The sequence below is a fragment of the Arachis ipaensis genome, chromosome B5 (assembly GCF_059453495.1).
Source record: "Arachis ipaensis isolate K30076 ecotype BB chromosome B5, ASM5945349v1, whole genome shotgun sequence".
Lineage (NCBI taxonomy): Eukaryota > Viridiplantae > Streptophyta > Magnoliopsida > Fabales > Fabaceae > Arachis > Arachis ipaensis.
In genome coordinates, this window is record NC_142440.1 from 13246555 (window position 1) to 13389438 (window position 142884).

A 142884-nucleotide genomic window follows, 5' to 3' on the forward strand; every position below is an offset into this window, starting at 1 on the left:
GTGGTTGAAGAATTAGTGAAGGAAGAATCAAGGGATCATCTCAAGGAAGCAGCGGATCGATTTCATGCAACTCTATATCAACTAAATCAAGCGATAAGTCAATTAGGTTCCCGACGCTCGGACACTCAAAGTGCTCCCATGGCTTCATGTGGGCAATCTAATGAAGAACGTAGCATGAAGGAGATATTAGAAACTCCAGTGGACAGTACGGAGCATGACCTTGTACTGGAACAAGTGGAGGAAGCTGTAATTATCGAAGAAGAAGAAGTGGTTGCAGACTTAGGAGATGCTGAACCTCCATGGGAAAGTCAGGTTATAGAACCTCCTTCCAAGGCGATTGAAATTGATGTTAAGGAGGATGTACAACCTCCAAGGCATATCATGATTAAGAACTTGGAAGAGGTCGATCAAGAGATGGAGATTAAAGAAGAAGAAGCACAGCCTCCCATGCCCTTGGTAAGCAATGAAGAGGAGATTGAATTGGAAGAAAGCTACCAAGAGGAAGATGTTGAAATTGAAGAAGCTTGCAAAGAGGTGGTAATTATCAGAGAAGAGCACAAGGGAGTGGAGCTTGCAATTTCATTAAAAATACCTCCCCATAAGTTGCCATCATCCTTCACAACATTCAAGTGGGTAAAATTCATATCCCTTAGCTTTCTAATTCCACTTGAATATGGGCTACTGGAGACGGATGGTCAACTTAGAGCTCTTTGTGGCATTAAGAGTAAGAGGAAGATGGCCAGTGGTAAGAATTATCCTGCAAGGTTCATTATGGTTGGAAGCTTTAAGTTTAAACGCAAAGATTGGTGTAAAGCTCAACTGAATGAGTCTAGGAAGTTGTTTTGCCGCTTTAGTGAGAATTCAGATTGCTTGCTACCCGGATGTAATCATGATGATCAACACAAAGACGGGTATAAAAGCAAAGTTTGGGATCCTGGAGTCTGTTCTGACATTCAGCATACTGGAAGCCTTGTCACTTACTTTAACTTACTCGAAGGCTTTCTGCGCCTCGTTTGGGACCCCGGAGGCTGTTGGAATTTCAAACACTAGTGGAGATTTTTGGATGAATACAAGCATAAGCCACCATAACAGGAAGCTCATCAAATGTCCAACTTAAGGACTTTAACTAAAAGTGCTAGGTGGGAGACAACCCACCATGGTATGATCGTTCTTTTTTTCATCTTTATTTAGTTTTATTTGTTTTCGAGTTTTATTTTATTTTATTATATTGAACCTGGAGTTTTGCATCACATTCATATTAACACTGCATTCTGCATCTTTTCAGATTAAAAAAAAAAAAAAGAAGTACGCACGCGACGCGGCAGCGTCGCTGACGCGTCCGCGTCATGTGGGGAAAATGGCTCCCACGCGACCGCGTCACTCACGCGGCCGCGTGACCTGGAAATCGACGTATGAAGGGTGCACGACCGAAAGTTGTGCGAGAGTGGTGCTGGACTGGTGCTGACCGCACACGCCATACCACGCGGACGCATGGCTCACGCGTCCGCGTCATATCCCCATGATGGCCACTCACGCGATCGCGTCGACCACACGACCGCGTCACCCTGGATTTTGGCAATACCAAGTTTCGAACAGAGAGTTGTGCGACCGCGAGGCTGCACTCGCGCCACTAGCACAAATCGAGTCACGCGATCGCGTGCCCCACGCGTCCGCGTCACCTAACCTTTTTTGCGCACCACGCGACCGCGTCACCCATGCGACCGCGTCGCCAGCGTCGCACAACCTATCCAGATTAGTGCCAATTTTCTTATCTTTTCTTCTCCGAATCCTTATTCTTCTTGTCTTTTCTTATTTCTTTCTTCTTCCTTTCTTATTTTCTCTCACTTCCATTCTATTTTATTTAATTTATTTGCATACTTTCATTCATTGCATATTTTTATTTTTCCAAAATTATTATTGGTGTTCAAATATTCTTATTCAACTGTTACATCTTTTCTTGAATTACTTTGGTGCTTAGTAACTTGTTTTACACTGTGGGATGATATTAATTATCTGCCAATGCCAATCTTTTATGATACTTGCACTTCATTTGCATTGACATGAATTTACATTGTCTTTCATTACCCACTCTCTCCTCCCATTGTTGCAAATTTTTGCACTCTTGATCTGCCATGTACTTCTACTGTTTTCTCACTTGCATGTTGTAGCTACCATGTAATTGAGACCCTTATTATCTGGCATTAACACCCATATTTTATTTACTTTCTATCTTTATTTTGGGTTACTTTTCTTCTTTTCCCTCTTCTTTCAGGATGGCCACCACAAATGGAGAGGAAAAGCTTCTTAATGGGAGAGACAAACAAGTTCCTACGCACATTTCTTGATGAGAAAAGTATCAGTTGAAGCAACCCGTCCACTTGCACATCTTAGCATGCACCGAGGACGGTGCAATCTTTAAGTGTGGGGAGGTCGATACCGACTTCCATGGGTTAGTTACTTCATATTTTAGCACCAATGTTTAATTTTCTTTGTTAAATTAGTTGTTGCATTTGCATATTTGTTTGATTTTATGCATTTAGTTACTACTTGGTTAAAGTAATAAAACTCTTTTAAGACCCTATCTTTGAAAAATTTCACTAATTTAAATTGAAAATTTTTTATGTTAAAACTTGTTTGAAGTTGTATTTGGAACATGATTTTTGAGCTAAAGAACACACAACCTGTGAGATTTTGAGCTTATTTACATGGTTACATTATTTAACCATAAATTTTTTCCTGTGTGTTTCCTTCTCTATGATTGTAATCTATATTTTGTTCCAATCTATATGTCCATTATTTAGTGTATTTACATGCTTGCATATGATTGAGGCCATTGTTTAATTTTAGCTCACTTATCCCAAATAAGCCTACTCTTTAAATCACCCTTGTCAGCTACTTTGAGCCTTTTTAATCCCCATTTGTTCTGTATTTTACCACATTACTAGCCTTAAAGCAGAAAAATAATTAAATATCCCAATTGAATCTTTGGTTAGCTTAAGATAGGGATTGTGTAATAATTAAGTGTGGAAAAACTGTGGAAATATGGGTTAATAAGGGAATGTATCTGATGAGCGGATAATTCATACGCTTTTTGGCATTGTTTTTAGTATATTTTTAGTATATTTTAGTTAGTTTTTATTATATTTTTATTAGTTTTTAAATAAAAATCACTTTTCTGAGCTTTACTATGAGTTTGTATGTTTTTCTATGATTTCAGGTATTTTCTGGCTGAAATTGAGGGACCTGAGCAAAAATTTGATTTAGAGGCTGAAAAAGGACTGCAGATGCTGTTGGATTCTGACCTCCCTGCACTCAAAGTGGATTTTCTGGAGCTACAGAAGCCCAATTGGCGCGCTCTTAATTGCGTTGGAAAGTAGACATCCTGGGCTTTCCAGCAATATATAATAGTTCATACTTTGCCCGAGATTTGATGGTCCAAACAGGCGTTCCAAGTCAGCTCAAGAATTCTGGCGTTTAACTCCAGAACTGGCACAAAAGCTGGAGTTAAACGCCCAAACTGGCATAAAAGCTGGCGTTTAACTCCAGGAAATGTCTCTACACATGTAAGCTTCAATGCTCAGCCCAAGCACACAACAAGTGGGCCCCGGAAGTGGATTTTTACAATAAATACCCTAGCTTACTCACTTTCTGTAACCCTAGGTCACTAGTTTACTATAAATACTACTTTCAGTGATTCATCTTGCACCTCATGACACTTTACACGTTTCTTGTTGTGTTCTCTACGGCATGAGTCTCTAAACCCCATTGTTGGGGGTGAGGAGCTCTGTTGTTATTCATGAATTAATGCAATTACTACTGTTTTCCATTCTATTACGCTTGCTTCCATTCTAAGATATTCATTCGCACTTCAACTTGATGAATGTGATGATCCGTGACACTCATCATCATTCTCACCTATGAACGCGTGCCTGACAACCACCTCCGTTCTACTTTAGATTGAATGCATATCTCTTAGCCTCATGATTCAAATCAGAGTCTTCGTGGTATAAGCTAGAATCATTGGCGGTCATTCCTGAGATCCGGAACGTCTAAACCTTGTCTGTGGTATTCTGAGTAGGATCTGGGAAGGGATGACTGTGACGAGTTTCAAACTCGCGAGTGTTGGGCGTAGTGACAGACGCAAAAGGATCAATGGATCCTATTCCGACATGATCGAGAACCGACAGATGATTAGCCGTGCGGTGACAGCATTTGGAACATTTTCACTGAGAGGACGGGATGTAGCCATTAACAACGGTGATGCCCAACATAAAGCTTGCCATGGAAGGAGCCTTGCGTGCATGAAGAAGAAGATAATAGGAAAGCAGAGATTCAGAAGACAAAGCATCTCCAAAGCCTCAACCTGTTCTTCATTACTGCATAACAAGTATTTATTTCATGTTCTTTTACTTTTTACAATTAAATCTGAGAATTATTGATATCCTGACTAAGAGTTACAAGATAACCATAGCTTGCTTCAAGCCGACAATCTCCGTGGGATCGACCCTTACTCACGTAAGATATTACTTGGACGACCCAGTGCACTTGCTGGTTAGTTGTGCGGAGTTACAAAAGTGTGATTGTAATTTCGTGCACCAAGTTTTTGGCGCCGTTGCCGGGGATTGTTCGAGTTTGGACAACTGACGGTTTATCTTGTTGCTTAGATTAGGACTAATTTATTTTTGTTGGTTTAGAGTCTTTTATTTGAGTTTAGTTTCATATTTTAAGTTTGGTGTCAATTGCATGCTTTTATCTTCTTTTAATTTTTCAAAATTGCATGTCTTTAGTTCTTCCTTGATTTTTAAAATTTCTAAGTTTGGTGTCTTCTTTGTGTTTTGTTTTAATTTTTCGAAAATTTGTGCTTTATTTTCTAAAAATTTTAAGTTTGGTGTTTATGTGCTTTTATTTACTTAAAATTTTTTCAAAAATTTGTTCTTGGTGTTCATCTTGATCTTCAAAGTGTTCTTGGTGTTCATCTTGACAGTCAAAGTTTTCTTGTTTGTTCTCTGTGTTTTGATCTAAAATTTCTAAGTTTAGTGTCATTTTGTTGTTTTTCTCTTCCCGCATTAAAATTCAAAATAAAAAATATCATTTCCTTACTTTACTCGTAAATTTCGAAATTTTGCATTAATTTAGTCAAAGATTTTCAAAATCATATCTTTTTTTTTAGTCAAGTCAATATTCTAATTTCAAAAATTGATCTTTTCAAATCTTTTTCAAAAATCAAATCTTTTTAATTTCTTGAATCATATCTTTTCAATCATATCTTTTTTTTTTTTAATTTGCAATCATATCTTCTCAATCATATCTTTTTCAAAATAATTCTCAATCATATCTTTTTTTTTATTTGCAATCATATCTTCTAAATCATATCTTCTTCAAAATAATTTTCAATCATATCTTTTTAATTGCTAATTTCAAAATCTTTTTAATTAATTAATTAATTTAGTTTTCAATTTGCTTTGATTTTATTTTCTTTTAGTTTTTGAAATTTTATTTTATTTTCCTTTTATTTTATTTTATTTTATTATTTTTGATCACTTTTAATTAAATAAAAATAAATAAAAATATAATTTATTTGCAATTCATATCAATTCCCTTTTCTCCATCATGGACATAAGTGGAAATGAACAGTCTAGAAGGACTCTGGGGTCATATGCTAACCTCATTACAGCTGCATATGGGAGTAGCATCTGTATACCTCCCATCAAAGCAAGCAGCTTTGAGCTAAATCCTCAGCTCATTATCATGGTGCAGCAAAATTGCCAGTATTCCGGTCTTCCACAGGAAGAACCTACTGAGTTTCTGGCACAGTTCTTACAAATTGCTGACACAGTACGTGATAAAGAAGTGGATCAGGATGTCTACAGATTATTATTGTTTCCATTTGCTGTAAAAGATCAAGCTAAGAGGTGGTTAAATAACCAACCCACATCAAGCATAAAAACATGGAGACAATTGACAGACAAGTTCCTGAATCAATTTTACCCTCCAAAAAGGATGACACAGCTAAGGCTGGACATCCAAGGCTTTAGACAAGAGGATAATGAATCCCTTTATAATGCCTGGGAGAGGTACAGAGGGATGCTGAGAAAATGCCCCTCTGAAATGTTTTCAGAGTGGGTACAGTTAGACATCTCCGCTTTCATCTCAGGCTCCTGCTTTGGTATGTATTGTTGTTGCTGATAAGCTGGAAGCAGAATTTGTTGCTTATAGCCTAGAAATTGACGTTGTTGGTCATAAGCCGGTACTTGAAACCATTGGCCATAAGCCAGTACCTGAAATTGTTGCTCCCATCCTAGGTCATGAAACTATTGCTCATATGGGGTATTTGGTTGCTGAGATCCAAGTGGTGGTGGGGATTGCACTTGTGGTTCATTCACCTCGGCTTCTGTACCTGCAACTCTTTCTGATAATTGTATGTGATTTTTGTACTGCTGTGTTACCTCTCGTAGTACACCGAGAGAGGATGAAAATTGACAATCTCGTTCCCTAATTACAATTTAGGGATAAGTACTTTTTTCGTCCCCAAGGTCTGGGGTCAAAATCGATTTCGTCCCTAGCCTTTTTTTTTTGTTAAAATCATCCTCAACGTTTAAAAACGCTTTAAAATCGTCCTTTTCTATTTTTTGGACCAAATTACCCTCATCATCATCATTCTCCTCTTCACCACCACCACCACCAACAAAAACACAAACACAAACACAACTCCCTCACCCTTCCGGTAACCCCCACCCCCCACCCCCTCACCCCTCACCCGTCACCCTCCACTCCTCACCGCCTCCCCTCACCGCCTCACCTCACCCCCCACCCCTCACTGCCTCCCCCTCACCCCCTCACCTCATCCCCCACCCCTCACTGCCTCCCCCTCACCCTCACCGTACCTCCTCACCCCCCTCACCGTAACTCCCCCCTCCCACCCCTCACCCCACTCGGTCATCATCATCATCATCATCATCATCATCAACAGATTTCATCAACAACAACAAATTTCATCAAAAATTTAGAAGTTTAAATTTCACCAACAACAAATTTCATCAACAACAACAAATTTCATCAAAAACCACAGAAGAAGAAGAAAAGAATAAAAAGCAGCAGAAGGCAGAAAGCAAAAACAGAAAAACAGGGGCGGCGGGGGTTGGACACAGGGGCGACGGCGGGCTGGACGCGGGGCGGCGACGAGGGGCTGGACGCGGGGCGGCGTGGAGCTGGACGCAGGGGCGGCGGCGGGGGGCTGGACGCGGAGCGGCGGCGTGGGGCTGGACGCGGGGCGGCGTGGGGCTGGACGCGGGGTGGCGGCGTGGGGCTGGACGCAGGGGCGGCGGCGGAGGGCTGGACACGGGGCGGCTGCGGGTTGGGGGTGATGGAGTGAGGGTGGGGGGTGGGTGTAGGAGGAAAGGAAAATTGTGTGGGGGGGGGAGGAGAGAAACGAAGAGATCTGATGGGGGGGTGAGGGTGGAGTTTTTTTTTATTTTTATAAATAGTTAAGGGTAATTTGGTCCAAAAAAATAGAAAAGGACGATTTTAAAGCGTTTTTAAACGTTGAGGATGATTTTAACAAAAAAAAGGCTAGGGACGAAATCGATTTTGACCCCAGACATTGGGGACGAAAAAAGTACTTATCCCTTACAATTTATTATAGTAGTCAGAATCCCACATGTTAACTCAAACTCTATTCCTTTCGCTCTCGTCATGATTCTGTGTGCCGGTCAACCGCCTACAATGAGCATCACCAATCTGGAATGGCTCCTCCAGGTGATGTTGTTTAAGTTCGAATCGGCGTCTTACTCAGTCTGCTGAGTGCCACTCTATACAGTCAAATGACACTAACTTAGACTTTGTGGAGCACAACATCAAATGTAAGGATAGGTCTTTAGGAACAACCACTCCCATATATGGCTGCCATATAAATTGGACATCAATAAGCACGACGATAGTAAGTTAAATTATTAGACATAATAAACTTGTTAACAGAAATTGTTAAAACGTATGTTGTTCACTCCCATGCCATTTAGTTGTTACCTAAAGAGTTTTGTAGACCTTCGCATATATCTATTTAGCCGGCACCAATGACTTCACCTAAATAAATTTATAATGGTTATAATCAACATAATAACAATGACAATAATAATAATATTAACAATAGTAAAAATAATAATGACGATAATCATTACCGTCGCGCAAATAAAACACCAATAACGGCGAGCTCATTGCGAGGAATAATGCTAAAAACGGTATACAGTTTCATGCCCAAATAAAAAGCAGAAAAACGGGTCATCCATTTCTTTACAGTTATATCACGATTCACGACACAACGACCTGTACAGATGTGTCAAACTAGCTGCCTCCAATTGTAGAGTTGAATACGGTGAAAATCTCGAAGAAGAGGTAAAAACTTCGAGTTTACAGTATTTGTCGGTTTGTCTGGAAATACGACCGTAAGCAAACAGAAAATGTGAGCCCAAATATATCGCTCTATCGACTCCTGTGTGTCTAACAATTCAATGCCTCTGCATCGCCGAACCCATGCAAAGTTTACCTTCTCCAATACGTGATCGTCCGGACTGGGTGGCCTACCAAAACAAGCTAAGCAATTCTCCACTAAGAACTCGTGACTGCTATCCGTTTTGCCTGTCATGGGCTCCTCATTAACCGGGAGGCCGAGGATATGTGTGACATTTTCTATTGTCACAGTCACTTCGCCGATTGGAAGGTGAAAAGTGTGAGTTTTCGGCCTCTATCGCTCCAACAAAGCACTCACTAGTGTAGAATGTCCTCTCATTTTGCCTATTCGGAAAACGTGGTGGAACTTAGTCTATGGGCTTACAGAAAGAGCTCAAATGTCTCTAGATCACTCAGCTGGTGGATCTATACACATGAGGAAGACAATTGAAGAGGCTCAAGAACTCATAGATACAGTTGCTAGAAATCAACATCTGTATTCAAGCAGTGAGCCCTCCATAAAAGAAGAAGTTATGACAACAACTACTGATCATAATCCTCAAGAATAGATTGTCGAACTTAATCAGCAATTACTCCTTATGACAAAACAATTAGCAGAATTTAAAGAGATACTCCAAGACACTACAATTGCTAATAAAAATATAGAAGCACAATTGAATCAGACAAGACAGCAGCTATCTAAACAGATAACAGAAGAATGCCAAGCTGTCCACTTAAGGAGCGGGAAAACATTGAATAATTCAGTTCAGGGAAGCAAAAAGTCAAGAAAGGAATAAATGATAGAGGATGACCAAACCACTACCCAAACTCCCTCTGAGGACAGCAAGAGCCCAGAGAGGAATAATTATGGCGTTCAAACGCCAGAAAAGGGGGAAAAGTTGGCGTTAAACGCCCATTCCTTTCCCAGTTCTGGCGTTCAAACGCCAGAAAAGGGTGGAAAGCTGGCGTTAAACGCCCATTCTGCACCCACTCCTGGCGTTCAAACGCCAATGAGGGATCAGACACCTGCAAGTGCTGATGATAACCCCTCTAAGAAGGCTTCTCCAATCACCTCTGTAGGAAATAAACCTGCAGCAACTAAGGTTGAAGAATATAAAGCCAAGATGCCTTATTCTCAGAAACTCCGCCAAGCGGAACAGGATAAACAATTTGCCCGCTTTGCAGACTATCTCAGGACTCTTGAAATAAAGATTTCGTTTGCAGAGGCACTTGAGCAAATACCCTCTTATACTAAGTTCATGCAAGAGATCTTAAGTCATAAGAAGGATTGGAGAGAAACTGAAAAAGTATTTCTCACTGAAGAATGCAGTGCAGTCATTCTAAAAAGCTTACCAGAGAAGCTTCAAGATCCAGGAAGCTTTATGATACCATGCACATTAGAGGGTGCTTGTACTAAGACAGCTCTATGTGACCTTGGAGCAAGTATCAATCTAATACCTGCATCCACCATCAGAAAGCTTGGCTTGACTGAAGAGGTCAAACCAACCCGGATATGTCTTCAACTTGCTGATGGCTCCATTAAATACCCATCAGGCATAATTGAGGACATGATTGTCAAGGTTGGGCCATTTGCCTTTCCCACTGACTTTGTAGTGCTGGAAATAGAGGAGCACAAGAGTGCAACTCTGATTCTAGGAAGACCTTTCCTAGCAACTGGACGAACTCTCATTGATGTCCAAAAAGGGGAAGTGACCCTGAGAGTCAATGAGGATGAGTTCAAGTTAAATGTTGTCAAAGCTATGCAGCATCCAGACACGTCAAATGACTGCATGAGCGTTGATATTATTGACTTCCTGGTGGAAGAGATCAATATGACTGAAAGTCTTGAATCAGAGCTAGAGGACATCTTTAAAGATGTTCAGCCTGATCTGGAGGAATCAGAGGAAATAAAAGAACCTCTGAAAATCCCTCAGGGAGAGGAGAAACCTCCTAAACCCGCGCTCAAACCACTACCACCATCCCTAAAATATGTATTTCTGGGAGAGGGTGACACTTTTTCAGTGATCATAAGCTCTGCTTTAAATCCACAGGAAGAGAAAGCACTAATTCAAGTGCTAAGGACACACAAGACAGCTCTTAGGTGGTCCATGAGTGACCTTAAGGGCATTAGCCCAGCAAGATGCATGCACAAGATCCTATTGGAGGATGATGCTAAGCCAGTGGTTCAACCATAAAGGCGGCTAAATCCAGCCATGAAGGAAGTGGTGCAGAAAGAGGTCACTAAGTTACTAGAGGCTGGGATTATTTATCCTATTTCTGATAGTCCCTGGGTGAGCCCTGTCCACGTTGTCCCCAAGAAGGGAGGCATGACAGTGTTTCATAATGAAAAGAATGAACTGGTTCCTACAAGAACAGTTACAGGGTGGCGTATGTGTATTGACTACAGAAAGCTCAATACAGCCACCCGAAAGGATCACTTTCCTTTACCATTCATAGACCAGATGCTAGAGAGACTAGCAGGTCATGAATATTACTGCTTTTTAGATGGCTATTCAGGTTACAACCAAATTGCAGTGGATCCTCAGGACCAAGAGAAAACAGCATTCACATGTCCTTCTGGAGTATTTGCCTACAGAAGGATGCCCTTTGGTCAATGCAATGCACCTGCAACCTTTCAGAGGTGCATGCTCTTTATCTTCTCTGATATGGTAGAAAATTTTCTGGAAGTCTTCATGGATGACTTTTTAGTATTTGGAGACTCATTCAGCTCCTGTGTTGACCATTTAGCACTTGTTCTGAAAAGATGCCAAGAGACCAACCTAGTTTTAAACTGGGAAAAATGTCACTTCATGGTGACTGAAGGAATTGTCCTTGGACATAAAATTTCAAATAAGGGAATAGAAGTGGATCAAGCTAAAGTGGAAGTAATTGAAAAATTACCACCACCTGCCAATGTAAAGGCAATCAGAAGCTTTCTGGGACATGCAGGATTCTACAGGAGGTTTATAAAGGATTTTTCAAAAATTGCAAAACCTCTGAGCAATCTGCTAGCTGCTGACATGCCATTTGTATTTGACACAGAGTGTCTGCAAGCGTTTGAAACCCTGAAAGCTAAGCTGGTCACAGCACCAGTCATCTCTACACCAGACTGGATATTACCATTCAAACTAATGTGTGATGCCAGTGACCATGCCATTGGTGCAGTGTTGGGACAGAGGCATAACAAGCTTCTGCACGTCATTTACTATGCTAGCCGTGTTTTAAATGATGCACAGAAGAATTACACAACCACAGAAAAAGAGTTACTTGCAGTGGTTTATGCCATTGACAAGTTTAGATCCTATTTAGTAGGTTCAAAAGTGATTGTGTATACTGACCATGCTGCTCTTAAATACCTACTCACAAAGCAGGATTCAAAACCCAGGCTCATAAGATGGGTGTTGCTTCTGCAAGAGTTTGATATAGAAATAAGAGACAGAAAAGGGACAGAGAACTAGGTAGCTGATCACCTGTCCCGGATAGAACCAGTAGCAGGGGCGTCCCTCCCTCCAACTGAGATCTCTGAAACCTTTCCGGATGAGCAACTCTTTGCCATTTAGGAAGCACCATGGTTTGCAGATAGGAAAAGGAAGAAGCATGAAAGGCTTCTCTCAATACAGAGTCAAATAAAACCCCCACATTCAAACTCTAAGTTTGGTGTTGGAAGGCCACAACCAAACTCTAAGTTTGGTGTTAAGAGGTCATCATCATGCTCTGAGTATCTGTGAGGCTCCATGAGAGCCCATTGTCAAGCTACTGACATTAAAGAAGCGCTTGTTGGGAGGCAACCCAATTTTACTTATCTATGTTAATTTTTATTTTTCATTGTTATTTTATGTTTTCTGTAGGTTGATGATCATGTGAAGTCACAAAAACAATTGTAAAAAGCAAAAACAAACTGAAAAACAGAATGAAAAACAGCACACCCTGGAGGAGAAGCCTACTGGCATTTAAACGCTAGTAAAGGCAGCAGAATGGGCGTTAAACGCCCAGTCTGGCACCATTCTGGGTGTTTAACGCCAGAAATGGGCACCAGACTGGCGTTTAACGCTAGAAAAGGGCAAGAAACTGGCGTTAAACGCCAAAAATGGGCAGCAACCTGGCGTTTAACGCCAGGATTGGCAGCAAAGGGCGTTTTGCAAGCCTAAATGGTGCAGGGATGGGAAATCCTTGACATATCAGGATCTGTGAACCCCACAGGATCCCCACCAACCTCAACTCACTCTCTCACTTCTTCACACATTTTCATAATACTCTTCCCCAAATAACCTCCACCAATCACCTCCATTACTCCTCCAAAACCATCATACAAACCACCTACACCCACCCACTCAAATTCAAACCATCACTCCTTCCTTTTCCACATCATAACCACCTAAAACCCCCCTTGGCCGCATAATTCACACACCTCCATCTCATCCATCTCTTCTTCTTCTCCTCCTTTCTTTATTCTTTTGTTCGAGGACGAGCAAACCTTTTAAGTTTGGTGTGGAAAAGCTCAGCTTTTTTTTCCATAACCATTTATGGCACCTAAGGCCGGAGAAACCTCTAGAAAGAGGAATGGAAAGGCAATTGCTTCCACCTTCGAGTCATGAGAGATGGAGAGATTCATCTCAAAGGTCCATCAAGACCACTTCTATAAAGTTGTGGCCAAGACTCCTCATTGAAGAAGACAAGCCCATCACTAAGAAAAGGATGGAGCAAACAAGAGAGCCCACTCATGGACCTCAACAAGAGCATGAGGAAAATCATCATCATGAAATCCCTGAGATGCCTCAAGGGATGCATTTTCTTCCACAAAACTATTGGGAGCAAATTAACACCTCCCTAGGAGAATTAAGTTTCAATAGGGGACAACTAAGGGTGGAGCACCAAGAGCATTCCATCCTCCTTCATGAAATTAGAGAAGATCAAGGAGTCATGAGAGAGGAGCAACAAAGGCAAGGAAGAGACATTGAGGAGCTCAAGCACTCCATAAGATCTTAAAGAGGAAGAACTAGCCGCCATCACTAAGGTGGACCCGTTCTTTAATCTCCTTGTTCTTTATCTTCTATTTTTTGAATTTTTATGCTTTATGTTTATCTATGTTTGTGTCTTTATTACATGATCATTAGTGTCTAAGTGTCTATGCCTTAAAGCTATGAAAATGAAACCATCACCTTTCTTAAATAAAAAATGTGTTTAATTGAAAAAGAAAAAGAAGTGCATGAATTTCAAATTTTAAAACAGTTTAATTATTTTGATGTGGTGGCAATACTATTGTTTTTCTGAATGAATGCTTGAACAGTGCATATTTTTTAATTTGATTGTTTATGAATGTTAAAATTGTTGGCTCTTGAAAGAATGATGGGAAAAAGAGAAATGTTATCTGATGATCTGAAAAATCATAAAATTGATTCTTGAAGCAAGAAAAAGTAGTGAAAAGCTTGCAGAAAAAAAAAGAGGCGAAAAAAAAGGGAAAGAAAAAAAAGAAAAGCAAGCAGAAAAAGCCAATACCCCTTTAAACCAAAAGGCAAGGGTGATAAAAATGATCCAAGGCTTTGAGCATCAGTGGATAGGAGGGCCCACAGGAATAAAATCCTGGCCTAAGCGGCTGAACCAAGCTGTCCCTAACCATGTGCTTGTGGCGTGAAGGTGTCAAGTAAAAACTTGAGAGTGAGCGGTTAAAGTCGTGGTCCAAAAGCAAAAAGAGTGTGCTTAAGAGCTCTGGACACCTCTAATTGGGGACTCTAGCAAAGCTGAGTCACAATCTGAAAAGGTTCACCCAGTTATGTGTTTGTGGCATTTATGTATCCGGTGGTAATACTGGAAAACAAAGTGCTTAGGGTCACGGCCAAGACTCATAAAGTAACTGTGTTCAAGAATCAACATACTTAACTAGGAGAATCAATAACACTATCTGGATTCTGAGTTCCTATAGAAGCCAATCATTCTGAACTTCAAAGGATAAAGAGAGATGCCAAAACTGTTCAGAAGCAAAAAGCTAAAAGCCCCGCTCATCTAATTAATACTGATCTTCATAGATGTTTTTGGAATTCATTGTATATTCTCTTCTTTTTATCCTATTTGATTTTTAGTTGCTTGGGGACAAGCAACAATTTAAGTTTGGTGTTGTGATGAGCGGATAATTCATACGCTTTTTGGCATTGTTTTTAGTATATTTTTAGTATATTTTAGTTAGTTTTTATTATGTTTTTATTAGTTTTTAAATAAAAATCACTTTTCTGGGCTTTACTATGAGTTTGTATGTTTTTCTGTGATTTCAGGTATTTTCTGACTGAAATTGAGGGACCTGAGCAAAAATTTGATTCAGAGGCTGAAAAAGGACTGCAGATGCTGTTGGATTCTGACCTCCCTGCACTCAAAGTGGATTTTCTAGAGCTACAGAAGCCCAATTGGCACACTCTCAATTGCGTTGGAAAGTAGACATCCTGGGCTTTCCAGAAATATATAATAGTTCATACTTTGCCCGAGATTTGATGGCCCAAACAGGCGTTCCAAGTCAGCTCAAGAATTCTGGCGTTTAACTCCAGAACTGGCACAAAAGCTGGAGTTAAACGCCCAAACTGGCATAAAAGTTGGCGTTTAACTCCAGAAAATGTCTCTACACATGAAAGCTTCAATGCTCAGCCCAAGCACACACCAAGTGGGCCCCGGAAGTGGATTTTTACAATAAATACCCTAGCTTACTCACTTTCTGTAACCCTAGGTCACTAGTTTACTATAAATACTACTTTCAGTGATTCATCTTGCACCTCATGACACTTTACATGTTTCTTGTTGTGTTCTCTACGGCATGAGTCTCTAAACCCCATTGTTGGGGGTGAGGAGCTCTGCTGTTATTCATGAATTAATGCAATTACTACTGTTTTCCATTCTATTACGCTTGCTTCCATTCTAAGATATTCATTCGCACTTCAACTTGATGAATGTGATGATCCGTGACACTCATCATCATTCTCACCTATGAACGCGTGCCTGACAACCACCTCCGTTCTACCTTAGATTGAATGCATATCTCTTAGCCTCATGATTCAAATCAGAGTCTTCGTGGTATAAGCTAGAATCATTGGCGGTCATTCCTGAGATCCGGAACGTCTAAACCTTGTCTGTGGTATTCTGAGTAGGATCTGGGAAGGGATGACTGTGACGAGCTTCAAACTCGCGAGTGTTAGGCGTAGTGACAGACGCAAAAGGATCAATGGATCCTATTCCGACATGATCGAGAACCGACAGATGATTAGCCGTGCGGTGATAGCGCATTTGGAACATTTTCACTGAGAGGACGGGATGTAGCCATTAACAACGGTGATGCCCAACATAAAGCTTACCATGGAAGGAGCCTTGCGTGCATGAAGAAGAAGATAGTAGGAAAGCAGAGATTCAGAAGACAAAGCATCTCCAAAGCCTCAACCTATTCTTCATTACTGCATAACAAGTATTTATTTCATGTTCTTTTACTTTTTACAATTAAATCTGAGAATTATTGATATCCTGACTAAGAGTTACAAGATAACCATAGCTTGCTTCAAGCCGACAATCTCCGTGGGATCGACCCTTACTCACGTAAGGTATTACTTGGACGACCCAGTGCACTTGCTGGTTAGTTGTGCGGAATTACAAAAGTGTGATTGTAATTTCGTGCACCAGTATCATGTTTCTAATTTATTTGAATATTGGAAATTTGGGAACCTACTCATGAAAAAACAAAATAGAAAAATAATAGAAAATCCATGTGCATTGATAAGTTATGTTTATTTCTCTACAAAAAAAAAGGAAAAAGAGAAAAAGAAAAAAAATATATAATATAAATAAATAAATAAAGAGGACAAAATTACCCCAATGCTAAGTTAATAAAAATATCAATGCACATGTGACAAAAGTAAAGAAATATCAATAATTTGGTACATGAGTATGGGAATTATACAAAAGTGGGAATTATGGGTAGCTAGGCATGATTCTAGAGTTATATAGAGGGTATGTGTGTTAGGTAAGAGTTTGGTTAGTCAAAGATTCAATTTATAGCTCACTTAGCCATATATATACCCTCACCCTTACCTTAGCCCCATTACAACCTTGAAAAGACCTCATGATATTTGCATTGGTACATTAAATATTTGTTGATTGGTTAGATGAAGAACAATGTTTAGAAAGCATGATTAGAGAAGAATAGAGTGATTAACCCTAGACACTTGAGAGATTAGAGTGATATACACTATTAGTAAGGGTTCAATGCTTGATTCTATGTTCCCTGCTTTCATGAGCTATCTTCTTACAAGTTTACTTGTCTTTATTTTATATGATTTGAATTAGTGGAATTTGAATTATTTTTGTCTTGGAGAACTTATTTACTTTTAACTAAGTAGGTAGAAACATTTTTGCATGTAGTTGCATTCATATAGATAGGTTGCATTTCATACATCCTACCATTCCTCTTCATCTTTATAGTTTCTCTTGAGCTTAGCATGATGATATGCTAGTGTTTAAGTGTGGGGAGGTTGATAAACCACTATTTTATGGTTTATCTTGTGCTCAATTGAGTGGTTTTTATCGACTCTTTACCCACTTATTCATACTATTTGCATGGTTTTACATTTGCCTTCCTAATTATGTGCTTTGATTGAAAACATGCTTCTTTGATCTTGTAATTGCTAATATTAATCCTCTCTTATTACCATTATATGCCTTTATATGTGTGTTAAGTGATTTCAGAGATTACAGGGTAGGAATGGCTTAGAGGATAGAAAGGAAGCGTGCAAAAGTGGAAGGAATACAAGAAGTTGAAAAAGTTGCTAAACTGTCCAGCCTGACCTCTCTGCACTCAAACGGCTATAACTTTAGCTACAGAGGTCCAAACGATGCAGTTCCAGTTGCATTAGAAAGCTAACGTCCGAGGCTTCGATTTGATATATAATATGTCATAGTTGCCCTGATGCTAAGCGACGCGACCGCGTGCTCCATTCGGACGCATCGCAGTGACAGAAATTCAGCATGTTTGAATTCGCAACCAGCGAATTCTGGGTTGTTTCTGACCCATTTCTCGGCCCAGAAAACAAAGATTAGAGGCTATAAAGTGGAAGAATGTATCCATTCATAAGGATGCTCTCATATTTACAATTTTAAGATTTAGATGTAGTTTTTAGAGAGAGAGGTTCTCTCCTCTCTTAGAATTAGGATTTAGGATTTCTCTTAGTTTTAGGAGCGACTCTCAATCACAGGTTCTTTATTTTTATTTATTTTCTCAATTCAATTTATGAACATCTATGCCAGATTTAATTTCTTTTGTTAATGCAATTTGAGGTATTTTCAGATTTAATTTTGCTTTGCTTTATTTATATTGATGCTTTTTAATTTAGATATTTTCTTCCTTTTGGCTTTGTTTAAGTAATTGGTAACGCTTGAGCTGTCAATAAAGCAGTGATTGAAATTGGGAGTTACTCCAATAACTCTAGTCTTTCCATAGGAATTGACTAGGACCTGAGGATTAAACTAATTAATCCACTTGATCTACCTTCATAGTTAGAGGTTAACAAAGTGAGATTAAAATTCAAATTTCATCACAATTGATAAGGATAGGACCTCCAGTTCTAATACCTTGCCAAGAGTTTATTTTATTATTATTATTTTATTTTTCTTATCATTCAACATACTGCTTCCCTACTTTCTAAAACCCTACCTTACAAGATTCATAACCAATAATAAGAACATACCTCCCTGCAATTCCTTGAGAAGACGACCCGAGGTTTAAATACTCGGTTATCAATTTTAAAAGGGGTTTGTTACTTGTGACAACCAAAACGTTTGTATGAAAGGACTTTTGAAGGTTTAGAAACTATACTTGCAACGAGGATTTATCCGCAAATTTCTAGACCACGCAAAAGTTCTCTCATCAGGCATCCATGGACCACCTAGAAGCCTGTCAACACGTCCTGAGGCTCCATGGCAGGAGATGAAGGGAGATGTTCCGTCCGGCGCAGGCGGGACTGGCAGAAACACCGAGGAGCCTGGCTCGATTTTCGAGGGGGCCGATGCAGTGGATGAAGAGAGAAACCTGGCTCCTGCAACAGTGGATGAGGGCAGTAGTGAAACTGGAATCGTGGAAACAAACGAAGGGCAAAAAATATCCAAAATTGAAGAACAGTTGGTTGAAAATAGGAAGGCGTGGGATTTAGCTGTTGAATCCGGAGCAATGCAGTACGACGAAGAAGACAACTTAATGAGGATATTACAAGAGCAAAATGAAGCGATAGCTGAGAAGAGGATGCTAGCAAAGCTGAAAGAGAAGGTGCGAAGAAGCAGACCAAAAAAGTTCAAACAGGTGTGTAACAATGTTTTAAAATAATTTTTAGCTCTTGGAATGTTAGGGGTTTGAGGGGGGTTGGAAAGTTGAGTATGATAAAAGAGCTAAAAAAAAGCAAAAATTGAATATGTTAGGCTTGGTTGAAACAAAATTGCAAGTTGTGAATAAATTCGATGTCATACGTATTTGGGGAAGTGATGCGGTGGGCTAGGAGTTTGTAGGATCGGTAGGCACGTCTAGGGTCTATTATTAATGTGAGATGAGTTGCTGTTTAGAATGAATAACTGCTACAAAGGGATATGTGGCTATGTGTTGAGGGAGTTTTATTGAAAAATGAGTTCCACTGTGCTTTCTGTTTGGTTTATGGTCCTCATATGAGAGTTGAAAAACTTGCTGTTTGGGAGGAACTGAGCTATATAGCTGGGTTATGTCAAGTCCCGATATGCTACATTGGTGACTTCAATGAGGTGATACAGGTTGATGAAAGAAAAAATAAAGACAGGTTAACAGCGTCTGCAGAAGAATTCAAGGGTTGGATCCAAGATATGCAGTTAGTGGACTTACCGCTGAATGATCGTAAGTTTACATGGTATAGAGGTGGATCCTGTAGTTGTATTGACAGAGTCCTACTGAGTGTAGAATGGACTGAGGAGTTCCCGGAGATTCGCTTAAAAGGTAGTCCGAGAGGCTTGTCAGATTATTGCCCAATAATAGTTGAAGATACTAAGTTTAGAGGTGGCCCACGTCCGTTCCGGACATTAGACTCATGGTTTACACATGAAGGATTCCTAAGAATGGTCAGGGAGGTATGGCGGAATATTGGAGAGGGACAGTTCACAGATAAATTGAAGGCTCTTATGGTGCCTTTGGGAAAATGGCATAAAGAGAAATTTGGTGACTTGGAAAAGAAAATTCAGCGTTTTGAGGAGGAGATCAAGAAGGTGGATGATATGGTTGGAAATGGAGTCTATGATGGTACAGTAGAGGCTAGAAGGAAGGCTCTAGTAAGCTGTTGCAAGCAGTGGTATGTGAGGAAAGAGGTACACTGAAAACAGATGTCGCGTTCTAGGCATGTGAAGGACATGGATAAAAACACACGGTACTTTCATAGCTTGGCGTCGGCAAGAAGAAGGAACAATAGGATTGATGCTTTGGTTATGGAAGGTTGTAAGAAATCAAGTTAGGATCAAGATTGCCATCAGAGACTTCTACAGAGAGTTGTATCACCAGGAGAGATCCCCGGTAATAGGGTTTAGGGACGGCCTAGTTAACCGGATTAACAAAGAAGAATCCAGTGCATTGGAGAGCATACCATCATTGGTGGAGATTAGGGAGGCTGTTTGGGATTGTGAATCCTCTAAGGCTCCAGGTAGTGATGGGTATAATATGAACTTCATCAAAAAGTGCTGGGATGAGATCGGCACAGAGTTTTCGACAGCTGTTCTGGATTTCTTTCGGTCATCAAGGTTGCCGCCTGATTCCAATGTTACTTGGGTGGCTCTTGCTCCGAAGTACACTGGAGCCAAGGAGATCAAAGACCTCAGGCCGATCAGCATGGTTGGCTGCATCTACAAAGTCATTTCAAAGGTGATGGTCAGAAGGATGAGATCAGTGATGCTAGGCTTAGTAGGGGAGACTCAAAGTGCATTTGTGAAAGGTCGAAAAATTCATGACGGAGCTCTGATTGCGTGCGAAACAGTGCAATGGCTGAAGACGAGGAAGAAGAAGGCGACAATTATTAAATTAGACTTCCAGAAGGCTTATGATAGAGTGAAGTGGAACTTTGTGGATATTGTGCTGCAGAAGATGGGATTTGGTCGGAGATGGAGAGAGTGGGTTAGGGAGTGTATCGGTACAGCGTCCATGGCAATTCTGATAAATGGTTCCCCTTCCAAACCCTTCAAGATGGAGAGAGGCTTGAGACAAGGTGACCTATTGTCCCCGTTCTTGTTTGTTCTGGTAGTGGAGGTCTTACACAGGATGATAGGGGAGGCAGTGAGAAACAGACGAATTTTGCCGCTGCTGGTGGGGAAGGAAAACATAGAGTTATCACATCTCCAGTTCGCAGACGATATTATTTTATTTTGCCCACCGGAGGAGGAGACCATTAGAAATTATGCCAGACTGTTAAGGTGCTTTGAGATTATGTCGGGATTATCGATTAACTTTGACAAATCCAGCTTAATCCCAATAAATTGTGAACAGCATTGGACTGACAACATGTGTAGCTTATTGGGATGTAAAGAAGCGAACCTCCCAGTCCGATATCTTGGCATTCCTCTATGAGCAAACCCGAGGCTGGTAAAGACATGGAAGCCGATAATTGACAAGGTTGAGGAAAAGCTCAGTTTGTGGAAGGCTAAGGTGCTAAATAAAGCAGGTAAGCTAGTCCTTATTAAGTCTGTGTTGAATAGCTTGCCAGTGTACTATCTGAGCCTATACAAGATGCCGAAGGCCGTGGTAGAAAAGTTGATATCATTACAGAGAAGATTCTTATGGAGTAAGGAGGAAGGTAGGAATGGGATAGCACTAGTCAAATGGGAAGTGGTTCAAGCCCCTAAAAAGGAGGGTGGTTTGGGGTAGGAGATGCAGTGATTAGAAACTCTGCCCTACTATTTAAGTGGTGGTGGCGATTTTCAAAGGAGGAGTGTCCTTTATGGAAGAAGGTTGTTTGCTCCTGTTACGACTTGAAGCCCAATATGATGTTATCAACTCAGCCAATGCCTACTAGAGGGGGACCATGGAAGGACATATGACAGTTGCAGCTCAAGGATAGTAATGTAAGGGACAAGATGATTATTGGGTTGTCTATAGAGATGGGTGATGACAGGAGGACTCTTTTCTGGGAAGATGTCTGGTTACAAGGCGGTTCCCTCAAGTTGAGGTTTTCGAGACTTTTTTCTATTTCAAACCAGCAAGAATCTGTCATAGGGGATTGCGGGTTTTGGGATGGGTTAGAGTGGGTTTGGAATTTCCAGTGGAGGCGAGACCTATATCAATGGGAGTTGGAATTATTGAATAGGTTACATGAGGCTTTAAGGCCTATAAAACTAGCAAGTGATAAGCAAGACAGACTTGTGTGGAAGTATGGCAAGGAAGGAATTTTTTCAACTAACTCTTTTGTGTAGGTGGTGCAATCAAAGACTCTCCCAGAGGATATCACAAGCTTCAGCTTCACCAGAACCATATGGAAAGGTTTGGCGCCACCACAAGTGGAGTTATTTATTTAGTTTGTTCTGATAGGAAGAGTAAATACTAAAGAAAGACTACATAGATTTGGAATACTTAGGCATGGGGACAATATATGTGTGTTTTGTAAAAGGGATGTTGAGCATATTTACCACTTGTTCCTGGGGTGTGAGTTTACTTGGCAGGTATGGTGTCGATGGCTTTCTGATCTCGGGAGAGTGTGGTCTATTCCGAGCTCACTAAAGGAACATTTTGAGAGTTGGACAGGCGTCGTGAACAGAAATGAGGAGCGGAATCGGTGGCTAAGGTGCTTCTTTGCGGTCATTTGGAATATATGGCTTGAGAGGAACAGGCGTATTTTTAATTCCAAAGAAGGTGGTTCAGAAGAGGTGTATCAACGATCCTTGACCAGTTATAGAGAGTAGAGTAGTAGGAACCTTGTTGTTGTTGATGGCAATACCGGAGATGACAACAGGGGTAATTGATTTACTTTGCTTTATTTCCTTTATTTTCATGTCCCCAGTTTGATTGTCTTCTGCTCTACTGTATTGTGTTGAGCTTTCTTGTTCAAAAAAAAATTATTCACTTGAAAAATTTGATACTATTGAACTAGAAAGCTTTGTGAGTTGAATGTTGGTATGATTTTTTTTTTTTTTTAGAATTTTAAAGTTTTTTTAAATTTGAAATTGTCCATAAAAATGGTTTTCTTGCTCTATAGATATTTATAGTTTTGCGGATAGGTTGAGACTAAATATTATCCATTACGTGTTAGGATTTAGGTGTAATTTTAGGGATTGAATTTTATGTAACGTAAACATAATCAAGTTTTATTACTTTTGCTGTAACGAATTTAAAAAAAAATTGTGTTTTATATAATTATTTTTATTAAAGAGACTTGAATCTGCGATCTCTTAAGTAAGTATGAAGAGACTATGTCATTTGAGTTATAATTTATTAGTATTTTATATAATTATTTAATTATAGTTTGATTAGTCAGTGTAATCTAATGGTTAAACCATTAATTTGATGGGCCAATTTTATGTGTCTATCAATTATTGTCTAATTTTTGTCTAACTTATCTTTTGTGGTAAATTTTAATTTTTTAAAAATAATTTATTTTTATATCTTTTAAATTAAATATTAATTTTTAACATTTTTTAATAAATAAACATCACTTTTTAAGTACTATAGCATTCACCAATTTGATGACCTAATAGTCTGATCAACTTAATTATTAGTTGTTTGGTTTTGATAACTATAAAATATAAAGACAAAATAAAAAATATTAAAAATAATTTTAAAATTTTTAACAAATAAAAAATAGTTTCTCCTATTGTTAAATCCTATTCAATAGTATACATGTAACTACTAGTTTAATAATTAATAATGGTGAATAATATTTTGTAAGAGTCCTTTTAAAAATTAATTAATAATAAGTAAACAAATAAATAAATAAATGGTCACCAAAAATAAATAAATAAATAAATAAAGATTGAGAAAGATAATGAAGAAGTGGCAAATGGAAATCCTTCACCACTGTCACACCATACAGCCCTTCTCCATATTCGATTCTCACCCTTCTCCATGGCGACCCTATCACCCAAAACCCTATTCCCACTCTCGCGTTTCTTGTTCCAACAACAGCAACAACTTCCCCCGGTGGGATTCCAATGCCGAACCGTTTCGCCGACGAAACTTCAACAGAAGAACCGAACCTGATGAGCAGCAGCAACAACAACAACGGCGGGAGCGAGAGTACTGGAGCAAGAGGCGGTGGTGGTCCGACGAGCCTCCCGATATTGACGAAGGAAGCAGCGGTGGGGTTTGGGAAGAAGTCATTGATAGTATTTGGATTTTCCAGGTAAATCAATTTTTACTGTTTTCTTAATAGAAAAAATAATAATTATATTGATCTTTGTTTAATTTAGTAAAAAAAGGTTGGTTTTTAAACATGGAAGAAACTGATTTTTCAAGATTTGTTTATTAAATCTCTGCAGTTCCTGAAGGACTTATGACATGAACTAAGCGAGATGAATTTAGTAAGAATGGAATTTTCAACTCAGATTTGTTTCTCTAGGATTAAGTAGGCTATCATTCAGAGATTTTAATTAAAATCCCTTGGTAAATGGAACCCAGAATGGAGTCAGTGTACTGGAGCCTACAAATTTTTTTTATCATAACACATCCAAAGCATTGGCAGCACAACCTGTCTTAATCCTAATTTGAAGGGTTTGTCATTGAACTCAATATAATATCTTCCCCCTCATTTTCATTTTCTATATTCAGTCAGTCTGGTATGAGAGTGAAAATCAGAAAGAAAATGAGCTATTGCTGCTTTCATTATCCATAACAATGCTGGTTAAAGATTTGCATGGTGGCTCTTTGAAAATAACTGTTGCCTACTGTTATCAGTTTATTCTACTTTTTGAATACTGGTCATCATTATGTCTTTTGTCAAGGAATTCTTATGCTCACAAAAATCCTTGTACTATTATGAATTATGAAACTAGGAATTTTATTTTTATGTTATTATTGGGGATGAAGGGGAGCCTTGGAGCACAGTTGAGTTGTCTCCATGTGATCTCAAGGTCGCGGGTTCAAGCGTGAAAGCAGCCATTGATATAATTATCAGATTAGGTTGCATATATTACTCCTTTTGGGTGCATCCCTTTTCCGGACTCTGTGTGATGCTTGTATACCGGACTGTCCTTTTTTTATATATTATTTTTGGGGATCTGTCTATTTGTATGGTCTAGCATTGTTACCGAAACCATAGATCACATTGTTTGTGTTTCATAATGCATTGATCAATTTTTTTTATGCAAGGTGCTGCAATGTATTTCTTTTTTCTCACTGCAGGTTTTTAAATCCTACGGTTGGGCACTCCCTTTCATAATAGCATCATTTTTGCTATCTACTGGTCCAAAAGCTTTCCTGATGGCATTAGCACTTCCTCTTGGTCAGTCAGCACTTCAATTAGCATTTGAGAAACTATGGGGACAGCCGGAGAACAAACCGAAACGCAAGTATAGGACAAGGAGGAAACCCCGTGGGATGAATGGCACCACAGTTGATGAAGAAGCAGAAGAAAACTCGAGAATGAGAACGGGGAGGACAGGCTACCAATCATGGGTTGTTGAGGACAATAATAGTTCAGCTGCTGATAGTGGGAACCGAGAATCGCAAAGCTTTAGGGGGTGGGATGACTTAGAAAGATCTAGATCAACAAGCTCATCTCGAATGATGGATGGGTCAAGAAGCACACGAACAGAAGCCGGCAGGCTGAGTAGGAGAGAAGTAAAAAGCGACACGCCCCTGCTGTTGCGATTACTTATTGCCATTTTTCCATTTTTGGGAACATGGACAAAGATGCTTTGAACGTGATAGTCTCTATCATTGATCTTTGAGGAGAGGCCAAGAAGTTATTTATCTTCACACATGCGTGGCCTTATGTCTTAATATATAAATTACTTGATATAAATTACTTGATGAATTAAGTTCATCGACATTAGCAAACCCACGTTCTTATTTTTCAAATCCCCATTTTGGTGGTCTTTTTAGTGTGTTGTAACTTGTAACGAGTCCTTCACCAAATAATGCTTTGTAGATGTGGTTTAGATTTATTAGAACTAGAGATTTGCCTACGATGTAGTTTGGATATTATTTTGTCGTTATTTGTATATTTAGATAGACAAAATCTTTGTGGGTTTAGCTCCAGGAGAAAGAAGCTTTTTATGCCCCCTCTTCTGCTTGAATGTGACGTTCACTTCTTTTTGAGTTCTAATTCTATGCTAAAAATCGATTTCAATGTCCTGTTTTCAATTGTTTCGGCTTTAATAAAATTGGCCACCTTCAAAAGTAGCTGTGAATTAGAGATGGTAAAATACAGTAGAAATTATAATCAGTTCTATGCTAAGAATGGTTCTTGTTTGATTCACATTTTGTTTATTATAGAAGTAGAAGAAATGTGTGTTAGGTTTAGGAATTTTTTAATTTGGATGTTTCTGTACCAGGAGACACAAGAGAAAAGTAAGCTAGTTATTTAAAATAATTACTATATTTATTTAGTAAAATTTAAAATATTAAAATTAGTTAAATATAGTAGTTATTTTATTAAATATTTTAGACTTTACTAAATAAATATAGAAATTATTTTAAATATTTTAATATTTTAAATTTTACTAAATAAATATAATAGTTATTTTTAAAAAATTATATTAAAATATTAAAATTTAACAAGTGATTTCATAAATTAATTTTTTAATTATTAAATTCTACCATAAATAATAATAAAAATTATAATTTTAAAAAATTTAAAAATTTAAATTTTAAAATAACTACTATATTATTTAATAAGATTTAAAATATTAAATTTTTAAATATATAATTAATAATAATTTGATAAACTCATTTAAATAAAAAAATTTACTATAAAAAAAATTTACAATTTGAACATGTAAAATTTTAAAATACAAATAACAAAATAACTTTATTATAATTTAATTATTTTTATTATTTTATGTAAAGAGAATTTTGTTAATTAAGATCTAAAAATTAATATTAAAATTAGTACTATAAAAAATATTTTAAAATATAATGAAAAAAATAAAAAAAATTTATAGAAGGACTAATTTGATTAATTTTTAAAATTTTATGAATAAAAAATATTTATGTCTAAATTTTCAGAGACTATTTTGATTATAAATAACTTTTTTACATGTCAAGTGACACGTGACGTGCTAGGTATCACTGACCTGACACGTCAATCAATTATCTTGTGACACGTGGTTTTAACCTACCACGTCATCATGTCACATAGCACTTAACATGATACGTCATTATCTAACTAACAAAATGATTACTAACAAAAGGATCAATTTAACTTACGTTTTATTTTTCAAGGACTAATATGACTAAAAAAATTATTTGAAAACTAATTTAAAGAATAGATAATTTTTCAGAGACAAATTTAACTATTAACTCTTTATTTACAGTGTGAATTTGTCAAAATGACATTGGAAACCATTTCTTCTTTTATAGAAACTTAATTCTTTAAAATGTGTAGCAAGTATAAAGTTCAGTTTGCATAAAAATTTTAATTAAATTCCTTTTAAAAAAATAGTTTAAATAATAAATATTTATATTAAAAATAATTTATAAATGAATTATTTTATATTTAATTTTTTAATTTTAAAAATATTTATTTTTAAAAATAATAAAAAAATTTATTATTAAAAAAATTATTTTTTTAATTTCTTTTTAGATATTTAAATAATTTTTTAAAAAATTATAATTTAATTTTTAAAATTATACCAGATATTAAAATATTATTACTTTTTATAAATCAAAAACTTTTTTAGACGAGTCCTAACTCCTAAGTGCCTTTTGCCACATACGGTACTTTTTTTCGATTTGATGTTTTTTTTTTTCTTGCAATAATAGAGTGAGAAAGCTTATTTTTAAATTTATAGCTTGTTAGGTACATTCATAATTTTGATCCAAAACTATATCTATTGAATTTGATTTTTTTTAAGATCTTGCTATGAATTTTATGGTGCTTCTAAAAATAAAAAAGCACACTTTCGTAACTTTTGAGATGGGTTCTAAACTCAGATCTACGTTCTAAGGTGTTCTTTCATTAAATTTACAAGTTTGAGGTCTTATTCATTTCTAATTTGCAGCAAATTACTCAGAAATGAAATGATGAAAAAATTTAAACTATATTTGTTATTTGTTAATAATAGGGTTAAGTATGATTTTGGTCCCAAAATAGAGGCCGAAAATCGATTTCGTCTCCAACTTTTTTTTCGTTACAAAATGGTCTCCAAAGTTTCGGTTTGTTTTAAAATCGTCATTCAGATGAAAATACCCTTCTCTCTTCACCCCAAAATCAACCACCACCACCAGAACAGAAGTCTACGTCTAACCAGAACCACCACCACCACCACCACCACCAATATCATCATGGTCATCATCATCATCATCAGAACTTTTTCCAAAATCAACCAAAATCACCCAGAAGCCCAAGTTGAAAAAGAACCCACCACCACCACCACCATTATCATCATCAAGGACGAATCTAAGTAGAGTGGTGTGGGGGCAAGCGCCCCACTACAATTTGAAATTTTTTTGAGTAGTATATAATAATAATATTTATTTGCCCCATTATATTATTAAATTTGACCCCAAAAATAATTTTTTATTAAACTTTTGGTACTTAATCGTCAATTTAAAAATTGGGTAAAGTATGCTTTTTGTCCTTAAAATTTGACAAAAATTTCAAAAATACCCTTAAGTTTTATTTTGTTTCAATTTTGTCCCAAAAGTTTTCGATTTGCATCAAATATACCTATAACGGCTAAATTTTCAAAAAAATTAAGACCAATCTAACAATAATGCATGAAAACTATGCTTGATTTACTTGTGTTGAGGGTTGTTCTTATGAAATTGTTGTTGAATTGGTCTTAAATTTTTTGAAAAATTAGCCATCTGAGGTATATTTGATGCAAATCGAAAACTTTTAGGACAACATTGAAACAAAATAAAACTTAGGGGTATTTTTGAACCTTTTGTCAAACTTCAGGGACAAAAGATATACTTTACCCTTAAAAATTTTATATTAGATATTCGTTAGAATGATCAATTCTCATATTTAAACGAAATTAGTATTCTTTTTAAAAAATCAACTCAAAAGAATATTATTGATCTTCTTTTTAAATTAGCTTTAATTTTTGCGTAGCAACTATATTAAGGCCCAGTTTGGGTAACTAACTTAATTAAGCTCATTTTGATAAAATAACTTAAACAATAAATAACTCTGTTAAAAGTAACTTATAAATAAGTTATTTTGTGTTTGAATTTTTAACTCTAAAAGTGCTTATTTTAAAGAAATGTAATGAAAAGTAGAAGTATTATGAGAGAAGTCATTTTTTTTTAACTTCTCTATAAGCTCCAAAATAGCTTCTTAGAAAGTTGCAATTTGGTTTTGAAAATTGCACCCGACATTAATGCTACTACTTTTCATAAGTCAAAAGTTAAAAAAAGCTACTTCTAGAGTTTTCCAAACGGGCCCTAATTAAAAGAACTTTTTTAACTATGAATATCAATAAGAGTCGGCTTCTAATTGTATTGGGAAGTGAATTTTTACATAATTGTTTAGTAATATATATGAAAAGAGAGAAATTTTGATGGTAGTGTTAAGAGAAAAATTACTTAATTTTTTAAAAATATAAAACCTAAAAGAATAGAATTTTAAATTATATATTATTATTTAAATTACTATTTTAGTGTTTTAATTTGTATATTAGATATTTTGAAGGCTAATCATATTTTACAATAACAAAATATAATCATAACAATAATTATGCTATATGTACATAAAAAATAATTATCTGTATAAAATATATATTAAGATATAAAATACACCTTGAAAATAAGTTAAATAATACATGTATTTATACATAGATATATAGTGGTTAATAATAATTTAATTTTAATTTTTTATATACACATATAATTTTTATTATAAATTATTATCATGTTATATAAATTTTGCCTCCACTACCAAAATTTTCTGGATCCGTCACTGATCATCATGGTCATCATCATCATCATCATCATCATCATCAGAAAATTCAAGCAACATGCACTTTGAACAATAATTAACAAATTCAGCAACAACAATATTTCAAATTCAAATTTCAGCAACAACAATATTCCACAACAAATTTCACAAAAAATCGAGTTCAAAAAAGAAGAAGAAGATGATGGTGGTGGTGGTGGTGCGGTAATGCGGTCCGATGCGGCAAGGCGGTAGTCCCCCTTCTCTCCCTCATCCTTCCCTCTCCCCCCTTTCTTTCTCTCTAATTCTCTGTATCCCTTTTTTTCTTTTTTTATTTATTTATTTTATTTTATAATTTTTTTAATGAGAAGTAATTTGGTAATAAAAAAATAATTTTGATAAAAAAGACAATTTTAAAACAACTAAAACTTTAGGAACCATTTTATAGTAAAACAAAAATTGGAGACAAAATCGATTTTCAACCTCTACGTTGGGAATCAAAATCATACTTAACTCTTAATAATATAAACTCAATAAGAGGTAGCTAGTAATATCTCCTTTTTTTAATGATGATAAACAAATATTATTTTTAAGAATTTTATGTATTCTCATAAATAATATCGGAGCCTGTCATGTAAGCATTTCTAACTAACTTTGATTAAAAAAATAGGAAGCACTAAAGTGTGGACAACCGCCAAGGAATCAAACGATAGCAAAGAAACACAGCAGAAAATCCCAAGTGCCTGAGCACCGAGGCCTAAGGTTGTGCCTTCAATTCCCTTCCTCACTCAAAACTAGAACCCTAAACCCCTAATCTCCCCTATTTTCCGTCTTTCTGAATTTCCGCGCAAATTTTTATTTATTTTTTTCAAATGTCTCAGCCTTTGCCCCTCAAAAGACAAGGTGAACACCACCCTGATGATGGCGCCTCTCCTATTAAGCCTTCTCGCCTCAAAATTGCACTATCTTCCGAGGATTTCGACAAAAAGGTATCATTTTTTTAGGGTCCTTAGCTTTGATCACTGAGGTTTTTCAGTTTTAATCCCTTACTGTGCCACCTTGTTGCTTTGCTGCTTTGTTTTTATGAGTTCCGTTTTCTGAGCTTGTAAAGTTCAATTATTGTAATTTTTCACATTCCTTTTTGGAGTGTGAAATGACAAAGCTTTCATTTTTGGTTTCAGAATGCGAACAAGAGGCTCAAAGATGTTGAAATCTGTGTCCCAATAGTGTATGGGACTACTGCATTCTACCTGGGTAGGAAGGCCAGCGAGTGAGTTCTATTCTATGATTGTGCCCCCTTTTTTTCCCCTTCTTTTTCTCTGCAATTTTCTTTGTGTCTCTAATCCTTGGATGCTGCTAGGTCTCAATCTCATAAGTGGACTGTGTATGTACGTGGTGCTTCAAATGAAGATCTTGGAGCAGTGATAAAGCGTGTTGTGTTTCAGCTGCATCCTAGTTTTAACAACCCTACTAGAGTAGTTGAATCACCGCCTTTCGAATTATCCGAATGTGGTTGGGGTGAATTTGAAATAGCAATCACCCTCCATTTCCACAGTGATGTCTGTGATAAACAGCTGGATTTGTGAGTTTTAGTTACTTATTATGCTGTCTTCATGTTTGTTTTGAATTTGATATGTTTAGACTTTAGAGTTGAGGAACCAATTTTCATTTATTTATTTTTATTAGTTATGAATGGTACTGGATTTTGTGCTTGTAGGTATCACCATTTGAAATTGTATCCAGAAGAGGAATCTGGTCCTCAGTCAACAAAGAAACCTGTTGTTGTTGAATCTTACGATGAGATTGTATTTCCTGACCCGTCTGAGGGTTTTCTGGCACGTGTGCAGAATCATCCTGCTGTTGTTGTGCCTAGGCTTCCTGCTGGTTTGAATTTGCCTAGCCCAGGTGAGTTCTTTCAAATGTTCTTTTTCATTCCGCACTCTTTGTGAAGAATCCTTTAAATGTTTCGATTATTTTGGCTTATGCAGTACCAATTGAAACTGGGAATGGAAAGGAGAGAGGTGACACCAAAGATCATCCTCTAAGCCAGTGGTTCTTGAACTTCTCGGAGGCTGACGAGCTCTTAAAACTTGCAGCAGCTCGCCAACAGGTTGCATCCGCTTTTGCTCTGTTATCCCCATTTTGTCATAGTAGTTAGATTTATTGATGACATTTGTTCTGCATTAATTTTGTGGGGATGCTTCCCTCCCTAAAGAAGCATAATTATATGCAGTTATGGGGATTAGAATCTTGAATTAAATACAACAGATTAATTCCCTCTTTGCTCGTAGTCTAGTTGTAATTTATTGTGCACTCGCACTAGTTACATTTTATCTTGCTTGCTTGTTGAAACTTGAAACATATTATATGGTAATTTTTTTAAAAGTAAGGCTTACTGGTTGAAGTTTTTTTTTTAATCCTTTCCCAATGTCATATGCATTATGCTGACTGTATTTTGCACTGTCCTAGGTTCAAGCTCACATTGTTAAACTGCGACGACAATTGAGTTTGGTGGAAGGGATGCCTCAGCTGTCAAAACCACCATCAACTTATGAATCATAATATGGTTTTCTCTTCTGAAATTCTTAGGGTCCTCTTCTTTAGGGTAAAGTTGGAAGATTAGTGATTGATATGTATATTTGCATATGGTAGCAACTTCAAAGACCTTCCTTGTAGATTGTCTCTTAATTTCTATATGTAGAAACCACTAGATTGGAATCTTAGGTTTGTGGTGATGTGTACCAGACTAACGGCTATGTCCTCATATTTTATCTTGAACTTAGATTTCTATGTAAATTTCCTATTACTATGATTATTAACAAGCTTGTCCACTTAAAGTTGACTTCATTTTGGTGTAACCAATTCTCTCTAGATATTTTCAAGTAATATTATGATCAAAGTGCACAACTTTGTATTTTATTTTATTGTTTTATTCTTTTCAAATTAGAGTTAACTACCAATTTGGTATCCGAAAGATTCAGGCACCGACAAAAAGGATTTTGAAAGATGTTATTGACAAAAAAACTCTTGAATGATTTTAAAATTTGACGAACGTGTCTATCACTTTCACTTTGTCGGAGTCCATTTTTGATAAGCATAATGTTGAGATGGTCACCGGATTTGGAAAATTTGTCTAGCTTTGAAGGTAAATTACTCATCTGGCATTATAAATTAATTTAATCAATGTTCAATTCCGATGGCTGGATTAGTAATTTAGCTTTAGAGTCAGCTAGATCATCTAATTTTTGGGCTACCTCAGCATTATGCTCATCGAAAATAAGCTCCGGCGAAATGATAGACATGTTTGTCAAATTTTAAAGTTATTTAGTGACTTTTTTATCGATAACATCTTTTAGGATTATTTTTGTCCGCGCCTGAATATTTCGGGTACTGAATTAGTAGTTAATTCTTCCAAACTACTATTAAAAAAAAAAAGAAGGAACATCACCAACAGGTTTGATACTATTTTTGTCCGCACACACCTTTAATAAGTACTAAACATGACTTTGAGTCTTTGACATATAAAGTAGACCAAGAACAAATGTTATCTTATCTTATCTTATGCCGCTAAAAATAAGAAAAATTTTTATTTTATGTTGCCTATATGATTATGAGTAATTATTCTTGAAAAATTATTCGTTTGTTTATCAAACACTACATAAATATAACTATGCCGATAAAAAAACGACTTTTAAAATATGATATAATACTAATTTAAACTTTTATTTTAGTTTTTTTATTGATTGTATATATACAACGGCAACAATAAAGTTTTATCTCATTAGTTAGAGTTGATTATATGGATCAAACAATGTCATTGAATTTTATTATATATTATGTCTAAAGTGATATTCTTTAATGATTGTGAGTATAATAAAAGTAATATATCAACAGTAGTTGAGAAATCTTTTTAGAAAGAGTGGAAAGGATTTGAGAGAAGTGCTTTATTTATTTTGTCTATATTATAATCATGATTTCATACACTTCCAGAAACCTCTATCCCTTGCTAATGAGGCAGTAAACATTGGCAAATACAAGTCACAAAAGTAACAAAATTGAGAGAGGACACTTAATTGATTCCTCCTCCTTGTTTTACACATGAGAAATCAGAGAATAATAATGAATTACAAGTAATTATGACTAATCAGAAGATTAGAACACACATCATTATGAATAAGGAAATATTCATAGTAACTGAAAGCATGCTAGTGCTTAGGCTCTTGGAGAATCAAGTTCATGGCTTCCCTTCTTTTTAGAGAAAAACCATCCTAACAAAGGCATCATTGGCTTCTTCTTACCCTTTTTGATTGAAGGGGGTCTCTCAAGAATCTTTTCATGTTCCCTATTGGGAATAACTTGAGCCAGTGCATGAGGACTAGCAAATTTCACATATCTTCTTTTCTGAAACTCTGCTGCTTCCTCATCAGCTTGAACTTGTGCCTTGATCTCCACGTTATTGTTTGTTCCATTTGAGATGAACTTAAGGTCTTCAATCTCTGGATCACAATCCTTTTGTCGAAGCAGCTTTGATTCCCTCACCTTTGCTTCTTCTAGCTCTTTCTTGGTATGCTCGAGCTCCTTTCGCAGCATCTTGATTCGTTGAGCCATGGAGTTAGCTTCTTCTCTGGCTTTCTCAAGGCTTTGCTTTGTTTCTTCTAACTCAGATGTCAATGCTCCAACTTTGGATTGTGCATTCCCAGTTTCACTCCCTTCAACTTTCATCTTAATCATGCATGCATCCACAAAATTAACAACATTAATTAACTCTACACAATACTAACTCTAAAACCTTATTATATATACATTGATTATACAGAAAAACTGAAGTGGAACCTCTTTGAGCTTGTTGGCATAAATCTCTCCAACTAGTACTTTCTCTCCGAACAATGAAACTGCTTCCTTGACAGACTTGAAAGGGGCTCGAGTATCGATCTCCGCGCGTCCTATGATCACCAATTTACCTTCAGAACTCTCCATCTGTGTATGGTTATGCAAGATAATTAACTTATAATTACAATATGTTGATATACATATAGTTGCCAAAAACTATGGTTTGAAAAATGTACTGAATCAATCAATGTCTTAAGGGCAAGGCAGCACAAAGAGGTCCATTAAATAGAAACCATAGGGAGAGTTGGAATTCTTATAATGTGATTAGTAATGGATATTGGTGCTGTAATAATTGGGCATAGCTTTAAAAGAAACTTAGTAGAATATAATCAAACATACATGGGTTTTATTTTCTTGTTTTCTTTGCGTTCACTTCACTGGTATTTGGCTAATTGAAGTTGACAAGAGTGGTTGGAGGGTCTTGATAATTTAGTTAGTTCAATCTATTTGAAATCGAAGTATTTGAAAGTACTCTATATAGCAGCATCGATTAGGACTTGTCTCCTTTCTCAACTATACTGGATACACTATACAAGTACTGTGGTATCATTATTTATGTGTTCTTATATTATATTATATGGTGGACCCTATACGTGTGTATTCAAAAAATTATATTGGTGATTAAATAAGGTGACTAACGCCCTTTAGTTAGACCTACTTGAAAATTTTAACAAACATCATTACTTAAATGAAATATACTGAGATTTGTTATATGTATTAACTATTATGGAATGGACGCGTTGGTTCACTTCTTTCTTTTATACTCTTAAGATGTTCGCGTCAAATACTTTGTTGTGTAAATGTGTAATCGTAGTTGTATGCTTTCATGTATATGGGGCTATGGGCTAATCTTCTAATTTTTGTGGTAATTTGTATATGGGCTAAGCTGATTAACCTTATGGTAGTGCTGACAAAACAATGCGAATTTATGGGCTGCTTTGGGCTTTCTCATGGTGATTTTTTTCATAGTAGATGTTTTAATAATAATGTTTTCTTAACCCATTGACCAGCCAACAACCTTAAATGGAATTCAGTATCCCAATAGATTAGTTTTTGGCATGTCAGAATGAGAATATCTCGGTGGATCCTCTCTAGTAGAAAAAAAATTGGATGGTATTTAGTGTAGATTCTTATTTTCATTACTCTCTCTCCTATTTAATTTTGGTTTCACTTATAGAATTAAAGGTGAGATCACACTTTATTCTCTCAAATGTTAAAAAAAAAAAATAGAGAGAATTCATTTCCGAATACCTTAGGACACCAAATAATAATAATAATAATAATAATAATAATAATAATAATAATAATGTTTTCTTATGAAAATTACATTAATTTTATATTTGATTAAATATATTTTATTAAACTATTTAACGATTCACAATGTAATCTTTATATAAAGATATCATTATTGGCTAAAATAAAACTGAGTAATATTCTAAATCATTCTTTAAGTATTTTTAGTAAAAAGCTTTAGCATCGAAAAAATTAATTACTAAATTAATCTTTAAAAATTATTTTTATTAAACAATACAATTTCATGTTAGTTTTATCATTACTTCATTAGTGTGTAACAGTATATGTATGAGTTTTCAAATCTAAGTTGATTTAAACTAAACCGCTCATTCAATTTAATCTAAACTGAAAACACCATACTAATTTAAATTTGATTGAATTTTATTTTTAGTAAATCGCATAGATTGAGTCAAATTTCAGATCAACTTTTAAAAATCAATCTAATCCAATTCAAATCATACAATGTGCTATAATATTATTATTTTATTATTATATTTAAATTTTTACTTATAATATGTTCAATTTGTTATAAATTTTTATGTTATTCATATATTATTATTTAGTAAACATGTTATGAATTCAGAAAGATATTTATTTATCTATTTTAATTAACTTATAATTTTATTTCTATTGTTATGTTATTGTTGTTTTGTAAAGCACTCGTCTTTTGGTCTTCTGTGAAAATTTTTTGTTTTAGTTAGTAAAACTTAAAAAGGTTTCAGAGTAATATCCTAAATTACTTGTTTCTTGATTATTTCAATGAGTAATACTATATAGACAAATGTTTCCGTAATCAAGTTCAATCAAATTGGTATAAAGTTCATCAGAAAAAAAAAACACAAATTAATGATATGGCACATAAATCTTTGCACATAACACACAAAATTTTGCTGCGAATATATTTATTAGTTGGGTGAGTCAATGTTCTAGGTACGTAGTTCTCTACAAATTTTCATACTGTACATCAAAATTTATCTATGCACTAAAATTTTTGTACTATACACCAAAATTTATGTGTTGTGTGTATTTTATTGGTATAGTATATGTATTTTGTTAGTTGGGCGAGTCAATATTCTAAATATGTAATTTTTCAAAAATTTTTGTGCTACACATACATCAAATTCTTATGTTATGCACTAAGTTTTTTGTGCTGTACATACAAAATTTTGCATATAATATACAAATTTTTGCTGCGAATATATTTTATTATTTAGGTGCTATGTGTATTTCATTGGTTAGGAGAAAAAAAAATGAAAATGACGATGACAATAGTAATAATAAAATAGGATAAGAAGAAAAAAGAAGAAGAAAAGATTAAGTTAAATAACAACAATATAAAAAAAAAAAAAGAAGAAGATAGCAGTGGCAATGGTAATAACGACAACGACAGTATCAATAACGACAATGATAATAACATTAATGAAAAAAATACACCAAAAAAAGAAAATAATAGTGACGATAATAATAATGATCACGATAACGAAAGAATAAGAAGAGAAAGAGAAAAAAGAAGAAGAAGAAAAAGTCCCATATTTAAAAGAGATGAATGTACAAAAATATAATTAAAACTTTAGTTCAAAATATACTTAAATGTCTAATTTTTTTATATTTGAATATTAATAGAATTATAAATTTAGACATTTTAATTTTCATGATAAGTAAGTCCGTCTTTAAAAATTTTTAAAACTTATAACTTAATTGATAAAAAATCTAAAATAATAACATTCGTTTATGTAAATATCAATACTTTTAACAATTGCAAAATAATATAGAGATTAATTTGTCCATTATTTTGCAGTAACAATAGTCAAGTAGCGAGTTAACACTCGACAAACTCGCACGCGAGTGAATACTTATACTTAAAAATATTTGTGGTGTAGTTTAAATTAATTTTGAGTTAAAAAATCATCTTATTTTAATATTAATTTTATTTATAATGCAATAGATTGAATGTTAGTTTTAAAAATTCAATTCAATTCGATTTAATTTAAAATAATTTAAATTATATTAAATTTATAATTTTATAAATTAAAAAGATAATACATAACAAATTTTAATATTAAATTTTAAATAACTAATAATGTTATAACAAGTATTAAGTTTAATTTTAATATACAAATAACATAAATATTTTATATAATTATATAATTATATTTATTTTTTTAGATAACTGTTCACGTAGTTAATATAAAAAGTAATTATTTTTTGTTAATGTGACGTTACATACTTGAATATATATATATATATATATATTTTACATGAACAGTCATCAACATTAAATTTTATAACACCATCTTATAAGAAAGAAAAGCAAATAACAGACTATAATAAAAAATTATCCAAATTATCTTTTTCTCCTCAAAATCTAAAACTTATAAATCAGATATATTTTATAAAAGATAAAAAAAAAATTGTATTTCTCGTATATAATTTGGAGAGTTAAACCTTAAAATGGTCTCTAAAATTGGTGTTATGCACTAAAATCGTTCATGAGATTCCAATTGCACCAATTATGTCTCTGAGATTGAAAAAAATGCACCATATTAATCGCTGACCTATTTTCCATTAACGACGTGATGACATGGCATGATGACGTGAACTGTAAGTGACACGTGTCACTTCATGATTTGGTCACGTGTAATGGTATGATGATGTGGTGACCAGTGACATGTGGCATGCTGACGTGGATGGTTGTGCCGTATGTCACAATGTTATTTGGTCACGTGTCTGTTTGTGCCATGTGTCGCAATAGTATTCGTCCACGTGTCATCCATTATGTTATTGTTGTATATACACCAAATTAGTCTCTCACTTTGCATTAATGGTGTGTTTGTTTGAGGTGACAATGGGAGGAAGAAAAAAAGGGAGGGAAAGAAATAGGAAGGAAAATAGTTATTTTCCCTTGTTTCATTGAGTAGAGAAATGGAGGAGGAAGGAAAATGGATGGAAAATATTGGTGGGACCCACTAATTTTTTTCCTTTCAACAATAGAGAGAAAATGGAGAAAAAATTAAATCTCTCTCTCTACTTCCAATATTACCCTTTTATTTTTTTTCTATATCATTTATAATATAAGGATAAAATTGTCTTTTTATAACATTTCTTTCTTTCTTATTTTCCTTTCATCCAAACACATTTAAAGAAAATAAAAATCCACTCAATTTCTTTCTTTTTCTTTCTTTCCTTTCTATTTCTTTCCTCTCTATTTCTTTCCTTCCAACCAAACATAGAAGTGACTCATTTTATTCACTGAAATTGAAACTAGTCCTTTTACCATTTTTTTTCTCATTTTTTTAATTTAAAATTTTAATATCTTGGATACACTAACTTCAATTCTATTTTTTCATATATCATTTAAATACAAGTGCTTTTATAAAAAATTTTAAGATTTTAGTTTCGATTATATAATTTTTTTATAATTTAACATTGGTAAATTTTGTAATATATAAGTATGTTATTATAAAAAAATAATTATATAATTGATTAGACACATTTTTTCATAAAAAACATGTGTTTTTAACAAGAAATTAATAATTAAAATAAACATTTTTTTCTTATAAAATACACGTTTTCGTTATGTGTAAATGAGTTAGATTGAAGGCACTTCAAGCACTCTCACTACCATCTTTGGCCTCTGCAATCTAGACGAAAGAGGTCGGAGATGGTAATGAGAAAAGCTTAAAATGCCTTCACGTCAACTCTAAGATGGCGGTTATTAGGGGTATCCGCAAGAAAAAAATATTTTATAAGAGTACTGAAAGAGGTCGGAGAATGGAGATGGTAGTGAAGGTAGTTGAAAAGTCTTCACGTCAACTCCAAGTCGACGGTTAGGGTATTCGTAAGAAAAAAAATAATTTATAAAAACACTTTTATTTGAAGAACATGTGAAAAAATAGAATTGAAATTAATGCATTCAAAAATATTGAGAATTTTGAATTTATAGAAAAAAATAAGAAAAACTGATAAATGGACTAGTTTTGTGCACGGCATTCAATTTTAGGGACTAAAATGAGTCATTTAATGCAGGGACTAATTTGGTGCATATACAACGATGACATAATAGATGACACGTGGATGAATACTGTTGCGACACATGATACAAATGGACACGTAGCTAAATAACATTGTGACACATGGTACAATGATTCACGTCAGCATGTCACGTGTCACTGGTCACCACATCATCATACCATTACACGTGGCCAAATCATGAAGTGACACGTGTCATTTATAATCCACGTCATCATACCATGTCATCACGTCGTTAATGAAAAATGAGTCAAAGATTAATATGGTGCATTTTTTTTAATCTCAAGAACATAATTGATGCAATTAGAAATTTTAGTGCACCACATCATCATTTTGGGTTTTAACTCATAATTTGGACGATGATTCATATAATGGTCATATTTCATTCTTATTTGCTGCTTAATACAAAAATGACATGAATTGTGCAAATCTCGGTGGTGCCGAGTGGAGTTACCCACTTTTCCCCCTTGAACACTCGAGAACGATAACAAGAACGCAAAAGAGGAGGGAAAATCAAACACAGCCCCTATTTTAATCTCTGCGTTTTTCTCTTAAGCCCTAATTTCCATTAATACATTCTAACCCCACACACATCATTGTTCTTCTTCTTCTTCTTCTAACGAGAACGAGAATCACAATCTCCGTTGCTCTCAGCTCAACTTCATAGTGCATGGTGCTCTGTCACTGCCACTTGCGCAAATTCCCTTCCCTTTGAACCCTAGAATCACACCATAGACTAAGCTGAATCCGAATTCTTCAGTCAACCTATTAGCCTAGGGTTTTAGCCCCTTCTCATTTGTTGTTTCACGCCTAAACCCTCCAAAATGAGTCCCGTTCAGAATTTCGAGCAACATTCCCGTCACCTCGTCGAGCCTGACCTCCGTATGTTTATCTATTTCTCATCTCTCTTATTTCGTTTTTATTACTGTTTAATTGCCTATAGAAATCGCTAAAGTCTTTTTTTTGTTTATTTTTTATTTTTGGGGGCGAAAATAGCGATTCAGACGAGGTTGAATATGGTGATGGAGGTTAGGGATAGTCTTGAGATTGCTCATACCGCTGAGTACTTGAATTTTCTCAAGTGTTACTTCAGGGCGTTTTCTGCGATACTTCTGCAAGTTACTAAGCCGCAATTTGTTGACAATCCCGAGCACAAGCTTAGAAACATTGTGGTTGAGATATTGAATAGACTGCCACACAGCGAAGTTCTACGACCGTTTGTACAGGACCTCTTGAAGGTTGCTATGCAAGTGCTTACCACCGATAATGAAGAAAATGGATTGATTTGTATCCGTATAATCTTTGACCTTTTGAGGAACTTTAGGCCAACTCTTGAACATGAAGTGCAACCATTTCTTGACTTCGTTTGTAAGATATACCAGAATTTTAAATTAACTGTTAGTCATTTCTTTGACAACATGGCAATGACTGGGGAAGAGGTCAAGCCCATGGAGACTTCACTTTCAGATCAGGGCATAGGCGGTTCCAGTGCCACTGCCACTGGTTCACAGCTTAATCCGAGTACTCGTTCCTTCAAGATAGTAACGGAGAGTCCGCTGGTTGTGATGTTTCTGTTTCAATTGTATAGCCGTCTTGTTCAAGCTAACATCCCTCAATTATTGCCGTTGATGGTTACTGCTATATCAGTTCAGGGCCCTGATAGGGTTCCTCCCCATTTGAAAACTCATTTCATTGAACTCAAGGGTGCACAAGTTAAGGTAAGTTGCTTGTTGTGAAAATCTTAAGGTTGGCTAAATACTGGACAAGAGTTTAAATGAGGTGTTTTTTCATTAGATGGAAAATTGTAATATTTCATTAATTGAAATTTCTCACAATGTATCTGGCCATGGTTAGTGAGATATATAGGAGAGTTCGCGTCACAATTTTAAATCATGGCAACTATTAGGCGGTTGTAAGAGAGACTTAGAGATTGAGACTCGGAGACAAAGATTGAAAGACAGACAGAGACTAAATTAAATCTTTGTATTATTAAAATTTTAGTTCCCATTCCCAGAAATTCTCGTGTCCTTTCTTTTTGGAGGTAGTGAAGGGACTGCAATTTTATATTCCAGAACTGAAATTTTAGTTCAGTCTCTCTGGCCACCAAACACAATTCTGAGTCCCAGTTCCAATCCCAGTCTCAGTACCTTAGTATTTTGAATTGCCAGCATCTCATACTTTTAGCACACATAGTTATAGTAACAAGGAACTTTAGATTTCCACTTGTATCATAGAACATATTGGGTAAATAATGTAAAGACCACGTTTATATTGAAGTTCTATTCATTTCCTTAATTATTCTTCTAACTGTTATCCTACTTACCATGATTAATAGTTTCATTTCTTGTTATTGCAGACAGTTTCTTTTTTAACTTATCTGTTAAAAAGCTATGCCGATTATATAAGGCCGCATGAAGAAAACATATGTAAAAGCATTGTGAGTTTGCTTGTAACATGTTCTGATTCAGTATCTATTAGAAAGGTAATTTTCTTGGGTTGTTTTGCCTTTCTTCTATTGAGTTTCTCTTTCTTTGTTCTAAACCCAAAATTGTTGGATGCAGGAGTTGTTAATATCCCTGAAACATGTCCTCGGAACTGATTTCAGGAGGGGTTTATTTCCTTTGATTGACACTCTACTGGAAGAAAGGTAACATTAGTATCTATTCATGTATTGAGCTGGAGATATCTGTAGATAATTCCAAAAGTGGGATTCTTGTGAATAATATTTCATGAAGTACAGATGATCACTAGATGTGTGCAGTTCTTAATGTGATACCACATATTTGTTATTATTCCTCAATAGTAATAAATTTATCTATGACGATCATGACATATGTTTGTTAGGAAAGAACTAATGAACAGTTAAGCTCCATGAACTATCTTCGTATTGGGAACTCATCTGGCAAGTTTGTTTGGGGTCATAACTTATAACTAGGGCAAGTTGTGTAGTAATGTATGTTTTGTGTAGTTTATTTATGCTTCAAGATTTGTGTCCTCAGTGTTAGAATGTTTTCTTATGGTTATTCAAACTCTTTAGGGTTTTGGTTGGCACTGGGAGAGCATGCTTTGAGACATTGAGGCCGTTGGCTTATAGTCTTCTGGCAGAGATTGTGCATCATGTTCGGCAGGATCTCTCCTTATCACAGGTATGCTTTTTCTTTTATCTCATCATATCTCAGATTGAACTTATCTAAAATGATATATTCTTCATAACAAGGTACTAAGTATGAAACCAAAACACGTAAGTTATACTGATATATAAATTTAGAAATGCTCTTCACCTTTAATTTTCGGTGTCAAAAAAGAATGCAGCACAAAGGCGTTGGTTACGAGGATTCTAAAAGTAACATAAAGCATTATTATCTTTGACCTCAATTTATATATTTTCTTTACATTTTCCTGCAAATTTATCTTATTGGTTTTATAATCTTTAATTCAGTTGGAAGCTTTTTTTTGACTCGTGTGACAGTTTTGATATTATGTTGTTGCAAATATCCTTCACTGATGATGAAATTTTCATTATATGTTGTTCTCTTTACTAATCTGAATTATGCATTGCTGCAGTTGTCGCGAATTATTTACTTATTCTCAAGTAATATGCATGATGCTTCATTATCATTGAGTATCCACACCACATGTGCGCGCTTGATGTTGAATCTGGTGCTTATCTTAAACTCTTCTCTAGAATATAGCTGGTTCATTCTGTGTTTTGATTCTCCAACCTATCCAACCTTCCCATGTTGATTATTAACATCAAGCTTTTTTGTAGGAAAGAAATAAGATATAACTTGGTTGAGACGTTCATTGGTGCTGTTATAAATGTAAAATACTCTTGTTTCATTAGCTTTGGGTAGTTGGACAAAATTATTTATGTGGATTTTATGTGGTGCTTTGTTGACTTTGGTTGGATTAGTCCTTTCTCATGGGATCAAAGGTTCTAGTTGTACAATTTCTTATTTTTTTCTCTATTCTTTGTGACATCTGTCTTTAAGGTTTTCTTTTTGGAGTACATTTTGTTTTCTTTTGTTATCTCAACTGTCTTGGTCAGCAGAACCCCCCCTCCTCCCCAAAAAAAAAAAAAAAAAAAAAAATAAAAACCTAAATAAAAAATTGCTTTTCCATCGTGATAGAAATAGTAGATAATTGGTCTGTTTGCTGATTAAATTCCCAAACGGCTCTCAATTTTTGCTCTATCCATATGATCTAGGTGGAACCAATTTTTGAGAAGGGGGTTGATCAACAGTCTACGGATGAAGCAAGGGTCCTACTGGTCTGTGACATGATTTCTGCTAGATTTTGACAAATTGATATTGTAATTTTTTCCCTAGTTGGGATTGACATGCATTGTTTTATCTTGTAGGGTCGCATTCTGGATGCTTTTGTTGGGAAATTCAGTACTTTCAAACGTACAATACCCCAGGTTATTTATACTTTTAGTAATGTGTTGATGGTAAACTTTTTGGAGATGGGTCTGTCATTTTGTCAGAGCATAACACGTGTATGTGTGTGCAAGTACTTACATTTCAGTGGCTGGAATAGTGTTGGGTGATTGGCTTTTATTTTATTTTATTTTTTAGCTTCTGGAGGAAGGCGAGGAAGGGAAGGATCGCACTACCCTGAGATCAAAGCTTGAACTTCCTGTACAGGTCAAGATGAATTTTCTTTGAGGATTTATTTCTGCTTGTAATATCTTCACATTTGAATTTGTGTCAGACTAACATTATTCTCTTAACTTCATACTACGCTATTTTGGAAGAAAGAACAAAGAAACATAACTCAGTCATAGAGAAATGAAACAGAAAGAGTGCCAAAGTTTTGTATGCTAGTGATTATTTCCCTCCTAACAAGCAATTGAGATGAGAGTTTTTTTTTATCTCAAAAAAAAAAAAAAATCATGTGAGAAATTGCTGGTCCTATATGTTCTTAGCTCTGATGTTTTAGTATTTCTTAACTGCTTCTTGCATCCACTCACTTTACACTATATTCTTGTTCTATGAAGTAAAGGGAAGGATTTAAAGCTACTGTGCTTTCATAATACATGCATCCAAATTGATTTGTTAAAGCTACTGTGTTTTCATGTGGTTATTATAGGACCAAAACCTTTTTAGTAACTTAATCTTTAGTGTTTCCCAATGTTGTTTTACCTGTCCTTAATATAGTTTAATTGTTTTTTGACAACTTGGTTGCATAGTTCTAATTGATGTTTACCAATTACAACAAATAGTAATGTTCCCTGGACTTTCTTGACTAGAACAGTAAAAGCATTTTTCACTTGTAAGAAAATGTTATAAAACTTTGAGTACTTTTATCTTTGCCGTTATGGGAGTTTTGTTTGGCTTGACTCTGTTTGCGGTCCGTGTTCTTTTCAGGCAGTCTTGAATCTGCAGGTCCCTGTAGAGCATTCGAAGGAAGTCAATGATTGCAAACATCTTATTAAGACATTAGTGATGGGTAATTTATTTCCTTAACCCTTCTTCTTCACCTCTCCGGTATAACATTGAGCGTAATGCTGGATAGTTTTATTGCCCCTCGTCCTTTTCTAATTTTAAGATTGTTTAGTATACCCTTTTTATATACAATTAAATTTTAAAGGCTTTTTATTTCTTCAGGAATGAAGACCATTATATGGAGCATTACTCATGCACATTCCCCGAGATCTCAGGTAATGAATCACAGGCATAGTAATTTCCATTTATGGATTGGCCTTCTCTATATCCTTCTGTGTAATATTTTTTATTGTTAAAAAATTTGCATATTTATGGAAAACTGCAGGTGCTTGTCCCACCAGCACCTAATTTATCACCACCCCAAGCATCAAGAGGCATGAGAGAAGATGAGGTACTGCAGATATGCTGATTAGCTCTAATGTTTTTGTCCTAATTTGAAGGGGTGTACTTGACCTTAGTGTTGTGCAGGTCTATAAAGCCTCTGGTGTTCTAAAAAGTGGTGTACATTGCTTAGCACTTTTCAAGGAGAAGGATGAGGAGAGGGAAATGCTTCATCTGTTCTCGCAGATTTTAGCCATCATGGAACCTCGAGACCTTATGGATATGTTCTCGCTCTGTATGCCTGAGCTTTTTGAGTGCATGATATCGAACACTCAACTTGTCCATATATTCTCAACGCTTCTGGCAGCTGTAAAAGTGTACCGTCCATTTGCTGATGTGCTTGTTAATTTCCTTGTGAGCAGTAAACTTGATGTGTTGAAGCACCCAGATTCACCTGCAGCCAAACTGGTTTTACATCTCTTTAGGTTTATATTTGGTGCTGTTTCAAAAGCACCTGCTGATTTTGAACGGATTTTGCAGCCTCATGTGCCTGTTATAATGGATGTTTGCATGAAAAATGCAACCGAGGTTGAAAGGCCTCTTGGTTACATTCAGTTGCTTCGTACAATGTTCAGGGCACTTTCAGGGTGCAAATTCGAACTGTTGCTTCGGGACCTGATCCCCATGTTGCAGCCTTGCCTTAATATGTTGTTGGCTATGCTGGAAGGGCCAACTGGGGAAGATATGAGAGATCTTTTATTGGAGCTCTGCATGACCTTACCTGCCCGGTTGAGTTCTCAGTTACCATATCTTCCTCGTCTGATGAAGCCATTGGTATTATGTCTCAAGGGAAGCGATGAACTAGTGGGTCTTGGATTGCGAACACTTGAATTTTGGGTTGATAGTTTAAATCCTGACTTTCTTGAGCCTAGTATGGCTAATTTCATGTCCGAAATTATTCTGGCCTTGTGGTCTCACCTAAGGCCAGCTCCCTATCCCTGGGGTGCAAAAGCATTGCAACTTCTTGGCAAGTTAGGTGGCCGAAACAGACGCTTCCTCAAAGAGCCTCTGGCACTTGAGTGTAAAGAGAACCCTGAGCATGGGGTCCGTCTAATTCTGACGTTTGAGCCTGCAACACCATTCTTGGTGCCACTTGATCGTTGCATAAATCTTGCTGTGGAAGCTGTAATGAATAGGAATTGTGGTATGGATGCTTTCTTCCGGAAGCAGGCTCTAAAATTTCTTCGTGTTTGTTTATCCTCTCAGCTCAATTTGCCTGGAACTATTGCTGATGAGGGAGTTACATCCAAGCAGTTGTCTGCATTGTTGGTTTCTACAGTTGATCAATCAATACGGAGGTCTGAGTCAACAGATGTAAAGGTTGGTTTGATATTGTTGTGATATTTATCATACCCTACAAAGCATTCGTTCTAGCTCATGCATGTAAATGGATAACTTCCTGTTTCCCATGTTTTATGGATCACTTCTTTGTGAACAGTCAACAATATAATTGAACTATACACATTTCTTTTTTTGTTTGACCTTAATGCTTCCTTAACTTGATAATACCGGATACTTTATTCTTCATCCAGTCTCTACTATCCTCCCTGATGTTTTACTTTTTAGTTCATGTCTTTCTATGTGGGATGGGTTTATGCTTCAGTATGTTAGGTAATGTTTATTTTCAGAGATTGGAACTGGGACTGGGGGACTCAGAATTGTGTTTGGTAGCTAGAGCCAGACATGAAATTTCAGTCCCTTTAGTACCTCCAAAAAGTGGGACACAAGGGACTGAAATTTATAGGGACGGGGATTGACTTTAACATTTTCTTTAATAACTAAGGGTATTTTAGTAAATATTCTTGTTGCATCTTCATATTTATCTTGAACCAAACAAGATAATAAGATATAACTCAGTACTGTACACTTTACACCAAACATAATACAGAGACTTAATTTAGTCTCAGCCTCGGTCTTTGTCTCCGTTCCAAACGCAACCTTATTGTTGTCAGTACAATAATGTTTAACACCTGATTTCAGGCTGATTTAGGGGTAAAGACAAAGACTCAACTTATGGCTGAGAAGTCAGTTTTCAAGATTCTTTTAATGACTGTCATGGCTGCCAATGGTGAACCAGATCTAACAGATCCTGCAGATGATTTTGTTGTCAATATATGTCGCCATTTTGCAGTGATATTTCATATTGATTCTTCATCCGGTAATCTGTCAGCGGCTGCACTGGGTGGTTCGTTACTCTCAAATAATGTTCATGTTGGTTCTAGGCCAAAACCTAATGGCTGTTCAAATCTGAAGGAGCTGGACCCTCTAATATTCTTGGATGCTTTAGTTGATGTACTAGCAGATGAAAACAGGCTCCATGCCAAAGCTGCTCTCTCTGCTTTAAATGTGTTTGCAGAAACACTTGTATTCCTAGCTCGTTCAAAACATACTGATTTTATAATGTCTAGAGGGCCTGGTACACCTATGATTGTCTCTAGCCCATCAATGAATCCTGTGTATTCTCCGCCCCCAAGTGTTCGTGTTCCAGTATTTGAGCAACTTTTGCCCCGTCTTCTGCATTGTTGCTATGGACTTACATGGCAAGCACAAATGGGTGGTGTCATGGGACTGGGTGCTTTGGTAGGGAAGGTCACTGTTGAGACACTCTGCATTTTTCAGGTAAGAATTGTCCGTGGTCTAATATATGTCCTCAAAAAACTTCCCATATATGCTACTAAAGAGCAGGAAGAGACAAGTCAAGTGCTCACACAAGTTCTTCGAGTGGTGAATAATGCTGATGAAGCAAATAGTGAGACACGTAGGCAAAGTTTTCAAGGAGTAGTAGATTTTCTTGCTCAAGAGTTGTTTAACCATAATGCATCTGTCATAGTGAGAAAGAATGTACAATCATGCTTGGCACTCTTAGCTAGCAGGACCGGTAGTGAGGTGTCTGAATTACTCGAGCCATTATACCAGCCTTTGCTCCAGCCTCTTATAATGCGTCCCCTCAAGCTAAAGACTGTTGATCAGCAGGTTCCCTGAATTCTTTATTTCCAGATGGCTACTTATTTGCTCTTGCTCTATCTTTGAGCATTTATCCATTTATTAGTTGACTTGAGTATATTCTTTTTGTTTAGGTTGGAACAGTTACAGCTTTGAATTTTTGTTTGGCTTTGAGACCTCCTCTTCTCAAGTTGACTCCAGAGCTAGTTAACTTCCTGCAAGATGCATTGCAAATAGCTGAATCTGATGACAATGCTTGGGTTGCTAAGTTTATCAACCCTAAGGTCGTTACATCATTGACCAAGCTCCGGACAGCTTGCATTGAGCTGCTGTGTACAACAATGGCATGGGCTGATTTTAAGACTCCAAATCACTCTGAATTGCGTGCGAAGATTATTTCAATGTTTTTCAAGTCTCTGACTTGTCGGACACCTGAAATTGTTGCTGTTGCAAAGGAGGGCCTACGACAGGTACTTTATGATGTATTGTTTCGTCATCACTGGCTTGACCAGAAAGCATTCACGGATATTGTGCTAATCCAAAAAATGTGGCTGCTCGTATTTGAAAATTTTGATATTTGAATGCTTAAGTCCTGTTAATCTGTTATGTACGAGATCAATTGTTTCTGATTATGTGGTCCATTTCATAAAAATATCTTTTTACTTATTTTTAAATTTATGGTACTGTTTTGATGGTACCGCAGAAAATCAATGGATATGTGTTTTGCTGTGTACATTTATTCTTTTGGAAGGATGGTGATTTTATAAAAAATATATTTATTTTATTTTGTTACCATGTCAATTAGGTTATTAATCAGAGGATGCCCAAAGAACTTTTACAAAGTAGCCTTAGGCCTATATTGGTCAATTTAGCGCACACAAAAAATCTCAGCATGCCACTTCTGCAAGGGCTAGCTCGCCTCCTTGAGCTGTTGTCCAATTGGTTTAATGTCACGCTGGGTGGTAAACTTTTGGAGCATCTAAAGAGGTGGCTGGAGCCTGAAAAGCTGGCACAGAGTCAGAAGTCATGGAAGGCTGGTGAAGAACCAAAAATTGCTGCAGGTATAACATCTAGGGTTTAACAACCTATTTAATGTATGTCTCTGATACAATTTCCTTAACTCGTGCACTGATGACATTGTGTATCTGTGCAGCTATAATTGAGCTTTTTCACTTGCTTCCTGCTGCTGCTTCAAAATTCCTTGATGAACTTGTAACCTTGACTATTGACTTGGAAGGAGCTCTTCCCCCGGGACAGGTGTACAGTGAAATCAACAGTCCATATCGACTTCCACTTACGAAGTTCTTAAATCGATATGCACCGCTTGCAGTTGATTATTTTCTTGCTAGATTAAGTGAACCAAAATATTTCAGGCGGTAAGCTTGTGCGCTTAATTTCAATTATAAGTCTATCAGGTTGGATGCTGACATTTTTCTGTTTCATGCTTTTCTCTACAAATTCAGTTTTATGTATATTATTCGATCAGAAGCTGGTCAGCCTTTGAGAGATGAACTTGCAAAATCACCACAAAAGATTCTTTCAAGTGCATTCTCTGAATATCTGCCCAAGTCTGATGTGGCAATGGCTCCTGGATCCACAAGTACGCATACTGGTTTATTAGCTGAAGATAGCCTTGCTGCTCCTTCGACTGATGCTTCTAATCCGCCTGCTCCTGTTCCGAGTGAAACTTCTAATGCTTATTTCCAGGGACTAGCACTTATAAAAACCCTGGTCAAATTAATCCCTGGTTGGTTACAGAGTAATCGGATTGTGTTTGATACATTAGTACTTGTTTGGAAGTCACCTGCAAGGATATCCCGACTGCAAAATGAACAAGAGCTGAACCTAGTGCAAGTAAGTCAGCAATCTCAATTTAGGTACTTTTGTTTCATGATTATTAACGGAAGGAATTACTTAATAGCAAGTTTTTTTCCATCCTGTCACTGCATGGCATTGATGAGTTGGGTTTGTTGCGTCATATTAAGATGTTTCTATAATTTTGATTGCTGTTTTTGGTTTTGATTCCATTCTTTTGCATCTTAACAAAACTACAAAAGACTGTAGAATGATGGAAGGCATGGGATCTGGACACTCAAATGTCAGAGTCTTGCTGTTATTGAAATCTTTGTTGGAAATATTGGTCATGTCTGTGCTATTTGATTCTAAACTTGAAATTTTGTAAAATTCTTAAACTTGTATTTGATGCCCTGCTTTATGATCTCTTGTTGCAATAATCTCCCTTTTCATCATTGATCCATTATTATGATGTATTGAGGGGTATCACATTTTGGAAGAGAAAATGGTCTCTTATATTCCCCACTTTTGTAGCGTTTACAACTCATGTTTTGCATGCCACTAGCTCTAGTCAGCTTTCAATGTCAATTTCAAGCATTTTAAAATATGTGCTCGCGCGTGCGTGCGTGATTCTTTTTTTTTTTGCTGACCAGGCACATATGTGCATATGAATTAGGTGCATCTTTAAATTACAGTGGACTTATTTTCTAGATTTTGCATTTACAACCTTGTTCAAGTTGTTTGCACTTATTTTGTTGGTTTCTTTTACATGTTATCTTCCATTAGGACTTTGTAGGGAATATTTTTGGATGCAAGAGGATATGTTTTTAGTGGGATCTTTTGATTTGGCATGAATGCAATCACATTTGCCCATGTCATATCCCCCCACTTTTCTTTTAACCTTTAATTATTTCGTGCATTCATCTTATGACACCATTATACAATATTCCTGTAATACTATTAATTAAAAATTGGACGATAAGGTCATTCTTCCTAATAAACAATCCAATGCTATATTATATCTAAAATTTTCTTTATGCTGTATTAGATAATTCCACCATGGCAATGACAACTTCATCAAAGTAAATGTGTCATTTGATAATGAATGTGTCTGTGTCATTAGAAAATGGATGTGTCTGGATAATGTTTTTGGTTTGCACTTGTTACAACAATAATTATCTACAGCCCTTTCCATGTTTTCTCATTTCAAATTTGATATTGTAAAGGTAGATCTTAGACAGTTTCAACTCCCATGCTCAATTGTTGATTTTAAATGGTTTGACATGGTTGACTGATCGAGTTGTTTTTGTGATCCCAGGTTAAAGAAAGTAAATGGCTTGTGAAATGTTTCCTGAACTATTTGAGACATGACAAGAATGAAGTGAATGTTCTCTTTGATATACTTACCATATTCTTATTTCATAGTCGTATCGACTACACATTCCTGAAGGAGTTTTACATTATTGAGGTATTTCATCTGATTTTTTTCCTTCTGTCTGATCACAATTCATTGTTAAATTTGACTCGTACTGACTATCTTGATATCCTTTAGGTTGCAGAAGGCTATACGCCGAGTATGAAGAAGGCTCTTCTATTGCATTTTCTGAACCTTTTTCAATCAAAACAACTTAGTCTTGATCATTTGGTGATTGTTATGCAAATGCTTATCCTTCCCATGCTTGCACATGCCTTTCAAAATGGCCAAAGTTGGGAGGTTGTTGATCCAGCTATTATAAAAACAATTGTTGATAAACTTCTTGATCCTCCAGAAGAGGTACAATATACTATGCTAGTTTCTTATTAAGCCTTCTTTCATGCCTTGATGATTCAGAGCGTCACTCATTCACTTTCATTGCATAATGTCCATCTTCTGTAGGTTTCTGCTGAGTATGATGAGCCTTTAAGAATAGAACTACTACAGCTTGCGACTTTGCTTCTTAAGTATCTTCAAAATGATCTCGTGCATCATAGGAAGGAACTGATAAAGTTTGGATGGAATCATCTTAAGCGTGAAGATACAGCAAGCAAACAGTGGGCATTTGTGAATGTTTGCCACTTCTTGGAAGCATATCAAGCCCCAGAAAAAATAATACTTCAGGTAAAGAAACCTTAACCTTTATACATGAAGATAACCGGGCTTGCTATTATGTAGATGATCGATAATATTTTCTTATGGAAAGACAGTTCCTTCAAACCACTTGGGTTAATTTCCTTTATTTAAATTTCAATGACTAATGTGAAATTGTTACTCTGAGGGATAGATGAAATATATTCCTAAGAAGCTGTTAAAAGCCAGAGCTGGCATAATGATTCAAAATATTATTTTTGGATTATAGGGGGGACAGTGTTTGGATGCACTGGCAAATCCACTTTGCCTAATCAATTTATACCAGTTTCTGTATTTATTTATTAAGGCAATTTTATTACTTTCTTGACAATTGTGACATCTATCATGTTTATAGTTTAATCGTTGTTTTCATCAAGAGTGTGTTTGGCTGGGGTTAGTTTTCTGAATGGCATAAAACCAAATAGAACTCACTTAGTGCAACTCATAAGAGGCCAGCGGAGTATGATGAATCATGAGCTTTCAAGTTAAAACTATATTTATGCATGCTGAACAAATTTCTCATCAAGCATAGCTGGAAAGAGTTCTATTGCTTCATCTGAAAATTTTATAAAAAGACCGACTTTATTCTGTGTATTAAGAGCATATTGATCAAGTATTCGTGAGGATGCACTAGCACTAAACTGTTTTGTGATCACAGGTTTTTGTAGCTCTTCTTAGGACATGCCAACCAGAAAATAAAATGCTGGTAAAGCAGGCTCTTGACATACTGATGCCTGCACTACCTCGACGTTTGCCCCTTGGTGAGTCTCGGATGCCCATATGGATAAGATACACTAAGAAGATTCTTGTTGAGGAAGGCCATTCAATTCCGAATCTCATCCACATATTCCAACTCATTGTCCGCCATTCAGATCTGTTCTACACCTGCAGAGCACAGTTTGTTCCTCAGATGGTGAATTCTTTAAGTCGCTTGGGATTGCCGTATAATACCACAGCAGAAAACAGACGACTCGCTATTGAGCTTGCAGGATTGGTTGTTAATTGGGAAAAGCGACGACAAAATGAGATGAAAATTGTTACTGAAAATGATCCTTCCCACCAAGTCAATGATGTCTTCAATCCTAGTATATCTGATTCTAAGCGATCTGTTGATGGTTCCACATTTTCTGAAGAAACATCTAAGCGAATAAAAGCAGAACCTGGTCTGCCATCCCTAGGTGTGATGTCACCTGGTGGTCCATCATCAATTCCCAACATTGAAACCCCAGGATCTGCCAGTCAACCTGACGAAGAATTTAAACCAAATGCTGCTATGGAGGAAATGATTATAAACTTTCTTATCAGAGTGAGGCTTACTTTCTAATATTCTTTTTAATGTTTTGCCTAGTGTTGGTGCTGCCAGATTAAGGCTATATCCAATACTTGTATTCCCTGGTTTCTTTCTTCCATTTTGTCTTATTACATGGTTTATGAGGCTCTTCCTGCCATTATAATACATTAATTGTTCAAAGGATCACCTGAGACAAAAGAGATTTAGACCTGTTCTTAAAGTTTTGAGCCAAAAGTTAGTTATTGAACAGTTAAACAATCCTATATTGAAGTGTCACTTTTCAATACACTTTCTTCTGAATTTATGATGATTCTGCATCTGACTTTTTAGGTTGCCTTGGTCATTGAGCCTAAGGACAAAGAAGCAAGTGCAATGTACAAACAAGCTTTGGAGCTTTTGTCACAGGCATTAGAAGTGTGGCCAAATGCAAATGTAAAATTCAATTATTTAGAAAAGTTGCTAAGCAGTATTCAGCCATCCCAGGCAAAGGACCCTTCCACGGCACTGGCACAGGGTTTGGATGTCATGAACAAAGTTTTAGAGAAACAGCCTCACTTGTTCATAAGAAACAACATTAACCAGATTTCTCAAGTAGGTCAAATTTTATTTATTTATTTATTTATTACCGATTTACGAAATAGTTTGCTGGATATAGTAATGAAATTGTCGTTCCTCCAGATTCTTGAACCATGTTTCAAGCACAAACTTTTAGATGCCGGCAAGTCTTTTTGCTCCCTGTTGAAGATGATCTTCATTGCGTTTCCTCAGGAAGCAGCCACAACGCCTGCTGATGTTAAGTTGTTGTACCAGAAGCTTGATGATTTGATACAGAAACATGTCACCACTGTTACAGCTCCTCAAACATCTAGTGATGATAATAATGCTAGTTCAATTAGTTTCCTGTTGCTTGTCCTAAAAACTTTGACAGAGGTACAAAGAAACTTTATTGATCCTTCATTTCTAGTTCGTATTCTTCAGCGGCTGCAGCGTGATATGGGGTCAACAGCAGGTTCTCATTTGAGACAGGTACGTTGGTTTATTCTCTTTATTGTGTTAGTAAATTCTTTTGTTTCATGATTTCTTTTCAATCTTAGGTAAAATATACAATTTCGATCAATGTGAAAATGAAATTGAAAACAAAGGAATCAGTGGTGATTGGAAGTATTTGCTTTGTTCATATTGTTTTGTCTTTTATATGTGCCAGTTCTTATTTTCTGCATTATACACGCTTTAAATAGAACTTGAAGGTTTCTTTTAAATAAGAATTTTGTCCAACATAATTAGGGCCAGAGAACAGATCCAGATTCTGCGGTCACATCCTCTCGTCAAGGAGCTGATGTAGGAGCCGTTATTTCAAATCTTAAGTCAATCTTAAAACTAATCACTGAAAGGGTGATGGTTGTTCCTGAGTGCAAGCGATCTGTGTCTCAAATATTAAATGCTTTGCTCTCAGAGAAGGGTATTGATGCTAGTGTACTCCTTTGCATACTTGATGTGATTAAAGGGTGGATTGAAGAAGACTTCTGCAAACAAGGAACTTCAATGATGTCAAGTGCCTTTCTGAATCTCAAGGAAATAATTGCTTTTCTGCAGAAGCTTTCACAAGTTGATAAGCAGAACTTCTCTCCAGTTGCTCTGGAAGAATGGGACCGGAAATATCTTGAACTTCTTTATGGGATTTGTGCAGATATAAATAAGTAAGTAATGCATCTTTGATTATTCTTTCCTATGCATTGGGTTCCATTCTGTAATTACTTATATTTATATTGACTTTCAGATACCCTACACATGTGCGTCAAGAGGTTTTCCAAAAGGTCGAAAGGCAGTTTATGCTTGGTTTACGAGCTAAAGATCCTGAAATTAGGATGAAATTTTTCTCTCTCTATCATGAATCCCTTGGGAAGAGTCTTTTCACTAGGCTTCAATTCATTATCCAAGTTCAGGACTGGACAGCTCTAAGTGATGTCTTTTGGCTCAAACAAGGCCTTGATCTGCTCTTGGCAATATTGGTTGAGGATAAACCTATAACACTAGCTCCAAATTCTGCCAGGGTTCAACCACTTTTGATTTCAAGCACTCCTGTGGAATCATCTGGGATGCAGCACAAGGTCAGTGATGTTTCTGAAGGAACAGAGGATGCTCCACTAACGTTTGAGGCCCTTGTGAATAAGCATGCACAGTTTCTTAACAGCATGAGCAAACTCCAGGTAAATGAACTGAGGTTCGTTGACTTGTATGCAAGTACTTTTTTTGCATATTATGTTAACTTGTATTATGTGGCAGTGGATGGACTTCTCAGTATATTAATATTAATATTAATAATTATTAAATGGTGGTCTTATGTTTCTCCATTTTTCAAATTGTCAAAGTGCTATGTCCCCTTACTGTTTTGCTATGGTCCTAACTTCGGTGACAGATAGTAGCAAATGTGTTCATTTTGGCTTACACATTGATAACAAATTTTCCAGGTGGCTGATCTGTTAATTCCGCTGAGAGAGCTAGCCCATACAGATGCTAATGTTGCGTATCATTTGTGGGTTTTGGTATTTCCAATTGTTTGGGTTACATTACATAAAGATGAACAGGTAGCACTTGCTAAACCGATGATTGCTCTTTTGTCTAAAGATTACCACAAGAGGCAGCAGGCCAGCAGACCAAATGTAGTGCAAGCTCTATTAGAAGGGCTTCAGTTGAGCCATCCTCAACCCAGAATGCCAAGCGAGCTCATCAAATATATTGGAAAAACTTATAATGCATGGCACATTGCACTGGCTTTGCTGGAAAGCCATGTTATGTTGTTCCCAAATGAATCCAAATGCTCTGAGTCTCTTGCTGAGCTCTATCGATTGCTAAATGAAGATGATATGCGATGTGGGCTATGGAAGAAGAGGTCACTGACTGCAGAAACCAGGGCTGGGCTTTCCCTTGTTCAACATGGTTACTGGCAGCGAGCTCAAAGTCTCTTTTTTCAGGCTATGATGAAGGCAACTCAAGGAACATATAACAACACTGTGCCAAAGGCTGAGATGTGTCTTTGGGAAGAGCAATGGTTATACTGTGCTAGTCAACTCAGTCAATGGGATGCTCTGGCAGAGTTTGGTAAGAGTGTTGAGAACTATGAAATTCTGCTGGACAGTCTCTGGAAATTGCCTGATTGGACATATATGAAGGAGCATGTCATGCCAAAAGCTCAAGTGGAAGAAACACCTAAACTTCGTCTGATTCAAGCATACTTTACACTTCATGACAAAAGTACAAATGGTGTGGGGGATGCGGAGAACATGGTGGGTAAGGGTGTCGATCTTGCACTGGAACAATGGTGGCAGCTGCCTGAAATGTCTGTTCATTCCCGAATCCCCCTTCTGCAGCAATTCCAACAAATAGTTGAAGTTCAAGAGTCAGCTAGGATTATAATGGACATTTCCAATGGAAATAAACACTCTGGAAATTCTGTTGTTGGTGTGCAGGGAAATCTTTATGCTGATCTGAAGGACATTCTTGAGACTTGGAGACTTAGAACTCCAAATAAATGGGATAACATGTCTGTTTGGTATGATTTGCTGCAGTGGAGAAATGAAATGTATAATTCTGTGATAGAAGCTTTCAAAGATTTTGGCTCCACGAATTCGACACTTCATCATCTTGGCTACCGTGACAAAGCATGGACTGTCAATAGGCTTGCTCACATTGCTCGTAAGCAAGGCCTGTTTGATGTTTGTGTCACCATACTTGAAAAATTATATGGTCATTCAACCATGGAAGTGCAGGTATGATACCTAGTATTTATTTCTTGTAGGTTTGAAGAGATTTGTTTATCTTTTGCCTTTATATTATTGTCTATTCATGGAATTATTATAGTTTTCTTTCCTTGTGTGGTTATTACATTATGTAAATTCTGAGAATTTAGTATGGCCGCTCCTAGGTTTTTCCTCATTCTGTCTTAAGCCTAGTCTCTAGCACGACTTAACACACATCAATCATGTGGACAATCTTTGATAAATTGTGTTTTGTTTTAGGTTGCCTGTTTTGTTTGCTGATTACATGTCCTTTGTTAACAACAGTGAAATCTGAATTATGTTGAACTCATATAAGATGTTATCTAAATGACTGTTTTTGATGTATTTTCAGGAAGCCTTTGTTAAGATAACAGAGCAGGCAAAGGCATACTTAGAAACAAAGGGGGAACTTACAAGTGGTCTTAATCTGATCAACAGCACTAATCTGGAATATTTTCCAGCAAAGCACAAGGCAGAAATTTTCCGTCTGAAAGGGGATTTCTTGTTGAAATTGAATGACTCTGAAGATGCTAATCTTGCTTATTCAAACGCCATTAGTCTTTTTAAGAACTTGCCTAAGGGATGGATAAGCTGGGGAAACTATTGTGATATTGTAATCACTCTTATCTACTTTCGATTCTCGTTCATTTCAATTATTCCTAATTTGAGCTTTATTACTTATCTGTCATCTTCTTTAAATAGGCTTACAGAGAAACTCATGATGAGATCTGGTTGGAATATGCTGTTAGTTGCTTCTTACAAGGTGTAAAATTTGGTGTGTCTAATTCAAGAAGCCATCTAGCTCGCGTGCTTTATCTTCTTAGCTTTGACACTGCTAACGAGCCTGTTGGGAGGTCATTTGATAAGTTCTTTGACCAAGTACCTCATTGGGTTTGGCTCTCTTGGATTCCACAGCTTTTGCTCTCCCTTCAGAGGACAGAAGCCCCACATTGTAAACTTGTTCTTCTGAAGATTGCAACCTTGTATCCTCAGGTAACCGTTATTTGCATATGTTAATTGCAAATTCATATATCTTAAAAGTAATCTCAACTTGCTGTTCTCAATTTTAGGCTCTGTATTACTGGCTGCGGACATATTTATTGGAGCGGCGTGATGTTGCCAATAAATCTGAACTGGGTAGATTAGCAATGGTTCAGCAAAGAGCACAACAAAGTGTATCTGGTTCTAGTGGAGGCTCTCTAGGTGGGTTGGCCGATGGTAGCACAAGAGTACAAGGTCCGGGTGGTACCACCTTGTCATCTGATGTTCAAGTTCACCAAGGCTCTCAATCTGCTGGTGGAATTGGATCCCATGATGGTGGAAACTCACATGGGCAAGAAGCTGAAAGGTCTACAAGTGCAGAAAGCAGCATGCATAATGGTAATGACCAACCACTGCAGCAAGGTTCTGCAAACCTCAATGAAGCTGGGCAGAATACGTTAAGGCGTGCTGGTGCTTTAGGTTTTGTGGCATCTGCTGCCAGTGCTTTTGATGCTGCAAAAGACATAATGGAGGCTCTTAGGAGCAAGCATGCTAATTTGGCTAGTGAACTTGAGGTGATCTTTATTCAGTTGTTTTACGTTGCTTCACAGTAAATGCATACCCCCTCACCTTCCCTAATCCCTATACTTATGAGTGTGCATGCATAAGGCTGCTCTTGTGCCTCAAACAAATCATGCTTGCAATAATAGTATTTCAATAGTTGTACATTTTGCTTGTTAAATGGACCTTTGATTCAGTGGTGATTGGACATGAAAGACATATTGTTCTAGGCAAAAGGAGTTAGATATATAATAAACTTATATATTAAGTGTTTGACGGTAGTACAAGTCTCACATCTTTTAAAGATATAGTCTCTAGAGAGTTTATAAATGTGAGACATCATCACCTTTAAAGTTAGCATTTGGGTGGGTTAGGCACACTTAATTTCTAAGATGGTATCAGAGCATAATCGATCCAATGTTGGGCCATCCGGTAGATGTTCATTCCTGCAATCAAATTTCACACTTCAGATGATCATCCCTGGGTGTGAAGGTGTTTACCAGTCCCACAACTTTCAAAGATATAGTCTCTAGAGAATTTATAAGTGTGAGACAACTCTCATCGCTTAAAACTGGCTTTTGAAGTGAGTTAGACCCACTTAATTTCTAAGAGATGGAATTATGAATTAAAGTAGTGGAGGAGGGATGACTTGTACCATATTGTATTATGGCACCAGTGTTAAATAAATAAAAGACTTCGATATGTCTGGCTTACATCAATTCATCTAGGGATCAGATCTGACTCTGTTTCATATACTAGAATTTAATTGGATGATATATGACAAACTATTCATTTTTCAGATCCTACTAACAGAAATTGGCTCAAGGTTTGTCACTCTCCCTGAGGAGAGACTTTTGGCGGTAGTTAATGCTTTGCTCCATCGCTGCTACAAATATCCTACTGCTACAACTGCTGAAGTTCCTCAATCTCTCAAGAAGGAGCTCTCAGGCGTTTGTAGGGCTTGCTTTTCTGCAGATGCTGTAAATAAGCATGTCGATTTTGTGAGGGAGTATAAACAGGATTTTGAACGTGACCTTGACCCAGAAAGCACAGCCACTTTCCCATGTACCCTCTCTCAACTGACTGAGCGGTTGAAGCACTGGAAAAATGTTCTACAAAGTAATGTGGAGGACAGGTTTCCAGCAGTTTTGAAGTTAGAAGAAGAAAGCAGGGTGTTGCGGGACTTCCATGTCATTGATGTGGAAGTACCTGGGCAGTATTTCATTGATCAGGTGACACTTGAGTTGATTTTCTTCGACACTGCTAAACTTTTGTTTCTTACTAGTATATTAATTTTCTATTTTATATATATTGTTTGCTAAAGGTCGGGCAATTTTGGTGCTTCCTATTGCTGATTCTAAATTCTTCATTTTTGTTCAGGAGATTGCACCAGATCATACTGTGAAGTTGGACAGGGTTGCAGCAGATATTCCAATTGTGAGAAGGCACGGGAGCAGTTTCCGGCGTTTGACTTTAATTGGCTCTGATGGTTCCCAGCGTCATTTTATCGTTCAGACATCTCTGACTCCCAATGCCAGAAGTGATGAGCGCATATTGCAGCTTTTCCGTGTGATGAACCAAATGTTTGAGAAGCACAAGGAATCCAGACGCCGTCACATAGGCATTAATACACCAATAATTATTCCTGTTTGGTCCCAGGTTAGATTATGATTATGTAATTTTTTCTTCTGTTTTGTGGGATGGACCCATAGCCTTAACTGGAATTAGACTACCAAGAGTGCAGATGGAAACCTCTACCTACCACTAATCCTTGAAATGATGCATGGGCAGGTTCGCATGGTTGAAGATGATCTGATGTATAGTACTTTCCTTGAGGTCTATGAGAATCATTGTGCAAGGAATGATCGTGAGGCAGATCATCCAATTACCTACTTCAAGGAGCAGTTGAACCAGGCTATATCTGGGCAAATATCACCAGAAGCTGTTGTTGATCTACGCCTGCAAGCCTATAATGAAATAACAAAAAATCTTGTTACTGACAACATCTTTTCACAGTATATGTACAAAACTCTGCCAAGTGGCAACCATATGTGGGCTTTCAAGAAGCAATTCGCCATCCAGTTGGCTCTTTCGAGTTTCATGTCTTATATGCTACAAATTGGTGGAAGATCCCCTAACAAGATTTTGTTCGCAAAGAATACTGGAAAAATATTTCAAACTGATTTTCACCCTGCGTATGATGTAAATGGACTGATTGAGTTCAATGAGCCAGTCCCATTCAGGTTAACAAGGAATATGCAAGCATTTTTCTCCCATGGAGTAGAAGGTCTTATTGTATCTTCAATGTGTGCAGCAGCACAGGCCGTGGCATCACCTAAAGTAAGAATTAAGTAAAATTACTTGCACACCAGACACACCTATCAACTTAAAACATTTTTAACCAAGTCTTGCGGTTAGCCCACTAGTTCGCTTAAGAAAGTGTCAGGGTTCGAATCCCACCGTGTGTATGCACCAATCCATTGGCCAATAGCAAACTCTTAAATGGATTTTCCCTTGACCTGCTGGGTTGGAATATACCGGGGAAACCAAAAAAAAAAAAAAACATTTTTATCAATATTGTTTCTTTTAATTATTTATGCCATCCAAGGCTTCCCATTGATATTTTTGGTGTTTTTCCCGATGCAGCAAAGTCAACATCTGTGGCATCATCTTGCAATGTTTTTCCGCGATGAGCTATTGTCATGGTCTTGGAGAAGGCCGCTTGGGATGCCCATGGCCCCCATGGCTGGTGGAACAATGAGTCCCGTTGACTTCAAACAGAAGGTTATCACAAATGTGGAGCACGTTGTAGGAAGGATTAAGGGGATAGCCCCACAGAACTACTCTGAAGAGGTGAGCAACTAAACAAATTTGTGTGTTGCTCTTTCTGTTCATATTTTTATTCAGCTGCCTCCTTAATTTCTGTCATTGGTGTTCTTTTCCTTTATTTTTTCTGCTATTTAAAACTGGAGCACTACTGATTGTGTCGTATGTAGGAGGAAAATGCCATGGAGCCACCCCAACCCGTGCAGAGGGGTGTTACTGAGTTGGTTGAGGCTGCCTTAAACCCAAGGAACTTGTGCATGATGGATCCAACGTGGCATCCCTGGTTCTAAGATCCAAAACTAGTCTCTTGTAAATACGTGTCGATATTAGGCTATTAGGTTTATCGAGCGATAAAACTTATCATTGGGAACCAAGGTGTAAATAACTTGGGTCACTATGATCAGGTGTATATGAGGGTGACACAGATACTGAAGTCTTTTCTATAATTGTATACGGCGTGGGAGCCGAAAAGTAAATTCCTCATGGGATCGAGTAGTGTCGAGAAGAGGCTTCAAATCTGATGAAAAACTAATTTATATGTAGAATTTGTTTAAATTTAAATTATTTTTTATTTCCTTAATTGCATTCTGTTTCAAACTATACTTGGATCCAAGGTGTAAACTTGGGTCACTTTGATCAGTGTAGATGAGGCTGACACAGTAGCTGCTAATTTTATCATGTTGTGTACCTAGCAAACGGTCAATCAAGTGGATCATTAGGTGCAAGCTTCAATGAAATTACAAAGTATTTTTGTACAGCGTGGGATAGCGAAAAGTAAATCCTTTTTGGGATCGAGTAAGTATCGAGAACGAGAACTGGTGGCTTCAAATCCGATGATATTGTCACAATCACCTAAAGAAAAACTAATGTAGAATTTCAACTAGGGCTGCACATGGATCGGATAATATCCGCATATCCGCGGTAATTATCCGCATCCGATCCGAATTTTGCGGATATTATCCGATCCGCAGAGCCATCGGATCGGATCCGCACTATGGTCGGATCGGATTGCGGATTTGACAGTGATATCCGCGGATCCGATCCGCAAATCCGCATATCCGCACATCACATATAAATAGCATAGTTTAAGAAAATAAATCCTAATGTGATATGAATTTTAGTGTGTTATTTATGAATTTTATGATATTTTGTTTTTAATTTTTTATGTTGTACTTCAACTTAGAATAATTAAACTTAAATCTTGTGTTATTATTTTGTTTTTGTTATTCAAAAGAACTATTATTGATAATATTTTAGGAGTAAATAGGTTTAAACAGATAAAAAAATGAATTTTTTGGATTTTTTTTGTAAAAATAGTCAAATTGAATCTTAAAATAGTTTTTTTTTTTTTAATTATGCGGATATACTCGATATTCGATCCGATCTGATCCGCAAGTATGCGGATCGGATCGGATCCGGCCTAAAAAAATGCGGATATCGTATCCGATCCGATCCGATGAGTGCAGTGCGGATCGGATAGAATTTTAGGCTATATCCGATCCGATCCGATCCGTGTGCAGCCCTAATTTCAAGCTTTTATTTCCTCAAACTAGCATTCCAATTCAAATTATACTTGGATCCAATCTTTTATACTTCGCATTTATATATCAAAAGATTTTGCATTTTAATTTTTTTAGCTAAAGAACTATTTTATGTAGAATTTTTTGAATTAAAATTTTTTATATTATTAGGATTTATAATTATACTACGTGTATATTAAAATTAGCTCATTGAGAGGCCCAAATGGCCTACCAAAAAAGCCCAAATCATTTTTTATGGGTAAATACAAAAAACTTGACAAAACGCTAACAAAACAGATATCCAAACGCTAACAAAACGGAAATAAAAGTTAAATAAACTAAAATATCAAAACAGTCCATCAAAAGTCCAAAAGTTATATCAAAACAGTCTATCAAAAGTCCAAACAGCCCACCGAGAGGTCCAAAAGTTTTTAAACACAAAGTACCATGACTTCTAAAGGCAAAAAGTACAAATTCCAACATACTCAGAACACACGAAAAACCAAACTCAATCAGCATGGAGACCAAGCTTACCCTCATGCTTCGAAGGCAACTGTTCAGAATGTTTGGATTTTTATCGAGCCCAATATAAATTGGCCTAAACATTTCTGCCATCTTAACAGTCAAAGACCATCTTTACCTCCTATCTACTTTTCAAAATTATATGAAGTAGGACCCCTCCCACAAAAATAAAATAGTTTACACCACTTATAAAAGGAGAGCTCATTGTTCTCTCAGGTATGATTTATTCTACACTAGCATTTATCCCCTTACCTCTCTAGCTCTAACTTGGGCATCGAAGTGCCTTTATAGGTACCACCAAAAAACCAGGCTTGTCATTCTACCAGACCAACGAGTATCCAATCCATCTTCACCTAAACGTAACCCACCTGAACATTTTGTATTTTAACTGTGTATTGCCTAACGATGAAACAATTTGGGTGAAAGGAAAGGACGATGAAACAATTTGGGTGAAAGGAAAGGATCACATACTGAGGGGACAAAGTTTTGTTAAGAAATGCTCAAAAAGTATAGAAGTGTGTCGTTATTCCAGTAAGATGACTTGTATCAAAGTTCCTTAAATATTTTGTAAAAAAAAAAAAACTAAAAATAAAAAATCTAACAACTATCACCAGACGCCATCTATACTAACCCCGTTGATCTATATTTTTGCCCAACATAAGCGACTAAGTCTCATTGTTTTGAAAGCATTTTTTCATTTTCTTTTTTCTTGATGTATAAAATAACAATGAAGAAAACAGAGGTATACAGAAACATTGGAAAAATAATGTGCAACATATACAGCTTGAAAGTTGAAAATGTACATGGAAATAAGAAAACATTTCAACCTACTGAATTTCTGCTTCTCCATCCCCCTTTTCGTAGTAGTTTGCTTTGTCTAGTTGACACCAATGAACAATCAGAATACTAAATCTCTTATTTACTAATATGACTACATTGTCTATAAAATGATCATTGGTATTTCCTATGCCCTGATGAAGCCATTAGGACAGCAACAGCCACAATGAACATGAACAACATGCTCCCGAGCAGCATGTATGTTCGCTGCGATGATTTCCGATATTCCCCGAATAGAACAATGCCCCAAAAGGTGCTTACTAATGGAAGCGCCTGTTTGAACAACGGGTTCAAAGAATCAAAGTGATAAAATGATTCAACAATTTATTGTACACTGTAAGTCACATAAAAAAGGGGGGGGGGGGGGGGAAATGTGTCTAAGTTGTTCATAACATTTTGAATATCTCAAGGTTTTCTGAGAAATATAGGGATTTGCGTAACAACAATTTTATTTGCCAACCAAAAAAATTGGATCACCTCTCTTCCTTTTTTAAAAAATTCTCCATCTTTGGATACCAACTTTTGGTGTTGGAAAAAAATTTTAATGATAAAAGTAGGTAATTAGCATGTAAGTAACTATGGTTTGACAATATCTTGAATTTGGTTGAAACTCACATGCACTGTCTTTATGTAAAGTTAATAGTTGAAAATTATTCGATGATAATTTAGTCAAACATGTTAAATCAACTAAGGATTTTCAGCTAGACAATTGCACGTGAGTCTTCACTTTTGAATTTCTATTGGTTGAAACTTGAAAGCAAAAAAAACTATATTTTGCTGTTAGTGAATAGAATATATTCTTAAGCCGATCAGTTATTGACTTAATTGCTATTATGAAAGGAAAAATACTTCACCTGAACAGCATCTGCTGCCGCATATCCTGCTGCTTGGCCTCCCATAAATTGGAGACCATTACCAAATCCACAAAGGAGACCAGCCAACAAGGCCCAACCTCTGCCATCCCAGTCTCTCAAATACGCCGTCAACGATGACTTGGGCAAGTTTAAGACAGGGTGGTAAAGGAAGATGAAATTGAGAATAATCGCAATAACAAAACATGAGACTGAGAAATAGAAGAAGGCAGTATAAACAGTCAAATGAGGAACCCCTTCCTTTAGTGTATGCCACTGATCATTTGTTGCTAAGTTGAATGCTGGTGAGAACAAAGAGAAGCATATTCCGGCAAAAAAAGTTATAGCCAATCCAATGAAAGTGTTCTTCCCAAACACCTGCAGAAGAATTCAAATTAATGGTTTGATTTCTTTCAAGTGAATCTGTCAAACATGGTAGATTAGTGAAATGCTGCTAATTAATGATGTCATCGTCACCTGCCTTAATAGCTCTTCTTTTCTCAAGATCTAAAAGAAAAACAGCAGTTCCTGCTTTAATTTTTTCGTCACCGCCGCTTTCAAGATCCATTGGTTTTACTGTAAGAATAGCAGTAGGATAGGTAGAAGTTTAGGATCTTATCAAAAATTTAATAATCCCCAAGAAGATAGCAAATTACACCTTATCTGAGCTTCTTACCTCCCTCTGTGAGAGAGTCCCTGGGAAAAGAAGAGAATTTGCTCATTAGATTCGCATTATACTAATCATTACATGGAAGAAGAAACGCTGAACTGAAACAATAGAACTAGAACTGATGGATGCTAATACTAGCAAAGAAAATATGTTGAAGAGTACAAACAATGAACATGGCATTTGTCAAATAGTAGTCATTTAGAAACCAAAATTCAAACCAACTGGATTGCTTCGGCTTCCAAAAGTAGAATGTTAAAAGTAACAAAAATAGATGGAAATAAATGATCCTTAGGAACAGTGAACTGCAGACTGTACTTAAAATGGTCTTTAAGAAATGCAATTCATAGAAGAAAAATAATGCAGAAAAAGAGTCTCCTCATTTGCCGAGTTACTGCTTCTGCTGTAACATTAATTGATTTGGTCGACTAGGTTTTTAATACACTGTAACAATTGCTTTCACAAATTTAGATTATTGTACATAATCACTACTAAGTTCCCAAAGCATAGGCATTTGGTAATTTTGTTTCCAAAGAGAAGCTAAAATAGAGGCTTTGATAATAATTTCCTTAAGGCAATGGTGCACAAGGATGAAATGAAGTACAAGGTCAAAATCAAGATGCAATTATACTGAGTCATTAAAGGAGCAACTATCTAACGTCTATAATCAATAGTCACGTTCACGTATCAAATTAATTGTAACTAACAACACATACACTGATCCAGCGTTATAATCACTTGATAAATTGCTGAGCTTGACTTTATTATCAGCAGTATTCGAAGAATGAACAGCAGAACCTAGACAAACTGCAATCAGAAAGCAACCAACTCCAGGAAAAAGAATCTCAGCTCTATTGATTTTTCCATCCAAAAAGTAATTCAAGCTTGTGCCTGTCAGAGTTGGAACAAGATAGTGCAGCAAAATTTCAGTGAGAAAGCAAGCTAACAAAGTAACAATTATTGCAAGTAACATAAGATCGTAGCATAAGCACACTCATCCTGACACAGTATGTTCAACTGCATTATTCTGAATATGTTATAATTTTTGTGTGATCAGTTAATTTATACCTATAACAACAGTTATGCTTGCAGTGATGACTTCAGTAACTGACAACCCAACAAAAGCAAAAGCATATTGCGAGGCCAGATTCCCAAGGCTTAGGACCACACCACCCCCCATTGCAAACAGAACAGAGGGCCAATTATCCTGCACATAAGCAAATTATTGAACCAATTGTAGGCAATAACACACAATGAAGCTAAGCATGCGGTTAATGTGTATGTATTACTAAAATATGAAGAATTAGAATATGAGCTTTGTTAGTGTGTAACTATGAGGGATCCAAAACATAGAGCTTTTGGAAAATCTGGAACATTCAAGGACGTAGATTTTACAAAGCCATTTTTAAGAGACTCACCTGAGCAAGTTGAGCTAAAAAATTTGGCTCACTTGGTGTGCTCTTGCCTATCTGACCAACTGTGAATGCAATAAAAAGAGCAGCAAGGAAATTGGTGAGCGAGTAATCAAGATAAGTATGCTGAGGAAGACGCCCTCGCCTCTCTAACAAAGTCAAGATAGCAGGCCATGTCCCCAAGAAGAAAAGGGCCAAAAGCATGCAAACTATGGCACCCGCCTTGCTCTCCAACAAGTACATTTCCAAATCCGTACACAAATTGCTTTCAGAATTTAAGGTAATCCACAAGGATATAGCACAGAAATCCTGAAAAAAAAAGGCAGCAAAATTCAATTATACTTCAAAAGAATAACAAAATGATAAAATAATATAATTTTACTAGTATTAAAGATATAAGTGAGAGTCAGTTAGGTAAACGATAGTAGTCCGTAATCGGTTACTCTCATATAACAGTAAAAATTCAAGATTAAGTTATAATTTTCAGCAGCAAAGTGAAGCATATGCACATAAAAACGCAGAGAGAATTGAAAAAGAATAATCCCTGATACCTTGGAATCCATAGTCTATAATCAGAAGCAACATAAAGAAAAAGAAATAAATGACGTGTATATTTTATAGCAACAAATTTCAAAGAGTTACACAGTCGTACAAGATGATTATTATATAAAGAATCTAGCACTCCATAGACCCTATAGTAGGGCCACAAAGAAAAACCAAGAGTGTACATCACAGCATATGAAGGAGGCGAAGGGCCACGCATCTGTTATCATCATAAACAAGTAACCAACAACAAAAAATTCAAAAACTATTCAAAAAACTATTTTACAGAGTGTTACGGCCCAGTCCCAGAATTGGTCCACTCTGTCCCATACTCCCATCAGGAAAGCTATGTGGCCGGAATCCCCAGTAACCCGGATCCACTCGAATTTCTACCAGATTCACCTGCCGATCACTAAAGACAGGGCTTAAGCACACGGCCGACGTATGCTATCTAATTCTAATTCTTATACCTCTTGGATTGCCACTAATATGAGCGTGCCCGGCCCTGTGAAAGTAAGTCTCTGTCCCTCTCCCTAGAACTAGTTCACCCAGGTAACTTTCGTTGAACACAGACAAAGAAAGCCTTCAGTACCTAACAAAAGTGATGACTCTGTCACTGAAAGTGATTCGGTCAACGTGAAAGTGATTCGGAGAGATACTGTTTGATTCTGTGAGCTGGAATCTTGAAAAGTGGATTCCTACTTTTTTTACAAGAGGAATTAATGAATTATTGTATTTTTTTTGTTTGGTCATGGGTCAAGATCCACTAACAGACCCGACCCGATCCGAAGACACTGCCCTCTCCATCAGAAGCCCATTCCCCAATCCGGAATCTATTCTAGCGCTATCGTCCACTCCATGACCGCTGATGAAGGATGAGATCATGAGATTCTTGTGCCATTGATGCATCCCTTGGCCGGTCTGTTTCCGCCATAACCTTCCCGCTACGATGCCGATCAAGAGCTAAACTATTACATCTTCTCTCCTGTGGCTCTTGTATTCCTATCGAAGCTCTGTCCCGTATTTCCACCGACATCGTTCCTTTTCCATGGCCATCTCGAGCTTCGGTGTCCATATTTTGCTGTCCGATGCTGCATGAGCATATTAAATATTTTTTTTGGGTATTTTTTAGAAAGAATTGATGATTTTTGTTTTAGACGTTAATCATCGAGTATTTTGATTTTTTGATAATTATAGGTGAATAATAAGTTAATAACAAAAGAGAAGTAAAGCAGGAACAAAAAGAACCAATAAAAAAAAGTACCTTTTAAGAGAAAGAGAAGCTGGTGTGCAACACTCCACTACAGGACTTGCCACACGCCCATATGGGCGGCCAAGACAAGGAAGCGTATTTTTCGACGAAAAAATCAATTGACTATTTCTCCTGTTCGTATTTTTCGATAGTTTGATGTTGATATTAAAAAAAAGGATAATTAAAATAAAACAATAAAACTGATATCCTGATTTTCGATTTTTTTTTTTATGATGCATTAACTTTTTTTTTATTATTAGGAGTTAAAAATATTTTTATTTTAAAATCGATAAATATGATATTTATTTTATTATTTAAAATTATCAACATCGTTTACCATAAATAATTTTAAACAGTATAAATTGTTTTCTAAAATCAAATAAATGGTGTAAATTTAATGTATAAAATAGACTTTTAGAATATTATTCTTTTTTTAATTAAAATCGAGTCGATTTTTATTACAAAAAACGAAGTCCCGTGCTCATTTCCCGGTCCAAAGTTCAGAAACACCATTTCATCGTTAACTCTCAAATTCACACCATTTTTATCATTAATCCGCGTCCATTTCCCCCAAATTTTCTATTTCATGACTAACCTCCAAAGTCACACCATTTTCAATCGTCGTTATCCGCTGCCGTTGTCGCTCTGCCATGGTTGCGCCGCCGTCGCTCCTCTTGCTCGCGCCGTCGTTACACTCTGTTGCTATTGTGCCGCTTCGCTCCCCACGTTCGCGCCATTGTCGCTCCTCTTGCTCGCACCGCTGTCGCTCTGCTACTGTCATGCCGCCGTCGCTCCTTCTCTTTGTTGCCGCCATCGCTCCGCCTACTTTGATCCTTCTTCGCGTTCTCTCTCAATCGAGCTCACAAGAACCAAGTATCTTTTTCTATTACTGTTACTAAACCTTTTTCAAAGCCAAATTCAACTATCATGCATTACTATTTCTTAGTATAAGGAATAAAATTCATAGTTTCATAATTTATTGTAATGAATCAGGAAGTTTTGTCCTGGTTAATCTTCTTGTTGAGACTTTAAATTGAAATGATTAGTTGATATGTTTCACTTGTCAAATTCCAGTGGCTTTGGTGTTTTAAATTGTAGAGCCGTAAATTAGGTAGGTGATGATATTTTTCTCTTTTGACTCTTTAACTGAGGAGTAGTGAGCATACATAGATACACATATTTTTGAAATTTAAGGAGTAGAAAGGTTTAGCTTTGTTCTTCACTTTATGTTGGATATGCGGTGAACGATGATATTGTATTTTTTTTAGTTCATTGGATAGAAATTAGCTCTGATTTGTTCTGCTGAATTTTAGTGCAGAACTAATGCAAAATCAATAAAGTGAGATATAGATAATCCTTATATAAATGCCTTTTGTGTTTTGACGTTACTGTACACACCTAATAATGAACTTGAAGATACTAATAGTGAGTAGTTAAAGATTTAATCCAACAGAATTTCTCATTCACTTTGTCATAATGTGCACACGTTAGAACACTTGATTTTGTGTAGGTTTAGGAAGCTCTTTTAAAAATTATTCTAGTAGGTAGGTAAGCCTTTTAAATGTGTGTTGGATAAACAATTTGTATTTCTTTATGTTAAGTAATTATAGCTTCTCATCTTTTTAACTTGTATTCTTTTGGTAATTAATTGTGGATAACATTGGCAACTAGACCTACAAATACAATTGGTAGCAAACTTAGCAACATGAAAATAAAAATCCATATAAGATCAAGTATCACATGCACAAAGCAAGTAGTGCATCTAAACAAATTGCACACTGACACATTATAATTTGTGTCACAGTATAAAATATATGTTAAAATATAAATATATTAGTAGTTAATTTTAGTGTATAAATAATATTTTTGTAAGCAAAAATATTTTCACATTTTTTATACTACGCATTTGGTATTTTAAATTTTAAGCTGCGTTTTGATTATAAGACAATTTTAAGTGTAACATTATAAAGAATAATTCCATAGAAAATGATTTAGTAAAAATATTAAAATAAAGGAAACTATTTTATTGTGGTATTTGACCACACCAATTGTGGTCGCTAACTGGTTTCAATTGACAAAGCAAGTCAGATGTACTCCAATCCAGCCAAAGGAACAAAAAACACAAGGTATTAAAAAGCTTAAAATGGTGTCAAAAGAGACAACCGGCAGAAATTCTCATCCTATTTCCCTTCCTCTTCCTCCGAAAAGCGTAGATGCTTTCCTTTTGGGGTTGGCAATCCTTTCAAATGCATCACGTTTGGCGAAGACGACGACGAAGAAGAAGAAGAACTGTTTCCTCCTTCCTCTTCTTCTTTGATGAGCTCGTCATCACTGTTGTATACAAATCTTATGTGCTTCCCTGCATATGTGCTACCTTCATTCATGCTTATCTTGTTCAAGCCTTCACACAGTTCATCAACATCATATCCTCCTTCTTCTTCCACATCCTCATAGTAATCTTCCTCCTCCTCTTCTTCGGCTACTTCCTCCTCCTCATCTTCTTCATCACGGGTGCTTGCATTCACCTGTATCGACCAAACTGAAGCATCGTCGTCCTCTGAAATGGTCTTCTGTGTGTTGCAGCTACTATCCACACTTCCTTGCATCACTTCACTCAGCTCAGAGCAGCATTCTTCGGATATCTCAGATTTTTCAGAGAAATCAAGAAGTAATGACCTTGTTATCAAACTCTTTTCAGATTCGGAGTTCTCTTCATTCTTCCCCTCAAATATATGATTCACCACCTGCCACAACAAACAACAACAAAAGTTATTCAATTTATATTCAGCTTAACTGAATCCTGTCAAACCATAAAATTGAAAACGAACCTGAGAAATCAACTGCTCTTGGACAATGGGAGAAGGTGTGACAGAAACCAAACCAGTGTCAAAAGAACCCGAAAGATTCGGGATTTGTGGGGTGTTTGCAGGGGTTGGAGCAAGAAGACCCATTGGAGAAGTCACTAGTTGAAGAAAAGGACGGCTTTCAAGTGAGAGTTTGGAAAGCACAGCTTCTTCTTCAACCTTCTGCAACAGCGTCTTCACCTGACCCCTTAGCAGCGCCTCGCCGGAACCCGGCGTCTTCTTCACCCTGCTGCTGCTTCCCCTCTGCTTCCCACCCAAGGGGGTCTCCAGACTTCCCCCATTCGCCAACCCCACGATCGGAGAATCGTTTGTTATGTCGATCAGCGCTGATCGATCTTGCTGCTTTTGTGTACTTCTTTGCCTTGACTTTGACATGCTCTTTTCAGAATCCTCCATTTTTCCTGATGCAATGAGCAAAAAAGAATTAAAATTGATGTTATCCCATTTGGAAGTAACGAAATGGGTTGATTTAAGTGGAAGAAAATTTTGATCTTTCTTTGTTTATTATTTAGCATTGTTGGAGGAAAAGAAGAGAGGAAAGAAATAGAAATACTGAAATAGTCACTTGAAAGAGGAATGCTGTTGCCGTTGGAAGAAGCCAAGGTCTGTGATCTTGTGACTCTTCTTGCGGATGATGGTGTCTCCATTGGAATTGACTCGAGAAGAAAAACAAAGTTCGAAACTTAGGGGATTACCGCAAAAAGAGAGCGGAAAGAGAGTGTGAGAGAGAAAATTAAGAAGCGACGGTACAGAGAAGAAAGAAAGAAATCATACGCGATTAGGGTTAAAGTGAGAGACTTATAAAAGGAGATTAGATAGCATGAATATGAATATGACCGTTGGGGCCTGCGCTTTCTTTTTTACCTTTCCATGCTAGAAACTGCAACTAGCCGTTGGTATCTCTCTTTCTGATTTTTGAATGCTGGGTACTCTTTTTGGGCTGAGAGGCCCACCATTGCTTTTTTAGAATTGTTATTATGGGATGGATTCTCTCCATTGATTTTTATTAAAAAATTTAATTATGATATACTGTTAATGTAAAATAGCTTTATATGTTTATCCAATTATATAATATCATATTATAAAAAATAATTATTATTTTCGTTCGGATATGATTGGACTATTGTATAAAAAAAAGGATCAAAATTAAACTTTTTACTAAATATGATTTTTTATTATATAAAATTAGAATTTAATTTTAATACACTATCAATGGTATAAAATAATTTTATACATATATGTAATTACATAACGATATATAAGTAAAAACTATCCTTTATATTGGTTACGTAACAGATATGATTAGACAACTCTATAAAATGTTTTATGTTATCCATACAACAAAATTAAACTCAAATTTTTTTCTCACATGATTAAAATTTAATATTTTTGTGTGGCTAAATAACTGTATTTGGGATTTTAACAAAATTATTGTTGCAAATGTAACCATCGTACGTGTGATCCGCGATTTTTTAAACATACAACATTCTAATATAGTTACATCCACATGAAAATTGCACCATATATAAGATTATTGTGGCAATTTATTCGTATTTTGTGGTCACTACGAATTGTAAAGTAATTTTTTCTTACAATCAACTGAATCTAATCTAAACTAAGTAGAATCAGAATCATTTATGACATTGTTTAGACAGCGCAGTCCAAAAGGCTTTGCCTTTCTACTGCCTGCTTGACTTATAAACTTTGCAATGATTTTTCACTTTACGCTACAAATATAAAGATCATTCAGATAGGCTGGGGATTGGAGGAATAACATCTTTAAAGTTTAAAGCAATCAAACGCCCCACCGAAGAGCCATTGGTTAATTATGTCTTATTACAACAACGTAACAAAAAAATATTTAACTCATCAAATACCTACTATGTCAAAAATCATATAACGTAATAATTCATCAAAACTATCCAAGGAATGTAAATTTTATAGACTATACTCCGTTCTGTTCATTTCACAATAATATTTTCAGTGTTAATGATGAAGTTGAAAACAACAAACCGAATTGCCATGATTGTAACCGGCACGAACCAAATAACACTGATATACACAACGAGTTATAAAGTTACAATACCTAAAAATAATCAAACCAGCTATCGCTACAAGATAACAAGCAAATAGCAGCCGCAAGTACCAACTGTTTAGGGCCTGTATCAAAATGTATATATCAACATGCACTGCCTAGTGTGCTGACTGTCAACCAAGGCAGCATACGGATTCCTCAACGAAACATGGCTGCTACAACCTTCGCAAACATCTTCTACACTTCCTCTTGACCGAGGTTGCTACTTTTCAAGATGTTATACTTGCAGAGTGGGCAAGTAGCATTGATATACAGCCATTTATCAACGCAGGAGCAGTGAAAATGATGACCACAAGGAAGTTGTCTTAGTTCAACCCCATCGTCATAGGACGAAAGGCAGATGCAACATTCCTACATCATGGGACAACATTCTTATATCAAAATTACTTGGAAAAGGGAGAAAAACTAAAGTCCACATGCATATAACAGAAATTCATAACAATACCGCATCCTCCTCAGCAAGAACATGTTCACCAGGTGAGTCAGATCGGCATTCGGTCATTACTCCTCCAACAGGTCCTTGTGTATTTCCAGCAAGTTTCTCATTGTTTTCAACTTTCCGAAATTTATACTTTGATAGCTGCTCAATATCCTCTTTTGATGCTCCTTCCTGCTTTTTTACCCACATGTGTGAGCATGGGCACACGCACACTCAAAGATGAAACCAAGGTACAGGGCAACTATAAATCACAGCAAATATCTCCAAACAAAATAGCCCTTGGCTACACAAAAGCATTATCATGTATAATCAAAATAAATATGAACTAAAATAAACTTCATTTATTCAGGCTAGCAACCAACTTACAAGTACCAAGATTGCATATAGATGTCAATAATAAGTGACACATTTATAATCTCCAAAAAAGTCATAGGAAATAAGTTTGAAGATATACTTCATGTGCAGAAACACCTCATGATAAATAACGAAGACATAAGGTTAAAGAAACTCCAATTCACATTAACTGGTTATCTCCAGATAGATCCTGTAGCTCTCCAAATTATAAGTATCTAATGTTATAATTTGACTCATTTTCAGCCCTCAGAATTTTAGGGATAGACATCCATAGTAAGAACAGTCACTTGAGGTTTTGCAAATAAATTGGTAATTGGTAACAAGCACAAAAGGAGAGCCTATGGAGCAAACCATTATTTTTGCACTTGCATCATATTGCTACATTATATTGTAACAATGAGTTCCATCAGTGGGTTAATACAATAAGTATGTACATCTGATTTAACTTTAACAACTTTAATAATGAAACAAATAAATTCATACTTCTCTAATCAGTCAAAATCAGCACACATATAACTCCTGGTTAACACAACCATAACATTAATATAGTTTCGTAGCATTCATTCTTGTGTTTCACAAAATACAAAGATTCTAGTATTATGGGTTTTTTTTTAGCTATAATTATGTATTGAAATAGTTCAATGTTAAAATGCAATTTCAAAGCCCAATTTTATAGGGAATATGAATATAGTACTTCCATTGGCACTTGAGACACTAAATCCATCCAGCTATAACACATAAAAGAACATTTGATGACTGATTTCAGATGCATACCTGGTCTGCAACTGCATAAAGAAGGGCAATGATGCATGGAAGACAACAGCAAACAGCGATACCAATAATACATGCCAGTGCAACACAGAATACAACAAAGAAGACATCAAAACCAAGGAAGATTATACATAGCCTGAAAAGCAAGCAGATTCTGTCAACAGTGTTCAATCAAAATAGGTAAACAAGGGTATACTTGCTAAAAGGTGGGTAAATTGTAAATAGAACATTTGATAGTGGATATATAAACATGCTGAACAACGGAAGCTGAGGGAGCACAAACCAGTAAAGAAGAGGAGATTCTTCGACTAAAGATTGACTACCAGCTGATACCCAGTAGAACCCAATAATCCACCAAATAAAAGAAAACATCGTATTTGCTGATTCCAAATGCTTTGCAACACTGATAAGAAAAAATAACAAACATTAAAAATGCATCACACAAGAAAAATAACAGTGACACGTACATGGTAAGTTGGTAACACAATAGATGGTACTCATGTCATATAAATTAAACTATCACTGGTCTAGTCCTTACACACTTAACTTTTGGTTAGAACCTTGTGACCTAATACCATGGATTTCAAGCCCAAAAAATCCACTGTACTCAACGGGGTAAGGTGCCATATCTATCTTCTCCAGACCCCGCCACCATGTAGGAGCCTCGAGCAGTTGGCTTCCTTTTTATTCTCATAACACTCTCTATCATCTCTTTACCATCAAACTTACATTACCAAATCATTTGAGTAACTCAAAGTAACATGAGAGGGATGTTAGAGATATTCCAATTTAAGAGGCTTTCAGTGAGCATGCAATATTTTTCAAATTAACTTGAATCTCTAGTTCTCTACTATCCTAAAGAGTAAATTACAGCAGCCACATCGGCTCTTTGAGATGTTTATTGAATCTTAGGTAGGGTTGTCTGCTAACAAAGCTAGTCTTTGCTTAACGTCAGCTAAAGCTCATGTGTTCAAATTAATGCAAAAATGTCCCATAGCATATATCCCTGAATCAGCTCTGATTCAATTCTGCCAAAAGCTGGCCATATCAAATACAAGAACTGGTTGAAATAGTAACCAACTTTGCTTTGTGAGGCATAGATTCAAATCTAAGACAAGCACCTCTTATGCTCAGAACTACGATTAATCTTAACCAGCAAAATACATGGTAGACTGAACTCAATAAAAAGAACAAGAATAGGTAAGCAGAATCACTTCACTCAAACCTACAACTCCTAATTATATCAAAACAACATAAAATTCATAGCAAGCATCGGAACAGATTAACAACATGTAACTATCATGTAGATCCAAAATTCTGAAGACATAAACCATAAATGCTTCAATATTCAATACCAAAAGTAACTAAGAAGGTGAAGAAATTCACCTAGTGCTGTCTTCATCCAACTGGCCCAATGTGACATAGTGCGAAGAACCCTCCCTCGAAGGTGAACTCAAATTCCCACTGCTTCCAACCCTTTCTTCTCCACCACCGTTCAGAGACTGCGACCGCTGGATCCTCCTCCTTCTCCTGTACTCAACGCAAACGCAAACCATGTGAAGGACGCACTGCATAGCGTAACCTATAATCCACAGCCTCAGAGGCATTTCCGGAGATTCTTTCCTGCTCAGAAACAACACCGTCGCCGCCACCACGACGAACGCGAAGTTCCAAACCATGTCGAGGATCACCACCGGCTTCGAATACGCCCAATCGCTCTGCCTCTCCTCCAATTGCTCCGCCGCCGTCTCTCGCACCACCATCGACGGCTCTCTCATCATCCTCCTCCCGCTCGCCTGCCGGAGGAACCTCGCCGCCTGTCGGAGGCTCTGCCGCCGTACGAATCGGCGGCCTGAATTGAATTCGTCGGTGGCAGCGCCAGTCCCGGTATTGCCGAGAAACGGCGTGGAATCGACGATGTCCTCGGAGGAACGCGTCGGGGAGCGTGTGTTGGACATCTGTGAAGATCGGGGAACGTGACTCGGCGAGTTGGATAATTTGACTCAGTGATTTTACAGATAGTGTTGTAGTATTAATTTGGGTGGCATAAGAACATAGATTAGAGAGCGAGGGGAGTGAAAAGGATTAAGGAATGAGTAAAATACTAATAAAGTGGTGGTAGTAGTACTCGCAAAAGAGAAAACAGAGAAGAGAACAGAAGGGAAGAGAAACAACAAAGCAAATGATTACGCAGTATAGAGTTGAATTCAATAATGATTAGTCTCTATCTCTCTCTCTCTCTCTCTCTCTCAATATAGGGGGGCCTTTGGGCTTTGGGAATTCAGGAGGGAGCGGATCCCACTAATCTCAACCCTTCATTTACATCAACGGTGATAATTATATATATATATATAAGTAATATAACATCGATCTTTCAACACGCAAACCATTTTCTTCTCTTCTCCGATAAATCGCACCTCTCTTCAAACCATGGATCTTGATGATATCGTGAAATTGATATTTTATTCACGTTTTTTTAGACAATAAATCGCATCACGTCCCCATTGTTAATGGAGTACTATTTGGAGGTTTAAATAAAAATGACTATTTGTTATTTGTTGCAATTTGTTGGTTTTCGTTTGACAATATATTGAAATCACTTCATGGACTGGACTCTTTTAATTGTCGTAGCTTCTGGATTTCTTAATTTTTCTTTGTTTTAGGAAGCTCTTCAATACTAGCTTCTACCTTCGTATAATCACTTTCGTTTACATGTGGTGGTGGTGGTGAGTCGCCTATCGAAAAAGTGATGCAATTTATTAGGACCCTAAACTCTATACGTTAAACCCTAAACATCGATGAAGAGAGTGGTGCGATTTCTCGAAGAAGAATGAGAAAGGCTAGCAAGAAAACTGAAGAAACCTTTTGGATACTGGGGAGGCTCCGTTAGTCCGTTAGCAATACGTATTACGATACGAACGGGAACGGAAAACGTGACGGCGACATGTCCTCCATCCTTCGTATTGACCGCGTTTGTTTACAGGAACATAACATTAAAACAGAGACGTAAAAACATAAAATATTATATTTAAAAATATTAAACACAAAAATACTAATAAATAATATAATTTATTTTTTATTGTTATTAAAATTATATTTTTTATTATTATATTTTTTAAAATTTTTTAAATTTAAAAAATAAAAATAAATTAAATTTTTATAATTTATTTTATTTTATCATTAAACAAAATACAAAAATATTAAATTTTATATTTCTATCTTTTATATTTTGTGTTTAGTATTTTATCTTTTTCAGTTATCAGAAACAAATGCCTAGCCTTTTGAGTTTTGATTGAAGCCTTTAAAGTAGGTTTGTACTTTGTGACATGAAAAGCAAAAAATGCGGTACGTTTTGTCTGGTTTATGTCCGGATTAACCAAAGAAGTTAATTATTCAGCAAATAAAATATAGCAATTTCCTACAAATTGTCTTGGTATACAAAAATTCAGTAAATATTAAGTTTGATATTTAAAATTGCAAACATAGATGTGTTTTAGTTTTATTCTTAAAATTTTAAAAGCTCTAACATCATCCATCAAAGATTAACATAATTTTTTTAAGAAATTTCAAGTATTAGAACGATATAGGCTTGTTACTTTAGAACTTTATGAAGGAGCACTACAATACGAAATAAAATTCTTCTGGAAAAGTAATTTCAACAAAAAAGGTGTCGTGGTGTAGTTGGTTATCACGTCAGTCTAACACACTGAAGGTCTCCGGTTCAAGTCCGGGCGACGCCAATTTCTATAGCATGTTTTGATAATTTGTTATTTTCTATTCAAGATTAATAAAAAAGTATTAACGCAAAGAGATAATTCCTTTCAATCAAATAATCAATTTAAAAGTATATTATTATAATTTGTTTACTTTTATGTTTTGATGTTTGTATATTTCATTTTGTTATATTGAATTTTCTCTAACTATGTTTGTATATTTCATTTTGTTATATTGAATTTTCTCTAACTCCAAATCAGATATATATTTCATTAAGAAATGATTCAAATATTGATTATATATATGTGAATACACTATGTAAGATTATAAGTAGATATACTCATACAATTATCATCACCGAATACGCATTCAGTGACATTCATTAGTATCAATTACACTATATAAAAAAATAAAATAAAATTATTATTATTAATTACACAATAATATTGTACCATAATTTTTTGTATTTTTTAGACAAAAATAATAATAAATTTATTCATTAGATTCTTATATATGTATTTATAATATAAAAAGAGTTTTTGCATAAAAAATATAACAAGTATAATAATAATAATAATAATAATAATAATAATAATAATAATAATAATAATAATAATAATAATAATATCCAATAAAATTATTAGAGATAATTTTACAAGAAATTCAAAGTTGAAACTATTTGATATTTTTGTATTTAATATAACTTAATTTAGTGTGATAACTAGGAATTAAGTATAATCAAAGTTATTCTTCTACTTTTCACTTGAATCTCAACTTGATCACCAAATTATCAATTAACTCAAAAAACTAACTGAATTTCTACTTCATAATTAGATTTATTTAAGGGTAAAGTAATAATTTGGTCCGTTATGTTTGAGTGTAATCCTGTTTTGGTCTTTAAGGTTTAAAATGTCCTATTTGAATTCAAAAAAGTTTCATTTAACTTCAATGTAGTCCCACCGTAAGGTCAAAGTTAAATGATTAACGGAATGTCTTACATGACAGCAGTACAAGAACAAGATCGATAATCTGGAGAACAAGTACAAGCTCCAGAGGCACAAAATCAACCGTGGATGCATCAATACATTTATTTATCATTCTTTTTAGTTCTATAGAAAATATTTCATTTAAATTGTAAGAAGACTGATAAATAAATGTATTGATGCATCAACGGTAGATTTTGTGCCTCTGGAGCTTGTATTTGTTTTCCAGATTATCGACATTATTTTTGTACTACTATTATGTAGGACATTCCATTAATTATCTAACTTTGACCCCACGGTGGGACTACATTGAAACTAAATGAAATTTTTTTAGATTCAAATAGGACACTTTAAACCTTAAGGACCAAAACAAGATTACGTCCAAATGTAGGAGACAAATTTAGTACTTTACCCTTTATTTAACATACACATCCATGTGGCATATACATATTATTCTGGGAGTTACCTGAAACTGTAATTTGGGCCTGAACGTGAGGTCCAGACTCCTCCTGAGGTAGAATCTGACTTATGCTAATGTCGAGGTACCGCCGTCGAGTTTCTCGCGAGAAAGTAGGGGGTCGTACCTGCAAGAGACTCTGATGCTTAATTTAGCAAGGATTTTAAGTAGATTGGGACATGAATATATCTGAGGAGTATCAAGTGTATTTATAGTAAAGTAGATAACCGTCCCCTTTATCTTGGGATTTTGTTGAGATCTTCCTTTTAGATGAGGTACAGATAGTAAGAAATATTTAGGGGAGTTAGTTACTTGTTTAAATAAACAGGGTTGGGCTACCCATGTCGTGCCCGATCTCTTATAAAGTCGGGTAGATAGAATAGGCTACCTATTTTAGGCGGGCCTTTATCCTTATTGGACATGCCTTTCTGTTTTTGGTTCAGGGTATGAACAGTGCCTCTACTTGAGTCCGAGCTTTTATAAGGTCGGATTCGAGCATTTGTGGCTTCAGTTTCCTTCGTCGGGTATGCCGCCTTCAAGAAGTCGGAAACTCAATGTGTTTCAAAAAATTTTGAAATGTTGCGCTGCTTAATGATGTGGCGTATGTTACGCGGTAGTTTTATTGGGATCCATGCGTGACATTAAAGAGGGGTGCGAAATCTCTCGTTTGCCCCTTGTGTCTTATAAATGCTTCACTTTTTTTCCTCTTCTTTCTTATTCCATTTCTGAAACGTTCGCATTCTCACCTCCTTTCACTTTCTTTGTTCTTTGCCCCATCACCCAAGATCTTTCCATCTTGAACCCTTTTAGAGGGTTTCGTTCGCGCTTTTTGAAAGGATCATTCACGTTTTCGCTGCCTAATCGTGCCCTTCTGTCTTTGCATTTCTTTAAGGTTGGTACTCTTTTTAACCTTTTCATGCTTTCTGTTTCATTTCCATGTTTTGGGTAGTATCTGTGTTTTACTTCGAGTGGTAGTTTGAAATGTTATTGATGATAAAGAATTTACGTTTTCTTTGAAACTGTGACTGTGAACTTTGATGTAGCTGTGGTTAGGGGTGTCTGCGGATCGGATATGGCCAAAAATTCGATCCGATCCGCATTAAAATTATCGGATCGGATCGGATATCGGATATATCCGCAAAACACAAAAATATTTTTAAAAGCTTATTTTTATTAAAAAAAATATCAATAAAATTCATTTTTTCTATTCTTTTAAATATGTTTACTCTTAAAATAATATTAAACATACTTTTCTTAAATAATAAATTAAAATAATATAACATATATGATAATTATTAATTGAAATAAAACATAAAAAGAATATTTACTTTTTTATTTCTTTAATTTTGCAGATACGCGGATATGCGGATCGGATATGCGGATATCAACACAAAATCCGCAATCCGATCCGATTAGTGTACGGATCCGATCCGATCCGATCCAAAAGCCTTGCGGATTGGATCCATATCCGCAATTTTTGGATCGGATTCGGATATGCGGATCGAATCCGATCCATGGACACCCCTAGCTGTGGTTATCCCCAAATGGTGTCACTTTTATGTATTTAGAAGTGATATCATTTCTGTATTTGGAAGTATATTGTGATATTTTGTGTGAGAAATTTTCGAATTTGTACATTTTCAAACTGTTGATAATAACCCGATTTTCTTAGATTAGTGTCCGAGTTCTCTTGTGACGATTTTTGCTTGTTGTATTTGTAGGTATAGCTTTTATGTTTCAATCTATAATTCACAACATGTCAACTAAATTTTCATCCGACATGACCTGGATAGATATAACTGTCCTTACTCCCGTCCTTGTAACTGATAGAAAGTATGCTGAATAATTTCGTAGACATTATAGGCTGTGTGTAAATCGGGAGGATGAGAGGAATTATGAAATAATTGTTGCTGATCCCGAGGAAAGGGTATCTTTTTTCCGACTTGATAGGTCATAACGCCACTTCTTATATGCCTATGATTGCTTCTTTACTAAACTAGATGTTCGTCTCCCTTTTTCCAATTTCAAGATTGATGTCCTCTGAACTTGCAATGTCGCTCCTACCCATCTGCACCTTACTTCCTAGGATTTTCTGAAAATATACCAGTTTTTATGTCGGGAGCTTGATGTCCGACCTTCTTTGAAGGTCTCCTTTTATCTCTTTGTTCTTACTAAGCTTTTTAGTTCTAATTCCAAAAAACAAGGCTGGGTCTCCTTTTGGGCTGTCCAGGGGAGAAAGGTTTTTGCTATCTTTGACGAGTCTTTTTGTGATTTTAACAATTATTTTTTCAAAATCTGGGCTATTGAGAATGTCTGTCCTTTCTTTTTTTACGAGAACGATGAACCCCATTTTTTTTATACTGAAAAGAGAAAGTGATGATATTTAAATACAATTTAGATGATTTAGACGAGTTCGAAGAGAGCGTAATTGGCCTGTTCCATGAGTGTTAGGGTCGTGCTCCTTATTTGGATACCAAAAAATTTTTAGGGAACCCCAACCAACTCTAATCCAAGCTAGAAAGCCTTCTTTATATTTTCTTTTGAGGTGCCGTTTAATCATACATTTGATGCCTGACTTTGTTTTTGATTTCTTGATGTTGTGCAGAAAAGATGGCTCCTAAGTCAGTCGCAATGAAAAATCTACGAACTGCGAGAAAGAGTGTTGTCACTCGCAATCTACAACTGCAAGAGACTAGTGGGGTGGCCTCGCCTTCCAAGTCGGACTCAGGCGCCTCCATAAAGATTACACCCGATCCAGTTCATCGGTTGATTTTCTCCAACTCGGAGAAACAAGTGCCTCCTCCTTCAAAACAAGCAAACCATCCGCCTGCTTCAAACCCTGAGCCAGCCCCCAAGAAGCGCAAGACATTGAGCTCGGGCATTTACGAACAGGGATTTGATGCCTTATCATAGAGTGAGAAGCACATCCTTCCTCATAGTATTATAAGTATGGATGATGTTGCTATAGAATCTCACCTCCTGAGGAGAGGTTCAGACGGCTGGGCTTTACGTGGCCTTGTTGAAGGAGCTGAAGAAGACCCCCTTAGGCGCCATTCAGAGCACTCTGTCCAACTTGCAAGCTGAGGTGGCATCTTTGAGGGAGACGAAGAAAGAGTTGGAGGCTAAGAAGGAGACCCTGGTGTCCGATCTGTCTAAAGCCCGGGAAAAGGTCAAGCATGTAAATCATGTTGCTTGTATGCGAAGTTTGTATTCGTAGGTTTTGATGAATGACAAACCAACAAACGACATGAAAGACAAACCAACAAACAACTTGAATGAACAAGCATATTGAAAGATCAACCAACATTCAACGTTGAGGAATGAAGAGTTGAAAGCAACACAACAACAACAAGAAACTCAAGTCCACAACATTTGAAGACAAGTATAGTGTCTTAGGACTTAGGTAACTTCTTGTTAAGAACCAATTGCTAAATCTCTCAACACACACTCACAAAATGTTTTGATGCACATCTTGCAATTCGATGCTAGCCAAATGGTTTAAAAACTTGTTTTCAAAGGTACAAAAGCATAGGAATTGACTCCAACAAGTTTGAGATCAATCCTAAGCATTTTGAAGTGATTTTAAGCCATTCTTTAAGGTTTGCATCGATGCACACTCATCTTACATCGATGCAAAGCATGCAACGACTTTTTGCATCGATGCAAAGATGTTTGCATCGATGCAACCTAGCTGAAAATTCAAATTTCAGCTTCAAAGACACATTTGCATCGATGCAAAGTGTTATGCATCGATGCAAATGATTCAAAAACATAAAAAACGGCTAGTTTTAACAAAACGGCTCCATCCCATTAACTCCCCAACGTTTCTAAGGTTTGGGAAGTCTATAAATTGATGGATTGAAGCCTTATTTCACACATGTGAGTATTTGCAAACTATCTTGTTCATATTCTTTCATTCTACACATTTTTAAGGTGTTATAATACACAATTTGAGAGAGCAATATCAATTGGTTCAATAGTGCTAAACTTGTAATCATACACTCTTCTAGAGAGTACTCATTTCATCTCAACAATTCTTTGAGAAATGTTTTCTTGTAACACTTTGTAAATTGGAGTGTGATCTCCAAGGTTGAGTCAAGAGTTATAAACACTATAGTCGGTGAGGATACCAAAGAAGTATACTAAGTACTCAAGGCAAATCTTAGAGAAGGTATCTCTAAGTGGAGTGGGTTAGTATACGAGTGGTGATCATATACCGTGAGGTGTTAGAAACTAAGGACTCGGATTGTAAAAGGTTTTGCGCGAGCACCTTGAAGCTTGGCAATAGTGGAACTTCTCAATAGCGATTGAGAAAGAAAGTGGACGTAGGACAAGGATTGTGCCGAACCACTCTAAATAGCATTTGCATCTCTCCAAACTCATCTCTTCTATATTATTGTCTTTTACCTTTGAGCAAATAAATTGTGATCGAAAAGTAGCTTCGTAAGTACTTAAGGAATAACTTAAGTCCGATTGGTGAAAAGCTTGATCAATTTATTTGAGTTGGTGTCTATTGGAAAGTAAAAGCTCCTTATAAATGCTTAGCAATTGAGTTAAGCTCTTGGAAAAATACTAGTACAATAACACTTTTGCATATTGTCTTTAACTTTCGCAAAAAGATTCATTGTTGTTGCTATACTCAATTCACCCCCCCCTCTTGAGTAATTGTGCATAGGTTCTACAAGTGGCATCAGAGCTTAACCCTTTGAAAGACTTAACCGTTTAAGGGAAAAGATCATGGCAAGCACAAGCTTTAACAACAACAACACTAGTGAAGGTAACTCAACCGCTAGACCTCCTCTTTTTAGCGGAACAAATTACTCTTATTGGAAAAATAAGATGAGAATTTGGATCCGTTCTCAAGATGTGAGAATTTGGAAGGTGATTGAGAATGGAAATCACATTCCAACAAAGACAACAAGCGCTAAAGAAGGAGAAGTCTCCGTCTTAAAGCAAGTACCGAAAGGAGAAAATGAATATAGTGACGATGATTGGAAGAAAGTGGCAATGAATGATAAAGCCATCAACTTCATCCATTGTGCACTTAACGAGCATGACTATATGAAGATCTCTACATGTGAAACCGCTAAAGAGATTTGGGATAAACTCCAAATCACTTACGAAGGAACCGACCACGTTAAAGAATCAAAGGTATTTATGTTGGTTCATGAATGGGAAAATTTTAAAATGAAAGATGAAGAGAGCATTGAAGAAGCTCTTGAAAGACTCTCCAAGATCTTCAACAACCTAAGCATGCTTGGCACAAAATACAATGATAAACAAATTGTGACCAAGGTGCTTACAAGCCTTACACCAAAATGGAACTCCAAAGTGAACGCCATTGTGGAAGGAAGGCTCTATGATCAACTTACATTTGATCAACTACGAGGTAATCTTCTCACCTATGAAATGACTATGCTAAATAGACAAAAAGGTGAAGAAAGCAAGAAGAAAAGTCTCGCCCTTAAAACAACATCACTACAAGAAGAGAGTGATGATAATGAAGAAGAAGGAGATGAAGAATTTGCACTCTTATTAAAAAGATTCAATAAGTTTGCAATGAAGAAAAACTTCAAGAGCAAAACAAAGGTACCAAAATGCTATGAGTGTGGAGAAGTAGGACACATTAAACCCAATTGTCCAAAACTTCAAAAGGAGGACAAAAACAAGAAATTTAAGAAGAAGGAGAAAGCATACATATCATGGGAGAACGAGGATGAATCCGACTCCGATGACGACGAGGTTGCAAATCTTTGCTTAATGGCAAGCGAAGAAAAGGTTAGTAATGACAACTCTACTTCTTTTAATTTACAAGATGAATATGATGCCTTACTTGAGGTGTACACAAAACTTACCCAAGATTATTCTCTCCTAAAGAAAAAGAATATGGATCTTTTAAAACAAAATGAGATGTTGAAAAATGAGAATATCAATCTTGGAAAAGATAAGTGTAGCACAAGTAGTGATCCATACAAATCTTGTAAAATGCATGAAAATGAAATTACAAATCTTAAGAACACTTTAGCTAAGTTCAATGAATCTTCAAAGAACTTAGATAAAATGTTGAAAAACCAAAAGCATGTTCATAATAAGGAAGGTTTAGGTTTTGAAAAAGGAAAATTTAAAAATACTAAAACTCCTATTAGGCAACCGCAAGCCCAAAAGGCAAGCATGCCTAAAAGGAATGAAGCCTTTAAACATCCTCCTCAACATGCTTCACTTAGAAATTATAATCACAATGCATATAGATCAAAAGATGTTGCATTTAGGAAACAACCTAGGCAACCATTTAGAAACATGCATAGGATGCATAATCCAAATGTCATATGTCATTATTGCAATAAAGTAGGTCATATAGCACCCGTATGCTTTACTAGAATTAAACATATAAACTTTCGTAGTCAAGATACGAGATGGGCACCTTATGGGCATTATGCTCATACTAACCATCAAGGACCCAAATTCACTTGGGTACCTAAATCCCAATTTTAATTGTTTTGAAGGTACGTGTTGGAGCTAAGGATACAAATTGGTATGTTGATAGTGGATGCTCCAAACACATGACCGGCGATGAATCAAAGTTCACCGCAATAGAGCCTACAAACGGAGGAAACGTGATCTATGGAGACAACAACACCGGCAAAGTAATCGGCGTTGGAAAAGTTGGTAAAAATTCTTCTACCTCCATAGATAATGTTATACTTGTCAAAGGTCTCAAACATAATCTCATTAGTGTTAGCCAACTTTGTGACAAAGGAAACTTAGTCACCTTTGACTCAAAATGTTGTTTGATAAAAAGGCAAGACATTAATGAAATTGTGCTAATTGGACACCGTGTTGACAATGTATACATGATTAATCTAGATGAAGTTTCCTCAAATGATGTGAAATGCCTTGTTAGTAAAAATGATGAAACTTGGTTATGGCATCGTAGAGTAGCTCATGCTAACATGGACCATCTTAGCAAGTTGATCTCTAAAGAGTTAGTAATTGGCTTACCAAAGCTACGTTTTGAAAAAGACGTCCTTTGCGACGCATGTCAAAAGGGAAAACAAGTAAAGGCCTCTTTCAAATCTAAAAACATTGTTTCAACAACAAGGCCATTACAACTTTTGCACATGGATTTATTTGGTCCTTCCAGGACTATGAGCTTTGGTGGCAATTACTATGCTTTAGTTATTGTTGATGATTACTCTCGATTTACATGGACCTTGTTTCTAGCAAACAAGAGTGATGCATTTCGAGCATTCAAAAGATTAGCCAAAGTTATTCAAAATGAAAAGAATTTGCATATATCATCTATTAGAAGTGATCATGGTGGAGAATTTGAAAACAATCTTTTTGAAACTTTTTGTGAAGAAAATGGCATTGAGCATAATTTTTCCTCTCCTAGAACACCACAACAAAATGGTGTGGTTGAAAGGAAAAATCGTCATTTAGAAGAAATGGCGAGAACTATGCTCAATGAGGCTAATATTCCTAAGTACTTTTGGGCGGATGCGGTTAGTACCGCGTGTTATGCTATGAATAGGATTATCATTCGACCTATTCTTAAGAAAACACCGTACGAATTGTACAAAGGAAGAAAGCCAAATATTTCCCACCTTCACGTCTTTGGCTGTAAATGCTTTATTCTAAATAATGGAAAAGATAACTTAGGCAAATTTGATGCTAAGGCTGATGAAGGAATCTTCTTAGGCTACTCTTTAACTAGCAAAGCTTTTAGAGTATATAATAAACGCATCATGACTATGGAAGAAAGTATTCATGTCGCTTTTGATGAAACTAACCGTTGTTGTGCTAGAAAAGATTTTGATGAAAATGTAGAAAACTTTGATTCACTAAATTTGAATGGTGAAGACAAAGAAAAAGATTTAAATGAAGCCTCTACAAGCTCAACAAAGGATAGTGTTCAAGTTGAAGAAATTGAACCATCACAAGCACAAATAAATGCACTTCCAAAGGACTGGCGTACTTCAAAGGATCATCCTCTAGACAACGTCATTGGTAATGTTTCGAAAGGGGTAACAACTCGATCCACTTTTAGAAATTTATTTGCATATAGTGCTTTTGTTTCTCAAATTGAACCATCTACCATTGAGTCCGCAATTGATGATGAACATTGGGTTATGGCAATGCAAGAGGAGCTTAACCAATTCAAGCGAAATGACGTTTGGGAATTGGTGCCTAAACCAAGTAATCAAACAATTGTAGGAACAAAATGGGTTTTTAGAAATAAACTCGATGAAAATGGTACAATTGTTAGAAACAAAGCTAGATTAGTAGCTAAAGGTTATAATCAAGAGGAAGGCATTGATTATGACGAAACTTATGCTCCCGTAGCTAGATTAGAAGCTATTAGGATGTTACTTGCTTTTGCATCCTCTTATAACTTCAAACTTTATCAAATGGATGTTAAGAGTGCCTTTCTTAATGGTTTCATTCAAGAAGAAGTATATGTTGAACAACCTCCCGGTTTTGAGGATTATGAAAATCCTAATCATGTTTTTAAACTCAAGAAAGCTCTTTATGGTCTTAAACAAGCTCCAAGAGCTTGGTATGAACGTTTGAGCAAGTTTTTAATAGAAAAGGGTTTTAGAAGAGGGAAGGTTGATACAACTTTATTTATCATGATTGAAAACAAAAATATCCTTTTGGTACAAGTTTACGTCGATGACATAATATTTGGTTCAACTAACGAATCACTTTGCAAGTTTTTCTCAAACCTCATGCAAAGTGAATTTGAAATGTCCATGATGGGCGAACTCAACTTCTTCCTTGGTCTTCAAATCAAACAAGGAAAAGAAGGAACTTTCGTTGGCCAAACCAAATATTGCAAGGAATTGCTCAAAAGATTTGGAATGGACAATGCTAAGGCAATGGACACACCAATGAGCACTACTTGCTACCTTGACAAAGATGAACAAGGTAAAAACATAGATGTAAAGAAGTATAGAGGCATGATAGGATCATTACTTTATCTAACGGCAAGTAGGCCAGATATCTTGTTTAGTGTATGCATGTGTGCAAGATACCAAGCTAATCCTAAGGAATCTCACTTAAGTGCGGTGAAAAGGATTATGAAGTATCTCATAGGAACATTAAATGTTGGATTGTGGTATCCGAAAGGATCCACTTGTGATTTGATTGGTTATTCCGATTCCGATTTTGCCGGTTGCAAATTGGATAGGAAAAGCACTAGCGGCACTTGTCACTTGCTAGGAAACTCTCTTGTTTCATGGCATAGTAAGAAACAAGTAAGTGTAGCCTTGTCTACCGCCGAAGCCGAGTATGTAGCCGCCGGTAGTTGTTGCGCCCAAATTTTATGGATGAAACAACAACTTGTGGACTATGGACTCATGCTTGATCACATTCCTATCAAATGTGATAATACTAGTGCAATAAATTTAACCAAGAATCCGGTTCAACATTCAAGAACCAAGCATATTGAGATTAGACATCACTTCATAAGAGACCATGTTGAAAAGGGTGATGTGGTTATTGAATTTGTCGAAACTAGTAAACAACTAGCGGACATCTTCACTAAACCTTTATGTAAAGAAAGTTTTTTTAACATCCGAAATGAACTTGGTATCTTGGATTCTAATCTAATATGATTTGTTTGAATTCATTGTATTTATATTGCTATTTTTGTATCTCTTACTAACTTAAGCATTGGAGATATCCAATTAGCCATTGTTTTGTAGGTTTATGAGTTGATGAATGAGTGATTAATCTTGAGGTAGATTGAAGTATTTGAAGATTATAAACAATGGAGGATCAACAAATTGAAGATTTTTTTTTAACATCAAGTCATTTTTTATTGCTTTATGTTTATTTGATTATATGAATTGTTAAACTAACTCATAGTAAGCTAAGGATTTCTTTTATGGTTTAAATACTTTGATATTTTCTTCATAATTTTGTTTAATGATTAATGCTTGTATGCTTATCTGGTGAATAACTCAAAATAGGCTTGGTACCCCTATTTTAAGTTAATGTGCATGCTTTAATATATTTCACTTATTTAGGGGGAATTATGCATGCTTGTTTTATATATAAAAAGAGGAAATCAAATTTTTTTTGAAAGGGGGAATATCTCATCCTTGAAATTAATAGAGAAATTGAACTTAAAAAAATTCATTGTTTTATGCATGCTTCTATGACACATTTCAAACTCCTTTCTTTTTGATAATGTCAAAAGGGGGAAGAGAAGTTTGAGGATATTTGAAATTTTGAACTTTTGAAAAAGAAGAAGTTTAAGGATTTGAAAAGAAGAAATAAGTTTGCGAAACAATGTTTTCAAAAAGACTTCCGCTAAGCAAAAACTTTGATATCTAAATCGTTTTCTTTGAAAAAACGCCCTTTAAGGGAACAAATGCACATATTTAGGGGGAACTCCTGCAAAATTTTTTTGTGAAGTCTTCTCCAAAGCTTTCTATAAAACAAAGTGCATTATTGTTGCTTTCAAAATCATTTATAAATGCATATCCTCAAAATTGGTTTGTCATTATCAAAAAGGGGGAAATTGTAAATCATGTTGCTTGTATGCGAAGTTTGTATTCGTAGGTTTTGATGAATGACAAACCAACAAACGACATGAAAGACAAACCAACAAACAACTTGAATGAACAAGCATATTGAAAGATCAACCAACATTCAACGTTGAGGAATGAAGAGTTGAAAGCAACACAACAACAACAAGAAACTCAAGTCCACAACATTTGAAGACAAGTATAGTGTCTTAGGACTTAGGTAACTTCTTGTTAAGAACCAATTGCTAAATCTCTCAACACACACTCACAAAATATTTTGATGCACATCTTGCAATTCGATGCTAGCCAAATGGTTTAAAAACTTGTTTTCAAAGGTACAAAAGCATAGGAATTGACTCCAACAAGTTTGAGATCAATCCTAAGCATTTTGAAGTGATTTTAAGCCATTCTTTAAGGTTTGCATCGATGCACACTCATCTTGCATCGATGCAAAGCATGCAACGACTTTTTGCATCGATGCAAAGATGTTTGCATCGATGCAACCTAGCTGAAAATTCAAATTTCAGCTTCAAAGACACATTTGCATCGATGCAAAGTGTTATGCATCGATGCAAATGATTCAAAAACATAAAAAACGGCTAGTTTTAACAAAACGGCTCCATCCCATTAACTCCCCAACGTTTCTAAGGTTTGGGAAGTCTATAAATTGATGGATTGAAGCCTTATTTCACACATGTGAGTATTTGCAAACTATCTTGTTCATATTCTTTCATTCTACACATTTTTAAGGTGTTATAATACACAATTTGAGAGAGCAATATCAATTGGTTCAATAGTGCTAAACTTGTAATCATACACTCTTCTAGAGAGTACTCATTTCATCTCAACAATTCTTTGAGAATTGTTTTCTTGTAACACTTTGTAAATTGGAGTGTGATCTCCAAGGTTGAGTCAAGAGTTATAAACACTATAGTCGGTGAGGATACCAAAGAAGTATACTAACTACTCAAGGCAAATCTTAGAGAAGGTATCTCTAAGTGGAGTGGGTTAGTATACGAGTGGTGATCATATACCGTGAGGTGTTAGAAACTAAGGACTCGGATTGTAAAAGGTTTTGCGCGAGCACCTTGAAGCTTGGCAATAGTGGAACTTCTCAATAGCGATTGAGAAAGAAAGTGGACGTAGGACAAGGATTGTGCCGAACCACTCTAAATAGCGTTTGCATCTCTCCAAACTCATCTCTTCTATATTATTGTCTTTTACCTTTGAGCAAATAAATTGTGATCGAAAAGTAGCTTCGTAAGTACTTAAGGAATAGCTTAAGTCCGATTGGTGAAAAGCTTGATCAATTTATTTGAGTTGGTGTCTATTGGAAAGTAAAAGCTCCTTATAAATGCTTAGCAATTGAGTTAAGCTCTTGGAAAAATACTAGTACAATAACACTTTTGTATATTGTCTTTAACTTTCGCAAAAAGATTCATTGTTGTTGCTATACTCAATTCACTCCCCCTCTTGAGTAATTGTGCATAGGTTCTACAAAGCAATCCAAGGTAGCTTTGGCCATGGTTGAGGGCTTAAAAAAGAAATCCGAGGAGAGTTACACCAAGGTCTTCGGGGAACAACTTGACTTGGTGGACGAGATTTCTAAGGCAAGGGTTAACTACAAGGATTTAGAGGATAGTGTTGCTGAGGGGATGGACGAGCTGGTGGAGAATTTGAAGGCTCAATTTCGGGTTCTTACTCCCGAGATTGACCTTTCTCCGATCTCTGCTGATAATATTATGGTGGATGAAAAAATAGTCCCTGCCCCAGAGGAAGACGAGGATACTCCTAGGTCCGACCTTAAAGCGTCGGGTTCGCAGTCTGAGGGAGCTTCTCAGGGACTTGTTCAAACGGATAATGAGGCTACCCCATCCCCGCCTAAAGAACAACCTCCTGCCTCTGATTCAATTCCATTCTCTTCTGCTCGGCCCGAGGATGTTATTACTGGCAAGAAGCTCCATCCTTATTAATTTTTTTATGTGTATGGCCCGACCTGTGGGTCTTTGTGGTAGTCGGTTTTGAACAATCCTTAGTTGTAGTTTTTAAACAACTTGAGAACCTTTGCTAATAACCTTTCTTCATTTTGATAATGATTTTAGGTTTTAAGTGATTGCTTACCTTTTTGGAATATATCTTAGCCTATACAGTCGTTTAGTTGGAAAATTTGCTTCGACAACTTTTAATGTTGTTTTTTCGCTAAGTTAAAAGCGATGTCGGCGAAATAGATTAGGGTTCCGACTTAATTGTTGAGGTCTGTTAAAAAATTTCTTATATAACTTCTCACACTAATTTCTACCTCGTCGCTTCATCTTGTTGACCATTCTAGGTCGGTCAATGATTTTCGCAGTTTTTCAAGCTTAAGCAAATGCGTTGGTATAGGGAACCTTAAAGAAAAAGTGGATTTATCATTGATAAATAAAAAATGCCTTACATAAATTTGCTACTAAGGATTTTTTATACCCTTAGCCATTGTTATGGTGCCTTATTAAAACCCCCTTCAGAAAAAAAAATTATTTTCGAAAAAAAATAATGAAGTCGGAAAAAAGAGTACACCAGGGAACAAGGTGCGCTTCCTAACTGTAGTACTTCTTCAAATTACACGCGTGCCATGACCTTGGGAGTTCCTTCCCTTGTAAGTCGGATACTTTGTAGTAACATTTTTCTAAGACTTCAACAATCTTGTAAGGTCCTTTCCAGTTTTCAGCTAGCTTTCCATCACCCAACTTCTGAATTATGATATCATTTCGGATCAGTATAAGGTCGTTCGTGGTAAAGCTTCTTTTGATTACCTTTTTAATGTACTTTAGAGTCATCCTTTGTTTTAGTGCTTCTTCTTTGATCCGAGCTTGTTCTCGGACTTCGGGGAGGAGGTCGAATTCTTTCTTTTGTGCTTAGATGTTAACCTCTTCATTGTAGAATATAACCCTTGGAAATTCTTCAACGATCTCAACTGGAATCATGGCTTATACACCATAAGCAAGTCGAAAAGGTGACTCCCCTGTTGTGGAATGAGGAGTTGTTCGATATGTTCATAAGACCTGAGGAAGCTCATCTGCCCATGCTCCCTTTGCCTCTTGTAGTCGGCGCTTCAACCCAACCAGTATAACTTTATTTGTAGCTTCAACTTGTCCATTGGTCTGAGGGTGTTCTACTGATGTGAATTGGTGCTTTATCTTGAGTTTGGCCACCAAGTTCCTGAAGGTCGAGTCGGCAAATTGAGTTTCATTGTCTATGGTGATGGAGTGAGAAACTCCAAACCTTTTAACAATGTTCTTGTAGAGAAATTTTCTACTTCACTGGGCTGTGATGGTCGCTAATGGTTCCGCCTTAATCCATTTAGTAAAATAGTCAATTCCTACTATGAGGTATTTTACTTGTCCTGGAGCTTGACGGAATGGTCCGAGAAGATTAAGACCTCATTTTGCGAATGGCCATGATGAGGTGACGTTGATGAGCTCTTCAGGAGGTGTGACATGGAGGTTGGCCAAACTCGACCGCTCCTCTTTGCAAAGTCGGCCAAAAGAAGCCGGTTTGGATCATCTTCTTGGCTAGTGATCAGGCTCCTTAGTGGTTCTCACATATGCCATTGTGTACTTTCTCTAGGACCTCTTTGGTGTTAATGGTCGGGACACACTTTAATAAAGGTGTTGATATCCCTCTTTTGTATAAAATATTTTGGACCAAGGAGTAATTTTGTGCTTCCCTTATGAGTATTCGTGCTTCTTTTTCATCCTCAGGAATGATATCGAATTTAAGATAGTTGACTATAGGAGTCATCCATCCTAAATTTTGGTTGAATATGGCGATTATGTCCAAGCTGTCATCTCCTTTTGACACTGGCGGTGCGTGGAGAGTTTTCTGGATGAGACTTCTATTATTTTCCTTGGGTTGGTGCTGGCTAACTTGGAGAGGGCAGCTGCTCGGACGTTGGAATCCCGAGCTATGTGTTGGACCTCTCTTTCCAAGAAGTGCGATAGTTGTTCCCGTGCTTCCTCTAGGTACTTCTTCATGTTGGGATCTTTGGCATGATAAGTGCCATTAATTTGTGAATTTACTACTTGGAAGTCAATAAACACTATCAACCTTTCTGCCCCAACTTCTTTAGCCAGCTTCAAGCTAGCAAGCAAGGATTCATATTCTACTTGGTTATTAGAAGCTGGAAACTCGAATCTTAGTGAAAGCTCTATCCGAGTTTCTTGCTCATTTTTCAGGATGACACCTGCTCCACTTTTGGATTTATTGGATGATCCATCTACATATAAGCTCCAAGTTGTCGAACTTTCCCGACTTTAGTGTATTCGGCCACAAAATCAGTGAGATACCAGGACTTGATTGCTGTCCGAGTTTCATATTTCAAATCAAACTTAGATAGTTCCATAGTCCATTGTAGCATCCTTCCTACTATGTCTGTTTTTTGTAGGATGTGTTTCATGGGTTGATTAGTTCATACCTTTATAGTGTGAGTCTGGAAGTAAGGTCGGAGCCTTCGGGAGGTGAGGATAAGAGCATATGCAAACTTTTCTATCTTTTGATAGTTTCGCTTTACTCTTTGTAGGGCTTTGGTCATGAAGTAGTTGGGCTTTTATCTGTTCTCATCTTCCCGGACCAAGACTGAGGCTACAGCTTGGCTTGCCACTACTAGGTAGAGGACGAGCTCTTCTCCTGGACTCGGTTGGGTTAATATCGGGGGTCGGTCCAGAAACACTTTAAAATTCTGGAAGGCCTGACTATTCACATTGGATCCCCTTTTTGAGTATCGAGTACAATGATAGAGACTTCAATGTGGATCCTGCTAAGAACTTGGATAGTTCTGCTAACCTTCCATTTAATTGTTGGACTTCTTTGAGACAAGTCGAACGCTTCATATTTAATATTGTTGTGCATTTGTCCGAATTGGCCTCTATGCCTCTTTGAGTGAGCATAAAACCTAAGAACTTTCCAGCCTCCACTACGAAGGTGTATTTTAAAGGATTTAATCTCATTTTATGCTTTTTTATTGTGGAAAAAACCTCAGAGATGTTGGACAAAAGAGCCAAGTCATCCTTGATCTTGACGAGTATGTCATCCACATATACTTCCATGAGTTTTCTTAGGTGAGAGAAAAACACCATGTTCATCAGTCGTTGGTATGTGGCTCTGACATTCTTTAGTTCGAAAGGCACTACTATATAACAGTAGTTAGCCTTAGAAGTGATGAAAGAGGTCTTTTCCTAGTCTGATTTATGCTCCAGGATTTGATTGTATCCCGAGTATGCGTCCATGAAGGACAAATACCGATATCCTGATGCTGAATCAACCAAGGCGTCAATGCTTGGGAGAGGGTATGGATTCTTGGGGCAAACTTTATTGAGGTCGGTATAATCAACACACATCTTCCATTTTTTATTTTGCTTTTTTACCAGCACTACGTTCGCCAGCCACAATGGATACTTTACCTCCTTTATGAATCCAACTTCTAACAATGCCTGCACCTGTTCCTCCACGACCTGTGTCCTTTTGAACTGAATTTCCGACGCCTTTGTTGAACAGGTTGAGATCTCGGGTAGATAGTGAGTTTGTGGGACCTCAGGTCGGGATCTATACCAGGCATATCGGAGGATTTCCGAGTGAAGAGGTCGGAGTTTCTTCGTAAGAGGTCAACGAGATGTGCTTTTAGACTTTTCTCTAGGTTGGCCCCTATACTCGTTGTCTTTTCAACATGATCCCCGATTTGTACTTTTTCTATCTTCCCTTTATGTTGGGGACGTAGTTTTTTCCGAGTTCGGACACCATCGAGCTCGATAATGTTGACTCCTTTTTTGCTTGGGCTGCCTTTTAAATTAAGGCTTTCATTGTAACACTTTCGTGCTAACTTTTAATCTCCCTTTATGGTGGCAATTCCTTTTGTAGTGGGAAATTTCATACACAAGTAAGGTGTAGAGACAACTGCTACTAGTCCTTGTAAAGTGGCCCGACCTATTAGGGGATTGTGCTGACATGATGTCGACCACAATGTAGTCGACGCTTAACGTCCTTGACTTCGTGCCCTTTCCAAAGGTGGTGTATAGAGAGATAAATCCAAGAGGTCGGATCAATGTTTCCTTCATTCCGAAGAAGTTATCTGGGTAAGCCTTCAGATCCTTTTCTTCTAGCCCGAGTTTGTCAAAAGCAGGCTTAAACAGTATGTCCACCGAACTTCCTTGGTTTACTAGGATTCTATAGAGATTTGCATTAGCGATGATCATTGTTATTACTACTGGGTCATCATGGTCTGGTGACATCCCTTGAGCATATTCTTTGGTGAACGAGATGGTTGGCAAATCGAAAATTTTGTTATCTTTCCTGACTTGTTACACCTCTTTGAGATGCCTTTTACGTGGGGATTTTGAGATTTCTCCTCCAACAAACCCTCCATTTATCATATGTATGTGTTGTTCAGGAGTTTGTGGGAAACGTTCTTGCCGTCCTTCGTCCTCATCTTTTTTCCTCTTTATTTGATCATCTAATCTCTCGACCGGGTACCTTTTTAACTGACCTTCTCTGGCCAGTTTTTCTATGACATTCTTTAAGTCATAACAATCATTAGTAGAATACCCATGCAGCTTGTGGTACTCGCAATATTCTGTCCGACTTCTGACCTTTTTATGCTTGATAGGCCGAGGAGGTGGAAGCTTTTCGGTGTGGCATATCTCCCTGTAGACATCTACAAGAAAAACTCGGAGTGGGGTGTAGTTATGATACCTTCGAGATTTTTCTGAGTTATACTATTCCTTTTTCTTGGCTTCATTCTCCTTATCCCGAGTTAGGTAGGACAGGTTGGGCCTCGAGGGAGGCTCTCTAAGTTAGGAATTTTTCTCCATGTTAATGCAATTTTTTTCCCGCTCTTGTACTTCATACAAGGAAGTCGGGTGTCGCTTGAATATAGATTGGGAGAACGCCCTTCTTTAAGGCTATTAACCAACCCTATTATCACTACTTCAGTAGGTAAGTTTTGTATTTTCAAGCAGGCTTTGTTAAATCTCTCCATATAGTCTCGGAGTATCTCTCTGACTTCTTGTTTGACCCCTAACAGGCTTAGAGCGTGCTTCACTTTGTCTTTCTGTATTGAAAATCTGGTAAGAAACTTTCTTACCAGGTCATCAAAGCAAGTTACTGACCTAGAAGGTAGGTTATCGAACCCCTTCATTGCAACTTTAGTCAAAGTTGTCGGGAAGACTTTGCAATGAGTCGCATCAGAGGCATCGGCTAGGTACATCCGACTTTTAAAACTATTGAGGTAATGCCTCGGATTGGTCGTTCCGTCGTAGAGATCTATGTCGGGAGTTTTGAAATTTCTGGGAACTCTAGCTCGCATGATCTCTTCTACAAATGGATATTCACCTCCCAAAAGGCTTTCCTCCCAATCTGTATGATTACTTTGTCTTCGAAAATCGGCTTTCAATCTCAAGAACTTTTCTTCTAACTCTTTTTGTCATGGTACTTCTCTTCGTAATTTCCGTTCTACTTCTCGTTGTCGCTCAGTGTAACACACTATTACTCCAAACCTTACCTCATGCCGTAAAGCAAAGGATAACAAAGTGCCACAACAATTCTAAAGCTCATATGATAATATATGTAGAAAGAATTAATAATACAAGGAAATAAATCCCAAAACAGATATAGAAAAGTGCGAAGCATTCACACGATATCTACAAGCGTAAAGGCACAAGATACAAATGTTGAAGATACAAAAGATTACAAAGTATATAGATATATAGATATATATGATAACCAAAAGAAAACTAGCCGCAGCCTGCGGAGTTTAGGCCGACTAGTTATATACAGATAATACAGAGTTTTGAGTTAAAACAGCATATACAACCTGTCTCTCAAATAAACCTCTAAGGCAACAAGGTATAAGATACAAAAGAGAGAGTACTACAACAAAATAACCAAAATACAAAGGATGAAAAAAGATCCTCCGTTCCGTCACCATCTCGCAACTCACCGAGGTGGGATACGACCTGCATCTGAAAAACAACAATATATGATATGAGAATTGGGTGTTTTCAGTACAGTAACAGTGCCCATTAATGTAAGATATAAGGTTTTGGAATGCCAAAGGCAATCCTAGTACTTCACATCAAGCATAAGATTCAAACTTATAAAATAATTTAATAAAATCCTTGAATAGGTCATCTATCTTAGGGGATTTCTAAGCTAGCATTTACACAGCTGTCCCACAGCCTTCGCCAGCCTAATCTCCATGCGATCTCATCGCCACCGCCTACCAAGCCTCCTCAATCCCAGTAGAAAGCACAAGTAATTGCATACAAGTAATACACGAGTAATATTCATGTATAGCAAGTAAATCAAGAAGCAAGTAAGCATGTTATACAATTAGGCATAGGATGCAAGTAAACAAAGCAAGCAAACATAGAAAATGCACATGATAAATGCCTATCCTATTAGTGGTGATATCACTTGTCAATTCAATTGCCAACTCGACACATCCCCTCGGGATGTTACCTTTCTGTCACGTATATAAATATGGCCCTTGGAATATAGTGCCCTAGCACACTCTTACGGGATATAGTATTCGAGCACACTCTTGTGACCAGAAAGGATGCGAGTGGGATACTCAACCTCAGACCTCACATCTCAATGTAAGCGAGATTAACCACCATCCTTGCCAAGCACATAGCGACTTAACAGTCTCAGCATAAAACAGTATACAACAATAGTTCTTAGTGTTCACTCTCAGTACTCAACAAATTCCTCATTCAACTCTGAGTTCCAAACTTGCCTTAACCATCGATAGTTCTCAAGTCCTCAAATTCATCATCAATATAGTACTCCGTCACAATACATAACTAGTCTGTCCTCAGAACTTTAGAAATATAAGACTCTGTCTTCTAAATTCATATAGAAAATTACCAATTCAAATCAACTAACTCATCTTTACTAGTCTTATAGTCTAATTACTAGCTAAGGGTCTTAACTAGTAGTTAAAGAAGTTTAGAAAGTTAGAGAACCCTTGAATTTGAGGAAAAACTATTTTTCAACAAAACAGGGGTCTCGCGTACGCGAACTCCTGTCTCGCGTATGCACACAGTTGAAAAGGGTGGTTGCCTACGCGACACCATACTCGTGTACGCGAGATTCCCAAACAGTGGAGAATGCTCGTGTCGCGTGTTAAAAGTCGCGTACGCAAGGTGTAAAATTGGGCTTCCGCATACGTATGCAAGTGCCTGCGTACGCGAGAGCTGTAGAAATCAAATTTTCATACCAAATTTCAAACACGTGTAACTTTTTTATTTTAAACAATTTTTCGTCTGTTCTTCAAACGTCTTAAAGCTCTCAGACCTAATTTTCATAAAAATCAAATTTCATAAAAAAAGGATCCGGAGGCCAAGTTATGCCTTACCAAAGTTCGTCAAAATCAAGTTTTACAAAACCATGCAACATTCTCTAGTTTCCAAAACTTCCAAAACCAAACAAATTCATATACATTCTAATTCATATCAAAACTCACCATTCAACACGCACAATCACATCCATACGTGTCATCACTTACCAATTCACTTCTTCTATCATTTTCACACCTAATCATCATTCAATTCACCAATCCCTCAATCAAATTTCAACAACATCATACATCAATAATACTCCATACATAAAACCATCATTTATCATCTATCATCAACATATTAGCTCTCCACCACAATCATATCTCAACATCAATAATTAACATCACAATTCATCAAAATTATCACAATCATCAAAATCATCATTATACACATCAATTCAACAATTATCAACAACCAATTCAATCCTATCCTAAGTTCTACTAGTCTAAGTGTCACGAAACATTACATATTACATATAGAAAACCGAAATCATACATTGGCCGATTCCCAATATACACAAAATCACCAAATTTAATTTCAACAAGCCTCCAATCACCAACAATCCACCAACCTCAATTCCAATGCTCCAAATCAACTCTAATAATCACAATTTCAAGCTATACATACCAATATTACCACAATTAATACCTAGAGTTCATCAAATTCACAAATCCATAAGGGTAAAGAGGAACTTTATCTTTTTCAATTGTATTTGGGGCACAAACCAATAATAACCAACTATTGAATGGCACCTAAATAACCAAAATCATAAAATTTATTCAAAATCCAAATCTAAATTTTTTAAATTCTTAGGGCTGAAGAATGGAGTGTGAAATTCAAAATCTTACCAACAAATCCTAGTTAGAACTGATGGGCTCGGCGAGAGTTTTACGTAGCCGCAAATAGGACACGAATCGGAGCACCGTATCTCAAGTTATGGTTAAAAGAAGTTGAAGATGAATAGTATTTTTCTCTCTTCTCTTCTCCCTTCACTTCCGCTTCTAGGGTTATGTTCTTGGGTGAAATGAGGTTGAATTAGCTTCATTAACAAGCTTATATATATTGGGCTTGGGCTCAATTTGGACTTAGTCCAACCCGTTAGTATTTTTTGTCCATTTGGCCCAACTTTGGGCCAAACCTTTAGAATTAGTACCCGATTTTTAATTCTAAATATTTTTCTAAATTTTTTCTACTATTTTTATCACTCTCTCGCAGTATCGGACAGACTTAAGGCGGCACTGCCAGCTAAATTACTGGTACATATTTTTACGCAATTTTTTGCAAAAAATTATATTTTTCCTTCAAATCTCATCGTTAAATTTTTAAATTAAGACGTCTAATTTTTTGAACCTATTCCGGATAATTAAATTATTATTTTATATTATCTAAACAGTCAATTTTAATTACGGTTCTTACATTCAGCTTCCTGCTCGAGTTGTTCTAACCGTCTTTGGTGGCCGTGAACTAATCCCAGTATTTCCGTCGGATGGGGAGGTTCTTCATCTTCAGGCGGGTGGACATCTGAATGAATCCGCCCCAGTTGAGGGTTTATTGACGTTCTTTCCCCGAGGGGGGATTCGTTCTTTCTCGAGGGTGGAGGTAATACTAGCGTCAGGTCGTCATAGTGGGGCTCTGGTTCCGACTTAGACGCAGTGTGACCATCTTCATATTGGTTGTCCACCATACGCGGATGTAGACTTCCAGGTCCCTGGCAACGGTACTAATGTTCCGGAAGTTACTTGAAATGGGATTTGGGCCTGAACGTGAGGTCCAGACTCCTCCTAAGGCAACGTCCGACTTGTGCTGATGCCGATGAGCCGCTGTTCGAATTTCTCATGAGGAGGTGGGGGTGGTACCTGCAAGAGACTCCGATACTTAAGTTAGCAGGGGTTTTAAGCAAGTTTTTAGTAGATTGGGACGTGAATATACTTGTGGGGTGTCAAGTGTATTTATAGTAGAGTAGATAATCATCTTTTGGAGTAGTTTCACCTTTGTTGGTGGATAACCATCCCCTTTATCTTGAGAGTTTGTTGAGATCTTTCTTTTAGATGAGGTAGAGATAGTAGGAGATATTTAAAGGAGGTAGTTACTTATTTAAATAAACAGGGTTAGACTACCCTTAGGGGAGGTAGTTACTTATTTAAATAAATAGGGTTGGGCTACTCGTATCGTGCCCGACCTCTTATGAGGTTGGGTAGGTAGAAGAAACCACCTTTTTTAGGTGGGCCTTTATCTTTATTAGACCTGACTATATGTTTTTTGGTCAGGATATGAACACATATTATTTTTCTTTGATTTATTATGTATACAAAAATCATGTTTAAAAAAAAGTGTATCAAATTTTCAACTAAATTCCATATGCATAATGTCAAATTGTCAACAAGAATCTGACGATATCCTATTTAAAAAATATGTTTGTATTAAAAGAAAATGTTTTAATTTGGATTTCAAAACATTATTATTCACTTTGCTCTTTTCCAATAAAAAGAGTATATCAATATGCTAGTGTCATCATTGACATGCACAAAGCTAAGCTAATAATAATAAAGGTTGACATATAGTAAAAGTAAAATGGACAAATAAATGTTTAACGAAAAAAAAAAACCTTGAAAATTGATCTATGTATTAATTTTTTTTTAGGACTAAAATATCTTTTTTTTTTTAATTTTTGGAGACTAATTTAGATAATTACTCTGTTAAAAAATAGACTGAAGACTAATTTGTCTATCGGAATAAAACTTTAGAGGTTAATCAATATATTAATTATTTTTAGGAACTATAATGTCCGCTTTTAAAATCTTGAGGACTAATTTAGTTAATTATTCTCCATTATAGAAATTTTTTAAAAACTGTCTTAGTATACAAAAATTCAGCAAATATTGAGTTTGATATTTAAAATTGCAAACATAGATGTGTTTTAGTTTTATTCTTAAAATTTTAAAATCTCTAACATCATCCATCAAAGATTAACAATGTTTTTAAAGAAATTTCAAGTATTAGAACGATATATGCTTGTTATTTTGGAACTTTATGAAGGAGCACTACAATATGAAATAAAAACCTTCCGATAAAACAAACCCCATAAGCAAGGTGTCGTGGTGTAGTTGGTTATCATGTCAGTCTAACACACTGAAGGTCTCCGGTTCAAGTCCGGGCGATGCCAATTTCATGCACTTTTCGGATAAATAAAAATTCAAACGAAAAGAGAGAATTCCTTTAAATCAAGCCATGAAGATTACCACATAAAGCAAAAAGTACTATAGTCGTCTTATAGTAAGCCATTTTAAATTTTTAACACATGGAATATATATGGCTGATCATACAAGTATAGTGCTTAAGAATCAAATCAAAAGCCTAGCTAGGTTAGCGATCACATTGACACAACACAAAAGATAACACTGAGAGAAGCATATACATAAATTCAGTATCTATATCCGAGGGGCAATCCAAGGTTGTCCAAATGCCCAGAACCTGGATAGGCTTTGCTAGTGAAGCTTGCACGCATTGTAGATGATACCCTTTGTGTTTGCGAGAACCTATTGAATGAACCACACCTCTCATATTGGAGTCTTTGTTTTGGTGCACTCAAAGATCTTACCTTGGCTTTAGAAGATTCAGTGTAAGCCATGTAACTTGGATAGTACTCGCAACAACCACTACTTAGGTAGCTTCTATTAGAGCCGTCACTCTTTGTGGGAGTATAAGTAAAATTGACAGCATCACACACTGAATTCTCCTCAACTTCACAGGAATATGGACTATGACCCGATTGATGAGATGTTGAGTCCCTTGTGGCGGCGAAACTCTGCCTGTAATGATCTGAAACCAATGGCTGACTTGTCGAGTCGAAGAGATTTCCGCGTTTCGAATTTTTGTGTGCTTTTCCAGAGTCAATTTCGAAAATCCCCGCGCTTCTTTCATCATCCATGCTACAAGTCCTTGTCCATGATCTTCGTTGAGTCCACGATCGTTCGATGTCTCGATTGCCAATGGTGACATGGGATCTAGAACCATTTCTCTACAATAATGACATGAATGCTCTGATAAGTTAACTCCCTAAATTTGTTCCCGGAAGAGTAAAACTATAAACAAAGAAAAAAGAAAAAAAAATACCTTGAGTACTGATGGCGAGTGATTATATTCCATGCTGGAAGAACGGACTGGGGTTTCAAATTTCTCTGGTGTTGCTGGAACCTGTAAAACGTGACCAAATTTCTCAAGTGGTTCGTATGATATTCATCCAATGACAAGCATGATTATCCAGAGATAAAAGATGTAATGATGAAAAGGATTGGTGATGCTTACATGGAAGTGAGGGGCCTGCAGAATTTGGGCCCGGCAGGCACGGGCACGGGCCTGAGCTCGCAAGAGAGTTTGCATTCTTTTCAGCCACTGTGCAGTGCGCTTCCTCTCAATGTGACCTCTCACCAACGCTTGCAGCTTCACCAATCCTTTTAACGCTCTTAGTGCTCTCCTTGCCTTCCATTTTCAACATCAAACACCAAAATGTGCACAATTACTTAATAAATATCTACATTTATTTCGACAAAAATGGGAACAAAGATAGAGCACCTAAACAGTCTTAAATAATTAGATACATAATTGGATAACAAGAACTAATTTTGTAAGTAAGATTGTAAAACCAAATTAAGAGTTAAATGGTAATAGGATTCTAATTAATAATGGGGGATGGCATGACATAAAGAGGACAAGGACATCACAACAACAACACTACCCGCCCACAAAGGGAGAAGAAAGAACAGTTCTGTCGGGCAACATTATATTCAAGCTAAGTATGTCCAAACTCGAAACATTAATATAAACCATGCTAACTAAATACTGAAAATAAACCACCAAATTAAAAATTGAGGAATGTTAGGGGCCAGCAATTTTGGTGTTTTGTAACCATCAATTGGCCATCAATAGTGTTTTTAATGGTGTGAGATTACACTAATGGTGGAAAATCACTCACTTTTGTTTTGATAGTTAAGTGCTTGCCAGAAAACACAAAAATTGATGACTTCCTAGACTTTTTCCTTAAAAATTCATATAAAATACATGTTTAAATATAAAATATATTTTAAAAATATATGTAAAAAACAACATGTACATTTATCCTCTATATATATATATCATTTATTTTTCTCGTCTGGTCAACAATCTCAACCTGAGTGTGGTGAATAAGTGACACACAAAAGGACGAACATATATCTCAATTAAAGAAAAATAAAGGCAGAGACAAGAGAAGTTGGGGTTGTTTGACTCCCCATTATCTGTCCCCTCACACACCAAAGTAAATAGAGGGGCAGATGGGAGAAGAACTGAATCGTTGTAAAATGAGTTTCATAGTGTTCAGATGAGAGGGACCAACAATTTAAGAGAAGGACAATTTAAGTTTTATTGAATGAAGTGCTGACTGCTGAGGAGTGAAAACCAAGGCTCTCTCCCCATCCATCAGTGATCACAACTCACAAGACAATTAATTGTGAACGGGGCAGCAACCAGCAACTCATAAAGAAAAAGGAAAGAGGGTTCAGCAATGATGCTGATCGATGCTGACGCAGAGAGGGAAAGAGAGAGGACCTCACTCCACTGCTGTTGCTTCAATAAATACAAAAACTGCCATATTTTGCAACCCTTCACCACCAGGGCCAGGCCCCTACTTCTATTCTCACCAAAACAACACGCAACAACTGCTACCTATGTATGTAGCAGGAAAGAAGGAACCACCTTCATTCACTACACAACACGACGTCGTTTCCTAAATAAAATACGGGCAAACTACCAAAAACTACACCTGACACAAATATATATAAATTCTATTTTCAACAAAAGGCTCTTGAATTATCTAAAAGCGTGATAAAAATAAATACTGTTGAAAGAGTGACGTAGTTTTTATATGACAAGTGAGACTCTGGAATTAACTAGTGAACCATGTGATGCTTTTCTACTAACCAAGCAGGTCTTTTACCAGGGCTGTGTTTGACACATTTTTAATTTCTTTAGGAACAACAAAATTCGAATGTTTCTTTGTCAACGCCCAAGATAATTCGACGTGATTTACCGATAAAATACTTCTACACCGCTTGGTTTCAACCTTATTGATAATAAGCGCAACCGTAGTAATTAAAGAGCAATAACTAATATGTTTTTTTTTTAATTAAAAGCAACGGGAAAAAAAAGAACAAGAATAATGAACATTGATGTAGATGAAGAAGAAGATGATGATGATTCTAACCAAACAGCCTCGAAATGCCGCCTGAATCTTAACGGCTGCCCATTCTTCGCGAGAGACGGCACTTCTGCCGCCGCTGCCGCTGCTTTTGAGTCCAGCGGCGGCTACCACCTCGATGGCAGGGTCATGAGCAGAAGAAGCATGGAGTCGTACCTGATGGCGATGTTGGTGGAGGTTCTTATTCTCTCTGTAAGAGTTAACGAAACTCCAACGGCGTTTGTCTTTGTGTGGTTTTGGAGCGGCGGTAGAGGGTGGTGGTGCAGAGTCAGAAGACCTTCTGAGACCAAAAAGCCCGCGAAACCATTTTGTTGCCTTACCCATTTATGTGTTCATTGCTGCTGCTACTACTACTTGTTGATTCATTAGAAGAAGAGAAGATATAGAGAGAAGAGGGAGGGAGGGAGTGGAGTGTTTCAGAGATTGAGTCAGTCAGAGAGGGAGAGAGAGAGAGAAGAGGCGGTTGATGACTTTTTCTGTCAGCAAAAGTGTGCAAAGATTAGTAGTAAAATAACTTAGGAATAGGAACACGTTCTCTTACCCTCAGACCAAAGTACCAAACTTCATTTATTTATTTAATATTTACCACAATCCGTGTGCAATGAAAATATTGCTTTAGTATGATTTGTCATTTTCATAAGGATTTTGTTTTCTTCACATTCAATGTATTCAAGATTTATTTCATTTCTTTTAAAAATAAAAATTATGTTATGTGTATATTAAATTAATTATTAATATAAAATATGTAATAAAATAAATTAAATAATATATATTTATACATAAATACATAATAAATAATTTTAATAGTTAATTTAGTATATAAAGAATATTTTTATAAAAATAATTACCCAAAATGCAATGCATTAACAAAATTTATTTGGCCAAATATGCCATGCACAAAAATAGTTGCAATAGCTAAGTCAAAAGTTTATGGTAGTAGGAAAAAAAAACCCTATGTATGCCTAAGAAAAATTATATGTATAACTAGTTAGTTCAGCTGAGCTGAGCTGACCCACATGAATGTGAAGTTGAAACCAGTCAAAACGTGTGCATCTGTATTGTCTCTGCTTGCGTATCCACCCGTACATTGTAGCTTTCCCATTAATCCAATGGTAAAAATTACTTTTTGACTTTCAAAAAGAAATGATAAAAAATAACTATTTTATATTTTATAAAAGAAAAACTGATAAAAGAATTTATTGTTTTATTATTAATAAATTATCATTTTTATCATAAATATTCGAAATACTAACAAAATTATCTTAAAAAAATAATAGGAGTAACGAAAAGTTGAAAAAGAGCTCGCGATCCGAGCGGAAGGAACCAAACTAAATAGTAGTGAATGGATTCTCACTTGTCAGGTCCGGTAACCAATGGTCCCCTTTCACTATATTACAAATTCCAATTTCCCAGTTTAATTATGATTTTTTCTCTTCTTTATCCGCATTTTTTATTTCTTAATTGTAGCACCCCACTCAGTTTCATTTCCAAATTCCAATTGTCCATGCTACAATCAGGTTTCATTATTTTCACATGGGAAAGCGGCAATCTTATGGTTGATTAATACCAGCAAGACCTTGGTAAGGTATCAGATTGAAAGGAATTTGAGTCCCTAATGGTAAAAATAAAATAGAATTAAATAGAGTGAAATAGAATTAAATGAAGTGTAGTAATATATATGCATAGTGTTTAATTTTTGTCTTAAAAAAGGTAATCACACTATTGGAAGGAGTTGCTTTTAGGCCTTTTAGCTTAAAAGAAGCGGAAAGACAACACAAACAAATGACAATACATGAAAGTGTGGAAAATTATTAGAATAGTTACATGTGAAAAACTTTTACCAAATATATAAATAAAGATGTGTTCTTGACATATCATGGTGTGATGACTGTGCCGACACTTAACTGAATAGACAATTGAGCAAGGTGGTGATGACTGCACAAGACATAACTTTAGCAACCACATAATCTCAAATTTAATTCTCAAATCAGCCACATCCATAGTATTTTCCCACCCTACCTTATTTATTATAAGCCTCATAACACTAAACTAGACAACTACCCAAATTATGAAAATAATTATTGCATCTTGGATCTTGCCATTGATTAATACCAATGTATGTGAGATTGATTTTGTATGCAAAAATTTGTTGTACTTGACCTTTATGTGCTGATTGTCATGCTGAACTGCCGGGTGGGTCCATGGATAATTAACAATTCAATTTTTTTATATTTTTTATTAGAATTTAGCCGTTTAACTAACATGTGTTTTAAAAACACATAATAAGTTTATATATTAAAAAATTTTTTTATTAAAAATATTTAAATTTTTTTATTAATAATAATTTATCATGTGCCTTTAGCTAAATCCTTTTTATTATACCAATTTGCAAATGTGAACTGAAAATTGGTCAAATATGATGGAAGCATGCAGATGTAGTTGTAGTAGTAGCGACATTAACACTTTGGTACCCGGTAGGGACGAGGACGTATCAAGAGTGAGTTTTGGGAATTGGAACAATTAACATTGGGGAACACTTGGAAGAAGGAGTCAACAATGGAAAAGGTCATTGCCAAATCAACCGACCATTAAGAAGATTATTCATTGCTGACAAGTCACAGCTCACAACATTGGCCCGTCAAAAAGAATGAAATTTTGAAATTCTAGTTAATGCATGTAAAACGAAGCCACAATGAAATATGCTCATGAAAAATGTTTGGGGGAAGAATTCTTGAGCCCATGTGCATATCACAATCTATCTAACATTGCTTTGTTAATTATTCTTTATCCCATTTGCAGCGAGGGTTTTAAAAATACACTCACACATTTACCTATTTATAGTATTATACACAGTTACACACAACTTAGTGTTTTGTAAACACGTTGGAAGCATAAGAAGCACGTTCAATCTTTTTTAGTGCTGTAATTTTTGTTTAGCTAATCTTTTTTTTAACGCGAACATGATTCTAGGTTTGAACTCCCGTTCACCAGAAACAACAAATCATAGTTTTTGCGTTCACTTCATAAATTAAAAAATTAATTAGCATTCTACCAATTTTGCCATTCAATCTCATCTACAATAAGAAATATAAAAAATAATCATCAGAGTTCTTTAATTTTTTTCATAATTATGCTTCACAAACAAATATTTTTTTAATATTATTATTAGTACTTTTTGTTAAGTTTTTTTTATCAATTATTTATTTATTTTTTTTATTAATAGTATGTGTTACGAAGGGTAACCGGAGATTAACGGGTTGGACCCAATGGGTTGGCTCAATCGTCTAGCGGGGGAAGCCTTCGAGCAGGTTCACGTTTGGAAGCCTCCTTCCAACTTGTGTGTGAGGGAGAATGGGGGGTGGTACCTGCAAAGACACTTCGATGCCTAAGTCAGCAAAGGGGTAAACATGTTTGGAGAATATTGGAACTTAGTGATACCTGCAGGGTGTCAGTATATTTATAGTGGTGAACCAATAACCACCGTTGGAGTAGTTCCACCTTTTAAGGAGGATAACCGTTTCGTTATCTTAGGGAAGTTGAGATATGACTCCTAGAAGTGGGTTGAGAGATTTTAGGGGCAGTTACTTATTTGAATAAGCGTTATCTACCGGCTAATCTTCGTCCTCGACTTCTTTTGGCCAATTCGTTGTTAAGACTGACTTCTTAAGAGAAGGTCGGTGTCGAGTGAGAGCCAATCTTTGGGTTGGGCCTTTTATTTGGACTTGGGCCTTAATGTTGGGTCAGGGTATGAACAGTGCCCCTATTCGAGTGCAATCTCTTTTAAGAGTTGGATTCAAGTATTTTAACTCGGGCTTGTAGCCGACCTGATGAGGAACCGACGTGATTTTTCGAAACCGACGTAATTTAAAGTTTCTCAACGATCGCATCTAATCAAACGTCGCGTCCGTTGGGAGTTCACGTACTTATACGCGGGGATCAGTTACGGTGCATTTCTTTAATGACCGTTTTGATTTTACCATTATGCCCCTGGCATATTTATAAATACTTTCCCTCTCTTTCTTTGTTTCGTTTCTGGAAACTTTTTAGCCTTCCTCCTTTGTTTGAAAAGAAACTTCTTCTACTCGAAAGAAACTCCTCTCTTTTACGCGTCGCCGTCGTCTCTGCCTTTCTTCGCTAACAAATGTCAGTTCTTTCTCTCCTCCTCTTTTATTAATGAATGCTTTTTACTTGCATGTTTTGCTTAGGGGAGTGTTCGTAGCAAGTCTGGCTGTAGGCCTAGTGTTTCTGTTTCACTGAGGATCTTACGTTGGCCCTATAGAGACCTTGTTTTTTACTCATTTTCCTTTTTTCTTTGTAGGTTTCGTCACCCTTTTACTAGGAAAAGATGTCTTCTTTAGAGTCCCTTTCCCAGTGGATGGATGTTACAGTTTTTGGGGAAGAACCCCTTGTAGATACTGACTATATTACCGATCTTCGTAATCACCATAGAATTTGTGTTCTTGATGAGGATGAGCCAAAATATGAACTGATTGCCCCGGGTCCGGAAGACCGGGTTTGTTTTGGAAGGGCTTCTGATGCGGACCCTCATTTGTATGAGAGCCTTTTTACCCGTCTGGGAGTCTTTCTGCCATTTTCTGACTTCGAAATAGCTGTTTTATCTTACTGTCGCATTGCTCCCACTTAGCTTCACCCCAATTCATGAGGTTTTATGAAAATTTATTAACTTATCAGCCTTGAATTAAATTTTTCGACCTCTTTGAAGATTTTCTTTTTCCTTTTTCATATGACCAAGCCCTTTAGTGGGCAGAACAATAAGCAGCAATGGGTGTCTTTTTGAGCCATCCAAGGCCGGAGAGTCTTTACCTTTTTTGATGAATCTTTCCAAGACTTCAAATTTTTTTTTTAAAGTTCAAGCCGTAGAGGGTCACAACCCCTTTTTTCTGGACCAAGACTCTTCTCCCTGTTTTTCCCTGTACTGGTTGGAAGCCTCTCCTGTGAAAAAATATAGCCTGGATGACCTGAACGAGGTAGAGGAGGTTATTGTGGGATTCTTCCGAGAAGTTTAGGGAAGAGCCCCTTATCTTGATACAAAAAAGTTCCTCCAAAGGTCTTCGACCTTTGTACAGACTCAATTAGGTAGATATGATTGTTTTTTTATTTGCTCCGACTTGTTTTAATCATTTCTGACTCTGGAATTTCGATTTTCTTGTAAATTGATTTTTTGCCTTCTTCCTTTTCAGAAATGGTGAAGAAAGCTTCTGCCTCTTCTTATCAAAAAGTTCAAGATGCCAAGAAAAGGTCTCGGGCGCGGGTGGATGCGGCAAGGGCCACTGGTACTCTTCCTTCTCCTCCTCCCCCTCCTCTTCCTCCCTACAATTTGGGGACTTCCTCCCGTCCTATCATGGTATCCTCTTCCTCTACTTCCTCTCTTCCTTCTCCTCCCCTCCGCCCCGATCTTCCCCTGAATCCGAGAAGAAGAAGCGAAAGACTTCTTGCTTTTCTTCCGGGGTTAGGTTCGATAGTCCCCAATTTGTCCGGAACCATATCTTTTCCCATTCATATTTTAATATGGATAATGCTATGGTTCGGAACCATCTGAATGTTATAGTTCAGGGGAGCATCCGGGCGGATGGGGTGTGTACGAGACTCCTGGATATTTTTGAACATACTCCCCTTAGCTCTTTGGGTTCTGCCCGAAAGGTTGAGGAGCTTGAGCGGAGAATTTTTTTTTATACTAGGAGGAGGAGAAGAAGTTAAAGGAGGAGGTTACCAAGTTAAAGGAGGAGAAGGATTGGGTTCGGGAGAGGGAGAAGAAGTTGATGGGCCAGTGTGCCATGGCAGAGGGCCTTAAAGAGAAGGCGGAGCAGAATTATATTAGGCTATTTGGGGAGAATCTGGATCTAAAAAAGGAGCTTTCTAGGTGTCGGGACGCTTTCCAGGACTTGGAGGATTCAATTGTTGAGGGTGCAGAAGAGGCATGGAGGATCTTTAAGGAACAAGTCAGAGTTATTGCTCCCAACTTGGACCTCTCTCCATTAGATCCTGACAAGATCGTAGTGGACGGTGTCTCCCCTCCCCGACCTGTGACTGACTCCGAGTTGAAGATGAGGGGACAAAGAATAGTAGAGTCTCCTCCTCGGGGGGACGTGCCGAGTTCCTCGGGAGTTCCTTCTCAAAACCCTGATCAGCCTGTTTCGCCCCCTCCTGGTGCTACTCCGACTTCTCTCCTCGGTCCTGGTGGTGATGGGCCTTCTCCTGATCTTCCTTCCTCTTAACTAATTATGGCTATATGGGGGCCCGGCCTGTGGGTCCCCTGTTTTTAAACAATTTTATTTTGTGGTGGCGTCTTGACATTTCTTGGCCTTTCAGGCCGTAAACAAAATATTTAAAAATACCCTCTTTTGGATAAGGGTTTATGGTATCTTTTGTTGTGTGCATGCTTTCTGTTTAGGTTTTTCCAAAACCCTTTTTGATCTTTTTTGCTTTGAAAATTTTTTTATCCTGGCTGGCTGTCCTTTTGTCTGAGCTACTTTGAATTTTTCTCAAAGACTTGGGACAGCCTATGCCTTTGGTTTTTTTTGTTGGATTTTCTTTTTCTCTTTACATATTCCTTATACTCAATTTTTTTATTTATTGAGTTACTGTAACTTAGGTTATTTTTGTGATGCATTTTTCTTCTCGGTTTTTCCGACTTGTAGGTCGAGTGATTTCCGAGTTTATCATGATCTACTTTTATGACCTCTTTACACCGACTTGTACCTCATCGTTTTATCCTGACGACCATCTAGGTCGGTTCATGGAATTTTCACGTTTTGTCGAGTTTAAGCCAGCGCATTTCGTGGAAAGAATAACGTATAAAGGAACTTATAAAGAGATATGGGAAAAAGATCTTTATTTATTTGCGAAGGTACTTTTTGCTACTAAGGGCCTTGACAATTTGTTTCCTTTAGTCCCCACCTTGATGCCTCGTTAAAAACCCTCCTTCAGGAAAATCCTTTCTTTGGGAAAAAAACCATGAAGTTGGGAAAAGAGTACATCAGTGAGCGGAGTTTGCTTTTAACTATAGTACCTTTTCATATTACAAGCATGCCACGATCTAGGTAGATTGGTGTCGTTTAAGTCGGTCACCTTATAAGTAGCCTTTTCCTAAGACCTCACTAATTTTGTATGGTCCTTTCCAATTGGCAGTGAGCTTTTCTTCCCTAGATTTGTTGACTCCAATATCATTTCTAATCAAAACCAGGTCGTCTGGGGTGAAACTTCTTTGAATGACCTTTTTATTATATCTATTTGTCATCCTTTTTTTCAATGCTGCTTCTTTTATCTGGACTTGTTCTTGGACTTCGGGGAGTAACTCCAGTTCTTCTTTGTGCCCCTGTATGTTTCCAACCTCATCGTAGAAGCTCACCCTTGGACTTTGCTCGCTGATTTCAACTGGTATCATGGCTTCTACGCCATAAGCAAGTCGGAAGGGTGTTTCCCCGTGACAGACTGAGGTGTAGTCTGATAAGTCCAAATTACTTGTTGTTCTTCAGCCCAGGCTCCTTTTGCATCTTGTAGCCTTTTCTTCAACCCTGCCAGTATGACTTTGTTAGCTGCCTCGACTTGCCCATTTGCCTGTGGATGTTCTACCGAGGTGAACTGAAGCTTGATCATGCTGGCTACTAGGTTTCTGAAGGTTGAGTCGGTGAACTGGGTGCCATTATCCGTGGTGATGGAGTGAGGTACCCCATACCTTGTAATAATATTTTTGTAGAGAAACTTCCGACTTCTCTGGGCAGTGATGGTGGCCAATGATTCTGCTTCTATCCACTTCGTGAAGTAGTCTACTCCCACTATCAAGTATTTTACTTGTCCAGGTGCTTGGGGAAAGGGTCCTAACAGGTCTAGTCTCCATTTAGCAAAAGGCCATGGAGAAGTTATACTTATGAGCTCCTCGGGGGGAGTAACATGAAAATTTGCATGCATTTGGCATGTCTGACACTTCTTTACAAATTCGGTGGCATCTTTCTGTAAGGTCGGCCAGTAGAACCCAGCTCGGATGACTTTCCTAGCCAGGGACCTTGCTTCGAGGTGATTTCCGCAGATACCATTGTGGACTTCTTCTAAGACTTATGTCGTCCTTAAGCTCGGAATGCATTTTAATAATGGTGTTGATATCCCCCTTTTGTAGAGGATATTTTTCACCAAAGTGTAGTTTTGTGCTTTTTTCCGAATTTTCTTGGCTTCTTTTTTCTCTTTGGGCAGGATGTCAAATTTTAAGTATTCGATTAAAGGATTCATCCATCCGAGGTCTAATCTAGAGACTTCAATGACGTCTTGTTTGGCCTCTGTTTTTGCTATAGAGGGTTCTTGGAGAGTTTCTTGGATCAGGCTTCTATTATTCCCCCCTTTCTGTTTTTTCTCTTTTTCCGACTCGCGTCCATCAGAAGTACATTCTTTGTTCTGATCGGCCCCACCTTGGTGGGTGGTCACGTTCGCGCCATTGTTTCCAACGTCTAGATTCTCTTGCTCAGAATAGGACGCTGTGTGGCCATCTTCAGGTGAATTATCCGCCATCACTGGTTGATCTCTTGGGTCTCCGGCAACGGCGCCAATGTTACGAAGGGTAACTAGAGATTAACGGGCTGGACCCAATGGGTTGGCCCAATCGTCTAACAGGGGAAGCCTTCGAGCAGGTTCATGTTTGGAAGCCTCCTTCCGACTTGTGTGTGAGGGAGAATGAGGGGTGGTACCTGCAAAGACACTCCGATGCCTAAGTCAGCAAAGGGGTAAACAGGTTTGGAGAATATTAGAACTTAGTGATACCTGTGGGGTGTCAGTGTATTTATAGTGGTGAACCAATAACCACCGTTGGAGTAGTTCCACCTTTTAAGGAGGATAACGGTCCCGTTATCTTGGAAAAGTTGAGATATGGCTTCTAGAAGTGGGTTGAGAGATTTTAGGGGCAGTTACTTATTTGAATAAGCGTTATCTGCCGGCTAATCTTCGTCCCCGACTTCTTTTGGCCAAGTCGTTTTTAAGACCGAACTTCTTAAGAGAAGGTCGGTGTCGAGTGAGAGCCAATCTTTGGGTTGAGCCTTTTATTTAGACCTGATCCTTAATGTTGGGTCAAGGTATGAACAATATGAATATTTTTGTGTAGAATTTTTTTACGTTCATTTATGTATATCATTGTATTTTTTTAATAGAATTTTTTTTATTTGACTTTGTATATTTTTTTACTATATATTCTTAAATTAGTATATATTTTATTTATTATTATTAATTTTTATAATATAAATTTTATTAAAAAGATATAATTAAATACAAAAAGAGTACGAAAGAAGAGTACTAACAAATTATAACAAAAGAGTACTAATTTTTAATACATAAATTTAAATTCTTTTCAAAAGTAATTATAGTCAAAAAGTGTTAAAATAATATAGATTTAAATAATATAAATTCATGTCCTTTTAGTAATTTTTGTGTAAACGTTCTTTTGAATAATGTAATCCAAACAACATTCATTTTATTATAATCCATTTTGATACAAAACTACCAAACATAAATCACGTTAACACCAACTCACTTTTTATCAAAATTAAGTTTGTAAAATCAATTCTATACAAAATTTCGTTTGCAAACTCTAATCCAAACACACACTTAGCCACTTGTAAGAATAGAACCTGACGGTGGCATTGAGAACCAAAGTTTTTAAAAAAAATTACAAAATAAGTTTGACTCTAAAATTATCCAACCACCTTCTAACACTGTTTAAATGTTTGATGGAAAATAAGAGAAAAGAAAATAGATGAAAAGAAAATGAGAAGAAAAAAATGAAAGAAAAAGTGAATTTTTTTTATGTTGTTTGGATGAATAGAAAATAAAAAGAAAAAAAAAATTTTTGTTTAAATATAAAAAAAAGTAAGAAAAAAAAATTATCATAGAGTAAAATTATTTTATTATCCTTACTTATATTAATTCCACATAGAGAATGAGTTAGGAATTTTACTTTTTGTTGTTAGAAGGATAAATATAAAATTTTAACATTCTTTGGCCTTTTTTTTTTCAATTTTCTTCCTAGCATTGAAAGAAAAAAAGTTATATAAACCTCATGTTAATTTTTTTTTGTTTTTCACTCATTTTCTGCTATGTTCCAAACAATGAAAAATGAGTTTTTTCACCCATTTTTTTCTGTTTTATTTTCCTTTCTTTCAAAATTCATTTAAATTAAAAAAAGTGCATAATTTATTAAAAAAAAATTAGAGTTTTTTATTTTTAATATTGGGAGAGAAGTGGTGTATAACAATGATATGGGGGTTCATGGTGCATGACCAGAGTGTGACGGCTAGGATCGTAGAAATCGGACGGTCCGTTTTGAGTTGCTGTAATCGGACGGTCCGATTTTTGGCTGGGAAGGTACGCAAATCGGACGGTCCGATTTGCGCCCCCCAGCCACGTGTCGCGCATGCAAGTTGGTCCGAAGGTGGAGACCAAATCCCAACCACGGAGAGCCTTAAGCCAGCTTCAGTTTCCCTTTCCCTTTCCCATTTCATTTTCACTTTGTGCCAATTCACTTCTCCCATATACCCCATCCCCAGCCACGGTGAAAAACCAAACTCCATTGTTGAAGGTTTGAGCTCCAAAAGATGCTTAAAAGAAGAAAAATAAAAGATGTGAATCGTCCAGAATTCCATATTGCTAATTATCTTGATCATCCTAATTATGTAAGTTTTCAATCCAAAATTTTTTATTTTAGTTAAAATAATATTTATAATGTTAGAGATTAGTAATATTTTATTGTAATGATAATGTTAGTTAGGAATTAGTGGAATAATAATATTTAGATATTTGAGTTCAATCAAAATAATATTAGAGATTATTGGGTATTAATATTAATATTGTTCAGATATTACATTATACTAATAAATTAATTATTGTTATTAATAGAATAATTACAATAATAATATTATTAATAATAATACGGTTATTATAAAATTTTTTGGATGTCTGATAAATAAATAGAATAAGTAATAATAATATTAATAAATGTTATTACTACAACAACGGTTAATGTAATAATAATAATTATTATTATTATTATTGCTAGTAGCGTTTAATTTGATTTAACTATCAGTAGAATAATACATATAGTAGTGCAATGTGTGTGCTGTTAAGTGTGAATATAGATAGTTTTAATTGTTAGTAATAAATAATTTTTTTGTACTTACTTACTTAATATTGTATTAGTAGTAGTCGTTATTTGAATAGAGTAGAATACATATTGTAGAATAGAATAGTTTTAATTAGTTTTAATGGTTAGTGATTGATTTATTAATGTATGTTTGCTCTTAGAATAGAATAAAATAGAGTAGTTAGTAGTTATTTGGATATTAGTAGATAATATAATAGTTATTTGTATAAAGTATTGTATTGTATTGTTGTTATTAATATATTTATTGATTGTTATGTGTGGCTGATTATTTGATAATGAGAATTCGATTCTTTTAAGTTTAATTTGTTAATTTATTAATATTATTGTTTTTGTTTAGGGATCTAGAATGTTGCAATGTGACCACTACATGCCGCCGGATCGGTACAATTCAATAGCGGAGGGGTTTTTACGGGACACCGGTTTTTATTATGTTTCACAGATTGGAGTTGTCCAATGTCAGGCGGCATTGGTTAATGCTCTGATTGAGAGATGGCGCCCCGAGACTCACAGCTTCTATTTTCCGCTTGGTGAGTGTGCTGTGACACTGGAGGATGTGGCGTTAATTTATGGTCTTCCGACGAATGGTTTGCCAGTTACGGGACCGACACTGAGTAGTTATGAGGCGTTAGAGGCTGAATGCTTGGATCAGTTTGGTGTTGCACCTAGGCAGGCAGACTGTAGGGGAAGTTTCATCAAGTTGACGTGGTTTCGAGCATTGAAGGATCGGTTAGTGTTGGTTGATGATATCTAGATTCAGAGGTACGTGAAGTGCCACACAATGTTATTGTTTGGAACCGTTATGTTTGGAGATAAGTCTGGAGCAGGGGTGCACTGGAAGTTTCTCCCATTACTTCGTAACTTTGCCGGGATAATACAGTACAGTTGGGGTTCGGCATGCCTGGCACACCTGTACAGAGCTTTGTGTAGGGCAACTCGTGTCGACTGTAAGGAGATTGATGGTCCGTTGACACTGTTGCTTGCCTGGGCTTGGATCCGCCTACCGTTCCTTGCGCCGATTCCTAGCAATCCTCGAGTCTTTCCGATTGCAAAAAGGTAAACTTAATTAGTAAACACTTTATAATAATGTATCTTAAATTTAGTTGATAAATGTATATTAACGAATTGCATGATGTTAGGTGGCATAACTGGGAACGTGTGAATTGGCCTTACAGATTGAGCAAACTTGAGCATTTTAGGGGATACCTTGATGCTCTGCAAGAAGGACAGGTCTGTTGTGATAAATACGTAGTTGTTTTCAATCAGTCGTGTTATTATTAATTGTGTAATCCTCGGTTACTTGCATAATGTGTGCAGTTTCTTTGGGAGCCTTATGCAATTGGAAGGACCGATCCGGAAGTGATTCCTCCTGACATCCGTCAGCATTCTGCTATTTGGAGTGCCACAGTTCCACTTATATCTTTTGAATGTGTTGAGTGGCATGCATCTGATAGACTGCGGAGGCAGTTTGGCTTGACTCAGGGTATTCCTGATCAGGAGCGAGACCTAGGTGAAGCACACGGCGAAGTTTTGACAGGTCCGAAGAATCAGGATTGGTCTAGAACCCACTCATCCTGGGTTATGCAGTGGACGAACCGGTATAGTCTAGTTCTTGTCGATGACACGGTGGCCTCACAGAATCAGGCAGATATCTACTTGCATTGGTACCGAGGTGCATTTGGTGACCACTTGCAGTTGTCACAGATGGAACCGCAAGATAATCAGCCTGGTGATCCTATTCATAACCAGGAGAACCAAGACCCACAATCACCGCAACCACCATCACCACGGCCACCAGCACCGCCCCCCTCACAAACACAGGCGCAACAAGAGCCTGAGCAGTCCACTCCATACATTCCTGACACGTATTCTGCGGATTACCTGACTCCACCAGTATATCAGCAGTACTGGAGTGTTCCGCACCAAGAATCTATTGAACAAGGTTCTTTTAGCCAGCTACTTGGGTTCATGGCTCCTGGTCCAGGTTACTCATATCCCGCTTATAGAGACATTCCCACCGGTCAGATGGCCCAACCTAGTGGGATAGCTCCAGGTAGATTGTCATTGGATACGAGACCACGACAGCACACTTCCTCTGGTACATCTGGAGGGAGATTTTCTGTTGACTCTGGTATGAGTGATGATGCCACGAGGGGTATCATACAGAGCGGAGTTGACCGTCCTGTTCCAATGAGTCTCATTCTAGAGAGCTACCAGCCAGCTGATGAGGACAATGATGACTTTCTGGTTGACCATCCAGATGGGGATGAGGTTGAAGACGAGGATGATGATGCGGATGCCGATGAGGACGACGACGAGGATGATGCGGATGCCGAGGATGATGAGGATGGGGGTGATGGTCCGGTTCATGATTCAGCGCCTACTGCAGGTAAAACAAGTTGTAGTAAATTGATTATTTTACTTGATTGTTGATTTTGGAAGTATTTGTTTGTTGAAGTAGTTGGTTATTGATTATTCAATTTGATTAGTTGATATGATTAGTTGGTGATCGATTATATGATTAGTAAATCGATTATTTGATCTTGATTAGTTTATTTGACTATTTGGTTATCAAATGTTTTTATAGGTACAACCACTAGCGAAAAGGGAAAAGGATACAACCTTAGAGCTGACCCCCCTCGGCGGAGCGCTAGTCGGTATACCCCATCCGCTTTTAAGAAGGTTGCAAAGAAATGCAAGAAATTAGTCAAAGATGTAAAATGGGGGATGAGAAAATGATGTTGAATTTATATAGCATGTGTTGGACTTATTTATATAGCATGTGTTGGACTTATTAATGTACCATGTTTTATAGTTAATTATGTACCATGTGTTGGACTTATTTATATAGCATGTGTTGGACTTATTAATGTACCATGTTTTATACTTAATTATGTACCATGTGTTGGACTTATTTATGTACCATGTTTTATACTTGTTCATACAAATGGTTCAATTTTGTTGAATGTTTGAGTTTGGAAATAGTTGAGAACAGGTTTGAGAAATACTTGGATGGGATCCGAATAGGGTGGCAAAGTCCGACTTTTAGAGGAGATGCTGCCGAATTTTTATAAAATTTAAAGTCTCTATTGAAGTAAATATCTAGAAAGATTTGGTTTTAAACATGATACACTTAAAATACAACATATAAATTACTCAAAGTCATACAATATATAAATTACTCAAAGTCATACAATATATAAAATACTCAAAGTCATACACTAAATCGAGTAACCGCTAAGGCAGGAGCTCTATTGTGTTGTAGCACCCGGGTTACTTGGCCCACCACGGTGACGACATCTACTACGACTGTGGCCCTCGGCCCCGCATTGCTTACATCGCCTAGGACCACGCAACATCCGAGTGTCCATCTCATTCAAGAACCGGGTCATCCTTGGCCGACCTTTGGATACCCGTCTTAGGAATGGATTACCTACGAATCGAGGTCCATGATAAACTGGCCATGTTGACGGATTCCCGAGTGGCCTAAACCTAACCCTGTACACTCGTCGAATCTGGTCCATCTTGCAGACATCATGTACATACAGTTGCCAATCAAGACGTTGGTTTGCACAACAAGCAAAGACATGTTGACACGGAAGCCGGTCAACTTGGAACTCACCACAGTCACACCTTTGTTGACGGAGGTCCACTGTATACTCCACACCACTAGGACACTCACGCACTTCGAATACCTCATTCTGTCGGTCAAAGCAACTAACTTGGATGTTACCTGCTGCCAGCTGATTTGCATGTAGTTTGGAGGTTACATGCTCAGAGAACACATGTCCTTCATTAATTCGAGCCTCAGCCTCGGCTCTTTTTCGGGTGAACAATTCATTAAGCCTGTAAAATGTTGCCTTAACTAGTGCAGTGACTGGAAGATTGCGAGCCCCTTTCAATACCGAGTTGATGCATTCTACTAGATTGGTTGTCATATGACCCCATCGATATCCCCCATCAAATGCCAAGGCATACTGCTCACGCAGGATTCGATCCAGCCAGTTGGTATAAGCCTCACCTCGCTCACGTAACCGCTGGTAACGCGTCTCGTACTCGCGAACTGTCCGCGAGTATCCTGTCACATAAAAATGGGCCCACCATAAGAAACGTTCATCACAATAACTGAGTCCAGCAGTAAATGTAATAGTAAATTTCATACCGATGTTGACGACTAGCTTCTGCAGATACGGAGCCTTGAATTTCCTCAGAAAGTTGGACTCTATGTGTCTGATGCAAAACATGTGGAATGCTCTGGGAGGAGACCACGCTCCGTGACTACGAGCAATAGCAGACCTAATGGAGTCGTGTCGATCGGAGATAAGACCCACACCGTCACGTGTCACAACATGCTGTCGCAAGTTACTGAGAAAAAAGTACCAAGCCTCAGATGTCTCTCCCTCCACTATGGCAAATGCAATCGGCACGATGTTATTGTTGCCATCCTGTGAGACTGCAACCAACAAACAACCCTTGTACTTTCCATACAAATGAGTTCCGTCTACCTGCACTATTGGCTTGCAATGTCTGAAGGCTCTAATACAAGGGTAATAACTCCAGAAGACTCGGTTTAGCACACGAATATTAGGAACCAAGTCATCTCCCTGGTACGCAGGAATTGTTTCAAAATGAACAACTGCGTGTGGCTCCTTGTGACATATTGCCTCAAACCATATCGGCAAGGCTTCGTACGAAGCTTCCCACCCTCCGAAAATTGACTCCACTGCCTTCTGTTTAGCCAACCATGCTTTGCGATAACTAATGGTGTAGTTAAACTTTGACTGTACTTCCGCAATCACTGATTTCACCCTAATAGACGGGTCAACTTCTACCAACGGCTTTATTGCTTCTGCAACTGTGTTGGAATCTAGCTTCGAATGATCTTGAGAAATGGTGGCCCTAGTACAGGTGTGACTACCGTTGTACCTCCTTATCTCCCAGCAGAACTTTCTGGACATTTTGCTCACCCTTATCAGCCAATCACATCCTGCACTATACTGGGTGCATTTAGCATAGAATGTCGTCGGTTCTGACTCATGCACCCGATAATCCACTCCTCTGCGGATTGTATAATCTTTCATCGCCTTAATTACTGCCTCCCTAGAACTGAATTCCATCCCCACAGTAAATTCACCATCCGGCATAAGGGGAAGCTCTGCTGCAATAACATCACAAATTTTAGAGTAGTCAGAACTAATAATGTAACAAACTAATAAGCACAGAACAATGGAAAACGTACTTCAACAAACCGAACCGGTTATCGAACCGGCCGGTCGTCATCGAACCGGCCGGTTCGGTCCAACGGGTCGGTTCGGTCCAATAAAACCGGTCCGGTTCAACCTTTAACTCATACGCTAACATTCTGCTATTTGGACCGGCCGATCCGATCTAGATGGCCGGTCCTGTCAAATCGGTCAATTTGGTAGACCGAATCGGTGCGGTTAGACCGGCAGGTCCGGTCTGGTCGAACCGGCCGATCCGGTCTGGGCAAACAGTCCGGTCCGGTCGAACCAACCACCCCTGTTTTAAACAATTACTAATTACACGCTATATTTTGCCTATTTACCCTTGTCTTAAGTATTTGTCCTAAACAAATAACCCATGCACAAATCATACTATCACAAATCTTAACTTAAATTAACGACGCACCTGCATTTAAATATTGAGGATACTCCGGTGCATGCATGGCATCCAAATCCAACGACCGCATGAAACTTGGCTCCACAAACGGCTGCTGATTTGCTAGTGCATTTGCCACGTCCGCTACATCTGCCACCATAGCCTCGTCAGTTTCATCTTCGTTTCCACCTGGATCAACGACCTCGTAGTTACTTTCGAAGTCTTCTTCACTATCACTGTTGTACTCTTCCAATTCAATATCTCGGTCCGCTGCAGATTGCTCGAACTCGATATACAATTCGATAAACGTCATTCGCGACCGACTTTCAAGATACACTGAAAACATTTCTTGCATGCTCGCCTCGTCGGTCACGTATTTCGTTTGAAATTGCACGAACCCACCAAAGACAGATATAGGATATCTGTACAGAATACACGACACTCTCCTAGATATTTCAAAATCCATCTTCTCACATATGATCCCTTTTAATTCTTCAAATGACAGTGTGAATGGAATAACAATATCTAACGGATTATCACACACAAATTTCACTCCTTCTGCTGTTTGTAATAAAATATGGCCATCATAATATACTTTTAACCTTACTCTATCATCCATGATAATAGAGAAGAAGAGATCTACAAGTAGAGAAGAAAAGATATGCAAAGAGGAGATGTAGAGAGTTGTAGCAACGAAGGAGAAGAATGATATGAGCTGCACAAATTCAGTTGGTGCATCTATATATATATACCACACCCAAATCGGACCATCCGACCGGATGTAGGCCCATTCGAATTTTTAAGAACAAAAAAATCGGACGGTCCGATTACCAGAAAGCCCGCCCAAAAAATTTTCCTTATCCAAAATCGGTGGGTCCGATTTGGCGATAAAAAATTTTGAAAATAGCCCTCAAATCGGTTGGTCCGATTTCCTTCGGCAAAACAAATCATCTTCAGCGCCCACAAATCGGACGGTCCGATTTGTGACTGCAAGAAATCGGACCGTCCGATTTCTCCCCCTCAGCTGACCGCCGTCACAACCTGGTTAAACACCACTAACCTCCATAACCGGGTGTTACACCACACCGTGCATCATATCCGAAAAAAATAGCCAAAAAATTACACATCGTTCCTAGTACACGAAAATAAAAAGATGAAGTCTCTTTATTAATCATTTACAGTTTTACACATATATTTTACCAGTTTGCCGCTTAAATATCTAACATTAATCAAAGTTTCTGACATGTGTGTCAGAGTGAGTTTTTTGAAATGTTGAGCACTGATTTGGAGAATTCTAAGCTTTAGGAAAAAAAGAGTGGAAACTGGAAAGAAAAGTAAAAGTTTAATGAACAAAATGAGAATTTTCAAGGTTAGTTATTTATTTGGCGGTTACATTCCAAGAGTCATAATTTTTTTTTAATAATAATAATATAAAATGGTACCGTGTCACAGAAGTTGGTTAATATTATTGGAAGCATCCATGGTTGCTTAAGAATACACCAAAGAGCACCATAATCATCATCATTTTCTTTGTTTCTTCCTTTCTCAGCTTGACTTGGCGGCTGCAGTCCAAATAATCTCGAAGTCAAAACTGGAGAAATGCAAGAAAAATTCCAACTCTAACGATAACCTTAATTGCACCACACAAATCGTGGTCAACATGGCTGTTCCCAGTGATGGCTCTCTAAACAAATATTTATTTTATTTTATTCTTGTTTCAAATGTTGAGTACATGTATATCTATATAATGCAATAGTGGTGCAAAGTGGAGGAGAGGCATCAATTGTTGCAGAGTTAGTGGAGGTGGAGGAAAACTCAACCACCAAGATGCAAACGCTGTGGATTCCACCTATCATAACTGTAAATAAATCTGCTACCCTTGCATTGTATCAGTTATCATACATACGGGTACATACCACTATCACAACTTCTCTCTCTTGCAATGGACACATATAACTTCTCTCTCTGTTGCATGGCTCTTTAATTATTTTGTAGGATGTTCCTTATAAAACTGAAGAGTATTATGTTAGGACACGAAAGTGTGAGCCAGATGCTAGTTCAAATGTTGTTAAGATATGCGAAAGGCAAGCCTTGTAATAATTCTGTTATTAGAAATGCATATTGATGGATTGAATTTATTGATGAGAGTTTGTAGGATGTGTTGTTTCAGATTGCGGGATGAAGAAGGTCATATAATTGAAAAAACTCAGGTGCTGCTATTTATGTATATATTTTATATTTGGTTACTCATGTAAAGATGTCTTTATACGATGATAGCTGAGAATGGCTATAGTTTGAAATATTTATACTTTAGCCAATATATTGTTCATGTGAGCCACAACGACGGATGCCTTCATCATGTGGAAACTTCTGTAAGTGCTTAAATTATTAATTTGCTCTTAGTAAGTTTTATAGAAAGGATTAGGACTAGAATTAGTGTTATAATGAATTGTTTAACTGGCCGTCAGTTGATAAATTGACAAAAGGAAAGGCTAACACGGCACATTATGTGCGGTTTCCAGGTGAGTGGTAAGCTTTCATTCTTCCTATCTTATGTTGATTCAATTCAATTATTATGCTGGTTTCTTTGACTTCAAGTGCCACGTACAATATGTATGCTTGAGTTGGATATTGATGTTTGGTTTATTTCTAGCAATATTTCCAGCAGGTGCGTTTTCCATTTAATGTGATTACTAGTTTACTACTATAAATGAAGCTAGAGATGGACTCGAGTAGAGCTGAATTGGACCAAGCTAGACCAAGCTGAACTTTGGCTCACGAAAATTGAGTTTGGCTCGTGACTTAACTTATTAATAATCGAGCCTATTTCTTAAGTTTAAATTTGACTCACTGAAAGTTCATGAGCCGACTCGAATTCGCAAACTGAATTAAATAACAGAAACATAATCTATAATTTTATATCAATAAATTATAACTTATATATATTAAAAAATTATTTTTTATATATTACGTATCTATTAATTATAAATTTTTTATTTATGTTCTACATCAAAATTATATAAAAAATAATTATAAAATTTTAAATAAAAATATTAATATATATAAAATTATATATTACTATTTTATATGTATATATATAATATTAAAAGTATAAACTAAATATATATAGAATATGTGTATTAATATATATATAATTGAGTTAGTTCACGAGTTAATGAGTTGAACTTATTCAAGTTTAAACTTGGCTCATTTAATTTATGAACTCAAACTCAGACATCAGCTCACGAGCTCAGCTTCTTAAACTATGAATGAGTGGAGTTCAAACTGACTCATGAGTTTGGCTTGACTTATTTCCAGTCCTAATTTCATCCCTAATTTCAGTACTCACATTCATGAAGGGTAAATATATAATAATCATTGGATTGTAAGGATTGTATTACTGGCGCCATGACACCTTTGTCGACGATCAAATCATATGGATGGATAAACAGAACTACAAATATGACAAAAGACACCACCATAGACAAGAATCTAAGCACCCTAAGCATGGTTCCCAAGTCCCAATATAGGCAAAGGACTAGTTATGAGCCCAAGCATAAGCATTCTGAAGGAGAGTCTGGTAGTTTTGATCATTTGCATTATGTTCAGAAAGAAAATCACAAGCATGGACACAAGAAGAATAAAGATATCATGTTGCATAATGTTGGCAATCGTGCTCATCATAAGCGTAAGAGAAATCGAGACATTTCAATCGGATTAGTCAAAGAGATGAAGCTGAATCGTGACGAACACAAACAAGAGTTGTAGATGAACTAGAGTCTATGTAAAGAAAGTTGTTATTATTTTCAGTATTAGCTGAAAAACTAATAAATTAAAGGGTAAAGTATACTTTTTGTCCCTGAAGTTTGACAAAAGTTTCAAAAATACCTCTAAATTTTATTTTGTTTTAATTTTGTTCAAAAAGTTTTCGATTTGCATTAAATATACCTTTGGCGGCTAATTTTTCAAAAAATTTAAGACCAATTCAACAACAATTTCATAAGAATAACCTTCAACACAAGCAAATTAAACATCATTTTCATGCATTATTGTTAGATTGGTCTTAAACTTTTTAAAAATTTAGCCGTCGGGAATATATTTGATGCAAATCGAAAACTTTTGGGACAAAATTGAAACAAAATAAAATTTAAGGGTATTTTTGAAACTTTTGCCAAACTTTAAGGACAAAAAATATACTTTACCCTAAATTAAATTTTGAACCAATTTAAATTAATATTTTTTTATAAAAAATGACTACAATATTTTTATTATAAAAAATAATTAAAATATTTTTATTAAATATATAAATTTTGAAAACTCTAAATCTTAACTTTATAACATCAGAGAAGTAAATCGCTAAAATTTACTATTCTCAAAATCAATATATATAATAAGAGTATTTTAATTATTTTTTATAATAAAAATATTATAATCATTTTCTATAAAAAATAATATTAATTTAGACTAGTTTAAGATTTGATTTACTATTTTTTTGGTCAAATTAATTTATCTGGTCTAATTTTGATAAAAATAAATCAATTATATATATTATATTTTAATTATTAAAAAGAATTTAAAAAAAAGACATTTTAAACGTCTTTATCTGAATGGCTTATTTTTCTAATAGAATGAGAACCGAAATTAAAGAAAAAAAGTTATTGAAAGATGGACCTTGAACGTAATTTAGTGCTATCATTTTGTTGATCGAAAAATATTTTCGACAAGAATGGATCGACTCGGAATGGGTCAAGTATGGTTTCTCGAAAAGATATGCGCATGGACTTGAAGTTGGAAGTAATTGGCGCTGATTTGGATTTCGATTGTGTTTGTTAATTGAGTAGGCCTGATCGAATAGGAGATTCGATTAGAGAAATTAAGTAAGGTCTTCGATGAGCTGATCGAATAGAAGTGGGAGAGTTAGTAACTTTTATTACACGAAGAAATTATGGAAAATATCTACAATCATGAGGCAGAAACGGTTACCAAGAGAGATTGTGTTTCAAATTTGAAATTTCGTATTTAATTGTAAATTGATTGTAAGTTATGTAAGGTTAGCCTATAAATACTAAGAAGTATTAGTGAATAGAGGTTGGAACTTTTACTCAGAAAAAAACACTCAAGCACACTCACATCCCAGTGAATTCCTAAGTCTGCAATCGAGTTAAATTTTCTGTAGGGTTCCTTCCATCTTCTTCATTTCTTTTAATTTATTTTTCTGTAAATTTCACATTTCAAGTAATTTTATTATTCTAAGTATCTTCTATTTTCATTGTCTAATTTATCTTTTTGCACTTTAAATTTTTATGTCAAAGTCCTTTTGATTCAATTAAAGGCATTTTAGTGTTTTCTTTTAATTTTACTGTAATCTTTTTCAATTTCAGTACATTGTCTTTTTGAAAACTTTATTTATTTGCTTCTTTTATTGCTTTACGAATTATTCACCATTATCCTATTATTCGTCTAATCGAAGACGCTTTGATACACTTTTAGAAAACTGATACTCGCACAGAGGAGTAGGTTTCGCTCACAAACTACTAGATATCGAACCACCATCAATTTACTAAAAATTGACACATTTGAAAGATGATTTTTCTTTCCTTTATAAGCTGGATTTATAGTCTACCTTTACATCACTTGACACAAAGTAAAACTTATCCATTTCCCTCACTCTCTATAATTAAGGTAACTCATGTCATGAGGAATAATACAACATGATTTTTGTTCCTTTTATAGCATATACAAAGGAAAATCTAAGTAAACTTACAATATCTAAGTGACCTAATAAATAAAGAGGAATATTAGGGGGTGTTTGGTATATGGTATGAGAAGATGACAAAATCTTATATTTGTGTAGTGGTTTCAAAGCATGATTAGATCGCTTTTTTTAGAGAGATATTTGTCCCCACACTTAGTTGCTATAGGGTTGATGATAATACTCTCCCAAGATACAATGAAACCAATGAATTTCTTAGTTAGCAATAATAAGAAATTCTTAACTCTTTTGAACAACGAAAACTCTCAATAGATAAAATCACATGTACACTTAGTACTTGTTATTATCCTTTTGTTACTGATGCGTGAGCATCTTTCCTATCTTTTCCTAGTGAATTTGCATCTAACTTGTTGAGTTTAATTAAGAATTAATTATATTTTAGTCACTATTGATGCTATTTTGAGTTTTGTGCAATTTAATTCATTTTAGGTAGCATTCGGATGGATTTGATAAAATTTCTGCACAGAAAGAGAAGAAACCAAGGAGATGACCAGCGAATACCGACGCGGACGCATGGCTCACGCGACCGTGCGGAATGGAGGAAATCGCAATGACGCGAACGCGTGGACTGGAATCTGCACAAATGACGCGAACGCGTGACCGACGCGTACGCGTGACATGCGCAACGTGCAGAAAACGCAGAAAGACGCTGGGGGCAATTTTTGGGCTGTTTTGACCCAATTTCCAGCCCAGAAAACACAGATTAAAAGCTGCAGAATGGACAAATCAAGTGGTCCCCACCCATTAGCTGAAGACTTGTTAATTAATTCGAATTTAAATTCAAATCTTATTTTAGGAAAAGATATTATTTTAATTTTAATTTTAGAAATTTGATTTTTAAATTTATTAGGATTAGTTATAAAAGGGATCCCAACAGGGTGGTTCCAACAGAACATTCCACAACATTATTCCATACAAAATTTACATTCCATATTTCATGAGCAACTAATCCTCCATTGTTAAGGTTAGGAGCTCTGTCTATTGTATGGATTGATAATATTATTTTTCTATTTTAATTCATGTTTTGATTTATATTTCAATAATTGTTTTCGTTCTTTATTTTATGAATTTGGGTGGAACGGAAGTATGACCCATGTTCTATTTGAGTTTTTGTATAACTTGGAAAAGCTCTTTATTTGAACAATAGCTTGAAAACATATTATCCTGAATTTCTAATTATTTGTATTTAACGGGATACGTGACATATAATCCCTTTATTTTTGTATAATTAGGATTCTTGTGGCATATAAACTAGAATTTGATCATCACCCTCTAATTGGAATTAATTGACCAAGGAATTGGCAGTTGATAAATTTTAGAGGAGACTAGGAAGGTCTAAGGAATTAGGGTCTAATCACAAATAGTTTGCCATGAATTAAATCTTACATGATTAAAATTAGTTAATAAGAAAAGTCAATCCAGAAAATAGATAACTCTGAAGCCTTAACTGCTTCCTCAATATTTTATTCCTCACCTATTCACCTGCCTGTCTTCAAACTCTTCTTTATTGTTTAATGCTTTTGAACTCTCAATTATTCTTTTCTGTTTGTCTAACTAAGCCTATCAAATACTATTGTTGCTTAATCCATCAATTTTCGTGGGATCGACCCTTACTCACGTAAGGTATTACTTGGTACGACCCGGTGCACTTGCCGGTAAGTTAGCGGGTTACAAATACCGCACCAAATTTTTGGCGCCGTTGCCGGAAATTGACTGTGATTAACAACTATTAGTTGTTTGATTGTTTAGAATTAGGCGTTTTAATTTTAATTTTACTTAAAAAAAATTGTTTTATTATTTTTTCGAAAAAAAAAAAGAAGAAACTTTTCTTCGTTCATAACCCCTCCCCCGTTTCATTTTCTTTGTTTGTTTTTGTTTTATTTTTCATTTTTTTTTCTTTTGTTTACGTCTTTTATTTTTTTGTTTGTTTTTGTTTTAATTGTTTACGTTTCTTTCTTTTTCGTGAGTACCCTCCCTGTTTCGTTTTCTTTTTCTTTTTTTTTAATATTTAGTTTTTTTAAAAAAATAAAAAACATATATTTTAGTATTAATATTTTTCCTTAATTCTTGAAATTAAGTTTGGTGTTATCCAATTAATTTTATTTTAATCTTGCTGTTTATTTTTTCTTTTTAAATTTTCGAATTTGTTATTTATTTATTTATTTAGCATTTTTATTTTATTATTTTACACAGGTTACCTTACAGGAACTTCTCTGCACTCTGACGTAGAGAGTCCCATTTTTTCTTGTTTTCTGCTTGTGTATGCGCAGGAATAGAGACAAAGAACATCTCTTAGACTTTGATCCTGAACCTGAAAGAACTTTCAGGCGACGTTTACAACAAGCAAGACTTTGCAAGGCTGCAGAATCCACTATGACAAATAATAATGCTAATGCCAATGTGGTAAACCCGAATGGGGATGATCAACAGAGGAGAGTGCTTGACTCTTATTCTGCCCCTACTGCGGATCTTTATGGAAAAAGCATTGTGGTACCTCCTATAGCTGCAAACAACTTTGAGTTGAAGCCACAATTGGTTACCCTGGTGCAACAAAACTGCCAGTATCATGGACTTCCTCATGAAGATCCAAACCAGTTTATATCTGATTTTCTGCAGATTTGCAATACTGTGAAGACAAATGGAGTGAACCCAGAGGTGTACAAACTGATGCTCTTCCCGTTTGCTCTGAGGGATAAAGCAAAGCTATGGCTAGATTCCCAACCAAAGGAGAGTCTGAATACTTGAGAAAAGGTTGTTACAGAATTTCTCACTAAATTTTTCCCACCAAAGAAGCTGACTAAGCTTAGATTGGAGGTTCAGACTTTCAGGCAGAAGGAGGGTGAAACTCTTTATAAAGCTTGGAAGAGATACAAGCTACTGACTAGGCAATGCCCTCCGGACATGTTCTCCAAATGGACCCAACTAGATATCTTTTATGAAAGTCTAGGTGAGATGTCCAAGATGAGCCTAGACACTTCTGTAGGCGGTTCACTGCACAAGAAGAAGACACCAGAAGAGACTATTGAGCTTATTGAATTGGTTGCAAGCAACCAATATTTATACTCATCTAACAGGAATCCTGTGAACTCTGAGAACCCTCAGAAGAGAGGCGTGTTGGAGGTAGAAGCTGTTAATGCTCTTCTTGCTCAGAACAAGCTGATGTCTCAGCAAATAAATCTACTTACTCAACAGATGGGTGGCATGCAAGTCTCAGCTATCAACACACAAAATTCACCACAAGAAATCTCCTATGACATGGCAGATAATTTTGTGCAAAATGATAATTATGATTATGCTCAACCTTCTTCTGAACAGGTGAATTACATGGGGAGTGGTCCTAGGAATCCCAACAATGATCCATATTCTAAGACATACAACCAGGGATGGAGAAATCACCCAAACTTTGGGTAGAGGGACCAATCTCAGAAACCTCAGAACTTCAACAATAGTTCTCAGGGCGGTTTCCAGCAGAACAATGATTTGGAAGCAATATTGACAGGTTTTAGACAGGAAACCAGAGCATCCATCAAGAACCTGGAGATTCAAATGGGTCAATTAGCCACAAAGGTTAATGAAATTGATCAGATGACCACTAATAGCCTTCCTGGTAACACAATTCCAAATCCAAGAGAGGAATGTAAGGTTATCAATGTAATAAGTGAACAAGTGGCAAGTACGGAAGCACAAGTTATACAGGAAACCAGAGCCTCTATTAGAAACTTAAAGGTGCTAGTGGGCCAACTGAGCAAGCAAATACTTGAGAGGTCTGCAAGTATATTTCAAGAGGATACAGTGGTGAACCCAGGAGAAGATTGCAAGGCTATTCAATTGAGAAGTGGTAAAGTAGCTGGCTCTGAGACCAAGGCCAATGAAGAGCTAGTTGAAAAGGAAGCTCTAGAGGAGAAGAAGGAAGAAGTGGAGCACACCCCTCCAAAGCGTGTAGACAACCCATTCCCAGACTCTCTTGACACTTATCCTACATTGCCAAAGGCTCCTGAGTACAAGCCTAAAATGCCATATCCTCAGAGACTTCAAAAGGAGACCAAGGACAAATAGTTTTCAAAGTTCTTGGAAGTCTTTAGAAAGTTGCAAATCAATATTCCTTTTGCTGAGGTTTTGGAACAAATGCCCCTCTATGCCAAGTTCATGAAGGAGCTGTTGTCAAAGAAGAAGCCTTTAAAGGGAAATGAGACAGTGGTCCTGACTAAAGAATGCAGTGCCATCATTCAGAATAACTTACCAAAGAAGATGCCAGATCCAGGGAGCTTTCAAATTCCATGCACCATCGGGAGTACAACCTTTGAGAAGGCGTTATGTGATCTAGGAGCAAGCATCAATTTAATGCCATTGTCTGTGATGAAGAAGCTGCAGATCCAAGAGGCACAACCCACAAAGATATCATTACAGATGGGGGACAAATCTATGAAGCCTGCATACGGATTAGTGGATAATATCTTGGTCAAAGTGGGTAAGTTCTTCCTCCCAACAGATTTTGTGATTCTTGATACAGGGGAGGACGAGAATGCCTCTATAATTCTAGGAAGACCATTCCTAGCCACTGGAAGAGCTCTGATTGATGTAGAAGTGGGTGAATTAGTGCTTAGAGTGCATAATGAACAACTGGTCTTTCATGTCTTCAAAGATGTACATTCAACAGGTGAAGAAGAGAGGTGCATGCAGGCTGAGCTTATTGATCCAAACCTTCAAGAACCCCCTGATGATGCACAGCAGAATTTGCAACTCAAACCTCCTGTGGTGACAACCGATAAAATTCCGCCTGACATCAAACCTAAGTTTGGTGTTGGAACTGCATCATCCACCAAGGAGGAGGTCCCCAAAAAGAAAAAAATACCCAAAGGATGGAGAAACAAAAAGATCCCCACTGAAGGTTTCTCCCCAGGAATGAAGGTGGTGTTGACTAGCAATCCAGCATGGGTTTATACAGTAATCAGAATCCTCTCTCTGGAGCATATTGAGCTACATTATGGAGACACAGAAAAGAAGTTCAAAGTAAGGGGTGAAGAGCTGAGCCCCTATGATCCTCCTCCTTAGAGGAGCTGACCGTCAAGCTAGTGACGATAAAAAAGCGCTTGTCGGGAGGCAACCTGAGAATTTCGTATCCTTAGCTATTTTTTGTAGTAGTAGTTTTCTTAGTTATTTTATTCTATTTTTATTGAGTTCTTACTAATTTTCTAATCATGCAGCTATGTTCTTCCAGGAACCAAACACCTCAAGCTATATTTCAAAAAAAGGGGGCGGGGGTGGGCACATGACGCGCAAGCGTCATTGACGCGAACGCGTCAATCATGTGTGCGAAAAAATAAAAATTGACAGAAAGTTACGCGGGAGTGGCGCTGGACTCATGCCTTTCGCACAAACGATCCCATGCGAACGCGTACCCCACGCGTTCGCGTCGTTTGTGATTTTCGCCATTCACGCGGGCGCGTCACCGATGCGAACGCGTGACCTGCAAATTCGACATAAAAGAGCGTTTGGACAGAGAGTTGTGCCGACTTGGGGCAAGAAGTGTGCTAAAGGCACAAATTGGGTCACGCGGACTAGTGACTGACGCGTTCGCGTCAGTTGCACATACGGCCATCCACGCGAGCGCGTGCATGACGCGCACGCGTCGTATGAAAATTTGGTTCCCAAGCCATGCGAACAGAAAGTCGCACGGGCACGCGGCTGGCTTCGCGCGAATCGCACAAAACCCAGAGCACGCGGACGCGTGCCTGACGCTTACGCGTCATTATGAAAAAATCGCGACCCACACATACGCGTGCCGTACGCGAACGCGTCACTTGCGCCGCCTAGTTTTCTTTCTCTCTCTCTCCCAATCCTAATTCTCTCTTATTCTCTTATCTTTTTATTTTTCTTTCATCTTAATATTTATCTCTTTTTTTTTTTCAGTTCTTCTTTGCTTGAGGACAAGCAAACCCTTAAGTTTGGTGTTGACGCTTCGCTTATAGGTTTTCTGTCTATTCTTATGGCACCAAAGGGAGGCGAATCATCTTCACGGAGGAGTACAACCTGAAAAATAAAACGTCCGCTAGGATAATTAAGGTGGTTGAGTTCCTTTCATTTTTTTATTCCTTCCCGCTTTTATTATATTATGTTCTAGTTTCCTGCTACTTTTTTTTGTTTATTGCATGATCCTTTATTAGTAGATTCATAGGTTCTAGTTTAATTTTTCTGTTAAGTGCTTTAATTCTGAAAGATGTCTCATGTATTACCCACTAAGCCTGAAATCAAAAAGAAAGAATAACAGATGTAGTGCATGAGAATTTGAATTTAATTTTTAGAGTAGTCTCACTTACTTAGATGTGGTGGTATTTTTTGTGATTCTGAATGAATGCTTGAACAGTGCATATTTTTTATAGTGAAGTTTATGAATGTTAAAATTGTTGGCTCTTGAAAGAATGATGAAAAAGAGAAATGTTATTGATAATCTAAAAAAAAATCATAAAATTGATTCTTGAAGCAAGAAAAAGCAGTGAAAAACACAAAGCTTGCGAAAAAAAAAAGGCAAAAAAAAAGGGAAAGAAAAAAAAGAAAAAGCAAACAGAAAAAGCCAATAACCCTTTAAACTAAAAGGCAAAGGGTAAAAAGGATCCAAGACTTTGAGCATTAATGGATAGGAGGGCCCAAAGGAATAAAATCCTGGCCTAAGTAGCTAAATCAAGCTGTCCCTAACCATGTGCTTGTGGCGTGAAGGTGTCAAGTGAAAAGCTTGAGACTGAGCGGTTAAAGTCGTGATCCAAAGCAAAAAGAGTGTGCTTAAGAACTCTAGGCACCTCTAACTGGGGACTCCAGCAAAGCTGAGTCACAATCTGAAAAGGTTCACCCAGTTATGTGTCTGTGGCATTTATGTATCCGGTGGTAATACTGGAAAACAAAATGCTTAGGGTCATGGTCAAGACTCATAAAGTAGCTGTGTTCAAAAATCAACATACTAAACTAGGAGAATCAATAACACTATCTGGATTCTGAGTTCCTATGGATGCCAATCATTCTGAACTTCAAAGGATAAAGTGAGATGCCAAAACTATTCAGGATTGCAGTTGTAAACCCCACTATAAGAAGAGACATGAGCTTAATCGAACTCTCATTCTCATGCAAATTCACATCCTAAGCTTATATTAGTTTTTGGTTGCTTGAGGACAAGCAACAGTTTAAGTTTGGTGTTGTGATGCGTGAGCATCTTTCCTATCTTTTCCTAGTGAATTTGCATCTAACTTGTTGAGTTTAATTAAGAATTAATTATATTTTAGCCACTATGGATGCTATTTTGAGTTTTGTGCAATTTTATTCATTTTAGGTAGCATTCGGATGGATTTGATGAAATTTCTGCAGAGAAAGAGAAGAAACCAAGGAGATGACCAGCGAATACCGACGCGGACGCATGGCTCACGCGACCGCGCGGAATGGAGGAAATCGCAATGACGTGATCGCGTGCCTGACCCAAACGCGTGGACTGGAATCTGCACAAATGACGCGAACGCGTGACCGACGCGTACGTGTGACATGCGCAATGTGCAGAAAACGCAGAAAGACGCTGGGGGCAATTTCTGGGTTGTTTTGACCCAGTTTCCAGCCCAGAAAATACATATTAGAAGCTGCAGAATGGACAAATCAAGTGGTCCCCACCCATCAGCTGAAGACTTGTTAATTAATTCGAATTTAAATTCAAATCTTATTTTAGGAAAAGATATTATTTTAATTTTAATTTTAGAAATTTGATTTTTAAATTTATTAGGATTAGTTATAAAAGGGATCCCAATAGGGTGGTTCCAACAGAACATTCCACAACATTATTCCATACAAAATTTACATTCCATATTCCATGAGCAACTAATCCTCCATTGTTAAGGTTAGGAGCTCTGTCTATTGTATGGATTGATAATATTATTTTGGGTAAAGTACTAAATTGGTCCCCTAGGTTTGGGCGTAATTCTGTTTTGGTCCTTAAGGTTTAAAGTGTTCTATTTGAATCCAAAATGTTTTCATTTAGCATCAATTTAGTCCCACAGTGAGGTCAAAATTAAATAATTAACAAAATGTCCTACATAACAACAGTTCAAGAACAAAATCGATAATCTGGAGAACAAGTACAAGCTCTAGAGGCACAAAATCAACTATTGATGCATCAATACATTTATTTATCATTTTCTTTAGTTTTATAGAAAATATTTTATTTATATTATAAAAAATAATAAATAAATGTATTGATGTATCAATGGTTGATTTTATGCCTCTGGTGCTTGTACTTGTTCTCCAAATTATCGATTTTGTTCTTGAACTGTTGTTATGTAGGACATTTTGTTAATTATTTAATTTTGACCTCACTGTGGGACTAAATTGATGCTAAATGAAAACGTTTTGGATTCAAATAGAACACTTTAAACCTTAAGGACCAAAACAGAATTACGCCCAAACCTAGGGGACCAATTTAGTACTTTACCCTATTATTTTTCTATTTTAATTCATGTTTTGATTTATATTTCAATAATTGTTTTCGTTCTTTATTTTATGAATTTGGGTGGAACGGAAGTATGACCCATGTTCTATTTGAGTTCTTGTATAACTTGGAAAAGCTCTTTACTTGAACAATAGCTTGAAAACATATTATCCTGAATTTCTAATTGTTTGTATTTAACGGGATACGTGACATATAATCCCTTTATTTTTGGATAATTAGGATTCTTGTGGCATATAAACTAGAATTTGATCATCACCCTCTAATTGGAATTAATTGACCAAGAAATTGGCAGTTGATGAATTTTAGAGGAGACTAGGAAGGTCTAAGGAATTAGGGTCTAGTCACAAATAGTTTGCCATGAATTAAATCTTACATGATTAAAATTAGTTAATAAGAAAAGTCAATCCAGAAAATAGATAACTCTGAAGCCTTAACTGCTTCCTCAATATTTTATTCCTCACCTATTCACCTGCCTGTCTTCAAACTCTTCTTTATTGTTTAATGCTTTTGAACTCTCAATTACTCTTTTCTGTTTGTCTAACTAAGCCTATCAAATACTATTGTTGCTTAATCCATCAATCTTCGTGGGATCGACCCTTACTCACGTAAGATATTACTTAGTACGACCCGGTGCACTTGCCGGTAAGTTAGTGGGTTACAAATACCGCACCAGTTACGCACACTTTGAATAGTGGGTAATTCATATATATATATATATATATATATATATATATATATATGCTGCATGTATTAGAATCAAAAAGTCACGTAGCTTATGAACAGATGTAACCTTTGGTTATTGAATAGTTACATAATAAAAAGATGTGACTTTTGATTATTCCTTAAATAGGTACGTACCGTTAACATACACTAACAATCATTCATAATATATATGTAGGTACATAACCGTTAGAGAAAGAATTAAACCGTAAACAGTAATTATTTAACCGTTTATATTTAATATTAATATATTAATTTGTAAATACTCTTCAATCCTCCACTATTTACAAAATTTAAATATTATACAAGTATATGCATAAAGAATGTGTCACTAAGATTAAACATTCTTTTAGTGTAAATTTTAAAGTTCTAACAAAATAATAGGTGTCTAATCGATTAAACCTATACTCCATATGCTAGTACCAAAATCACACACATTACTTATACCCTCAAAGTTCAAGAGTTTACAATTTTAAGCACTTATATGACATTGTGCTCATCCTGGTTTCATGAATATTTACAAGAACAAAACCTCTAAAATTCTCAATTAGAGCGGCACCACTCTTATATTCATATAGGTGGAATCTTTTGATAGATAATATTATCATTCCATTAAGAGTTTAAACTCACCCTCCTAATTTATTGTAAATAGCACTAAATCCTATACCTTAGTGCTCCAATTGCTAAATAACTTGTTATTACCCATTAAACCTTGAAACTAGTGGTCTACTAGAATAAGGTTGGGTTCCCATTATTTAGCAATAATAGGTTTTAATCCTATTTTAGCAGTAGTTTCTTTGATTTTATCCCTTGACAAACCTTTAGTCAAAGGGTCTGCTAAATTTCCTTGAGATCTTACATAAGTGATGGTAATTACACCATCATCTATTAGTTGCCTCACAAATTCATGTCTCAAACTTATATGTCTAGACTTTCCATTATAAACCTTATTATATGCTCGAGATATGGTTGATTCACTATCACAGAAGATTGAAATGGCTATCGTCTGCTGTGGCCACAGCTTTATATCATATAACAAATTTCTTAACCATTCCGCTTCTTTACCTGCAGCTGATAAAGCTACAAACTCAGCCTCCATAGTAGAATGTAATACATGTTTGTTTCTTTGAGGCCCAACTTATTGCTCCACCACCTATGGTGAAAATCCATCCTGAAGTGGATTTGTTGTCACTAAGATTTGTAATCCAACTTGCGTCGGAATAACCTTCTAAAACTGCGGGATAATCACTATAATGTAATCCCAAGTTTATGGTTTTCTTGAGATAACCAAGAACTCTTGTTATAGCTTTCCAATGTTGATTGCTAGGCTTTCCTGTAAACCTTGATAATTTGCACACAGCAAATCCTATATCAGGTCTAGTACAATGCATTGCATACATTAAACTTCCTATAGCACTAGCATATTCTAATTGTGCTATAGGTCTTCCCATGTTTCCTTCTAATTTAAGATTAGGATCATACGGCGTATTGGATTCTTTAATTGTGAGATGATCAAACTTTTTCAATACCTTTTTGATATAATGAGATTGACTTAAAGTAAAGCCAACTTCATTCTTATGCACCTTTATGCCTAATATTGTATCAACTTCATTCAAATCCTTCATCTTGAATTTAGAAGTTAGATACTCCTTCGTTATACGAATTCCTTCTAAATTTGTTCCGATGATTAACATATCATCAACATATAAACAAATGATTACTCCATAATCTTTAGTAAATTTTGAGTAAATACATTTATTCGCACTATTATGTGAGAAGCCATTTGATAACACAACTGAATCAAACTTCTCATGCCATTGTTTAGGCGCTTGTTTTAGCCCATACAAAGACTTAATTAATTTGCAAACTTTCTTTTCATTTCCGGGTAGCACATAGCCTTCTGGTTGCTCCATATAAATTTATTCATTAAGATCTCCATTTAGAAAAGCCGTTTTAACATCCATTTGATGTATATGAAGCTTATGTATGGATGCTAATGCTATAAGAGCCCTAATAGAAGTCATTCTTGCCACAGGTGCGTAGGTGTCAAAATAGTCTAGACCTTCTTGTTGTCTAAATCCCTTGGCCACTAACCTTGCTTTAAAGGTTTGTAATGAACCATCAGTATTATACTTTTTTCTAAATACCCATTTACATCCTATAGGCTTTGATCCTGGAGGCAAATCAACCAAGATCCAAGTATTGTTAGATAATATTGAGTCCATTTCATCATTTATTGCTTCTTTTCAAAAAGCAGAATCCCTTAAAGCCATAGCCTCCTTGAACGTTTGAGGATCACCCTCTATATTCATCACAATATGAATCTTGTTTGTTACAGAATTCTTAGTTCCTTCTACCAAAAAGGTGATAGCCTGAGAAGAAATAAAATCTGGACCCAAGTCCTTTTTTTTTCTTACTCTCAAGCTCTTCCTTGGTTCAATCAACTCTTTGTCGCTTAGACGTTTATTGTTTTGATTATTTATTTCTTGTGAAATATTAGTATCATTTTGGGGATATTCTGAATTAGAAGTTGAATTATTGATAAATCTATTTTCAATAAATTCTACCTCTCTTGATTCAACAACTATATTAGACACTAAGTCTAATATTCTATATGCTTTAGAATTTTGACCATATCCTATAAAAGTGTCTTTTATAGCTCTTGGCCCCAATTTGGTTCTCTTTTGATCAAGAACTCGATAAAAGGCTAAACACCCCGACACTTTAAGATAATTTAAATTAGGTTTCCTTCCTTTCCAAATTTCATAAGGAGAAACCTTTCTATGTCTTGATAGTATCCTATTATGGATATGACATGATGTCAATAATGCTTCACCCCATAAATTATAAGACAATTTTGCATTTAATAACATTGAATTAACCATATCCACTAAGGTACGATTTTTCTTTTCCGCCAAACCATTTTATTGCGGAGTATATGGAGCGGAAGATTCATGCACAATACCATGTAATTCACAAAAGTTATCAAATTTATTAGAAAAATATTCTCCACCTCAATCACTACGAAGAAATTTTATTTTCTTATCATGCATATTTTCTACTTCCATTTTATATTTCTTAAACATTTCAAAAGCTTCATCTTTATTTCTAAGCAAATACACATAAGTAAATCTAGAACAATCATCAATAAAGGTTATAAAATATCTTTTTCCTCCTCTAGTAATATTGCCATTTAGTTCACAAATATCACTATAAATCAATTCTAATAAATGTGTATTTCTTTCAACCTTAGAAAAAGGTTTCTTAGTAATTTTGGATTGTATGCAAATATCACATTTCTTATTAAAATCCTTGTTACTAAGATCAATATAGTTATTCTTTTGCATATATTCAATTGATTTGTAATTTAAGTGTGCTAATCTACTATGCCATAAATCACAAGAATCAACAACATACAGGAAAACATTCACTTTATTAATACTAAGTTTAAACATACCTTCAGTACAATATCATTTTCCTATGAATACATCATTCTTAAGCAAGATCACTTTATCGGATTCCATTACAATTTTGAATCCTTTCTTACACAAAAGACTAACAGAAACTAAATTTTTTCTCAAATATGGAACATGAAGTATATTTATTAAACTTAATTTCTTTCCAGATGTAAAATTCAATTCCACACTTCCTTGACCACAAACTTTGGCTGAGTTGTCATTGCCCATCAAGACTTCTCTATTGTTCACTTCTTCATATGTTTTGAATTGGTTGCGATCATTGCAAACGTGAACAGTAGCTCCAGAATCTAACCACCACTCAAGTGATTTTTCTTGTGTTGCTATGTTGACTTCTGTAACCATGCCAATATGCATGTTTTGTATTTTTTCTGCAACCATAGCAATTAGATCCTTCTCTTCCACTAAGTTGGTCTTTGGTGCTTCTCTTTT

At 36.5% G+C, this 142884-nt stretch overlaps 10 protein-coding genes, 2 non-coding genes and 2 pseudogenes across 18 annotated transcripts; 8 read left to right on the forward strand and 6 right to left on the reverse strand.

The window, feature by feature from the left end:
• Positions 1–6496, forward strand: part of LOC148563409 (uncharacterized) — a 16091-nt pseudogene extending 9595 nt beyond the window's left edge.
• Positions 6497–23433: 16937 nt separating this feature from the next.
• On the forward strand, positions 23434–25648 carry LOC107642952 (uncharacterized). The gene is made up of 2 exons (XM_016346468.3): positions 23434–23792; positions 24791–25648. Exons 1-2 carry the CDS (start codon positions 23436–23438, stop codon positions 25307–25309), a joined length of 876 nt encoding a protein of 291 aa, XP_016201954.1. The 5' UTR covers positions 23434–23435; the 3' UTR covers positions 25310–25648.
• Positions 25649–30121: 4473 nt separating this feature from the next.
• Positions 30122–32339, forward strand: LOC107642953 (transcription initiation factor TFIID subunit 14b). The gene is made up of 6 exons (XM_016346469.3): positions 30122–30481; positions 30674–30762; positions 30853–31074; positions 31210–31397; positions 31481–31602; positions 31962–32339. The coding sequence occupies exons 1-6, from the start codon at positions 30365–30367 to the stop codon at positions 32052–32054; spliced, it is 831 nt and encodes a 276-aa protein (XP_016201955.1). The 5' UTR covers positions 30122–30364; the 3' UTR covers positions 32055–32339.
• A 1152-nt stretch (positions 32340–33491) lies between these two features.
• LOC107641705 (WEB family protein At2g17940) lies at positions 33492–34672 on the reverse strand. 2 transcript variants are annotated; one of them, XM_088488674.1, is made up of 3 exons: positions 34559–34672; positions 34326–34469; positions 33492–34214 (listed from the first exon to the last, which is right to left on the reverse strand). In XM_088488674.1, the coding sequence occupies exons 2-3, from the start codon at positions 34467–34469 to the stop codon at positions 33705–33707; spliced, it is 654 nt and encodes a 217-aa protein (XP_088344800.1). In that variant the 5' UTR covers positions 34559–34672; the 3' UTR covers positions 33492–33704. The 2 variants fall into 2 exon arrangements, with proteins under 2 accessions (XP_088344800.1, XP_016200661.1); XM_016345175.3 differs by having other exon boundaries at positions 34326–34672.
• A 5379-nt stretch (positions 34673–40051) lies between these two features.
• On the forward strand, positions 40052–62391 carry LOC107642954 (uncharacterized). The gene is made up of 35 exons (XM_016346470.3): positions 40052–40586; positions 40701–41422; positions 42061–42186; positions 42266–42351; positions 42742–42850; positions 43269–43364; positions 43912–43974; positions 44065–44124; positions 44282–44350; positions 45074–45155; positions 45314–45366; positions 45477–45542; positions 45620–46852; positions 47513–48505; positions 48610–48945; positions 49281–49536; positions 49629–49851; positions 49939–50329; positions 51588–51737; positions 51822–52043; positions 52146–52367; positions 53035–53682; positions 53998–54258; positions 54346–54693; positions 54952–55364; positions 55445–55874; positions 56136–57434; positions 57796–58056; positions 58146–58436; positions 58514–58999; positions 59786–60217; positions 60366–60644; positions 60777–61325; positions 61632–61838; positions 61982–62391. Exons 1-35 carry the CDS (start codon positions 40529–40531, stop codon positions 62099–62101), a joined length of 11640 nt encoding a protein of 3879 aa, XP_016201956.1. The 5' UTR covers positions 40052–40528; the 3' UTR covers positions 62102–62391.
• Positions 62392–64598: 2207 nt separating this feature from the next.
• On the reverse strand, positions 64599–69554 carry LOC107642956 (ureide permease 1). 5 transcript variants are annotated; one of them, XM_088488809.1, is made up of 9 exons: positions 69428–69544; positions 68756–69254; positions 67627–67929; positions 67277–67415; positions 66925–67099; positions 66218–66237; positions 66023–66117; positions 65545–65919; positions 64599–64963 (listed from the first exon to the last, which is right to left on the reverse strand). In XM_088488809.1, exons 3-9 carry the CDS (start codon positions 67861–67863, stop codon positions 64805–64807), a joined length of 1200 nt encoding a protein of 399 aa, XP_088344935.1. In that variant the 5' UTR covers positions 67864–67929; positions 68756–69254; positions 69428–69544; the 3' UTR covers positions 64599–64804. The 5 variants fall into 5 exon arrangements, with proteins under 5 accessions (XP_088344935.1, XP_016201959.2, XP_016201960.2 ...); XM_016346473.3 differs by lacking the exon at positions 68756–69254 and having other exon boundaries at positions 69428–69554; XM_016346474.3 differs by lacking the exon at positions 69428–69544 and having other exon boundaries at positions 68634–68855.
• A 1864-nt stretch (positions 69555–71418) lies between these two features.
• Positions 71419–73055, reverse strand: LOC107642957 (uncharacterized). 2 transcript variants are annotated; one of them, XM_016346478.3, is made up of 3 exons: positions 72845–73055; positions 72244–72680; positions 71419–72159 (listed from the first exon to the last, which is right to left on the reverse strand). In XM_016346478.3, exons 1-3 carry the CDS (start codon positions 72924–72926, stop codon positions 71596–71598), a joined length of 1083 nt encoding a protein of 360 aa, XP_016201964.1. In that variant the 5' UTR covers positions 72927–73055; the 3' UTR covers positions 71419–71595. The 2 variants fall into 2 exon arrangements, with proteins under 2 accessions (XP_016201964.1, XP_016201963.1); XM_016346477.3 differs by having other exon boundaries at positions 72833–73038.
• Positions 73056–74198: 1143 nt separating this feature from the next.
• On the reverse strand, positions 74199–78812 carry LOC107642958 (E3 ubiquitin-protein ligase At1g63170). Its single transcript, XM_016346479.3, has 5 exons — positions 77325–78812; positions 76222–76341; positions 75942–76074; positions 74820–74984; positions 74199–74725 (listed from the first exon to the last, which is right to left on the reverse strand). The coding sequence occupies exons 1-5, from the start codon at positions 77894–77896 to the stop codon at positions 74552–74554; spliced, it is 1164 nt and encodes a 387-aa protein (XP_016201965.1). The 5' UTR covers positions 77897–78812; the 3' UTR covers positions 74199–74551.
• A 792-nt stretch (positions 78813–79604) lies between these two features.
• Positions 79605–79678, forward strand: TRNAV-AAC (transfer RNA valine (anticodon AAC)). The gene has a single exon. It is a non-coding gene; the product is annotated as a tRNA-Val (tRNA).
• Positions 79679–104087: 24409 nt separating this feature from the next.
• TRNAV-AAC (transfer RNA valine (anticodon AAC)) lies at positions 104088–104161 on the forward strand. Its single transcript has one exon. It is a non-coding gene; the product is annotated as a tRNA-Val (tRNA).
• A 48-nt stretch (positions 104162–104209) lies between these two features.
• LOC107642959 (protein IQ-DOMAIN 22) lies at positions 104210–107792 on the reverse strand. Its single transcript, XM_016346480.3, has 4 exons — positions 107237–107792; positions 105304–105477; positions 105112–105192; positions 104210–105016 (listed from the first exon to the last, which is right to left on the reverse strand). Exons 1-4 carry the CDS (start codon positions 107552–107554, stop codon positions 104420–104422), a joined length of 1170 nt encoding a protein of 389 aa, XP_016201966.1. The 5' UTR covers positions 107555–107792; the 3' UTR covers positions 104210–104419.
• Positions 107793–117475: 9683 nt separating this feature from the next.
• LOC110271766 (uncharacterized) lies at positions 117476–121255 on the forward strand. Its single transcript, XM_088488846.1, has 5 exons — positions 117476–117900; positions 118726–119441; positions 119525–119615; positions 119703–120774; positions 120973–121255. Exons 2-5 carry the CDS (start codon positions 119167–119169, stop codon positions 121122–121124), a joined length of 1590 nt encoding a protein of 529 aa, XP_088344972.1. The 5' UTR covers positions 117476–117900; positions 118726–119166; the 3' UTR covers positions 121125–121255.
• Positions 121256–121636: 381 nt separating this feature from the next.
• Positions 121637–124164, reverse strand: LOC148563410 (uncharacterized). Its single transcript, XM_088486793.1, has 2 exons — positions 124035–124164; positions 121637–123543 (listed from the first exon to the last, which is right to left on the reverse strand). The coding sequence occupies exons 1-2, from the start codon at positions 124162–124164 to the stop codon at positions 121637–121639; spliced, it is 2037 nt and encodes a 678-aa protein (XP_088342919.1).
• Positions 124165–125358: 1194 nt separating this feature from the next.
• LOC148563411 (uncharacterized) lies at positions 125359–127772 on the forward strand (annotated as a pseudogene).
• The last annotated feature ends 15112 nt before the right edge of the window (positions 127773–142884 follow it).

What these genes read in the sequence shown, in the direction of transcription:
- LOC107642959 (XM_016346480.3), bottom strand. Translation starts at nt 107,554, where the DNA reads ATGGGTAAGGCAACAAAATGGTTTCGCGGGCTTTTTGGTCTCAGAAGG. An exon ending in CGGCATTTCGAGGCTGTTTG is followed by an intron (nt 105,478 to 107,236) that starts GTTAGAATCATC and finishes TGAAAATGGAAG; the next exon opens with GCAAGGAGAGCACTAAGAGC. An exon ending in TGCAGGCCCCTCACTTCCAT is followed by an intron (nt 105,193 to 105,303) that starts GTAAGCATCACC and finishes CACGTTTTACAG; the next exon opens with GTTCCAGCAACACCAGAGAA.
- LOC107641705 (XM_088488674.1), bottom strand. Translation starts at nt 34,469, where the DNA reads ATGGAGAGTTCTGAAGGTAAATTGGTGATCATAGGACGCGCGGAGATC. An exon ending in ATGCCAACAAGCTCAAAGAG is followed by an intron (nt 34,215 to 34,325) that starts GTTCCACTTCAG and finishes TGCATGATTAAG; the next exon opens with ATGAAAGTTGAAGGGAGTGA.
- LOC107642954 (XM_016346470.3), top strand. Translation starts at nt 40,529, where the DNA reads ATGAGTCCCGTTCAGAATTTCGAGCAACATTCCCGTCACCTCGTCGAG. An exon ending in GAACCAAAATATTTCAGGCG is followed by an intron (nt 49,852 to 49,938) that starts GTAAGCTTGTGC and finishes CTACAAATTCAG; the next exon opens with TTTTATGTATATTATTCGAT. An exon ending in GGGGAAACTATTGTGATATT is followed by an intron (nt 58,057 to 58,145) that starts GTAATCACTCTT and finishes TTCTTTAAATAG; the next exon opens with GCTTACAGAGAAACTCATGA.
- LOC107642957 (XM_016346477.3), bottom strand. Translation starts at nt 72,926, where the DNA reads ATGGAGACACCATCATCCGCAAGAAGAGTCACAAGATCACAGACCTTG. An exon ending in TCTTTCAAGTGACTATTTCA is followed by an intron (nt 72,681 to 72,832) that starts GTATTTCTATTT and finishes TCATTGCATCAG; the next exon opens with GAAAAATGGAGGATTCTGAA. An exon ending in AAGAGCAGTTGATTTCTCAG is followed by an intron (nt 72,160 to 72,243) that starts GTTCGTTTTCAA and finishes TTGTTGTGGCAG; the next exon opens with GTGGTGAATCATATATTTGA.
- LOC110271766 (XM_088488846.1), top strand. Translation starts at nt 119,167, where the DNA reads ATGTTATTGTTTGGAACCGTTATGTTTGGAGATAAGTCTGGAGCAGGG. An exon ending in ATGCTCTGCAAGAAGGACAG is followed by an intron (nt 119,616 to 119,702) that starts GTCTGTTGTGAT and finishes TAATGTGTGCAG; the next exon opens with TTTCTTTGGGAGCCTTATGC. An exon ending in TGATTCAGCGCCTACTGCAG is followed by an intron (nt 120,775 to 120,972) that starts GTAAAACAAGTT and finishes ATGTTTTTATAG; the next exon opens with GTACAACCACTAGCGAAAAG.
- LOC107642952 (XM_016346468.3), top strand. Translation starts at nt 23,436, where the DNA reads ATGAAGAAGTGGCAAATGGAAATCCTTCACCACTGTCACACCATACAG. An exon ending in ATAGTATTTGGATTTTCCAG is followed by an intron (nt 23,793 to 24,790) that starts GTAAATCAATTT and finishes TTCTCACTGCAG; the next exon opens with GTTTTTAAATCCTACGGTTG.
- LOC107642956 (XM_021123060.2), bottom strand. Translation starts at nt 68,383, where the DNA reads ATGCGTGGCCCTTCGCCTCCTTCATATGCTGTGATGTACACTCTTGGT. An exon ending in GATTATAACGCTGGATCAGT is followed by an intron (nt 66,238 to 66,924) that starts GTATGTGTTGTT and finishes TTCTTTTCCCAG; the next exon opens with GGACTCTCTCACAGAGGGAG. An exon ending in CGGCAGCAGATGCTGTTCAG is followed by an intron (nt 64,964 to 65,544) that starts GTGAAGTATTTT and finishes TTGTTCAAACAG; the next exon opens with GCGCTTCCATTAGTAAGCAC.
- LOC148563410 (XM_088486793.1), bottom strand. Translation starts at nt 124,164, where the DNA reads ATGGTGGCAGATGTAGCGGACGTGGCAAATGCACTAGCAAATCAGCAG. An exon ending in TCCTCAATATTTAAATGCAG is followed by an intron (nt 123,544 to 124,034) that starts GTGCGTCGTTAA and finishes ATGTTATTGCAG; the next exon opens with CAGAGCTTCCCCTTATGCCG.
- LOC107642958 (XM_016346479.3), bottom strand. Translation starts at nt 77,896, where the DNA reads ATGTCCAACACACGCTCCCCGACGCGTTCCTCCGAGGACATCGTCGAT. An exon ending in TTGGATGAAGACAGCACTAG is followed by an intron (nt 76,342 to 77,324) that starts GTGAATTTCTTC and finishes TTTTCTTATCAG; the next exon opens with TGTTGCAAAGCATTTGGAAT. An exon ending in TTTATGCAGTTGCAGACCAG is followed by an intron (nt 74,985 to 75,941) that starts GTATGCATCTGA and finishes GTAAAAAAGCAG; the next exon opens with GAAGGAGCATCAAAAGAGGA.
- LOC107642953 (XM_016346469.3), top strand. Translation starts at nt 30,365, where the DNA reads ATGTCTCAGCCTTTGCCCCTCAAAAGACAAGGTGAACACCACCCTGAT. An exon ending in TGTGATAAACAGCTGGATTT is followed by an intron (nt 31,075 to 31,209) that starts GTGAGTTTTAGT and finishes TTGTGCTTGTAG; the next exon opens with GTATCACCATTTGAAATTGT. An exon ending in TTGCAGCAGCTCGCCAACAG is followed by an intron (nt 31,603 to 31,961) that starts GTTGCATCCGCT and finishes GCACTGTCCTAG; the next exon opens with GTTCAAGCTCACATTGTTAA.